Raw genomic sequence first — 144,179 nt, 5'->3', positions numbered from 1 at the left:
TTTTAAACCCATCCGAAACATGTGTTGAAAAGACGTTGAATCTTTAGCTGAATCTCACAAAAAAAGAACACATTTGATTCTGAAGAGATCACGTATCCTGAATTTTTCAAGAGAAAAGACTTGGTTTTTGGGATCCCAAGTTGTATATTTTCCAAAATCTCACTCATTCCCTTCTGGCCATTCATCAAAAAACATTCATCAATCAATCAATCAATCAATAACTGAAAGGGAAGGCTGATGATGGATAGACATCCTTTTTATCTTCTAGCTCAGGTCATAAAATGCTACAGGAGTTCTGCCTCATGGGTATGGCTTGGTAGGGAGTTGGGAGGAGGAGGGCAGGAAGTAGCTATCAGAGTGAAATGAGGTAATCACCAAAGAGGGCAATTTCTGAGAAAGGTGGCAGTTCAGACATGGTTCTTTAGCCAATGTATAACCAACCCCTGAAGTTTATACACAGGCAACTAGTTTATAAATCACACCAGCTCCAAACTTCTGCCTCTAGTAATGGAAGACTAGGTGATTTGGATTAGCCTTATTACTGAGGACACTAGAAAAAACTGGAAATATATATTTTAAAAATTAATAATAAAAGTCAGCTTGACAGCATGAAAGAATAAATAAGATAGTGAAGAATTCCCACATCCAAGGGAATGTGGGAATCTAGAGAGTTGAACCATGGTTTGGTGCTACTTTTTGCTGATAGGGAAGATACATCTGAAAGATTGTTTAAGGGTTTTTTGTCAGTCTCACTGTATCAGGAAGATAAAACCTGGAACCAAACTCACCCATTTCTCATATATAGTTTAGCTTTCAGCCATCTGGGCTGCCCAGATCATCTAAATTTCTAAATTCTATTAAGGTGGCCTCAAATTGCTAGTGTCCCAGGCATTTGACAGAAAGAAATGAAATTTTTCTAGAGGAAGATAACATCATTATAGGCTGAAAAAACTCCACAAATATTTTTCCAAATGTAATGTCTTACATAAAATAAAATCAGGTAAAAATAAAAGAAGATCATTAAAAAGAAACATCAAAAACAAAGAAAACCACAGGATCTTCTTACGTGTGAATATAAGAAACAGAGTTTACAACAACTTTTTGCTATTTTGAAACAGATAAAAATTAAGGTTGAAAAATTTGACAAAGAATTTTAAAGATTATTTAAAAACCAAAAAACAAAATGAAATTCCAGAACCTAAAGTTAAAATAGCCAAAGGAAAAAACTAATGGATGATTGTAACAGCAGAACAGACAGAGCTGAAGGAAGAATTTGTGAACTGGAAGACAGCTTAAAAAAAAAAAAACCCAAATGAAGCATGGAGAGGTAAAATAGAAAATCACACCAGTTCAGCAAGAGAAAGTCTGCTTTGTAACAAAGTTCTCCACATTGTCCCATTCTATCCAGCACCTCCTTTTCCACCATCATTATGACCAGAACCCAGAACTGATATGCTATCACTCTGTAACTTTTTCCCTCACCAACACTACACTTTATGGAAATTTTAATTTGATTTGACTACTGTGAAAAGATTCAAAGATAACAAACTTGGAAGGAAGTGGTTATAGGCTTCCTGCCTCCTACAGATGATTTTTTTTTCTGTCTTCACAGGGTATTTTTTAGATGTTTGAATGTAAATATCTTTAGGCTAATAAAGAAAAAAAAGTTTCTTCTACTTTTTTTTTTTTTTTTGGAGGTTCAACTTTTTAATAGATTAAGTTCATCCAAGAGAGTTGCATTTAATCTGAGACCACATGACACTGGAAGTAACCAAGTGTCCCTCTGAACTCCATAGAAATGGACTTCCAAAGACACATGAGCTCAGATATGAAATGCTACATGCTTTTTTTTTAACATATGGAAATTCTTTTTTTTAATTAATTAATTTATTTATTCATTGGCTGCGTTGGATCTTCGTTGCTGCGCGGGCTTTCTGTAGTTACTCAAGAGAGGTTACTCTTCATTGTGGTGCATGCACTTCTCATAGCAGTGGCTTCTCTTGTTGCGGAACACAGGCTCTAGGCTCATGGGCTTCAGTAGTTGTGGCACACAGTCTCAGTAGTTGTGGCTCATGGGCTCTAGAGGGCAGGCTCAGTAGTTGTGGCACACGGGCTTAGTTGCTCCTCGGCATGTGGGATTTTCCTGGACCAGGGCTCGAACCCGTGTCCCCTGCATTGGCAGGCAGATTCTTAACCACTGCACCACCAGGGAAGTCCCTGAAATGCTATATTCTTCACACATCTGAACTATGCATACATTGCAATCATCAACATACAAACATCTTTACATGTACACATAGAAGTAAATAGACAGTGATCTACAAGGATTCATAGTACACTGATGAAAGCACTCACCTCGGAGAGGGAAGTGAATGAAGAGTGCTTCTGATTTTATTGAAATGCATACATGTATTTCTGCATGCTTCAGAAAAAATTAAATGAAAAAAACCTTAAAAGTTTACAACTGATATTAAGCATCTATTATGTGCTGACACAGTGCTAGGTACGGAGCAAGTCTTATCAGGGAGAATCTTTCAGCTCAACTCATTTCCTCATAGGCCGATGGGTTTGTCATCACAGGAGAAATTTATCTGTAGACTCTCTGATGCTGCTCTAAGTGATCGGATCGAGCAAAGTTCCTGTTGCATTTAGTACACAGGTAGGGCCGCTCTCCAGTGTGCCTTCTCATGTGCCTGTTGAGCTCATCTGAACGGGAGAATGCCCATGTGCATCCCTTCACGTTGCATTTGTAGGGCTTCTCTCCAGTGTGTAGGTGCTCATGGATTCTCAGGTGGGAAGATTTTGAATACGATTTCCTACAGTCCTGGTACGTGCAGATGTATGGCTTCAAAATGTCAGAATTCTTCTGCAATGGGCATCTCTGAATCTTGAGATTCCAATCCTGCTTTTCTGTGGGTTGTCCTTGGATCAGCTGGGAACTAGAAATGTACAGAAATCTAGGATATGGCAATGATGACGAGGAATGTGGCATCATGTGGCCTCCAATGGGAGTGTCCTCATCATTGAGTGACTTCATCTGACCCTGGTAGAGGGTCTGGTCCCCACTGAAAGTCACCTGGTCATCATTGAGGGTCTTCACCTGGCTACCTTCATTGAGAATTGTCATCTTGTTTGCATTGGCTGCTGTCACTTGGCAATCAGTGATCATTGTCTTGGGGATGTCACTGCCATCTGTCATCTGTAATGCTACTGCAGGGTTTTTCTCATCAAAGGAGGTCACCTGGTTCTGCATTGATTGCTTTTGGCCATCCTCATCATGGTCAGTCAGAGGTACATAGAGCTCTAGCTCTGCTGCAGCTTGGGTTCTTGCTTCATATGTCTCATTGATGTCCTGGAGAAACTCCTCAATGTCCTCAAGTGCTGGAAAGAAAGAATTTGTGGAAGCCTCTTTCCTGTTGCCTGATAACTGAACTAGAGTTTCAGTAGTAGGATTCTCATTGAGGTCCTGAAGAAATGCCTCAATTTCTTTTTTTTTTTTTTTTTAGAGCAGTGAGCTATCTTTATTTATTTATTTATTTTTTTATTATTTTATTTTATTTTTTTGGGGGTACACCAGGTTCAATCAACTGTTTTTATACACATATCCCCATATTCCCTCCCTTCCTTGACGCCCCCCCCCTCGAGTCCCCCCCACCCTCCCTGCCCCAGTCCTCTAAGGCATCTTCCATCCTCGAGTTGGACTCCCTTTGTTATACAACAACTTCCCACTGACTATTTTACAGTTGGTAGTATATATATGTCTGTGCTACTCTCTCGCTTCGTCTCAGTTTCCCCTTCACCCCCCGCCCCCTCCCATACCTCGAGTTCTCCAGTCCATTCTCTGTATCTGCTTCCTTGTTCTTGTCACTGAGTTCATCAGTACCATTTTTAGATTCCATATATGTGAGTTAGCATACAATATTTGTCCTTCTCTTTCTGACTTACTTCACTCTGTATGACAGATTCTAGTTCTATCCACCTCATTACATATAGCTCCATCTCATCCCTTTTTATAGCTGAGTAATATTCCATTGTATATATATGCCACATCTTCTGTATCCATTCATTTGTTGATGGGCATTTAGGTTGCTTCCATGTCCTGGCTATTGTAAAGAGTGCTGCAATAAACATTATGGTACAAGTTTCTTTTGGGATTATGGTTTTCTTTGGGTATATGCCCAGGAGTGGGATTACTGGATCATAGGGTAGTTCTATTTGTAGTTTTTTAAGGAACCTCCAAATTGTTTTCCATAGTGGCTGTACCAACTTACAGTCCCACCAACAGTGCAGGAGAGTTCCCTTTTCTCCACACCCTCTCCAACATTTGTTGTTTCCAGACTTTGTGATGATGGCCATTCTGATTGGTGTGAGGTGATACCTCATGGTGGCTTTGACTTGCATTTCTCTGATGATGAGTGATGTTGAGCATCTTTTCATGTGTTTGTTGGCCATCTGTATGTCTTCTTTGGAGAAATGTCTATTTAGGTCTTCTGCCCATTTGTGGATTGGGTTATTTGCTTTTTTGGTATGAAGCTGCATGAGCTGCTTGTATATTTTGGAGGTTAATCCTTTGTCCGTTGTTTCATAGGCAATTATTTTTTCCCATTCTGAGGGTTGCCTTTTACTCTTGTTTATGGTTTCTTTTGCTGTGCAAAAGCTTTTAAGTTTCATGAGGTCCCATTCGTTTATTCTTGATTTTATTTCCATGATTCTAGGAGGTGGGTCAAAAAGGATGTTGCTTTGATGTATGTCAAAGAGTGTTCTGCCTATGTTTTCCTCTAGGAGTTTGATAGTGTCTGGCCTTACATGTAGGCCTTTAATCCATTTGGAGTTGATTTTTGTGTATGGTGTTAGGAAGTGTTCTAATTTCATTCTTTGACATGTTGCTGTCCAATTTTCCCAGCACCACTTATTGAAGAGGCTGTCTTTTTTCCATTGTATACTCGTGCCTCCTTTGTCAAAGATAAGGTGCCCATATGTGTTTGGGCTTACTTCTGAGTTCTCTATTCTATTCCATTGATCGTCCTTTCTATTTTTGTGCCAGTACCGTACTGTCTTGATCACTATGGCCTTGTAGTATAGTTTGAAGTCAGGAAGCCTGATTCCACCAACTCCATTTTTCCTTCTCAAGATTGCTTTGGCTATTCGGGGTCTTTTGCGTTTCCATACAAATTGTAAGATTTCTTGCTCTAGTTCTGTGAAAAATGCCATTGGTAATTTGATCGGGATTGCATTGAATCTGTAAATTGCTTTGGGTAGTACAGTCATTTTCACGATGTTGATTCTTCCAATCCAGGAACATGGTATGTCCCTCCATCTGTGTCATCTTTGATTTCTTTCATCAATGTCTTAAAGTTTTCTGCATACAGATCTTTTGCCTCCTTAGGCAGGTTTATTCCTAGGTATTTTATTCTTTTTGTTGCAATGGTGAATGGGAGAGTTTCCTTAATTTCTCTTTCTGCTCTTCCGTTGTTAGTGTATAGGAATGCAAGAGATTTCTGTGCATTCATTTTGTATCCTGCTACTTTACTAAACTCATCAATGAGTGCTAGCAGTTTTCTGGTAGAGTCTTTAGGGTTTTCTATATATAATATCATGTCATCTGCAAAGAGTGACAATTTTACTTCTTCTTTTCCAATTTGGATTCCTTTAATTTCTTTTTCTTCTCTGATTGCTGTGGCTAACACTTCCAAAACTATGTTGAATAACAGTGGTGATAGTGGACACCCTTGTCTTGTTCCTGTTCTTAGAGGGAATTCTTCCAGTTTTTCTCCATTGAGAAAATTTCTTCAATTTCTTCAATTGTCTGAAGGTAATAGTTTCTGGAAGACTTTTTCCTGTTGCCATCAGTGGATCCATTGTGTGGCCGGGGACCTCAGCGTCTTGTGGGCCAATAGTTGCCACGGATCTCTTCTACTTTTTACTTCTGTCACCAAATGTGCGTATGTGTTTTTTTTTTTTTTCCACACCAAGGAATTCCTCAATTCTTAGTGGACATCAACTAAGTGTCCTACAATTTAAGTCAATTTTGACACTATCTGGAATTAGTCCAGATCTCATAGGTTGAGGGCTCAGTCCCACAAGACTGCTCTCCACTTCAGAGGCCAACTAAAAGTCTCAGGTTGTCAGTGCACTTCTGACTAACCAGCTATAAGTCAGAGGTTCCCATGACCCCTCCTCAGATTTGACAATTTGTGAGAATGGCTCACAGAATTCAGGAAAGTGCTTTACTTACTATTATCCATTTATTATAAAGAATACAGCAAAGAAACAGCAAAATGGAGAAGATGCATAGAGCAAAGTATGGGGAGGGGTGGGCTTGGAGCCCTTTCTAGGCATGCTACTCCCACCCCCAGCACCTCAACATGTTCAGCAAACAGGAAGCTCTTCAAACTCCTTCAGTGAAAATTTTTATGGAAATACCATTATGTAGGCACAATTGATTAAATCACTGGCCATTAGTGATTAACCTAAATGCCAGCCCCTCTCTTTTCCCTGGAGTTTGGTGGGTGGGGCTGAAAATTCCAACCCTCTAATCACAGGGTATCTTCTGGCACCAGCCCCATTCTCCAAGTCTCACTTCATTAGCATAAACTCGGGTATGACTAAGGGGGCTTATCACGAATAACACAGTGCTCCTCTTACCCTATAACTCAGAAATGTCAAGGGTTTTAGGAGCTCTATGCCAGGAAGCTGAGATGGAGACAAAATATACATTTCCTATGATATCACAATATCACAAATGGGCAAGTGGTCTCCAATTAATCATGGCCCCCTCCACTTTTCGCACATTACAGTCATGTTTTCTACCTGGAATAAAGTCTTTTTTTACCTTTTTTTACCTTTGAATTAATGCTTAGGAATCCAAAAATATTACCCCTCCCTTCTTGCCCATGAAGGACAAGAAAGTCTCTGGTGGGAACAAAAAGTTACATGGAGGAATGCAGACGAACTGTCCCCAACTTTTGGTGTTTCCAAGGTACTAGTGTTAATTGGTTATTTGACATGAATGAGAGAGAGAGTGCAACAATCTAACTACACAGAAAGACCCAGCCCCAGGTCTCAACCCCACTAGGGAAACGATCAGATAGGATCACGACACCTCACTCCTCCAACCAAAACTGTCTTTGCAATAAAAAGCCACTGAGGTAAAATTCCAAAGCACTTTTGATTCCACGACTCACTAAAAATCCTATGATAGTTAGAAAATATTGACTGTACACACGAACCAAATTAGTGATGAAAAAGGAAAAAAAGGAAATAAAGAACTCCATGCTAAAAATCCAACCACATATGAAATTAGCAAACACCTTGAGAATGGACCATAAGTGTTGCCTTCGTAGAAAGCTTCTGGGAAGGGAAATAATTGTCCCTCCATGAGACAGTCACCTCTTCCCCCTTAAACTCTAACTGAAATGTTCATCGTGAGCCCAGACAACCTGGTCTGGGAAACTGAGCCCCTGATCTCGGTGGCGCCTGCTAGCTTAGAATTGGTGGCTCCCCATTAGCACCATCAGTAACTGCTGCATGGCCTGCATAAAACCACTTACCAGTTCTAAGCCTTAGACTTTTCATCTGTAAAATGGGTGCAAATCAGGTGATTTCAATTCTAAAGTTTGCTTTCGGTGCTAAAACCTCACTTTCTAAAATGTAACATTCCATTTCTTAACCTAGGTGGTAGTTACACAAATATTTGCTTTATAATCATTCTTTAAACTGAACATATATGTTTTATACAACCTTCTAAATAAGTAATGTTTGAGAGTGTGTTGAAAGGGAACAAATCCTATCAGAGGAAGCCAGTCTAGTAGCGTTCTTGAATTCATAAAAGTAGGTGTGAAAATTGAACGCTAGAGGCAAAAAGCCAAGAGCAGATTGAAGCTTGTAAAATTCCTAAGGCTTCAAACCATTTCAGTGATAAGACAGAATCTAAGAAAGTAGAATGAATGGGAACTTGCAGGGCAAGCTGGACTGTTATGAGCTCATAAAAGTTCCCACAATGGTCCTTGGAGAAAATTGAAATCCAAGGGTTGTTACTTAACAGCTAAATTTTCTCTTAGCCAAATGCGACCGTGGCTATACGTAGCAGAGCCCAGGAAACAACTTTCTCCTAGTAGTTTACAAGAAGGAGCATCTTAACATTCTCAAAACGACTTTATTATAAAACTTATTTATTTACAGCACATATTTCTTTTGCTAAGCACTGTGCTGGGCCACACATACATACTTTCAAGGAGCTTGCAGACTTAGAAGGCTCCATGTTACTTAGAATAAATTCCAAACCCTTTATTTCCCTCTGACCTCAACTAAGGACACCCCCCGACTCCTGCCCCAGCCTTTTGAGCAAACTCTCACCTCAGGGCCTTTGCACTTGCTGTACCCTCTACCAGATATTCTCTTCCTCCATCTTTACCTGGCCAGCTCCTTCTTACCATTCAGGTTTCAACTCAAATGTCAGAGATGCTTCTCTAGACCTCCAGATTAAACAAATTAATGTTCTAGTCATTCTCTACCTAATTTCCAAAGTGATAAACTTCCAAATACTCAATATTTGTATTTGTTTTTTTAAACTAATTTCTAGTCTTCCTTCTCTCAATATAGAGAAAGATCCATGCTATGCCCCCAATGGCTAGATCAGTGCCCAACACATAAAAGCTGCACATTAAATATTTTAAATTTTACCATTATTGATAAATTATATGAGGCAAACTAACAAAAAGCTTTACAAAGTGGTTTTTAAGGTTCTGTTTAATCTTAAGATTTATATGCTCTTAAAAGCTATCAAAGAGATTAAAGCTTCATGGAGTTATAAGGTAAAGAAAGGCAAGATGAATCCTGTTTGTGTCTGCGTCATCTATCTCAGTTTGTGTGATAGAGGGATTTACAGAAGATGCCATTAGTGGGATTGGGAAAGATGCATATGATTCTTCAAGGTAGTGAATGAGAGAAAAGTATGCCAGGTCAAGTGAACAGCCTGAAAAGTGTGAAGAGATAGATAAAAATGCACAAAATGTTGCTAGAACAGAGGATAAATGGGAAGGAAGAGTAATTTGGGCACAGTCATGGAAGACTTTGGGGTTCATCCTGTTATCTGGAGGTGACAGGGATGAGGAAAGCAAAATGACCTCACTCATCTTATGGAACTCTTGGTCTGACAGCAGTGGCAGCAATGGATTTTTGTGGGTGTGAGCAGTGATGAATACTTTGAGATTCTGGCCAACATGTGTGTGTGTGTGTGTGTGTGTGTGTGTGTGTGTGTGTGTGTGAGAGACAGAGAGAGAGAGAGAGAGAGAGATCTGGACACTTTACTGGAGAGAGAAAACTCATAGCTTCCATCAAAGCTCAACATAAAAGAAATAATAATAATAAATTAAAATACAGACACTGATGTAAAGGGAAAGTAAGAAATACTCACATTGAAGATTAAGATCCAGCAGAAGAAATATTTGCTTTTTTTTAAAAGGTGATCTCCATGAGTAATATAAGCCCCCCATTAATTGAGTCTTCATACTTTTGGAAAATGCTCAATTATACATATTATAAACATTCAGGTAGATTACACATTTCTAGAAGACAGGAGGAAGGTGATTTTTTTTACTGACAATGTAGGAAAATCTTAGACTACATCATAGACAGTAATTGCTTGAAGTTAGAAATAGGGGCAAATTCAGGTCTAACAAGCTAAGACAGAAAAAAGACAGAAAAAGAGAAAAGTACAAACCTTATTCAGGTATATGCTAGGTGATTCTTGCCTCTGCCTCAATTCTCCATTCTTTTGTGGTGGGTGGGTTTCTCCTCCGTGCTGAGCAGTTCCTCTCATACGCCTGTGCATCAACAGTCAATTCTTTGGTCATCCTCGAACCAGCTCTCTGGTGATGTAATTGGCAAACTGCTTGAAGTTTAAAACATCAGAGTTAATTCACCTTCCCTAAGTTATAATAACGTTGTTGTAGTGGGGGTAGCAACAGCCCCAAAATAGAGAAGAGTGGAATCTGAATGGTGAAGTTGAGGAAAGAAGAATTAAAATGAGATGGTGACCAACAGGAAAACTTGATGCAAGTCAAACCAATGGTCATCTCTCCATGGGGATCAGCTGGGTAAAAACCGAGGTCAGATAAGGACATTGGCAAGAGAAGCCAACAGGCAGTGGAGTCAGATGGCCTCATCCTTGTAGAAGCTATGCACACCCCTTCGAAGAGGAGGAAGCTAGATTACAGGAATTGGCTCCAATTTAGTAGGAAGAAGTTGCAGGAGCCAGGAGGCTGAAAGATGTCTGCCATCTGGAGAAAGTGGAGGAAGGAGAATTGGAAGTCATGCAGATCAGGGGTGGGGACTCGAGAAGAAAGAAAGGCTATTTGGTAGGGATGTTTTGGGTGGGGTCTGATGCCCCCACGGTGCTCCAAGTCTGGGACGCAACCTGCAGCCTTGAGAGCTAGGAGAGTGAGCAATAACAGAAAATTATTTCCTTTCCAAATCCTGATACATCTATATTTTGAACTGACATTTAGGAAAACTGTCTTGAAATAAGTAAATGTAGTGTTTCACATGTGATCATCTTTCTCAAAAATGCATCAGATCTCCAAAATTATTAACAGCAATTCTACAAAGTGCAAATAAATTTACACTTTTACGTTAGGGGTAAAAGGAAAAGATACCAGATCTCTCTGGATCTCTATTTATTTCTTCTATTTCTTCTTGAAGAAGCAAACAACAACAACAAAAACAAAACAAAAAAACCAATAAACGAAGCAAAACAAAAAAAACACACAGAAAAACAGTGAAAGTCGCTGAAATACTGGCCACAGGAAAAGTTAAGGTTAGTAGTGGTTATAGACATAGGCTCTTAAATGAGCCCAAGCAGATCACAGCCTGGCTCCACCATTTACCAATTATGGGTTCTTGCACAAGTTCATAAACTCTGTAAAGCTCGATTTCCTTCACCATACAGTGGGAATAGCACCCACATCAGAGAGTTATTATGAGAACTCAAATTCAAAATAATAATGCATGTAAATCATTTAGCACAGTGCCTGATATATTTTGAGAACTAAATAATTGTTATCTATCATTCCCACCATCACTATTATTAGTTAATTAGAGCTTCCAGAATTATTCACGGACAGTGCCGATTAGTACTGGTGTTGTCCACACAGACATAGAGAACAGACTTGTGGTTGCCAAGGGGGAGGTGGTGGGGGAGGGATGGATAGGGAGTTTGGGATTAGCAGATGCAAACTAGTATATATTAGATAGATAAACAACAAGGTTCTGCTCTATAGCACAGGGAACTAAATTCAATATCCTATGACAAACCATAATGGAGAAGAATATGAAAAAGAATATATACATACACATATACACACATATATGTATAACTGAGTCACTTTGCTGTTAGTAGAAATTAACACAGCATTGTAAATCAACTATACTTCAATAAAATAAATTTTTTTACAAAAGTATTGAAGTCGTCCATCTTCTACTGACTTGCTGTGTGAATTTCACTGATTCAACTGTAAAGGGGGAACAAGATCTATGTTCGGGTTGAATCTCAAGAATTTAGATCACAGACATTGTTATTATTAATACTGCAGTGGCCGACAGGGGTGTTGAGTCCTTGTGTCAACTCTACAGTGAACTCACAAGCCGCACATCTGTACTAAGTTTCCATTTCCTCATTAGTAAATACAGTTGAACTGCAGTCTCCAAGGCTCATTTGAATTCTAACATTCTTTGATTCTGCTAGCTACTGTTTCAACTGCAGCACTTGTGAGCTAAAAACAATATAACTCCCCAGCCTGCCTTTTCACAACAGCCATTTTGTTCTGCCCTTGGCCAGCTGCCTCTTCTGTGATTTTCTGCAGCAAGCTCCATCCTTATCCCAGCCAGCAAGAAGAAAATGAATTTGCCCAGCAGTCCCAGGCATCCCTTCGGATGTGGCAGGAGAGAGCATGCCAGGCATTTCACTGTTAATTATCAGCAGCCTGGCTGCTGTGGCCCCTTGCTGTGCCAGTTTGAGAGATGAGACTCTTTACACTGCTTATTAGGCTCAGCTAAATAAATATTACCCCGCACTAGTGTTGTCAGAGATACAGTCTGAATTCAGCTCCCTGGAGTGGCTGTTGGTACCCAAGCTTTACACCGTCACTTATCCTTCCTGGCCTCCTTCACTTACCACACCACTGTTGATCTCTTTCTCTCCTCCCTGGACATTCAGCTGGATTCTGATATCAGGGGGCTGAAATATAATATCATTGATTTAACTCTTTTGCTTAAGGTTATCAAACACCTGTACTATTAGATTTAAGGGCCTCAGTATTAATTACCTCCTATTCCTGTCCCAACAGACTACATTTCTCAGCCATATGTTCTGAGTTAGAGTCACCATTCCCCCAATCTCCAAAAACTCAGGGGTGAGTTTTGATAGACTTAAGCCCCTTGGTTGCAATGATTGCTTTAAAGTGGGAGTATGACCCTAATCAGGGCAATCATAGCCCAAAAGACTTAATTACAGAACTTATTTAAGCTATTTGGAAAACAGACTTGGCTGGATATTAAAGCTAGAAAATATAGCTACCGTTAGCTATTTTGCATCCATAGGGGTAGAAACTACTGAGAATGGAGCCAACACATAGTAAGCGGCACAAAGAAATAGAGAGGGAAAAAAAGCCCCATGCTTGGTTAAAACATTGAAGAGCCTGGATCAAGCTTTACCTGAAGCCATTCCAATTTTTGAACATTTCAGTTTTGAAATCATTATGCCTCCTTTACACTTAAGCATGATTGGGGGATTCTAATACTTTCATCCACATATATCTACTTGTTGTATGTGGTCTCCTTGATGTCTCTATTTGTAGCAAGTACAGGTGGAGCCCTGTCCATAACCCTTCAGCTCTTACTGTAATAATGCTCTCCTACCTGAATTCCTACTCCTAAAGGCATACTCTAGTGATTCTGCCTTAAAACAAGACAGACCAAAGCACTGGGTAATTAACACCCCTTTGAGGTTGCCCTCAGCCAATAAGTGGCAGAGGTTCATGGATAAATACCCCAGTCTCTTTGCTCCCTTGGGATAACTCTGAGATATGTCCTCTGTATGGGCTCTCGGAGTTTCCCAGTGAGATTGAGCCTAATTTAATAATGCACCCTTCATTGGCTGCCTTCCTTTCCCTGTCTCACCTCCTCACTTCTTTATGGGCTCGTTGGCATCACCCTCTAACTAAACTACTTGCACTTGGGTCCCTGTGAGCTGAGGCATCACTTAACAGAGCAGCAAACTAAAGCTGCATTGGCCCACAGGAATTTATAATAAGTAACATCTACTTAGAACTTTAAAAATGCACCCCACAAATTGTTTAGCTTACCGCAATTTTCATCTTTCCACCCCCCAATAGACTGATGTATACACAGACCATTTGACATTGACTCAGCCTAGAAAGCAGCTATGAATTCAAAGCCCAGTAAGCCAGTGTGTTCTTTCTTGTCATTGCTGGACAAACAGAGGGTGATGTTCCAGATGGAAGATTTTAGGAGAGAGAGAGAAGTAAAAGCTAAAACAAGCCACCGTGTGGAGGAGGCTCATTAATCCCCAGGCACCTGTAGTGGCAGGGAGCTGTCTAGATGTGTCCACGGGAAGAATCAAGTCACTGAGGGTATTATTTTGGTGGTCCTGAAAGATGAGCAACACGGACATATTTAATCTCTGGACACACTCCCTCCCCTGCACAGTCTCTCTCCCAGTTTCTAAACCCTTCATTCTGAGGAAAACATCACCAGGCATGGGGGCTTTGCCAGAAACATGCATTTGCACTCCAAATGGTACCTGTCAGATGAAAAATGCACTTCGAAATAATGCACTCTGACTAGTCTCACTAATGGGATGTTGCCTATTATTTACATGAAAAATGTTGAAATGCAGACTCCTATGTTTTACTTTTATTTTGGGCACTTGAAACAAAACATTCACTCTCATGACAATGGGAAAAGGTCCGCTTCTCTGTGTTCCTTTCCATCTTCTAGCCAAAAAACACATATGGCCAACAGGGCTTGTAATGAGCCCCATGCAATTCCATTTCCCTCCTATTAGAATGTACAATCATGAGATAGAAGACTTAGCACCTTCGAGGTAAAATAGTTCAACTTTCTCATTTTGCCAGTGAGGACAGGGAAGGCATGAAAGTCTCAGATGACAAAGTTGGATGGGACTTGAAGGGCATCTGATCCAATTCAGCCCTGCCACAGATGAGGAAACTGAGGCACAGATCAGTGAAAGGCTTCATTCAAGACTTCATAGCTGGTTAGGGACAAAGTTGGGACTAAGGAATCTTGACTCTATCCACTGCTCCTCCTCCCCATACCACACTCATTAATTCTGGTTTAACTTTGAATTTTTGTTTGCACATTTGTTTTATCTTAAGCTCACATTTCAACCCTATAACTTATCTTGGATGAGCTGTGGGATGTTTCTTCTCAGAAAACCTGAGATTATACCATTACATTTAGAGGTCTTGCCTAAATAATTGCACTGGGGAGAAACCCTCTCAGTAACGAATTTTGTCCCTGAGAAATCGCTAGGAATACCCCATGGCCTTTCCTTCTCTCTTCAGATACAGCCTGAAAAGTCAGATTATACTGAAGATCCAACCATAGTCCATTTGGTTAGATGCTCATTCCTAAGCTCAAACCTGTTCCTGGGCCTGAGCCCAGGTACTGGTGTGGCCAGAAAAATGCCAGAAGCCATATGGGCTCCCCAGGCCACCTCCCGGATGAGGCTGGATGGCACACCTAGGAACCAACTCACTCCAAGAGATAGAACAGATGGCATCCCAGATATGAATATGTAGAATGTAGACTGCTAAGGCTGTTAAATAAGTATATATTTTTAGATGGATTCATGAAAATCAAAAATTTTATAACTGAAGTGAAAGCCAAGCGGAGGAAACCACAGGACGCTGTTCAAAGCTATGCGTTATCCTGTATTTGTTGGGACTGCCTTCCCTTGCATGCTCCAACCTCCATAAAAACCACTGGAAAATAACCAGGAAGAAATTAACTTACAACCACAAAAAAGGACTTTGGCTTCAGAATTCCACTCTGTGAGACCCTACAAAGGATACTGATGGCTACACTGCCGTTCAGCAGAACAAGCAGTGGGCTGACGTTTTCCTTGGCTTCACCACCTTGTTCCTTGTTCCTTTCCTGATAATTCCACCTTGACTATCCCACCCCACCTCAAACTACTTATGCTTCACTTTGGCTGCACCAGGAACAAGGCTGAAGGGGCACAACAACGCAAGTCGCTGAATCAGTGGAATTGGATAAGAAGATGGACTTCTAAATCTCTTCAGTACAAACAAGACCATCAGAAGGCTTTGAGCACCTTGACCAGTAATAACATGACCTTGCTTGTGTAGTTATTTCCAGTTTACAGAACCCTGTCATACTCATGATCTCATTAGATTTTGATCTTTATAACAACCCTGTAAGATAAATAGAGCATGAGTTACTACCTTCATTTTATAGATGAGGAAATGGAGGCTCAGAGAAGTTAAATGACCACTCAGGGATGCACAGATAAGTCGTACCACTGGGACTTGAACCCATGACTCTTTGATTCCATGTCTAGCATTGCATCTGACGTGGCACTTGCCAGTGAATTAACAGCCAAAAGGGCCTTCACTGGGGAAGAATTCCAACTGCTGCTAGAACAGTCTAATCCATGGATTAACTGATTTTAATGAGTTAGAACATCAGGGGGTGGAATAAAGTGATATTCCCATATTCTGGAAACATTCCATATACAGAAACTAGAATCTAATTTATACATTATTGGTACTTAGTGCTTCACCTCTTACTGTATCATGACCTTTTGCACTTCCTCCCACTGGAGAGAGAATACATTCCCCTTCTTCACTAATGATGGGTTTGGCAATATGATTTGCATCACCCAATGAAATGCTAGCAGATGTGATGCAACGAAGACTCAAAATGAACTTGCTTAGTTGAGTTTGCCCTCTTGTGCTCTTATCATGTACCCAAAGTAGTTCACTGAACCAAGCCCATCTGAATCCAACCTAGATCACCCAACCTCCATCAAATCAGTGACACATAGTAAGAAAAAAAGATTATTTAAAATGACTGAGTTTGGGGTTGATTTGTTACATAGCAATAGCTGACTGATATGCTTCCTTCCTTTCATCTACCCACTTCCAATTCAATGCAAATAGGGTTTGCCACTTGTTGTCATTACTCTGTTTGTTTCAGGCAATGAATCACCACCTCCTCTTAAATCCTAGATTACCAGGGTTTTCAATATCAGGATCTGTATCACCATAGGATTATGCAAAGCTATTATTAAGGACCCAGTAAAACAGTAAAAATAAGGTCAGTGAAGCTATACCCGCAAAGGAGAACTCCACAGGTACCAGATAAATATTCAGTGAATGATCAAAAGCTTCGGTCATTTGAAGGCTATTTTATACTTTGCATGTTAGAGAAAACATATTGTCATTAGACAATAGTTTCTATGTATTTTTTTACATGGTGACTTGGTGCTTGGTGTGATAGGAAGATAAACTGCCCGTCCCTTAGTGGCTTATTGACTAAAACAGACAACACAGATGCAAGCAACTGTTAGAAAACATAGGGTAGATGTTGGATAAATTGCTAATAAAAGGGTCAGGTTAGATATTTTATTTGGTTTGATTCTGCCATTTCGGTTTTGTTGGATGCATCATCAAAGCCCCAGAAAACCCAGTTCATCTGGCTCCCTAGAAACCTGCATCAGGTTTCCAGCTACAGAAAACTGCATGCTTTTCTTGGTGCTCAGGTGGTTCACATCCCTTAGTTCTCTAATCAACTGATCCAAGCTGGGATGGGGTGAGGAGTGGGGGAGGGGGAGGGCGTACCAGTACTAGCCCACTTACAAGAAGGATGTAGCTATTCAGTTATCCGGGGACAGTTTCCTGGAGATGATGGAAAGACTATTTCTAACACCTGGTTAGCACTCAAGAATATTTGATAAATGAAAGAAATCCTTCCACTATTTCATGTCAGTTTGATCAAATAAAGTTCATGGTCTGGTCCCTCCAGCTCTCACTAGTTTCAGCCCTATGATTCAGCCATTACACACCTCCAAATTTCTTCACTGATCACATACCCCCCAATCCCTGTCACAGTAACCTTGACACCAACAGATTTTCCATTTCATCCCTCAACCCCTTCCTTAATGTGCCCCAGTGCACTGTATTTTGTACATAGCTCCCACCCTGACTGTAACTCCAGAAAGATGGACTTTGACTGTCAATTTTCTTTTTAATATTCTTTATAACACCATCATGGTGGGCACTGAAGTACCCAGTGCTATACCACCCACAAAGTACTTTATTCTCCAATAACTCACCTGACATTCACCACAGTGCTTTCAGGTGGATAGTACAATCCTACCTGTTCAAAGGAGGACTTGGAATTACCAAGAGGGTCACAGATTTGGAATATAGAGCAACCAAGATACAAGCCCAGTTTTCCTGCCTCCAACTCTGGGAATTATTTTTTTGCATCATGCTATTTTAAAAAGTACTAGCACTGCTGAAATTCTTGGACATCCTTTATAATATTCCATTTTAAAAGAGTAAATAAACAATTGCTAAGAAAAGAACTGGTTGGTATGGCACACACAGGCAAAAAATGGCCACTAGAAGACTGAATGACTTAGAATGCCCATCTTTGCCCAAATGACCATTAGCCATATTCCAAAGCATTGATATAGATCTTATGATTTTGGGTTCATTGGCAGGACTCTCTCTTCCAAAAATAACTTCAGACTTAATGGGCAGAATGAGATTCAGTACAAAGGCCCTACACTCTTTAAATCTCAGCTTTCAGCCAAGCCTTAAAAGGTGACTAAAGAAGAAATGTCAGGAAAGACCAAAGGTTGGCACTGCATCACAAATCACTCAACATCTATTTGAACTTAGTACCTTTATTAATATTTATGTTCCAGAGTAATGGGACACCTGGGCTTTTGGAGGACCTAAAAACTGCATCTTGAGAAGGTGTCCAACGTACTCAGTAGCCATTGTCCAATCTTGAGAAGGTGTCCAACGTACTCAGTAGCCATTGTCCGTTCTGATTTCATTTTGAGATCATTTCCAAAACACCAGCTTGAGTATGAGATACTAAAAAAGTTCTAGGTCAGGAGGAAGTGACCAGGGCTCAGCTCCTAGCTGTTCCACTAACTAACTGTAAGAAGTTGAGCAAATTCCTTGGCGGATCCTGACCTCATTCTTTCCACCAGTATTTATTTGAGCACCTGCAGTGTGCCAGGCACTGGAAATAGAACAGCCCACCAGAAAAAGATCTTGCCCTCAGGGAACTCACGTTTTAAGGGAGATGCATGATAAGTAGATAAGTAAACATATAAAAAGGAGATGAAAATAGCAAGACATGGAGATGGAGAGCGCAGAGAGCATCCTGTGGACAGGATGCTATTTTGGATAAGATGCTATTTTGGAGAGGGTGGTCTTTTGAGCAGAGTGAAATGAAAGAAATGTCTGGAGGAAGATAGCTTCAGGTGGAGGAGACAGCAGGCAGGAAGACCCTGGGAGGAGAAGGCCAGTGTGGCTGAAGCAGAGGGAGCAAGGGGGAAGAGCGGAAGGGGAGGAGGTGAGTTTAACAGGGAGGCCCCCCCGATCTCAGAGGGTCTTTAGGCCTGATAATGACTCAGGATGGGAAGTCACTGGAGAGATCTGAGCAGGTGACTGTATGATCTGACTTAGGTTCCAGGAGCATGACTTTGACTGCTATCTGAAGGAAGGACAGCCTTCTCACCTGGAAGCAAACCGGTGCAGACAAGAGAAGCAACTGGCCCTCTATGAACTGAGAGTCCAAGTCATAGGCTTTGCTGCACAAGTCATTGCCCATCTTGGTGGAAGCACATCTAGGCTGGGGCAGCTCTTTTATGCCAGAGGTCCAGGGCAGTGCCTGCCATTCCTCTGCCTTAGCCCATGGAGGAAGGGCAGATGCCAGCCAACAGGAGCTCCTGGGTTACCTGGTGACCTCCCTGCAGCCCCAGGAGCTCAGGGTGGCTTTTCAGAGATGGCCCCTTTGGATGGTTCCAGATAGAAACGACCCAGTTTGCTGTTCTCCATTTCCATTCAGCCTCCAGCCTTTCTTCCCAAAAGGTCATCTGGAAATGCCAATGGGGTTAAGGCACTTGGCCTTGGCCCGGAAGAGTGATTATCTGTAGATGCTCAAGGCTTCAGGACCTTATTTCTTTTTCTGGGTCACCTGCTTGGTGCGAATTCACCCAAATACAGCAATTTGGTATTTTTAGAGCTATACATTTTAAGTGCATTTCTACTCTCCTGCAAAAACTGAAGCTAGGATTGGGGCAGGGTCCCTCTGTTTGACACGCAGAGACCCACCAGACCTCTTGCCTCCCACCACTCCTTCTGGAATCAGCCCTCTGTACCGCTGCGTCGCAGCCACTCCAAGAATCCTGAGTCATTTCACCGGTTCTGTTTCCCCCCATTTTCCCGGGCAACGTTCCTGAGGCCCAGGAACACAGCAGCTCGGCGATCGCCTCCTTTCAGCAGGGCGGGCACCCGCACCCCTTGGCCTCCCTCCAGCGGCCGCGGCTCAGGTCTGCGGCGGAAAGTCGGGGCGCCGGATCCCCGGGCGAGCGGCAGGCGCGGGCGCGCAGGGTGGGTGGAGGCGCGGCGGTGGAGGCGCGGCGCTGGAGGCGCGGATTCGCGGACGCGCGGGCTGGGAGGCGGGCTCCTGACTCACTGCGGTACCCACGCGGCTGCAGCCCCGCCTCCCCCGCCCCCTGCCCGCTGCAGCGGAGGCGAGGGGCGCCGGGCCGGCCTCCCCTGGGTCGGGGGTCCTCCAGAGGGCTTTCCGAACAGCCCGCGCTCACTTCCGAGGGAGCCCTCGGGGCGCTGTACTCTCACAGTTTATTTCCTCGTCTGCCCCGGGAGACCCCGCCAGGGCACAGCTTTCCTCCACCCCCTGATGAATTCGGGGCCCTCGCACTTGGCACCGTGCCTGGCACGTCGTCACGACTTGGGGGATCAGTAAACAGCAGTGGAAGGAAGGCGGGGGGTGGGGGGGGGAGGAGAGAGACAGGGAGGGAGAGAGGAGAGAAGACGCAAGCGGCCTCGAGCCTCCGTGTCTGCAGCATCGAAGACGTCTCCCTTTGTGACACAACCAATAAAGCTGTTGGTAGGAAGTGTGGGGGCTTGGCCGCCCCTCACACACCTCTGGCATCGTCCTCAATGTTTATGCTCCTAGAGTGACCGTGATGTGATGGGGGGAAGGAAAGGACAAGGAGAAAAGGGGGTGTCTCTGGCTGTTAAAAATGAAGGGATCATAAACACTCCATTGCCTCCCAACCGCCAGTTTTCCCCAAAGCAAAACAGGGGTGGCCCCTCCCTTCCTTCTCATAACCGCAGAATTTGCAGGGCTTGGAAGATTTTCAGACACATCTAGGACCCCATTTTACAGATGAGGAAACTGAGGTTCAGGGAGGCTCTGTCATGTGTCCAAGTCAAGGAAGGCAGGACAGGAATGCGCGTGTTGGGGCTTGGATTTCCGGTCCGTTACCCTGCCTACTGCACCACACTGCCTCTCGCTGAGCTTTCTCCTCTCCCGATTTCCCCAAAATGAAAGTTCTGGAAGAAGCCCCACATTGTGTTTTGCTCAGGGCCTGGACTCTGAAGGTGTGGAATTATGGACGCAGAGACCCAGGCAACCAGCAGTGTCTGAAACCTCCGCCCTCCACCCCTCGTCCCCCCACCCCCAACCCCCGGCGGGGAGCAGCTGCCGAGGCTGCCTGACAACAAGCTTTCTGGGGCAGCTCTGCGCAGGGAGAGGTGTGTCGCTTGCGGCTCCAAAAACAGATTCTGCCATCTCATGCCCACATTTGCAGTCTCCGGTTGGCTTCTTGTGATTGGCCAGAACTTTTCCTCACTAGAAAGATGAGGAGAATTTGCCTCCTCCAACCGGCTGGGAGAAAACATTCCGCAGCAGGAAAGATGGGAATGTTCCCTGATAGGGGCCAGGGAGACAGGCGTGGGCTCCGCAGGCTGAATGATGCCAGGGACTCCCAAGGGTCTGGACACCTGACCCTGGGGGAGGTGGCCTCTGACAGGGTATCTGACCTCGTACGTTTCATTCTGTAATTGAGGGTGTCAGAGTGGATTCTTTGGCTCTCTGGACCAAAATGTTCCTCAAAATTTAATTTTAAAATTTGTCATCAGGGCTGGCAGTTTGTGTACACGGCAGGTGGTTGTTTGTATACTTCAAATTGAGGGCAATTAGAGTTTCCTGTCTGCCAACCCCAGTCCACTTCGGAGCTGACTGAGCCACACTGATTCGTAGCTTTCTCCAGTGTCAGGAACTCTGCCCCAAGAGATGCCTCCTTTTAGCTTGACCTGCAGGTTAAGGCATTCCCCAGGGTCAGGCTTAATTAGCTATGAATAGCCCTAATGCAGCACCTCTGGCCTTGGCTACTCATTAGGATTACCTGGCGAAGTTAATACTGAGGCTCAGGCCACGTCTCAGACCAAATAAAGCAATATTTCTTTATTTTGTTTTCTGAAAGTCCCCCGGGGGTGACTGCAATGTACCGTGAGATTGAAAACCACTGTTTGGATGGTAACTGCTGGTTTTGCCTGCCCACGTCTGTCCCCCTTCTAGTAAGAGCACCTGATGTTCCGGGGACGTCCCACTCTCTCTTGATCCACGTGATTGAGTGATGCTCAGCCCGCCCTCACCTCCCACTCAACCCTTCTCTGGGGGGCTAGCAGGTTACCAGTTTGGCCAGTTAGCACTTGCCATTCCCTGGAGAAAGCAGTCGGTTAGGCACACTATGTGACCTGAGGAGTCCAGTGAGAATCATCCCCGAGACTTTTGCTGAAACTGCTGGAAGGGAGAGGTCTTTTTATGCTACAGTTTTTCAGTAGAAAACCTGGGAGTCCTGGGCTCCCAGCAGCCATTTTTGCCACCACGTGGAGAAAGCCTGCCTGTAAATTAAGGCAACACAGATGAAAGGAGAGATTACTGATGGAGTGAAAAAGATGAAAACCTAATTAAAACCATTCCTGAAGCCACCAGATACCCTTCAGTAACAGAAACAAATTCCCTCTCTTCACTCAAGCCCGTGTGAACTGAAATTTCTGTGAGGTGCCAGCATCAGCATTAATCTGTTACATAACTAGGTGTTACCTTGAAATGCAGAGAACAGAATTCTCATCTGAAGGGTCGCCACACAAGTGAGCTGAGATGTTCCCAGGCATCTAAAGACAAAAGGAGGGTGATACCCACCTTCAAAGATGGTGGCTGTCAAAGGAGAGGGGTACAGAAACTAAAGACAGACATATCCTACTGCATTGTTTTCTTCAGTGAACATCAAGAGCCATGAGTAGCTCAGCCTTAGCTAAGTAAGAAAAAGCTTGAGGCAGAAATAAATAGGTCCCAGGAATAACGGGTGGACTAAATTTTAACCATGTCTGTTAGAGCTATTTAAATAGCCTACAGAACAATGATACAAGAAGTTGTACAGCCAAACAAAAGCACACAACAGACCATCAACACAATGCATTGGGAACTTCCCTGGAAGTCCAGTGGTTAAGACTCCGGACTGGGCACTGAGACACAACAGAAAACAGGGCAGACATAGATTCTCTGCACAAAGCATAGAGTTTACCAACTAAATGGGGTGTCTGGACATGAACCAAGACCATCCAATTCTTCCTCTAGAGATACTTTTCATCCCCACTTGCTGTTTTGTTGCCTGATGCTGGTCTATACTTCAAAGCCAGCTGCTTGCATTTGTGATGGGAATGATCTATGTTACTTTACAGAGTTCTCAGCCTACCCTCATTCCCTTTTCTACTGCTGCTTAAGGAGAATTTTCTCATTAACTACTCAGCTTTGTCTCTTCTCCCTTGGAGAGTTCTGGCTTTGCTGGGTAAGATCCCAGGCTTTTGTGACAGCTGAATCTAGAAAATGGGTAGAGAAAGTTTGGAAGAAGCAGGAAGAAAGGAATGAGAAAATGAGGAGACAGAAGACCAATGTGTAGCGGGGCTTCAGATAGAGCAGAGGCGGGAATAGAAAGGAAGGAATTTGGAGAATGAGGAGGTCCAAAAAAGCTATACGTTATATGAAAACCAGAGAAAAAAGAATTTTAAAAAATACTATGGTGAATTATGAATTGGATCTTTTTTATTCTTCTTCCAGATATGCAAAAGGGGGGGCTGTTTAATATTAGCCCCAAAGGTATGTGTCTTATTTCAAGATATGTAGGGTTTGCTTGATTTTTTTCTATAGTAAATAATGCTCTAATATTTGCCTGCAGAATCCAAAGCACTATGGATTTCGTTTTGTTTTCCTTTTCACTTATTTATCTATTAGATATGACAGTAAAATTGAATTTTGGCACTCAAAGAGGCCTTAGAGAAAATAGCCCACACTCTGTTTTCAGGAACTGTACTTTAAGGTATTTTCTAAAAGTACAGAAAATTAGATGGAATGATGAAACAAACAATAATTAATTACAGTTGACCCTTGAACAATGCCGAGGTGAAGGATGCTGACCCCAGTGTGGTAGAAAATCAGATTATAATTTTACACTTGGCCCTCCATATCCTTGGTTCTGCCTCTGTAGGTTCAACCAATGGCAGACCTTGTACTATTGTGTCGTTTACTGAAAAAAAGTCCATGTATAAGTGGACCAGTGCCGTTCAAATCCGTGTTGTTCAAGGGTCAACTGTATATCTCCTTCAGAAATGTTTAATTAAAATAACTAGAATATTATATATGAGCTAAAGTCTTGTCTATTCTATTTCTCTAGCCCATCTTTTCCCCCTGTCAAACTGACTGACTCATAAATTTAGTGTATATCACCCAGTCTAGATTTTTCTATTTTTGCCACATACATATGGGAGATATATAGAGTTGCTTTTTTATATGGATAAATGTTATCAGGCTGAATGTAATGTTTTTCTATTTCTTTTTCCATTCAACATATTTTGAAATCTGTGTTGATTTATATAGCTCTAGTTCATTCATTGTAACTGTTACATAGCATTCCATCATATGCATTTATCATCTTCCATTTTTACAGCTCTTTATGTTGTTTGCAAATTTTCTCTAGTACAAACAGAGCTGCAGTCTATACAGGACCTTGTTCGTTCATGTCTTTCGTGGCCGTGTGGGATGTCAGCCTTCTCTTAGTATTTGCCTATGTCAAATGCCTTTTCCATCTCTTATTTCCAACCCTTCTGAGTTTTGTTACTTAAGTGCATCTCTGGAAAGTGGCAAATAGATGGATATTTTTTAACCAATTTGATTGTCTACTTTTTATATAATCTATTTCCATTTTTATAATTACTGACATATTTGGACTTATCCCTGCCATCTTATTTTGTGCATTCCATTTGGGAGATTTTTCTTTGCTCTCTTTTTCTTCCTGTTCTTGAATTTTGTTGGATCCGTTTCCTTCTGGATTCCTTTATTGGTCCCTTTTTATTTCTACTATTTTAGTGGTTACCCTTAAGTGTTTAACAAGTATACCTAAGAAATCACAAGTTAATCTTCATCTTTCTTCTTCTTCCAAACAGTCCAAGAGTTTAGAGTGCACTAACTCTGACCTTCTCTCACTCATGCTATTATTTTCTAATATGTTTGTTTTGGCATTTCTATGTATTTAAGATGAAAGGAGAGCTCTCCTGGGTCAGGTCAACCTTCCATTGAAAGTCCCATAATAGAATTTCTAAGAATTGACCATTTGAAAATTCTGGTTATGAACCAAAATGTTGACAGTAATTTTCTTAGAATGATGTGATGAAAAGTGATTTTTTTATTCTTTTCTATATTTTTGTTTTTCATTTTCTCCTTTTTTTCCATAATGAAAAAGTGGGAAGAAAGACAGAAATAAAGAGAAAAGAAAGAAGAAAAGGAAAGTAACTTTTTAAAATTATTTTATTCTCATTTTGCACTGTAGTTTTCATTTTAACTAATGGCAGGATATAATTTCAAATTTGCCGATTAAGAGTAGTTGGGTCTCTATCATGTGTCGGTTATCAATTGGTGCAACAACGCCATATAACAAACACTCTCAAAGCCTCAGTGGCACACAAAAGTGAGCATTTATTTCTCACACAGCTGTACCTGCTGATCTTGGTCTGGACCTGCTGATATGTCTGGTATGGCAGACAGAATAATGGTACCCAAAGATGTTCATGTCCTAATTTCCAGAACCTGTGAGTATATTACTTGCAATGTAAAAGGAACTCTGCAACTGTGATTAGGGATCTTGAGATGGAAAGATTATTTTTATTATCTGGGTGGGCTTGATATAATCACAAGGGTTCATAAAAGATTGGCAGGAGGTCATACAAGAGAGATGCTATGCTGCTGGCTTTGAAGATGGTGAAAGGGTCCATGATTCAAAGAATATGGGCAGCTTCTAAAAGCAGGGGAAGACAAGGAATCAGATTTTCCCCTATAACCTCCAGAAGGAATGCAGTTCTGTGGACCCATTTGAGACTTCTGACCTCCAGATCTATAACAATAAATCTGTGTCTTTTTAAGCCACTAAAATTGTGGTAATTTGTTACAGTGTCAAGAGAAAACTTATACATCTGGAGATGTCTGGATGTCAGCTGATCTAAAATGACTTCAGCTGGTATAAGTAGGGTGACTCAGCCCTGCTCCACATAACTCTTAAGCCTGGGCATGTTTTCATGATAATGGCAGGCATAAGGGTGCAAAAAAATGGAAACACACAGGCCTTTTGAGACTTAGGCTTTGAACTGCAACAAATCCTTTCAGCTTCATTCTATTCCGTAAAGCAAGTGACATAGCCAACTCTAGAACCAAGAGTGTGGAAATAGACTCCACCCTAGACTCTGCCTCATTAGAAAGAGGAGTTCTTGAGGTCCCATGATGAAGGACATGGATACAGGATGGGCCAAGGATTAGAACAAATATGCAATCTACCAGAAAGAAGTTAACATAGTCTGTTTCAGATTAACCCAGCCTCATTTAGGTACCTGATTAATCACTTTTAATTCCAGATGCTCTATCAGGATTATATCTCTTCTTTCTCAGTTGGTTTCACAATCTGATCATTCCTTCTAATATGGTGTTTGAATATAGGTAGATGGTTACATTCTTACCTATTTGTGGTTCTCTGCTGATTCCCAATAAGCTCAAATTCAGATATACCTCACCTTACCTGGTAAAACTCCAATCTTGCTGCATCCAGTGCTGACTGATCTTGTGTAACTCATGGTCTGCCCCTGCTGAATTGTCCTTCTCTTTGCGTCTCAGTGGTGATACTCCTCCTTTGAGGAAATTGCAATGATTCTCATTCAACCTTTAGCCTGAGTGACCCACCTTGCTGTACTCTACTACAAAATCACCACACCATTTCCTGGGAAGAGTCCCCTGATGGAGTCACAGGGCAGCTCCCTCAACTCTCTAACATGTCCCTCTGTCCCCTACCCACTGCGGCATGCAGGAAGTTCTGATTTTTTTATAAAGCATTCTCAGGCTAAAGCAGGTAGCATAAGCTTTTTTTACTGATTAACCACATCATACCATGTGTGCATTTCTATTCTGCCTTCACCTCCTTCTGTTAGCACAGGACTCTTCTAATAATCTTTAAAATTTCCTAGTATCTACTCATAAAAGTGAGAAATTATTCTCTGTACTCTGGCACTTCTCCAGAACAGTCTGGCTATTTCTCCCATTATATTATCTTGCATGATTTTGGTCTAAAGAACAGAAGGCCTGACTCAAGCTGATTAAACAGGATGTAGCCATAATAATTTGTAAAATTATTATATTACAAAATGGAAAGTCTAGTATTAGAATTGGCTGGTTCAAGACCTCAACAATGTCAGCTGGGATGTGAATCCTTTGGTTTCTTCACTCTGAGAGCCACACTGTTGGTCAAAAGTTGGCTGTAAACAGTACTGGCAGCCTGCTTCCTCCATCACCAGAGGGAGAGGGAAGGAGAAAATTTCTCTGTAACCTTGCAGTAAAAGATTTTCCTTCAGCCTGATTGGACCAACTCAAAACAAATAAGAATGGACAAAAGAATGCCATGTGCTGATTGGCTGAGACCTGGGTTTCTGAACCAGTTGCCATCAAAGGTGTTGGGATTACCATTATTTGCTTCAATTAAGCCCCACCCCTGTAACTGGAGGCGAGTTCAGTTTCCTAGTAACAAGGACTGTGTGAGGTAAAGATGGACACCTAACAAAATCTTCCTCATAGCAATAGGGAGATAGACAATGATGGATGCTTGCTGTTCAACAACAATGTCCCCTGAAACCATCTTCTGAAAGTTTTTTACGTCTATTGCTAAGAACCAGTGCACTCATGTTTGACCTCTTGTCCTTCAGTTTCCCTCTTTCTTTTAGTGGTAGGAAACTCTATACTCCTTTTTGTCTCACTGAAACTCTCTTCAAATACAGACTAAATTCTCTCTACCTCTGGTTTATTTTGAAATCTTGTGTTCAGACTCCACTCACTCTTAATATGTAAAGAAAAAATTTTTAATTTAAAACGTCCTTTGTTCTATGTCAACAAAAGCTAGCTTCCTAAACTTTTGTTTCACTAGACTTAGGAAAGCCCCTTTTATAATTCAATGACTCAACCTTTGTCTCGGGGACATGTGCCTTCCCCATGAAGATATGTTGCCAGTGACCCAGTGAGTAGAGAGTAGCAAGGCAGCAGGACAAACAGATCTACAAGCAATTCAGGATGTATTATAGAAAAAAGAGCAAAAAAAAAAATGTTTTGTGTTTTTTTTCCCCATCGCACTTCTGCCTGCCTGGTTTTTCCTCCAGGCATATAGATTAGAACCTTCAAATCTCAGACCATCTCAGCTCTGTCTATGTTTCTTAACATCCAGTCCAAGTGGCTTTCCCAGTTATTCTTTAGTTTACCATTATAATAGCTTCCTTCCTAGAAATTATCATAATTTGTAACTATATTTGCAATTATGCCTATTTTTTGCTAGTTTATTGCCTGTTTTATGCACTTGAGGGTAGAGACCTCAACTATATTGTTCACTACTTTATTTCCAGCATTTAGCAGAGGACACGCATATATAGAGACTTTCAATAGTTATTAGCTGGGTGAATGAATGAATACATTTTCACTTTCTAAACTGAATAACCCTTACATAGTTCAGCATATTCAGATCCATTATCTTAGCTGATTCTCAGAATGAAGTTATTCTGTCCACCAATGATAATAATGATAGTAATATTAGGATACAGAGATGTTAAGTTACTTGCTCAAAGACACACAGTAAGTGTTAAAGAGGAATCTCAAACTCGGGTCTTTGTCTCAAGTCCTGTGCTCTCTCCATTCTGACCCAGATTTAAAGTTCTCAAAACTGGGCATCCAAATTGGAAAGGAAGAAATAACACCATCACTATTTGCAGATGACATGATGCTATATAGGGAAAATCTTAAAGACTTCACCAAAAAAATATTAGAACAAATAAATGAATTCAGAATTCAGTGAAATTGCAGGATACAAAATTAATACACAGAAATCTGTTCCATTTTTATACACTAATAATAACTATCAGAAAGAAATGAAGAAAATAATTTCATTTACAATTACATCAAAAATTTCACCAAGGAATAAATTTAACCAAGGAGGTAAAAGACCTGTACTCTGAAAACTAGAAGACATTGGTGAAAGAAATTGAAGACTACACAAATAAGTGGAAAGATATACCATACTCATAGATTGTTAAAATGTCCATACTACCCAAAGTATCATATAGATTCAGTGCAATCCCTATCAAAATAATAATGGCATTTTTCACAGAACTAGAACAAATTATCCTAAATTTATATGAAACCACAAAAGACCCAGAATAGCCAATGCAGTCTTGAAAAAGAAGAATAAAGCAGGAAATATCCCAGGGCCTGATTACAAACTATACTACAAATGGGTAGCAATCAAAGCAATACGGTACTGGCACAAAAACAGACACATTGATCAATAGAACAGAATAGAACCCAGAAGTAAAGCCATGCTTATGTGATCAATTAATCTGTGACAAAGGAGGCAAGAATATACAATGGCACAAAGACAGCCTCTTCAATAAGTGGTGCTGGGAAAACTGCACAACTACATGTAAAAGAATCAAACAGAGCTACTTATTCATACCACATACAAAAACAAAACAAACAAACAAATAAAAAACAAAACCTCAAAATGGATTAAATATTTAAATGAAAGACCTGAAATGACAGAACTTCTAGAGGTAAACATAGGCGGTACACTCTTTGATATTGATCTTAGCCATATTTCTTTGGGTATGTCCCTTCAAGCAAGGGAAACAAAAGCAAAACAAATGGGACTATATCAAACTAAAAATATATTACATAGTGAAGGAAACCATCAACAAAATGAAAAGGCAACCTACTAAATGGGATACAATATTTGCAAGCAATATACCTGATAAGGGATTAATATCCAAAATATATAAAGAACTCATACAACTCAAAAAAGCAAAAACAAAACCTGATTGAAAAATGGGCAAAGGGCCTGAATAGACCTTTTTCCAAAGAAGACATACAGATTGCCAATGGACACATGAAAAGATGTTCTATATCACTAATTATCAGGGAAATATAAACCAAAACCACAGTGAGATATCACCTCACACTTGTCAGACTGGCTAGTATCAAAAAGACAAGAAATAGCAAGCATTCATGAGGATGTGGAGAAAAGGAAACCTTCGTGTACTCTTGGTGGGAATGTGAATTGGTGCAGCCACCATGGAAAACAGTATGGAGGTTCCCCAAAAATTAAAAATGGAACTACCATACAATCCAGCAATTCCACTTCTCAATATTATTTTCCAGTTTTCATAATTTGAAAAGATATGTGTACACTTATGTTCATTGCAGCATTATTTACCATAGCCAAGTAATGGAAGCAACCTGTGTCCATCAGTAGATAAAAGGTTAAAGAAATTGTGGTGTGTATGTATACATGTAAAATGGAATTTTACTCAGCCATGAAAAAGAATGAAATCTTGCCATTTGCGACAACATGGATGGGCATAGAGGATGTTGTGCTAAGTGAAATAAGTAAGACAGAAAAAGACAAACACTGCATGATTTCACTTACACATGGAATCTAAAAAGCAAAGCAAACAAACAAAACAGAAACCGACTCATAGATACAGAGAACAAACTGGGGGTTGCCAGAGTAGAGGAGAGTGGGGGGATGGGCAAAATAGGTGATGGAGATTAAGAGGTACAAACTTCAGTTATAAAATAAATGTCACGGGGATATAATGTACAGCATAGGAAATATAGTCAATAATATTATAACAATTTTGTATGGTGACAGATGGTAACCAGACATTGCGATCATTTTGTAACATATAAAAATATCAAATCGTTATGCAATACATCTGAAAATAATATAATGTCAATTATAATTCAATAAAAAGACAATATAATGCAAACTGTGGTGGGGGGAAGACTTGGCTGGATTAAAGTTGTAAAAACATAAAGTTCTCAGAGTTTAAGAACCACTTCAACAGATAGATATAGAGATGGTAGCAAGCCCTGTCTAGTCAAGGAGAATAGAATGAGCAGTGTTAGGGGGTGGGAGGCAGCATGGAACATTCTGGGAGGAATTCTGGGAGCACTCTCGCGTGCCTAGTTTCCTAAAATGTCTAAGGAGATGTGAGACTTCCCACAGGAGAAAGGCGTCTTTCCCCACCCGTATGGCTACAAAAACAACCACTATTGCTTCTAGAATGCCCAGAACCAAGTTCCCTGCATAATAAAAGAGTGAATGGAGGACACAGTATAGAAATCACAAGGTTAAGAGAGATTAAATTTAGCCTCTGTCTTCCTGGAATGTTACCGGAGCTAGAGTTATGTGGGAGCCAGGCCAGCAATCAGAGCTCAGGGCTTCTTCTTCAGCAAAGGGAAACATCCCTGGCCCTGCAGGCATGCCTCTCAAGGACTGGTGGGGGCAGGTGTGGGGAGCCGACCACAGACAGGAAGGGAGGCTGGCAGGAAGACAAGTGATGCTGGCCGTTTCCTCCCTTGGAAACAGCAAGGATTCTAAAACCAGAGATCTGAGGCAGCTCTGATGCTGCAGCAGCTGTACAACCTCATCCCTGCTCGAAGAGCTTCTTCCCAATATGAGATAGGATTGGCATTATCTCAGAATAACTATTTGTAGGGCCAGAGTCCATCCATCAGTAGTCACTATTCTCATTGATACTTAGATAAAAGCTCTGCCAGAGGAGTAGGGCTCTCTATGAGTTTCCTAGGGCTGCCATAATAAAGTACTGCAGATTGAGTGGCTTAAAACAAGCAAAATGTATTGTCTCACCATTCTAGAAGCCAGGAGTCCAAGATCAACGTGTTGGCAGGACCAGGTTCCTTCTGAGGTTATGGGTACAACTCTTCTTCACCCCTCCCTAGCTCCTAGGGGTGGCTGTCTATCCCTGGCATTGATGGGCTTGCAGATCTATTATGCTAATATCTGCCTCTATCCCCATGTGTCTCTGTCTTCATGTGGTGTTTTCCTCTTCTTATAAGGACACCAGTCATATAGTAATAGAGCCCACCCTAATGACCTCACCTTAACTTGATTATATTTGCAAAGATCCTATTTCCAAGTAAGATGCATTCACAGGAACTGGGGGTTAGGACTTCCTCATATCTACATACAATTCAACTATAACAGCTTAGTATTACTATCTCCATTTTTTGAAAAAGGAAACTGAGGCTCAGAGAAACCAAGGGATTTGTGTGATGTCACGATAGTGGATCAATTGCACTAGTGGCCCGAATATTTTCACGCCACTCTGCAAATTTTTCCCACACTCATTCTGGGCTTGATCATGTGACTTGCCTCAGCCAATGGAATAGAGTAAACATGATGTAATCAGAGGCTTGAAAAGGGCTTTCACATTAGGATTCTTCACTCTTGTGTACTCCTGGAGCTCCATGACCATTATGTGAATAAGCTCAGATCAACCTGCTGAATGATGAGGGACCATGTGGAGAGAGATCCCAATCATCCCAGGGTTGCCATAATGAATCAGCCTAACCTCCACCTGACCACAGATGCATCAGTGTGTCCCACCAGGATCAGGCAAGCACAATCCACATCAGCAGATCCAATGGCTGACCCATAGATTCATGAATAATCATGGATAAATGGTTGCTGTTTTAAGTCAAAAAAATTGTGTGTGGGGGGGTTAGTTACACTGAGAAGATTAACTGATATAATCGTATAGATGGTAAAGGGCGGAGTACTTGTGGTAAGGTAGTAGGGGGGCAGGTGGGGAAGGAAGTGCGCTATGGCTAATACTTAGTGTCATAAAACAACAACAATCTGCTATTTCTCATCAGCCTCTGGTTCCACTAGGAAGTTCTGCAATACTGGACCAGTCTTGACTGGTCTTGGCAAGGCTTGCTCAGGCATCCTCTATCAGCTGCCAGGCTGGCTGTCAGCTGGCTGATCTAGGGTGGCCTCAGCTGGGATGACTTGGCTCTGTTCCATGTGTCTGTCACATCCCTCTAGGAGGCTAGCTCAGGCATGTTCTCTTAGTGGTGCAAGGATCCAAGAGAGAAAGCAAAAATGTGCATTTACTTTTCAAAAAGATAGCTGCTGCCTCATTAATCAAACCTATCTCATGGCCAGGCCCAAAATCATTGTGGAAGGTCACTAATCAAAGCTGTGGATGAAGGGAGGTATGGAAGTCTGTGTACATTAATGCAATTAATCTCCAATAGCAAGCCAATAACCAGAAAGCTAGACAGAGAAATGAGTCCTTAGAAGGGAGGAGGGTGAAATGCCTGGAGGAAGAGGAATTGGAAACTCAAAAACCAGTGTGATAGCAAAATGAAAGTGAGTTCACCCATAAGTACCTGGAATAAGTATTTGGGTGGAAGTCTGTATAGATACTACCTGAAGGTGGCCCCAGCCTGGCCCAGACTTCCTCCTACTGTTTACCCAGCAACAATCCCCTGTATTGACTAAGCAAAAGAGAAGTTCTCAGAAAGCACAAAGGCCACCTCATGTCACATGGCCTCCACCTCATGATCCAATAGGGATACTGAAATTCCACCCATCAACTTTGCATTCCAGTCTGCACACAATAGAGAAAGGAAGTGAAGAAAGGTAGAGATTCATTCTTTAAGGAAACGTCCCATTAACCTCACACACTTCCTCCTACACTGCTTAGGCCAAAATATATTTACATAACCACAGCTAGCTACAAGAAAGGCTGAGGAGTCTTTGTTCTCAGGGGAGGGACATGTGTCCAGCTAAACATAAGCTGTTCTATCACTAAGGAAGAAAGGAAAAGGAATATTGAGGAGCAACTAGTAATCTCAAACATGTAAATTCATCAAAATTCTTTGTTTCCCCCTGAATCCTTTACAGAAACTGGACACATAAACACAGATGATGGCTGGGCATCTCAAACTTATTTTAAATATACAATTTGTTTTCTTTCCAAAGGAGATAAAGAATAGTCTCCAAGTAAAAGAATGCAGAAGAGTTTAAATGATTGCAGTCCAATTGGTCTCTACATCCCCAGAGGCCATCCCAACCCAAAGAACTTTCCCATAGAACAATGGGGAAAGATCTGTTTCTCTACAGAGAGTCTTTGGCTCTGAGGTAGGCAGTGCTCTCCTTACCTTCAAGGGGGAGTACTACCTTCAAGCATCCTTCAAGGGGGCAGAGGGAAGTTAGTTCAATTCCTTGGGCAAAGGGCCTCACCTGGGACTGATTTCAGAGAACCAGCAGTGACCCGTCTTGAAGAGAGACCTTAGTTCCCTGCACAGGAATTGAACCTGAGTAGCCTGGGTGAAAACCAGGAATCCTAGCCGCCTGCCACCAGGGGCTAGAGGCTAGAAGCAAAGGTCCCCTGGCTCTTGCCCTGTTTGAAAAATGAATTTCTCAAAGATGCAAAAACTGTAAAACAGGTACAAAGTTTCTTACTAGAGACACAGGATAACCTGTGGGAGAGCACACACAGAAGCAGTTTATTTCTGTAAGACAGAAACAAGGCAGAAATACACACCAGAGAGAAAGGGTGTGGGCATCCTCCCTCAAGAGAGGAGCGCAGTAAGAGGCGGTGAAGTCATTTATACAGGGCAGTTCTTCCAGGTCTTTGTTGACCTCTGGCCAACTGTCTCGTTTCTTTTCCCACATCGGACCTGTTCTAGGGCCCTCCCCAACATATGTGTGCATCTTTTTGCCAAGATGGGTTCCAGTGTGGAGGCCTGTGCGAGGTTTGAAAACATTTATGATGGGTGACACTCCCCCCACCACGAAGGAGCCTTCCTGTGCACGTGCAGTTGGGGAGGTCTCATTGACCTCAGGAGTGGGCATCTTATATCTCCACTCCAGCAGAGCTCAGCTACTGCTACTAACTTTGTCCTTGGAGTGTCTAGAGAAAACAAAGCTCCAATTTACTCCGTTTGACAAATTCTGGCCACTCTGCCCAGGGGCCCATCTACCTCCTACCTCAGGACCCATCTTCCCCAGGCTCTGCAAGGAGTGGGCAGCCAAAGGCCTGAACTATGCAGCCCACACCTGAGCAGGAGCTGGGCATGCTCTCAGATGGTCAGGGTAGTGCCCAGAAAGATGGGAGAGGACAAGGTACAAAGCTCAGGGTGAGCATCCGTTTGCTTACTCTTCTCTTTCAAAGCCGCTAGAGAGAGAGAAAGATGCCATGTGCTTGCAGGAAGTTCTTTCTCTCTCAGCTTTCAGTTTCCCAGTGTATAAGATGGGGACAATGAAATCAGCCTCATAGGCTTGTTTGAACTGTTATTTGGAAAATACCTGCCTAAGTTCCTGGCAAACACCTCCACTTAATGTGTACAAGTTCCTTTCTCTTCTCCCTTTTGCAATAACGGAATCTGCTTGTAAGGACAAGTTTCCACAAGACAACATGACAAGAAAAGTCTGACAAGACATCTAGAGCTACAACATGGTAGCCACTAGCTCTTATTAAGTACTTGAAATGTGTCTACTGTAATTAGGAATTGAATTTTTAATTTTCTTTTATTTTAATTTATTTAAACACATTTAAAATCTGATAATTCATTATCAGAAAATATTTAAGCATGTTTGGAACCACTTGAGTATATGAATCTTCTTTTTCAATTATAAATTTTATAAAATTGAAATACAAATCAAGGAGTTCCTATAAAAATCTAACATTTGAATTAATATGTGCTATAAGTACAGATTTCAGACTTACTACAAAAGAGAATATGAACTATTTCATTAATAATTGTTACATTAATAATTTTTATATTGATTACATGTTGAAATGATGTATTGGCTATACTGGGTAAAACAGAGTACATTATAAAAATTAACTTCATCTTTTCTTTTTACTTTAATGCAGTGAGTAGAATATTTAAAATTACATAAATGACTTGCATTATATTTCTATTGGATAGTGCTTGGCAGAGGATAGCAAATAATCAATTGGACTGAGTTCTCTTACCAGACTAGCTGGTGATTTGGGCCTTGTTCAGACATTTCACTCATTAATTGAGCACCTATTCTGAATGAGGGTTAAAGTAGCATTTGAATACTAAATAAGCATATAAACAAACATTGAAACAAGAAAATTACAAATAATTATTATGAGCACAAGGAAGGGAATAAATACAGTAATGAATAAGGGAATAATTGGCCAGAGATGCGGGTGGTTTCCTTAGATGAAAGAGTAGGCAGAGAAGACCTCTGAGAAAAGAGCATTTGCATTAAGGCTTGAAGAATAAAGATGAGCTACAAGTGCAACAATCTAAATGATCGTGACCTTAACTATTTTTTTTCCCTCTAATAATGATATCTTTCTCATCTTTTAAGGAGACAAAATTGTTGCCACTGACTGAGTGCTCGCCCTCTGCCCTATCATATAAAACTTATCTCATTCTGTTATTGATGGGTCATTTCCCAGTCTGATTCCTCAGGTCCGGAATCCAGAGTAATATCCAATACACATGAGTATGTGGCCTAACTTACAGGAAAGCATTCGGTTCTACTCTTGTTACCATTTTGATTTTCTATGACAAGCACCAATTACAAAGATTGCAGAAATGATGGAAATGATTTCTGAGGAAAGTAGTTAAACAGGTGTATCTTTCCAAAACTATGACTTAATGGGGTCAAGCTAACAAGTTTGAGGGAATAGAAATGACCTAATGGGAGAATAATGGTGATTCTGAGAGCTGGACAGTGTGGATTTGGGAGCAGGGGACCAACCAGCACTACAGTCCCACGGGGAGTTATTAGGTCTGGAGAAAGAACCATCCCTTGAGGATTTTATAAACTGAAAAATGGATGTAATCTGTCACATTGGGTTACAGAATTTTACAGGCAAAACTGATGAGGGGCACCATCTTTTTCGGAGACTTTGAGCCTCCTATATTTCTCTTAAACTCCTAGGGGCTGCTGTGAAGTTACAGATGTGCAGTAGAGCCATTTAAGCTACAGACCTTGTCTTCCGTTTGTTCGTTTGTTTGTTTTATAGTTGTGGCTCGCGTGCTCTAGAGCGCAGGCTCAGTAGTTGTGGTTCACGGGCTTAGTTGCTCCACAGCATGTGGGATCTTCCTGGCCCAGGGCTTGAACCCGTGTCCCCTGCATTGGTAGGTGGATTCCCCCCACCAGGGAAGCCCTGTTTGTTTGTTTTCTGATGCTCTGGCTCAGAAATCTGGCTAGCCTTTGCTTTACTTCACAAAAGAAGAGGGCTGAAGAAAATCTTCATAGGTATAAAAACAGAGATGAAGGAATATGACCCCAGTGTTGTATTGCCTGGAACTGAAGTGATTGGGAAGCCCAAGAAGATATTGAAATTCACAGGTTTGGAAAAAAGCCAACATGACTATGTTTAAAGAATAATTCAAATTAAAAAAAGAAACAAATTTTGTATAACAAGAGAATTTCTATACCTGGCTAAGATCTCTCCCTAGCTCCAGGTTTATGGACCCAATTGCCCACTTGATACCCAACCACCAAAAGAAAGTAGGATATCTCATGCTCATCCCAAATGGCTAAAATAGAATGTGGGGGGGCTTCCCTGGTGGCGCAGTGGTTAAGAATCCGCCTGCCAATGCAGGGAACACGGGTTTGAGCCCTGGTCTAGGAAGATCCCACATGCTGCGGAGCAACTAAGCCCGTGTGCCACAACTATTGAGCCTGTGCTATAGAGCCTGAGAGCCACAACTATTGAGCCCACGTGCCACAACTACTGAAGCCTGTGCGCCTATAGCCAGTGCTCCACAACAAGAGAAGCCACAGCAATAAGAAGCCCGCGCACCACAATGAAGAGTAGCCCCCCACTTTCCACAACTAGAGAAAGCCCCCACACACAGCAATAAACACCCAATGCAGCCAATAAATAAACTTAAAAAATAAAATAAAATAAAATAGAACATTGGGCTCGATGCCTAGTTTTTCCCATCTAGAGAAATTAGCACCATTTAACTGCTCAAGCCATACCCTCCCATATCTATTCTATCATCAGGTCCAGTTAATTCCACCTCTTAAATGTATTTAGAGCTGCTTCTTTCCATCCCCAGAATCAGCCCCCTAACCCAAGCCACCATCATTCCGAATGGCAGCAGCAGCCTCTAAACAGGTGTCCTGACCTCTCGACTTGCTTTCCAACCCCAATCTGTTCTGCAGGTGGGGCAGTCACAGGCCCACCCAGATCCAGGGAAGGTGACATGGGCCCTCAAGCTCTCAATGAAAGGAGTATCAAAGAATTTGTGGCCAATTTTTTAAACTAACACAGTCACTTTTACAGAAATATTGGTACCCACTGTAAATCACTTGCTTGGCATTCCCACTTTTTCTGGTCACAGGCTTTGCCCAGTATGAAAAAAAATCCACACCAACTGCATCTTCCGCAAAGTCCATTTTTTGCATGGTTTACCTACAAAACACAGCAAGCCTCTCTGTTAAACTTTGAGGTGATTAACTCATACTAGCCCTATATCTCTTTATTCTTGGCTCTTCAGATGGCCTTCAGCAAATTAATCTCTCTGGGCCTCGGTTTCCTCATCTGATTTGAGGGTCCTTATATCTCATCATTCAGGCAACTCTGTGAGAGTTCAGTCACTGCCCATGCTCACATGCCACGAATATACAGTTAATAATTTTTTGGTTACACTGGTTATGAGAATGGCTTCTCGTTTGATTTTGCATAGAACATGATGCAAATCTCTTGAGACTTGAGCTGTCTTGTCACCCCTCCTCCCCAGCATGCCCAAATCATCCGAACCAACTTTAGATTCTATGATTATTTCTATAGCCAATTTTCTAAAAGCTGTTTTCCTTTTTCTGACGCAGCCTATCCGATTTGGCCTTTTTTTCATTCCTGTAAGTTCTTCTTTTCTTTCTAACTGTTCCAATTTTTTTCTTCAGCTGTCTTATTCAAAAGGGCCTCCTTACCTTTTGTTAGCATAAATTTATAACAAAAAGCAATTTCTCTTCTGTTTGAATTTTCTTTTGCTCTTGTGTTAAAAGTGCAATGCATGTTGAAGCAGAGTACTAGATTCCTTTTACATGTTGGGAGTTCATTTTAAGCTGAGGTAGAAGACAATGATAATATATTTTTTTCAAAACTATTTTAAAAAGCTTTAAAAATTCATCACGATTAAATTGCTTATAAGGAAAAAAGAATTTCCTTTTGTTATTCTCAAGCCTCTTTTTCTAAATTTTGGTCCTGAAATATGTAAGACTATATCACATATATGAAAACTAGTATAATAAAAGTAAGTTCTTATGAAAAGACAGTATTTTTAATCAAAATAAGCACTATCAGGTATCAATAACACAGAGGGCTGCACTGTTCTTTTCTTAAACTTTTTATTGCAATGTAATGCACACATGGAAGATTGCACAAATAATAGTGTATGATTCGATGAATTTTTCATAAAGTAAAAACATCCATGTAACCAGCCAAAGGGTTGACGTTTATCTTGCTGAAGGATTCTCAGTGATAGGCTCTTGAGAAATACCTGTATAGTTGTCTTACATTGTTATTAACTTTATGTAAACATGAGGCTATCCCTCCAACTAAATTATACATTCTACATGGTTTTTAGAGGAAGACCATAGTCTATAGCTCTGCCACGGAGCTAGCTAAGCGACTTGAACTAAGGACACCTCAATAAATGAATATAAACTATATTGAGATTCAGTTTATTAAACATTAGTGCATGCTTTATGTATTTCTATTTCCTGTTTCACCTTCTAGTCTTTTCGCTGGCCCTGATCTCATTGGCCAAATGCTGGAGCTTCTTAAGACTCTTCTCTTCTTCACCTATACTTTCTCTCTAGTTAAGCTCAATTGTTCCTATGGCTTTAAATAATACCTATATGCTGAAGACTCTCAAATTATAACCTGTACTATAGTCAGTTAATTGCATTGATGGCCCCGCTTAATGGCCTCTCTGTGTCCATAACCTTTTGCCATGTGACCTTGCAGCAGCTCACATCATGACATGGAATCTGTTTCTTTACTCACTGAATCTGTGCTGTCCTTATAATTTTCTTTGGTCGATAGAATTCTGGGAAGGTGATGGTTTACCAGTTATGAGCTTAACACTCTACTAATTCTTGGAACCCTCCTTCTATCATATGAGCAAGCCCAAGGCAGCCTACTGAAGAATGATTAGATCATTACACCATCTGATAATCAACCAACCCTCAGAAACAAAGCCACCTAGCCAACTCACAGCTGTCTACTGATGCACTAGAGAACCCAGAAGAGATGAAATAAGACCCTCAGTTAACCCAGGGTAACTCACCAACCTGAAAAAACACAAGGTAACAAAATAGTTATTATTTAAGCTGCTGACTTTTGGTGTGGTTTGTTACGCAGCAATAGCTAACTGATATACCAGCTTAGACTTATATATAGATGTAACTACCAATTTGACATATCCAAATAAATAGTTCACAGCCATCTTTTAAAAAATCTACGTGACTGCTGATTTTCACCCCAAGCCCAAAACCTCCCCTCTCTAGTCTTTTCATCTCAGAAAATAGCCCCATCATTTATCCAGTTCTTCAAATAAAAAAATCTGGATGATACTGCTAAATTTTTCCTCTCCCTTACCTCCCAAACCTGATCCATCAGCAAATTCTGTTGATTCAACTTGATGTATTTGTCTTGAATCTATTCACTTCTTTCCAGTCCCTCTTCCATCTCTTCACCTAGGCTAAGCCTCCACCACTGCTTACCTATAGCACTACAATAGCCTCCTACCTGGTCTCCTTCCTCTGAACATCTCTACATCTTTTTTACACAAAAGCTAGAGTTTTAATTTTTAAATCCCACAAAATCATGTCTCCCCCCACTTAAAATCTTTCGAAGACTTCTCATTGCAATTAGAATCAAATCAAAATTCCTTATTATGACCTATAAAACCCTACATGACCGAGTCCCTACCATTTAGGGACTATAATTCACTATATTCCAACCAAATTTACCTTCTCACTTCTTTTAGAATAACCAAGCTCCTCTCATCTCAAGACTTTTATTCTTATTCATCTGTTACAAAATCTTTTCCCTTGCTCCCTATCCTTTACTTGGTGGGCTCCATTCCATCTTTCTCAGATTAAATCTTACCACCTCTTAGAGCTCCTCTCTGGACACTCTATCAAAAGTGGTATTCCTGCCCCACTCATTTTCCTCCATCATCCTATCCTGTTTCGCTCATTGAAATTCTGACAGTTCTTACAATTCTGATTCTTGGTATGTTTACTTAACAATGTACTTTTTTGCCTGTCTTTTCTACCAGATCAGAAGTTCCTTGAGGACTGAAAATCATGTGTACTTTTTCATTCAGTATCATCAGTGCTAACCATAATTTCTAGCTCACTGTAGGCACTTAGTAAACATGATTGAATAAATGAACTTAATACAATCCTTCCAATAACAACAGCAAGTAGATTTTTATCATTACAATTTTACCAAAAAAAAGAGAGACTTGAGGGCAAATATTATCTGCATCACTCTTTTCCATACCAGATAATAGGGATGGAAACATAGCGACTAGGCTAACTTGTCAGAGAATGATGGGGGACTAGAACCCAACAAATCTTTTGAGAAATTATAAAGGGCCTATTCCTTAATCCCTCGATCCCAGTGAATTGATAAACAAGCAACTGTGCACTTGTCGGGAGGAGTGCGGGGAGTGTTGTAAAGGGTTATGAGAAAAGAGATGCCCCAGCTCACATTAGTGTTTCCCACCTTGGACTATTGCTGCAGCTCCCAGAGTCACATCCTCACACAACTAAATCCAAGTGGAGGAAGGCAAGGGCAGACAAGAATGGCCTTCCCCGGCACCTCCTCTTAGCAGAGAGGCAAATATTTCTCAGAAACCTCCAGCAGATTTTTAGTTACATTTCATTGGCCAGAATTTGTCCCCATTCCCATTTCCAGACAAATCATTTACAAAAGAGACCAAGCTTGGCACATCTGGTTTACATTCATCACCATTCGTCACCTGGGCTAGGCTGGTTGCCGTACAAATGCATCAAGGTTTTGTATCTATAACAGAAGGGGAGAAGGACTATTGACCATGCAAGCTACAGTATCTGCCTCAGCAATTAAATTACCCTGTGGTTTTTTTTGGTCCCACTTTATCCTAGGAAGTTTAAGTACCATAGACTTAGTCCATGGACTAAGAAATCTGATGAAATTGAAGATCAGCAAGGTTACAGCCTACTTTTCTCAGAAATTGATGAACTCATATATTGTACCCAAAGAATTTCAAACTCTCACCTCTTGGAGATGAATAAACTTAAGTACCAGGCACAGTGTAACAAAAACAAACTATATAGGGTCTTCCTTGGTGGCGTGGAGGTTAAGAATCCTCCTGCCAATTCAGGGGATGCAGGTTCGAGCCCTGGTCTGGGAAGATCCCACATGCCACAGAGCAACTAAGCTTGTGAGCTACAACTAACGAGCCTGTGCTCTAGAGCCCATGAGCCACAACTACTGAGCTTGAGAGCTATAACTATTGAAGCCCGCATGCTTAGAGCCTGTGCTCCACAACAACAGAAGCCCACACACCTGCAACGAAGAGTAGCCCCCGCTCGCCACAGCTAGAGAAAGCCCACACGCAGCAATGAAGACCCAACACAGCCAAAAGTAAAAGTAAATAAATAAAAAGTTTTTTAAAAAGAAATTAAAAAACCAAACAATGTAATAAGGCATTGTCCTGTTGATAAACCTCAACTTATCCTGATAAATAAATCAAAGTATGTTTTAAATTCAGTACTTTATAAACAACCTAAATATGCTAATATCAAAAAAGATTAGTCTAAATCTTTGGGCTAAATCTTAATACACTCTTCCTTATAAAGACAATTTTTATTTTCCACAAAATCCAACTTGTGTGTTTCTGTTTCACTGGCAGTCATACAAGAGTGCTGTAAAGTATGTATGGTCTAACAGAGGCAAGTTTGGCTTGGTGAAGCCAGCCTTTGACTGAGACTTGGGAGACTGGATTCTAGTCCTGCGAGTTCCAAAAACTGGCTCTGTGAACTTAGGCGAGCCACTTCATTTCTTCTTCTGTGAGATAAAGAGATGAAATAGACTGAGAGCTTTCTCAGTTTTTAAAAATCTGTGATTATATCTGATACCCAAGTTGAAACCAACTGGACCATGCAAAGGTTATTGATGTTAATAGTTATAAAAAACAGCCCTCAATTTATAGTGGCTTTACACAATAAAGGTTTATTTCTCACATAACAGTCCAGTTGGCTGGTGTCTCCTCCAAGCAATGTTCTCAAGGATCCAGCTCCGTTCATCTTATGGTGCCTCCATCCTCTGCATTTGGTTTCCATGGTTCCTGTAAAAGAAGACCATAAAGAATAGAACAGGAGGTTGTATAGGAGGCATGTGAATGTGGCCAGAATACATTGGCCAGAACCTTGTTATATGGGCTTGGACTAAATAAGAGTGAGGCTGGGTAGTGTAGCCTGGGAGACCAGAAAGTAGCAACAAGCTTGGTGAATGCTGAGCCAGTCTCTGCCACAAACATTTTTGGAAAGATGTTTTTTCTCTAAATTCCAAGTAACTAGAGGGAATATTAATCTCACTTTGAATATTCCCACTGTGTCACTCCTTATTCTATGTCCCCAAGCACCTCACATGTCTATTGCTCACTGTTGGCTGGGGACTCCCTGAAGGAAGGACCCTGTGTAGTATGCCTCTGTGCCCTTAGGTCATAGCATAGTGGATGTCACATATTAAGGATTGGAGATCCTGGACAAATCAGAAAAGAAGAGATATTCTCAAGAGGGTCTTGCCAGGAACAGTATTAGGGCCACCACACTGACTGACATAATAGTTCTGCTCTAGGACAATTGCTGGCTTTCCCTCTACCCTACCCTGGGTTCAGCACCAGCTTAACCCAGAGTCCGCTCCCAATGGCAGTGATTCTGCAGGTTGCTAGAATTCTAAGATGCCCATACCCCAGAATGAGAAAACATTCCCATGGGAGTCTTGGGTTTCCAGTAGACAGACTGAGGATGTAGTCATGAGCTTCCTTTATTTCAAGTTAAGGATACATTTTAGTTTTTTTTAATTCAATAGTAATAAACATTTGTTGAAAGCCCAACTTCTAGAACTCTGTTATTCAATACAGCAGTCATTAGCCCAATGTGGCTATGTAGATTTAAATTTAAACTAATTAAAATTAAACAAAAATTTTAAATGCAGTTCCTCAGTGATATTGACTGTATATCAGGTGCTAAATGTGGCTAGTAGCTCTTTATCGGACAATGCAGCCACAGAACATTTTCTGGCATCACAGAAAACTCTATGGACAGAACTGCTCTAAAAACAGCTTTCACATTAGTGTGTCTAGCTTTCTAGATCAAGTTAGCCTTATTTGATAGAAAATATGATAAACTTTTTAGGAAATTAAGAGGACCTGTATTTTGCTAAATTTAGATATATGCATGTAGTCTCAAATTGTTTTACGTATTTGAAGGGTGAGTCTGCCCTCGGCAGCCAAATTTCATATCTCTAACTTGAACAAAGTTTTAACTGCCTGGAGCTCAGTAATCACTATACATTAATGGCTAAAAAATAAATAAACTTAATATCTCCTGACGTCTGAGCGAGAATACAAGGCAATGTAAACCCACGTCTAGTAACAGTGAGAGCAAGAAAGAACTGAAAAAGAACCTTGCCTATTTTTAAGGGTGTTATCTCCAGGTACATATCATTTAAAATTCTATATTACCTTCTTTGAATCACTGAAATGTGTATATTCCTTATACATGTTAACCTCTTTGCTGTATAATAAGATATGGCATTCTTGTTTTTTAAGGTTAAAAGTTGTCCACCCAAGAAGAAAGTGAATTGGCCAGAATTCCATTTCATCACTGGTCCAGGAACGGCAAGAACCCTACCTGACCACCTGGGCTAGTTATTGGAGCTGTTCATAAAACCTCTGGCTTTATTTCTCCAGGCATATGGTGGGACTGCCCTTCCCCACCCCCTTGAGTAAGAGAGACTACATGACTTGGTGTGTACAGTTAAATATGAACAGGAGTGACGTATGCGTAGAAGCATATAAGTTCCTGTGCTTTGCCGATTCCCCCTTTCTCCCTCTGTTGACAATCACGAAAGCCCGTGTTGGAGGGGACATCCACCAGTGGACATTCATTAGCGAGGATGATTAGGAAAGGCCCTGCTAATCTGCCTTGGACAAGTAGAGGATGGAAGAATAAACTGTTGTTATGTTGAAGCCATTATGAACACGAGGGTGTTTATTACTGCAATATAATCTAGCCTGTTCTAACCAATACATCATCCAAATCCAGGTCATATGGCCTTAAAAGTTCCGAGTCTTTTGTTTCTATGAATAAAAATAGAAAAGCTATATGTGTGCAGATCAAGAATTAGATAAAGGCAAGGGATCAAATTTGACAGTCAATCCTAGACCTGATTTCCTATAGGCATTAAATATAGAAAGAAAAAATAGCTTGTGCATGTGAGCATAAGTGGCATGTAGATGTCTATTTAAACTGCTGTGAGCTTGGACCTCTTTTCCTGCCATGGTAAAGAAAAAAATACCATATAGGCTGTATATACTAAGATGCTTTTCCTACAAGAGCCTTAAAATTTTCATTCCCCTTTTTCTAGACATGCTGCTAAGAGAATTTTTTTCCTTTAAGAATAAATAAACCACTGAGATTAACATCCAGCTTGCTGAGTCACTTGCCTTCTGCTAGAATTTTAACTACAGGGATCTGAAGGCAGCAGGGAAAGAGAAACACACACACACACACACACACACACACACACAGATTTAGAGAGAGAGAGGGAGAAAGAGACTAATTCTATTATAGAAGAAAGCAGAAAATTTTATTAAGTCAAATGGAAAAAGCAAAAACATTTGAAAGATTTGGCTAAGACATCTATTTCTTACTCTGTAGTGGGAGCCCAGAATATAATATTTTAATAAAAGTTGCAATGTAAATAAAGTTTGAATTGGATTTTAATAGTGGAAAAACCAAGGTCATTGGAGCGAAAAGACCGAGTTTAAAAAAAATTTTTTTTTTATTCCAGGGCCTGCAGTACAAGCTGTTTGACTTTGACAAAGTCAGCTTACTTTTCTGAGTCATAGTTTCCTCATCTATAAAAAGGGGATAATAAAGCTTACCACATTGTTGCTAGGGAAGATAGAAGGTCATAAATTATGTTAACAATCTAGGAAATTATCTGACACCAAGCAGAGATCACTAAATGTTTATTCCTTTTGTCTGTTTCATACCATCTCTTCTTTTTTTTTTTAAATAAAGTTATTTATTTATTTATTTTATTGGCTGTGTTGGGTCTTTATTGTTGCACACGGGCTTTCCCTAGTTGCGGCCAGTGGGTGCCGCTCTTCATTGTGGTGCGCAGGCTTCTCACTGCGGTGGCCTCTCTTGTTGCAGAGCACGGGCTCTAGGCGTGTGGGCTTCAGTAGTTGCGGCACATGGGCTCAATAGTTGTGACGCACAGGCTTAGTTGCTCCGCGGCATGTGGTATCTTCCTGGGGCAGGGATGGAACCCATGTCCCCTGCATTGGCAGGCGGATTCTTACCCACTGCGCCACCTAGGAAGCCCTCATACCATCTCTTCTTAATTCTAACAGGAAATTTCTCCATAAGGCTTCTTGAAGATAGCTGTAGGAGGGCAACTGTAGTTGTAATTCTGCCATTTAAAAAGGAGTATGTGTTGGTTTTTACCTCCCTTATTATTTACTATTCAAAATAATTCTAAATAAGTTTATCCCCATTTTACAGAGGCTTAGAGAGAATAAAAATTTGCCCCAGTTCACAAGATAGCCTTTTAGTAATCAACTGCCACAATAACTCAGTATGACACACATCCCCAAAACTCAGTGGCTCATAACAATGGCACGTGACTTGGCTTTTCAACCTGTGGATCAACCCAGCAGGGACCAGCCATGCAGCCGCCATCATCTGGGGTTTGGCAAATCTCTCTAGTCTATAGCCAAAGAACAATAAATAAGCAGCAGGAAGTAGAGTGATCTTTGGCTCCTTTATTAAATAAAATGGTAACCATGGACCCATGAACTAGCCTTCCGTGAACCCTAAGCTAGGGATCTCCTTTGGTCCAATGCCTGAAACCTAAGCAGGCCTGGAATAGGGAAATAAAAAGCCCATGATTCTATTAGGAAGGCTGACTCCATCCTCATGCTATCCTGAGAGAGGTGACTGACAGCAGGACAGAGCCTACTAAAGACATACAGACAGGATGCACGGGTGCTTCCAACCCCCACTATTTCAAGGTAAAGACAATCAAGCCAGGGAATTCACCACAGTTGGAATGATTGACGTTGAGGTTTCAGCCTAGCGCCACACCAAAGTGTGGTCCACGAACCAGCAGCATCAGCATCACTTGGGAGTTTGTTAGAAATTTGGACTCTTGGACTCCACCCCAGAGCTCCTGAATCTGAACCTGAGAAGCCCTGCTTCAGCAACAGTCACAGTAGGGTCACACCATTGGAGCAGCACCTGTAGCCAGATTTGCTGTAGTATGTAAATTTACCCTTCAAGCTCCAGCTCCTTGTTGAGACTCTTACCTCCCACCCAAGTTCTTAATACCTTCAGTTGCCCAGCTGGCCCCATTCTCTGGAGTGCTCAAACAATGTCGTCAAAAATTTATCTCTTGTCATCTAAGTGTTTTTTTAATTAATTGATTAATTAATTAATTTATTGGCTGCATTGGGTCTTTGTTGCTGCACATGGCTTTTCTCTAGTTGAGGCGAACAGGGCCTACTCTTCATTGTGGTGCATGGCCTCCTCATTGTGGTGGCTTCTCTTGTTGCAGAGCACGGGCTCTAGGTGGGCTTCAGTAGTTGTGGCACATGGGCTTAATAGTTGTGGCACCCAGGCTTAGTTGCTCCACAGCATATGGTATCTTCCTGGGGCAGGGATCGAACCCGTGTCCCCTGCATTGGCAGGTGGATTCTTAACCACTGCGCCACTTAGGAGTCCAAGACCCTTGTGTTTTAGGGACCCTCCACTCAAACAGATTGTGACAGCCTCACACACTGATTAACAGGAAAGGAGGGGGCAGGAAAACAAAAGGGTGCCTCTATCAGTCAGAAAACAATTGGTTGAACCCTGTGTGTGGCATGACATCCACTTCATTTAGAAACAATTTTTTTTATTTTAAAGAGGAGAAAACAAGCCCAGAAAGGTTAAGAGGTTTTCAAACCATCACACAGTACAGACATAGAGCAAGGATGAGAAGAGAGCAGAGCTGAGAAGAAACAAAAGAGCAGAGGATAGTGTCTGAGCACTTGTGTTCTGGAACTGGGCTGCCTAGGTCCTTGTGTTTACTACTGGGTGTCCTTGGGCAAAATACTTAACTGCTCTGTGTCTCAGTTTACTCATCTGTTTAATGGGCATCGTCTTAGTACAAACTTCATGAAGTTGTAGGAAGTTAAATCTGTAGTTTTTAGAATGATGCCAGAAACATATAACATTTTATATGTTTGTTAAGTAAATAAAAATAAATCTTGACTCCCAGTCTTGAGTGATTTCTGTGGTACATTCCAGCCCTCCTGAGTCAGAAATGTCCCTCTTTTTCTTCAAGATTCATTTGACCACCATACAATGTGGTGGTCTGAAGTAGACCTTACTCAATTCTTTTTAAAATTATTTAGATTTTTTAACATGGTAAATATGAATTAATTTAATGTGAATTTCATATGAATGAGTTACCTGATAATTTATTCTTGGTAGAAGTTACCTGAGGCAGCAGATTGGCTCCATTAGGGCACCTTGAAAGGAGAAGAGAATTGAATAAAAAAAGATTGAGTGGATGGAAAGGACCAGAAGGAAATAAACAGAGTAATTCTTGTTCATCAGTTTATCTGTCGTTTACCCGCAGCAGTAGTTTGAAACTCTGGATACACTTGGGAAGCTTTAAAAACATTTTCAATGTCCAGGGCCTACTTCAACACAGTTAAATCAGGATTTTTGGAAATGGTACCAGAGTGCCAATATTTTTTAAAGCTCCCTGTAGTACGTTGAATAATGTCCCTCAAAGATATCAGGTTCTAATCCCTGGAACCTGCTAACATTACTTTAACTGGAAAAAGAGTCTTGCAGATGTGATTTAGTTAAAGACCTTGAGATGAGATGATTATCCTAGATTATCTGGGGTGAAACCTAAATGAAATCAGGCTACATGTATCCTTATAGAAAGGGACAGGGAGAGATTGGACATAGGTGCACAGAAAAGGTAATGTGAACACAAGAGGAATATGTATTCTGTGGCTGTTGGGTGGAGTGTTCTACAGAAGTCTGTTAGGTCTAGAGTATTTTAGTGTTGTTCAAGTCTTTGATCCTTCTTGATTTCCTATGTAGGTCTTCTACCTATATTGAAAATGGGGTGTTGAAGTCTCCAACCGTTATTGTTGAACCGTCCATTTCTCCCTTCAATCTGTCAAATTTGGGCTTTGCTGTTATAATTTTATGATTATAAAATGTCCTTCTTTGTCTCTAGTAGCAATTTCAATCTGAACAATCACCTATCATGTCTGTTATTAGTATGGTCACTGCAGATCTCTTGGTTGCTTGCATACTTTATCTTTTTCCATCTTTTTAAATTTCAACCCATTTATGTCTTTGACTCTAAACTGGGTCTCCTGTAGGCAGCATATAGTTCAATCACTTTTTTCAAATCCATTTGACCAACTTCTTCCTTTTAATTAGAATGTTTCTTCCACTTACATTTAATATAACTGATGAGGTAGGATTCAAGTCTGGCTTTTTGTTATTTGTTTTCTGTATATCTTATGTCTTTTCCCTCTATTTCTCCATCACTGTCTTTTGTGTTAAATTGATATTTTCTAGTACACCATTTAAATTTCCTTGTCACTTTTTTCTTTATACTTTTCTGTTTAGTAGTTGCACTGAGTAAAAGTTGCACTGAGATTTACCATTACCATATTAACTTTAAAAATCTAGCTGAGATTAATATTAATGATACCAGTTAGCAATAATATTAATTAATATTGAAACAATTTCAATATTACAAAACTTTTCTGATATACCACCAATTCCCTCTCTCCACCTTTATGCTATTATGGTCATACAAATTTCATCTTTATACATTATAAATCCATCAATACAGTTTCATAATTATTGATTTATGCAGATATCTTCTCATAGTAGGAGAAGAAAAGAGTTACAGACAAACCAAAAAGTACTGACTTTTATATTTAACCATGTATCTGCCTTTACTGATAATCTTTACTTCTTTCTTCATATTGATTTAATTCACAGTCTAATGTCTCTCCATTTCAGCCAAAGCACTCCCTAGTAGTATTTCTTGTAAGGCCATTCTGCCGGCACTAAATTCTCTGAGTTGTTGTTTTTGTTTTAATCAAAGAATGTTTTAATCTCTCCTTTTTTTGAAGGATAGTTTTGCTGAATATAGAATTCTTGGATAAAAGCCTTTTTTTTTTTTTCATCACTCTGAATATGTCATCCCACTGCCTCCCTGGTTTCTCATGAGAATTGGCTGTTAATCTTATTGAAGATCTCTTATCACTGCTTTCTTCTTGCTTTCAAGATTCTCTCTTTGTGGCTTTTGATAGTTTAATTATGATGCATGTAGGAGTGGATCTCCTCAGAGTTTTCATACTTGGAGTTCATTAAATTTCTTGGATGTTTAATGTTATTCCTCAAACTGGGAAGTTTGGGCCCTTATTTCTTTAAATATTCTTTCTCTCTCTTTTTCCCCCCTTCTTAGACTCCCTTTGTGGGTGTTTGATATGCTTGATAGTGCCCCACAGGTCTCTGAGGCTCTTTTAATTTTTCTTCATTCTTTTTTCTGTTTCTCAGACTGAGTAATCTTAACTGACCTATCCTTAAATTTGCTGGTTATTTCTTCTACCAGCTCAAATCTACTATTGTGATCTTCTAGTGAATTTTTTATTTCCATTATTATGCTTTTAAATTCCAATATTTCTATTTGGCTCCTTTAAAAATAATAACTATCTCTTTATTGATATTCTCTATTTTGTGAGTCATCTAATAATTTCCTTTAGTTTTTTTTATAATTTGCTTAGTTCTTCAGCATATTTCTAATCATTGATTTAAAATGTTATCCAGTTAGTCGAATGCCTGAGTGTCCTCAGGAATAGTTTCTACTGATGATTTTTCTACTGTTTATGGGTCATATTTCCTTGCATGTTTCAATATTTAGTTAAAAACTGAACATTTAAAATAGTATAATGTGACACATCTGGAAATCAGATTCTGCCACACACATCCCCAGCATTTATTGCTGCCATTGCTTGTTTGTTTGTTTGTTTGTTGAGTGGCTTTTCCAAACTACTTCTATAAAGTCTATATTCTTCACTGTGTGTGTCCTAAAGTCTCTGAAGTCTCTGCTCAGTTAACTTATTGATTAGCTAATGAATGGATAAATTTCCTTAAATGCCTTATACCACTAAGTCTCACAGTCTTTGCAGAGAAGTTCTGTTTATGTGTTAGGGTAGTGCTTCAACATTCTGGAAGGTACTTTACATGACTGTCTTAGGCTTTGCTTCCTGCTTTTGCAGAGTCTCAACATTCAGAGAATAGGGCCTTCTCAGATCTTCCGTGGGCATGCGCACAGCCCCATGTCATGATCTTCTAGATTCCCAGGAACATACTGGAACTTTTCAAAGGCCCTATGGACATCTCACTTGTCAGCATTTCCTTTTAACTTTTTTGGTTGGTGCCTTGTTTGCCCCAACAGCTATCACTGCCTCAAGCAGCTGCTATGTTAAACATTTGCTGCTGACTGTTTTTGACAAATGCTCTGGGGAAAACACTGTTCACAATGATTGTGTTCTAATGCATGTCAAATATAGACAAGCCCTGAGAGTAGCAGTTTCTGGGGAAATTTCAAACAGGTCAAGTAGTGACAGTTCTATCTGGATGGGGTTTCGGGGAGTTCCAAACCAATTATGCCTCCCTCCATTGGCTTCTAGGCTCATGGTTTTCAAGGGTACTACAGAGCTGTGGAAAGGGGGATGGGAGTAGGAAATGTTATATGCCACAAAGTTTGCTGTTCTTACCTAGATTCAGCCATTTTTCTTGAATAAATTGTTTAAATCAGATTATTGCAAACTTTTGGTTAATTTCCAGAGGTAAAAAAAAAAAAAAGAGAGAGAGAGTGTGAAAAATTTTGCCAATGCTCTCATTGTTTTTTTGAGGAGCAGATTTTGGAGGTCCCTACTCCATCAATCCAAAAGTGACTCTCTTATGATCACTATTTATTATTAAATTGTTGACTCCAACAGGACTCCTGCCCAGATGTCAGCTCCGACATCTCACATTTAATCCAGGCTCTCTCTTCAGCATTACCCAGAAAAACAAAGAGATTAAAAATGCACTTCAGGGAATTTTTTTTCTTCTCCACTCTAAAAGTGGATGCCATTTTGACAGACTGAATAAGCAAGTTTTTAGAATTGCTAAGGCATTATGAGATAGACATTTCAGGTAGAACTTTGCAGCCCATCCAAATCAGGACTTCCTGCTTAAAAGCATTTTGAAATAATTTTGATATCTCCATTCTTTTTAAGAAGGGTAATACAGTCATATGTTAAAAATTTTAAAATTAAATTAAAAAAAAAAGTCTCCAGGAGTGGAATTGCTGAGTCACATGGTAGTTCTATTTTTAAGTTTTTGATATTTTTGGTATTTTAAGTTTTGATACTGTTTTCCACAGTGGCTGCACCAATTTACATTCCCATCAACAGTGCAATAGAGTTCCCTTTTCTCCACATCCTTGCCAACACTTGTTATTTCTTGGCTTTTCGATAATATCCACACTGACAGGTGTGAGGTGATATCTCATTGCAGTTTTCCTTTGCATTGCCCTGATGATTAGTGATGTTGAGTATCTTTTCAAATGCCTGTTGGCAATCTGTATATCTTCTTTGGAAAATTGTCTATTTAGGTCCTTTGCCCAGTTTTTAATCAGATTTTTTTTATATTGAGTTGTATGTGTTCTTTGTGTATCTTGGATATTAACCCATTATCGGACATACCATTGACAAAAATTTTCTCCCATTCAGTAGGTTGCCTTTTCATTTTGTTGATGGTTCCTTTGCTGTGCAGATGCTTTTTAGTTTGATGTAGTCTCATTTGTTTACATGTGCTTTTGTTATCCTTTCCTAAGGAGCCAGATCCAGCAATTCCAGTTCTGTGAATTTATCCAAAGAAAACAAAACACTAATTCAAAATATATACGTGCACTCCAATGTTCATTACAGCATTTATAATAGACAAGATATGGAAGCAATCTAAGTGTCCACTGAGAGATGAACAGATAAACTCAGCCATAAAAAAGAATAAAATCTTGTCATTTGTGGCAACATGTGTGGACCTAGAGGGTATTATGCTAAGTGAAATAAGTCAGACAGAAAAAGACAAATGCTGTGTGTGGAATCTAATAAACAAAGCAAGCACACAACCATAACATATCAAAAGGTGACTCAAACACACTGAGAACAAACTGGTGGTTGCCAGAGGGGAGAGGAGTGCGAAGATGGAAAAAATAGTGGAAGGGGGATTAAGATAAATAGTGGAAGGAAGATTAAGAGGTGCAAGCTTCCAGTTATAAAATAAATGTCATGGGGATGTAATGTACCACATAGGGAATATAGACAATAATATTGTAATAACTTTCTGTGGTGACAGATGGTAACTAGATTTATTGTGGTGATCATTTAGTAATGTATAAAAATATTGAATCACTATGCTGTAACTAATATTATATTGTAAGTCAATTATGCTTCAATAAAATTTTTTAAATAAAATTATGCATTTTAATGTTTAACCTTCTCCAAAGTAAGCTTCTTTAAATATTTCAGTTCTTCTTAATGTTTATAAACTTACTTTTAATTGATATAATCCTATTCCTCGATTTTCCAACTTTAAATAATATTTATTAACTCTCTCTTATTAAAGATTAGAACATGATCTAATTGGCCCTTTTTCCCTTATTCCCACACCTCAACTTTGTTACTTCTATTAATTTTTGGTTTTCTTTTGGTTAATTTTATGTATAACTGTATATGTAATCATATAATATGATTAAACTTTATTTTTTCTTCTATAAATGTTATATCTATTCACTTAACCCTTTACCATATAAAAAAGGGTAAATTGGAGGCTGTATATTAAATAAAACCTCTCCACATTGTCCCTTCCTAAGTCCCTCCTTTAACAATCACACTCTGAAAGTTCTACCATCAATTTTTTATAACATTTAGATTTTGTTAAATAAACTTAATTAAATCTCCTGTGCTTGATCTACAACTTGATCAAGCACAGAAAATTTGTGCTTGATCAAGTTGTAGATCAAGCTATTTATTAATTTTTAATAAACTTTGAAAATTAATAAATAGCATTTACAGCATTATGATTATATAAATAGTATTCACTGCAGAACCAGGTAGAGTATTATGTTTTCAAATATTCCTATGGCACTAAACCTTCTCCATAATAACAAGAAAATAATCGAAGAGAAAGAACTAATGGAAAAATCTCTCCTTAAGCTCCATCAAAAATTTCTCAAAATTGTGTCATAATTGAATTGAAACAGCTTTACATTTCCTGGCATTTTTAAATTGGGGCTTTTTATTTTTATTGCTATTAGAAGAGATCTATGCCACTGTCAGACCAATACTAGGATCATCCACCTTTTAAATTACACTATTTGTTAGACGATCTAATTTGCATTGATTTATTTCTATACTTGCTTCCTAGCTTTGATACTAGGAAAGAAATTCTATATTAGTTCTTTTTTTAAATTAATTAATTTATTTATTTATATTTTTATTGGTTGCATTGGGGCTTCGTTCCTGCATGCAGGCTTTCTCTAGTTGTGGTGAGTGGGGACTACTCTTCCTTGTGGTGTGCGGGCTTCTCATTGTGATGGCTTCTCTTGTTGCAGAGCACGGGTTCTAGGCATGCAGGCTTCAGAAGTTGTGGCACGTGGGCTCAGTAGTTGTGGCACATGGGCTTAGTTGCTCCATAGCATGTGGGATCTTCTCAGACCAGGGATCAATCCCATGTCCCCTGCATTGGGAGGCGGATTCTTAACCACTCTGCCACCAGGGAAGCCGTGGGAAATTCTATATTAGTTCTAATATTTTCTAAATCCTTAGTCTTCCTGCATTTGGTGGATTCCTTTGTAACTTTTTGTTTTGCTAGTGTACAATGCTCAGAAATTGTTTTTATTTGCAGACAGAGCACAAGTAAACTTCCTGATTCTGTGTATTTTGGAAACGTCTTTATTTTGCCCTTCATTCTTTATTAACATTTTGGCTTAGTATAGACTTATAGACTAAAATTTATTTTTCTTCCAACATTTGAAGACTTATTTCGTTGACTCTACCATCTGAATTCACCGATGAGAAGTCTGATGTTGATATGATTCATGTTTCTTTGTAAGCAACTATCCTTTTCTCCTCTACAGAGGCTCTTAAAGTCTTCCCCAAGGAAAGTGGAAATTATTCAAAAGAAGCAGCATGTTCATCATGTGGTGCTAACTTAGTGAACAATACTTACCTACTCATATTAATGGCTGAGTGACTATGTAAAGAAAACTCATGATATTGAAAAGATAGGGAGAGGAAAAAGGGGTGATCTAAGAGAGCTTGTTTACCATTGACCATAAGAGGAAGTAAAATGAGAGTTTATTTTATAAATCAAGAATTAACGTCTGCATATTATTTAGAAACAAAAAAGAATTTACCCAAAGGAAAAGATAATGTCATTGACAACTGTTGCCTCTTCAAAATAGGATATAGATAAATATATGAACAAATAGATAATGTCAAGAGGAGAAAAGTGCTATAAAGAAAAATAATTTAGAGTAAAAGAATAAAGAGTGGTAGTGAATTGGAGACTAGCCAAGTTTAGCTAGTTTGGATTGTCAGGGAAGGCTCCTTTGAAAAAGTAGCATTTGAGGAAATGAGACATGAGACGATCTGGGGAAGAGCGTTTTGGGTAAAGTTATAGCAAATGTAAAGGTACTCAGGTGGGAATGAGTTTGTACAGTGAACAACAAGAAGGCCAATGTGATTGTAATGAAGATAAATAGAGAGAGAGAGAGAGTGCTGGGAAATACATTTGAAGACGTAGCCAGGAGCCTGATCTTACTGGTTAAGGGAAGAACTTCTAAGTGTAATAGGAGCCATTAAACATTTCTGACAAAGATCTGTCTTTTAAAAGTATCGTTGTGGCCATGTGTGGAGAAATAAGGACCAGGAGACAAATTAGGAGGTTACTGTTAAGAGTCCAGTGAGAATTGCACACTTTAAATACATGCAGTTTATTGTATGTCAATTATATCTCAATAAAAGTTCTTAAAAAACAGAGTCCAGTGAGAAATGATGGTGACTTAAACTAAGATAGGATCTATGGAAGGTTGAGAAGCATTTGCATTTTAAAAATGTATTGAAGGTAGAACATTTGCTCGTGGGTTAGACATACATGTGAAAGAGATCAGTGAAATAAGATTTTTTCACCCTGAGAAAAGGTAAATGTAGTTGCCATATATAACATAGAAAACACTGAGAGGGAAGTCATTTTGGAGTTAAAAATCACAAAGTCTACTTCATCCATGCTAGGTTATATATCCATATTTGCTTTATATTTAAGTGCAGGTATTGAGTAGGAAGTTAAATATACAAGCTGAGGTTCAAGAGTTAAACAGGACTAAACATGTAAATATGAGAGCTTTAATAGATAAATTCTCCTCGAGGTTCTAGAATTGGATAAAATCACCAAGAAATGAGTGTATATAGAGGAGAAAGCCCCTTGACCTGAGCCCATAGAGTTGGGAAGATGAAGAAAAGCCAGAAAAAGAGAATGCTAAGATTCTTCTGAGTGTTAGGTTAGTAAACAGGACATCTTGTGATATTGTTAATTAAGAATGTAAGAATGCTCTTTGACATTGGTTTCAGCAATATTTTCGGAGGTATGTCTCCTCGTGGAAGGGCAACAAAAGCAAAAATAAGCAAATGGGACTACATAAAGCTAAAAAGCTTTTGCACAGCAAAGGAAACTGTCACCAACGTGAAAAGGCAGTCTACTGAATGGTAGAAGATATTTGTAAATGATATATCTGATAACGGGTTAATACTCAAAATATATAAAAAATGCTCATACAACTCAACTTAAAAAAACAAACAATGCAACTAAAATAGGCAGAGGACTTGAATAAACATTTTTTCCATAGAAGACATACAGATGGCTAACAGGCACATGAAAAAATGCTCAACATCACTAATCATCAGGGAAAAGCAAATCAAAATCACAATGAGATATCATCTCACACCTGTTAGAATGGCTATTATCAAAAAGACAATAGATAACAAGTGTTGGCAAGGATGTGGAGAAAAGGGAACCCTACTGCACTGTTGATGGGAATTGGTGCAGCCACTATGGAAAACAGTATGAAGTTTCCTCAAAAAATTAAAAACAGAACAACCATATGATTCAGAAATTCCACTCCTGGGTATTTTCCTAAAGAAAACAAAAACACTAGTTCAAAAAGATATGCACCTGCATGTTCAGAGCAGCATTATTTACAATCAAGATATGGAAGCAACCAAAGTATGTCCATTGATGGATGAATGAATAAAGAAGATATGGGGTGTGTGTGTGTGTGTTGCATATTTTATACATATGTAATGGAATATTATTCAGCCATGAAAAAAAATAAGATCTTGTCATTTGCGCCAACATGGCTGGACCTAGAGGGCATTATGCCAAGTGAAATAAGTCAGAGAAAGACAAATACTGTATGATTTCACTTACATGTGGAACCTAAAAAACAAAACAAATGAACAAACATAAAACAGAAACAGATTCATAGATACAGACAACAAACAGGTGGTTGTCAGAAGGGAGGGGGTGAAGGAGATTAAGAGGTACAAAGTTCCAGTTTCAAAATAAATGAGTCACAGGGATGAAATGTACAGCATAGGAAATATAGTCAGTAATATTGTAATAACTTTGTATGGTGGCAGATGGCAACTGGATTTGTCATGATGGTCATTTTATAATGCATAGAAGTATAGAATTACTATGTTATATGCCCGGACCTAGCATAGTGTGTAGGTCAATTTTATACTCCAATTTAAAGATGAGGGGAATTCCCTGGTGGTGCAGGGGTTAAGAATCTGCCTGCCAATGCAGGGGACACGGGTTCGATCCCTTGTCTGGGAAGATCCTGCATGCTGTGGAGCAACTAAGCCCATGCACCACAACTACTGAAGCCCGTGTGCCTAGAGCCTGTGCTCAACAAGAGAAGCCACTGCACTAAGCCCATGCACTGCAACAAAGAGTAGCCCCTGCTGCCACAACTAGAGAAAGCCCGTGCGCAGCAAAGAAGATCCTACACAGCCAAATTAAATAAATAAGTAAATAAATAAATAAATTTTAAAAATAAATAAATAAAAATGAGGAAACTGAGAAAACAGAGTTGAATAACTTGTCCAAAGTCACATGATTAACAGTAGAGCCAGGATATAAACACAGGCAGTTTGGGTCTCAAGTCTGTGCTGTGCTGCCTCAAGAGAGTCAGGGGTTGGCCGTTCTGAGGAATATAATGCAGAAGGGAAATTTTCGTAATGATCAGAGTGCTCTATGTAGGAAAAGGCTTGCCTTTCTGAGGCGCTAGTTAGTCCTACACAACTGCAGGTGTTCAAGTACAAGTGGGACCACCCCTTGGCCAAATGAATCAGAGTCTTACTATTCAAGTGTTATCGGTGGATCAGCAGCAGGGACACCACCTGGGAGCTTGATAGAATTTCAGACTCCTCCTCAAAACCACTGACTATCAACGTTTAAAGAAGCACAGAAGCACGGAAGCACAGCATCTTTATGAACCAGCGTCCTAGTGCAAGGGGAGCATGGCTGTATTGCCAGACAGGCCTCAAGGTGAATCTCAGCTAGGCCAGTTTCTAGCCACGTCACTTATTTGTCTAAGCTTCAGTTTCTACATCTGAAAGGAGCCAATAATTGTATTCCCATGGGGTTGCTGTGAGGATTTAGTGAGTTTATACATGTAAAGCACTTATCACAATGCCTAATATCTTATAAGTACTCAATAATTGTAAACCAATAATAGGAGTACGCATCAGATGTAAGGCTGGACCAGATAAATACCTCTTAAGATCCCCTTCAAAGAAAAGAGTTTAAAAAAAAAGAATATAAGAGGAGGAGAATGGAAGAAATCAAGTGATGCATAAATATGATTAGTTTCAGATGCCCTTGATTCTTCAGATGAGAGTATTTAGTAAGAAGCTAGGAATATGATTCTGAAGCTCATAAGAGAAAGTGGGACTGGAAATAGAAAATGAACAGTCATATATAAATAACGGTTAAACTCAGGGCATGGATCAGATATTTTTAAGACAACAAGTGAAGGAAGGAATAGGACATTGGGTTCTCTTGATGTACTTGATGTCTCTTGATGGTCAGCTCAGGAGTCTGGAAAATCAGTCAGAATTCTCATGTATTAACTGGGTTTAAAATAATAATTACTTTTACACACACCTCAGCAAATGGTGAGAATATAATTATATCATGTATGTGACAGTGCTTTACAATTTCTACAAATGTGAGCTGTTCGATATTCTTCTCTTTGGTTTAGAGTACCAAAGTTCTCATGGTGGAGAGTCAGGACACTGTCCATGGACATATGGAGCTCCCAGAGGGTTTGCATAGGGCTCAGAGAAATGTCCAGCTTAACCTGCTGGGCACCACAATTTTACTGCTTCAATCCATCTGCTATAGAAAACTAGGAGCCAACAAAGAAGAGAGAAGGTGAGAGCACCTGATAGAGCACTTTAAGAAATGGAATGAGTGGTACAGATTGTCAAGTGAAGTCAGAGGTTAAAAAGATGGGAAATCCATTGGATATGACCAAGAGATCATTGATGCCTTCTGCTGAGATACTAGAGTGCCTTGCCCAGCCTGGTAACTGTTAGCTGGCAGAACTGCACTGCTCTTCACAGCCAACACTAATAGAATGGTCCCAGATAGCCTTGCTCCATCCCAGCTATATCCTGAATTATTCACATCAACCCACCTCAACCTGATTTTCACTGCCAGAGTTCCTGGCTCTTGGAATTAATTCTTATTTAAGACCTCATATCATCCCCTCAAAACCAGTAGCCGACATTGATGTTCTGTTCTGACTTCTGGCTAACTCTCTCAAGTATATTTTGAGTGCATCTTCTGACCCAATTCTTATTTATGCTCCTTATTAAGTATTGATCTTGGACTTCCCTCCTTGATTGTACCTGGCACACTTTTATTTGGATTATGTTTCTTCTGCGCACTCGAGGTAATCATCTTGCTAGCCTAGATCCTCTCCTGAAATTCACCCCGACCAAACCTTGTGGTCCGTGATCCGTAGACTCATCCCATCAGCAAATGGACCCCTAAAGCTGCTAATGGAAATAGTCATACACAAACCATAATATGTTGAGGTTAGCTGTAAAGGGAGGGTGTGATGGTTAATTTGACCTGTCAACTTGACTGAGCCTCAGGGTGCCCAGAATTTGGTCCAACGCTTCTGTGAGAGTGTCTTTGGATGAGAATTGGAGCTCATCCAATCAGCTAAAGCCCTGAGTAGAACAAAGAGGCTTATTCTTCCTGGGTGAGAGAGAATTCCTCTTGCCTGGCTTCCTTTAAACTTGGACGCTGGCTTTTCACTGCCTTCAGATTCAAACTGAAGCTTGGGCCCTGGAGTTCAAATTCCAGATGTACCATTTATTAGCTCTGCCCTTGGTCAGGTTATTTAACCTCTCTAATCCTCAGTTCCCTCCTCTGTTTTACTTAAATCTCAGTATATTCCAGTGCCAAGCACATGGCAGGTAAATGCTGAGTAAATGAATGAACTAATACATATGAAGAAACCAAGGCCCAGAGCCATTAATTGAAACATACTTCATTAGTAGCTAATGAAAAAAATCAACCCTTCATATTAAAGCAGAGTTACATGTCATTACTTAGAGGAAAAGTGAAAAGTCTCATCAAATTGAGAGTTTCTTTTTTTTTAGAACTTTTGTTGAGATACAGTTAACATACAATAAACTGCATATATTTAGAGCGTACAATTTGGTATCCCAATCTCCCCAAATTGAGAGATTTTTTTAACCAATACTTCACAATTTCCTTGTGGGTTGGTTATAATTATTGTCCCCATTTTACCTATGAGATGACTGAGGTACAGAGAGGTTATAGAGCTAATAAGATTCTTGAAAGACTTACTAAAGGAAGACTGTGATCCCTTTCAAATAGCCTTTTAGAAGTTTGCTAATTTCAATTACTATTTTCTCCTTCCCTCTGTCCTTGATTGTCATAGGGTTCTTCCTCCCTACTTGACCACCTGCATATCTCGGTTTTGGAGAGGGTCCTAGGATGCATTCATGTAAAAAAGAGACCCTATAATTCTGAAGCATTAAGGAACAGGAGTTTGGAAGCACCCAGCATCTGGCTGCCGGGTACTCTTCTCCTTCCATCCTACAACGCTGTTCTTCGTAAGGAATAAGGTGTTATTTAAAATTCTGGTGTGCAGTCTTATTTTTTCTCAACATGGCAAGCCAGGAACAGAGACCAATAGCCCAAGTTCTCCTTCTATCTCTTCTAAGATATGTCTCTGCCTCAGCGGCTTCAGAGAACAAGGAGTTTAGATCTAGAGCATTTAAGTTTTCCCCAGGTGCTATTAGGTCCATAAATGGGGTAGGGGCTGGAGTAAGGGCTGGAAGAATGTATAAAGAGAAAGTGGCAAGCAAGCCATGTGGGAAAAAAAAGGAATTAAAACAGTCGATCTGTCAAATTGTGTATTCTTGTGCCCTCACAATGTTTTGAAATATTGTCACAGGGTGGCAGGCATGATCCAAAGGAGGACCTTGGAGAAAGGGGTTCTGAGCTGGGCTAGTTCTAAACTACTTGCAAACTGACTTTGGAAAGATCTGAGAACATTTTATAAAAACGTTGATAATTATTCTTCATGAAGTTGTAATTATTGAGTCAACCATGCATCTTACTCCTGACCTGGGAGATACAAGCTAAATATTTTAGATCTGGAGTTGTTGCAAACCAGAATACTTTGGGGCATGGTGTACCAGAAAAAGCTTTCAGAGGTTAAATTAGCATAGTGTAAATATCCATCCAGCAGTGCTGGTAATTTTCTCATTACTCATCAAATGAGCTCTAAGCATTCGTTACTCTACACGTTGGATCTTTGTGGAAATAACTCACAGGCAGCTGAATCATTTCAGAGCAAATTTTCCATCACCTTTCTTCTCTGTATGGCTTAGGCCTTTATAGACCCCAAATGACACAAATCTGCTGGTTCCCTACTGGCAAGGATGACTATGGATTTTGTTTTTTTTAATCAAGCAATGAGAAAACCCTAGTGGGGAAATGCTCATTATCATATTAAAATATATTTAGGGATGTCTGTTTTCCTTGAGGAGACTTATATTTATCCAATGTTTATGTTTTCCAAATTAGACTCTGCTACCTTTCCCAGAGCAAGATGAAGAACTTCTCAAACAGCATCATTTTTAATATAAGCATGGGAGAATGAGAAATGCTGCCACCACCACAGCATAATCCTGTAGAGCCTGCGGTATTTTCTGTGAATTTTCTGCTTTGAATCAGTCTGACTCTCTCCTCTACTGTGTAATTTTTAAAGATGTCAGTGTGGGGCATCAGCAGTTGAAAACTCAGAATACCAAGCCAGTCCTCCCCTGTGACTGCCACAGAGCTGCTGCCTGCAGGATGAGCCTACATCACTGACGTAGTTACATTTTAGTTTTATTATTTTTTTAATCTGGAAAATCCCCCACCTCCTCCACTCCTGCATAAAACTTTCTGCCTGAATGGCTTTCAGACTCAGGGCCATACACATATTTCATTTCTCCCCACTGCAGGCTTCCGCCCAGAAAACTTCCACATACAAAAAAGTGTTCACATTTTGGGGGGAAAAAATCCTGACTATAAAGGATTTTGCAGTGACATCATCGCATACGCTGTCACTTTTCCCAGCCCATTCCAGCTCACTCTATAATGAAAGTGAGAACCATAACTAGGAGTTTTATTGCCAAGTATCTGAGGACCAGGCAGATTTTCTTCTTCTTTACTGTATAAGAATCTTAAATGGTTAATGAAGTAAACAAATTTCAGCAACATACCTTGTTTTAAGAATCCAGCTTTAATAAAAATCCAAATACTATTGGTTAATTATTATTGAAAACATTAATATTTCAAAATACCCTTTGGGTCAAGGAATCTTTAAAGAAACAATGACTTCTACTTATTTCAATTAAAGGCATTGTTTATTAACTTCTTACAGCTCTGCTCACTATAAACCCCCCCTTTACAACTCTGCTTTCCTCCTTTCTTTCCTGGGATTCATTCTCTCTCTCTCTCTCTCTCTCTCTCTCTCTCTCTCTCTCACACACACACACACACACACACACACACACACACACACAGAGCGCAGTTAAAAATCTAACGTTGCTCTCAGCCCACAGAGCGGAGGTGTGTGTTGGGGGGGGAGGGGAATGTTGTTCGTTGTTCCGCCCCCACCCTAGGCAAGGATTTTCCATCGCCTAAAAGAGGCCATCAAGTTTTAACATGGCGAGGCACGACTTCTAATCGCATCCTTCCCGGAAAAGTACAAACAGTTCCTCAGCCGAGGTCCCCCACCTCCCACGCGCTCCCCAGCTCTCCCTCCCCGCGGAGCGCCCCGCGACAGCCTCCCCAACACCTGTGAATCATCCGAGAGGCTGCCACCATTTGCATATGCTCCCCCCACGCTTCCTTGGCCCCTAATGCACACAACAAAGGAGACAGGATTATTGCTTTATGATTATTCTTTTAATCTCTCCTATGACCAGCACTAGTAGCTTCTCTCGCCCACGTCCCATTCTGAGCATCAGAGAGCCCGCAAGCCAGCCTCCCAGGGTTTGCGCACTGAAGAGCCGCCAGAATTTTGCAGCGTGCCAGCAATCCTTGAACCCGCAGTCCACCAACATTCCCCTCCCCGCCCCCGGAAGTCTGGTCAGTTCTATAAGGCGTGTGTGCGCCTCTGTGAACTACTCCTAAGAAACCCAACAGAAAACCCCATGCTCCGACTGCAAATTCAACCCCAAACAGCCCTCTCCAAACAACTCTCAACCCCAAGCTTTGAACTCCAGCACACCCACGCTGGTTGGGTTAACTAGCCTTCCCTCCTCTTTTCCCCAACTCTTTTGAAATCTCTCAGCAATAATTGCTCTGACGTACTTTAAAATAACGTGTACTAGTCTCTCTCCCCAGCTGACCACATTAATGCGAACTCCAAGCCCTCGATGCCACTTTGATAAAATGAAGAAATCACTCATAAAAATAGCAACCCACGTAGCTTGGCCATATATGGAGTTGGTGAGGGTTGACAGGGAAGCCCCTTCGGACCATCTTTTTTAGAAAAAGCAAATTGCAACTGAAATCTTCCCCCACCCCCTTACCTTCTACTCCTCCTCTGCCTTCCCCTCCCCTTCTATGACTCAACCAAAGACTCAGCGGGGAAAATTTTTCTATATATAATCGCATACATATTGCATACATATCACACATATACATACACACACACATACATATACATACACACATATACAAACAAAACAACATCAGAAGACCAGTCGCGAGATAAGTGAGTTTGCCCGTGACCGGGTGTTAAAATGGAGTCATAAGAATCGTCCCGTTCGGGTGTTTATAAAAGACCAAAATACAAAGCTTTGCAGTAAAGCGAGCTGGGAGCTGAGTCAAGCGCTCAGCGCCTCGCGGCTCCTCCCTTCCCACCCCCCCGGCCCCCGCGCCCGTCCTCCCTCCACCCTCCCCTCAGCACACTTCCTCCCCGCCCCTCCAGGAGACGGCTATTAAAAGCTGCTGACGTCAAAAGGGACGGCCATCTTTGATGAGGGCAGAGCTCACGTTGCATTGAAGACGAAACCTCGGGGAGGTCAGGCGCTGTCTTTCCTTCCTTCCCTGCTCGGCGGCTCCTCCACACTTGGAACCTGCAGGTGACGGGCGAACAGCATCCTCTGGAGAAGCCAAGGTAAGGGGCCCCCCTCCCCAGGTCGTGGTTCTGGCTCTAGATGGCTGCATATCCAGAGGGGACCACAGCTGGGCAGACCAAGTGAGCTTGGGCAAATACAAGAATTTGTGCACCTAGGGTGCGGTATTCCGTGTGTGCGCGTCTGGCTGGACTCCCGCCCGGGGCTTTCTAAAGTATTTTCGAGGTGAGCTGCTTGGGGAAGGGATAAATGGTAATAGTGTAGATGGAGCGATGGGGAGGAAGCGCAAGGATACGTACGGAATAATAACTTACTCTTTTGAAACAGTAGTGGGACCCTCTCTCCCATTTTGCGATGCAGTTTTCAGAGATGTTTAGGCTGCTGGTTTAGGTTGTTTGTTTGTTTTTTCCTTCTGTAGATCAAAACAAACCAACCCAACCCTCTGGTTCTGACCCTATTATTTTGACTGTTATCGTTAGGGCGCTATTATTCAGGGAAGAATTAGGGAGAAGGCAGGCTGTGTACGCTGGGGAGGCGAAAGAAGGGGGAGTTCCCGCCCCGGGCAAGCTGAGCTGCAGCAGCCACAGCAGCCTCCATGCCCCACGGACTTGATTTATGCCGCCTGCTCCACGTCAGCTGCAGGCTGGCAGGAGGCGGGCGGGTAGTGCTGGGTGGGAGGGCTCTGCGGAAGGCTGGCGGGGGCGGGGGCTCGCCTCCGGGACTGCGGCGGCCCGCGCTCAGCACCCTGGACAGCAACACAAGGGACTGCGCTGGCGACCGCGACCTTTCAGCACCGCGCATAGCGGTCCGGCCGCAGCGCCGCATCTACCTGCGGCAGAGATGCCTGGCCAGGGCTAGAGGTTCCAGGGCTGCAGGCCAAATTGCTTCTCTGAGACTTCGGTCTCACGGAGACCCCTAATAGAGCAGGCATAGTAGGTTAAACGAAAAAAAAAGAAAGGAAAAAATAAATCCTGCCTACAGGACTCCTTTGCAAGCAATTACCAGCTCCCATCCTTAGCTCCTGCATAGTCTTAAAAAAAAAAAAAGTCTACTTGTGGAAATTTTCTGTGTTGCCCTCCCCCCTCCCTTTTTTTTAGGTAGAAAACAAACACATTTTTAAAAAATCTGCACTTATCCTCCAGTTGGAAATCCAGGGGGTTGTTTATTTCTGATTTTTAACACAGAATAGATCTGTCTGCAGATCGTGGGTGGTCATGAATGAGGTATATATGAAGATGCCAACACAGTCTGTTTATAGGAGTGATATATCTTTCTACATGTTTCTATTTGATAAAAATACAGTAGTTGAAATAAGCAGAATCAGCTTTAACAATGAATCCGTCTTCCTCTCCCCCATCCTCGTAATTAGGCATGAACACAAGCACACACTCATAAAAATACATCTCTAAGAAATAGTACAGGTCTTATAGGGTGTAGATTTAACCTCTTTGGCAATGTTTTCAGAGTGAGGGGAAGTGTTTCCTATGGACATGAGTTATCTCAGGATAGTTTCTGATTTTGACAACATTAAGACTGGCTTTCCTCAGGGGAATCCAACTATGTCCTTCAGGGTGAGGCAGATGAAAGGACCATGGTGTTAGACTGACACTGGACTCTGACTTAAAGATCTACTGCAATTTCCATTATGGCACTGCGGGATTTTGCTGAGGCAGGGATAAGTACTTTAACCATTTTCTACTCTGACATTTGGAGCCTGTAAGTGAACAAAAATTATCACAGGGATATTTACAGCTGTTTGATATAACTAAAATCAACATAAAAATGACCAGGAACAAAATCGTGCTATTTGAGTAATTGTTAAATAAGAGTAATAGCGTCATATGTAAGAGTGTACACACAATGCATTAAAGAGACTCTACTGTGATCCCCTGAAAAGCCTTAAAATAAGATCTTGGATTGGGTTTAGTTAGTCATTAACTCCAATCATTTATATTCTAGAGGTGTTCAAATGCCCTGTCCACATAGAGAAGGTACTTTCATTCCCAGCTATTTATTTCCTGGTGTATTTTTTTACAGATAACCATGTGGTTTCCATATAAGTATATACTGATCTGTTGCAGGGTATGGATGTAAAATTATTATTCAAGAGTATGTAACTGCATGGAAGAATTTTATAACTCTGCAATCTGCAGATGAAATAAACAACTGTGTTTTAGTGATGAGAGGAGGGGAGACAAGATGGGTAGGAGTCTTAAAAAATGCTTTGACTTCATGCTGCGTGTCCGGACAGCTCTCTGCGTAGTTGCGGCAAATGAAAGAGCCTAATGCTGCCGGAATTATGTGCTTGGACATTAGTAATTACTGCTTGGTTTGTTTGCTAGTGGAAGACTGGGATGGGGGGAGTGAGCAGAGGTAGAGGACTGCCGTGAAACTGGCAAAGGGTACATACAAATCTGGGAGGAAGTGCACAATTGTGGAGCTAATAGCTTACTGAGATGTTAGAGAAAAACATAATTGAAACACGAATTTAACATTTACATTATTGATAAGCTTCAGGGAAAAAATCAAGACATTTCCTGTTTTAAGTTTTAAATTTTAAAAATCCAGGGCAACATGGTGAGAACAGGCAGGAGCAGATGGACATAAGATGTGCCAGGAAACCTTCACACAGACCCTCTGATAGTACCTGCTTGTTTGCTCATTGGTATTTTCTCCTTTACCACCTTGGCATTCAGAATATGAAACAACTTGTAATCTTATTAACCTCTCCGTGGTAAAATCTTTCAAGGATTCACAATTGTATTTTTACTTTGTTAAACATGCACGACCACACATGCATAAACACAATACGAACTGCCTCTGAATTAGCTTATATAAAGGCGTTCCTAAACTCTAAGAGTTGACCCCAGAATGATAGTTATCAACCAGAATATTGATGTGTCTGCCAGTAGCACCTCTTCTCATAGCAGCCGGCCTTCAGCAGAACGTGTAGGTTTTGACAATTAGGAGAAATGAGAGATAATTTGAGAAAGAGGTTGAGAAAGGAGACATGAAGGATAGAAATAGATAAACCTGCTTTGTATATGATGCACTATGAATAAACTTTTTCTCACTTCATGGAACTGCTTTACAATTCTATAAAGGTAAGAAAATTGGTGTTTTTCAGCCTCAGTGCTAAATAGATTTCTGCAATGTCATCCCTTGTCAGTGGGGACCAACCTGATTGGAAGACATTGATCAATCAGTGAGCACCAGATACATAAATGAACCCCATTGAGAATATAAAATCTCATGCCTATATGGTCTTTGACCTCAATAAGTTTAGCATCTAGTACTCCAAATGAAAACAACAATAAAAATTAATGATACCAGAAGGAAAATGCAATAAAACAGTAGAAAAAAAATCATGGAGTGTATAATTATTTGCCAAGTCAATGTGACCAAAAATAAGGAATGCAGATTCTAAGAAGGACAATATTTCTGTGGACTAGAATGATTTGAGAGAGGAAGCAGGACCTGAGCTGGCTTTTGGAGGTTGGAGGAGGGTGAGGGAAGCCTGCTAAGTAAAAGTTACAGCATAGGCAGAACTGCAAGTTAGGAAAGCCCAAGTTATGGTCAGTTAACCCTAAAAATGTCCATCTATTTGGGTGGAGTGGGATGCTTGTAAAGGGGAATATGCTGGAACAGTGAGTTGGAGGCATCTATGAAAGGCCTTGAAGGCTACATTGAGGACTTAGTGCTTTATCCTCTAAAGTTGATTTCTGAGCAGAAGCTAATATAACAAAGTAACTATGTTTTTTTTAGCATCTTGGAATTGCTATTGACTGAATGGAATTAAATTTTCATTCTTCCAGAAATAGAGGGGAACAAACTGTTTTCATAAAGGATGATTAATTTAAAAAATAACAACCGGTCCTCATTTAGCCATCTATTAAGATCACCCTTCAGTATACACATGGGCTGCTAAGTCATACCCACAAGTTAATTGTAGGTGTCAAATTTTCATTATTGACTAGAACGAATTATTCAAGATGAGTGCCTACCAAGAAGATTGAAAATCAGGTCAGGAATCTGGGGATGAAAGGTATCCAGAAGGTACACTTGAATAATAAATGTGCAGAGCACTCTCTTGGACACTCTGAGTATTCTGCATTGTCAAATACACTGCCTGGATAGATTAAAAAAAGATGCCATGTTTTCTGTTCATGTTTCAGGCAGCAGACATGTAGAACAAGATCCAAATGGCTAAAACTGGAAAAAAAAATAAAAGAAAGAAAGGAAGGAAAAGAAAGAAAGAAAGAAAGAAAGAAAGAAAGAAAGAAAGAAAGAAAGAAAGAAAGAAAGAAAAAGAAAAGAAAGAAAGGGAAAGAGAAAGAGAGAAAGAGAGAGAGAGAAAAAAAGATACTATGGTAAAATTTTAAAAAACTGAGATTATGTGGGCAATATATCATATTTCTCTCCTTACCATCTTAGCATCCTAGCTGACTTTTGCTGATTACCCCTACTCCAGGGCTTGCTTGAGGTCTGAACTATGCCCATTTCACTTTTAATCTTGTGGTTACTAGTCTTACAGCAGAGCTTCACAGTTCCAAATTCTGACGGAAGTAACGGAAAGAGTCAATGGCTTCATGTGGAGGAATAAATAGCAGTTGCAGACATAGATCTTGTTGCTATTTCAGTTCTCACTCTGAAGTGTCAAGGGACTGTCCTCACCTGTTCTTCACCAAAACACTGGCAGGGAAGACATTCTTAGGATAACACGTTGATTTCGAAGCTGACTCCCTGGGGCAAGATTGGAGGTAGTGAGGTTTGATTCTTTAGTAGGGCAGACTGGTGGTTATTAAACCAAGTGCAGAAGGCCTTCCAAGGTATTAAGTAGGAGGGAGGAGATATGACAGAGCATTGAGGAAGCAGGACATGATGAGTGGAAAAAGAGTTTGAAAAAATTAGTCTTACAAGAGGAAAGAGGCTTCAGAGAAATTTCCAGGGAACCCTGTCTGCACTATGAATTCTTCAGGATTACTGTCACTGCTGTAATGATAATAGCTACTTGTTTCTACATAATTTTCTTCACAAGGATCTCAAAGCACTTCACCAAATATAAAAATCCAGTTTCTGATTTCTAAGTGAATGATGCAAACCATAGTCATATATGATATTAGATATTTCATATATGATATTAGATAACATTTAGCAAGCCATAAATCTGATTTAGAGTAGAGGTACCCAAAGCAGTGGTTAATCAGAATAGGTCTGTGGGAGGGAAGAGTGAACCACTAATTCTAAAAGCTTTTACCTGTACTAGCTCACTGAATCCTCATAACAATGCTGTAATCATTGTACTATTATTATTTCCATTTTACAGATGAGAAAACTGAGGCAAAGAAAGGCTAAATAACTTGCCTAACATCACAGAGCAGAGCCAGGATTTAAATGCAATCCGTCTGACTCCAGAGTCTAAGCTCTTAACTGTATACTCTGCTACCTCTTGCATCATCCACATTTTTCCTACTTGCTAAATAAGGCACAGAGAATGTGTATGATGGTTTTTTGTTGTTGTTGTTTTGTCTTGCAGTGTCTTTTCCCTTTCAGTCGGGCAGCAGAGCATGATGGCAGGGGTGCTGATCAGGAGCCAGGAGCCCTGGATCTAGCCCTGAAGCAGCTGCTTGCCATTTTCTTTAAATGTCATTCAACCACTATTGAACTCAGTTTTTTCATCTGTAGAATGACAGCAGAATTGAACTAATGTTTTCCAATATCTTTACCATTCAGAAGTCAATGAAATCAGTGGCAAAAACTCTAGGTGATGATAAGTCTGAGGCCAGCGACCTGGTGGTCTCAGATGGCACTGCCTTAATACTGTTTCAGTGACTGGCCTGACTCCCTCCCACACTGTAAGAGTAATTATATCCACAGCTCCCACCCCCACTCAATCTCTCTCTTTTTTTCCTCAGTAATTTCTTTGATGTCAAAGAAATTGACATCATCATCTTTCTGAAGCCTTTCTGGTCAGACTTAAGAAATCCTGACTTTTTCCTTAAAGCCCTGATCTGAGTCATCACTGCTTTGGGGATCTCCCCTCCTTCTCAATCAGATTTATTGCTGCCTGGCCCAGACTATTTTCTACAACCTGCCTAAACTTTCTGTAATTCTTTTTTCAACCTAATTAACTGTTTTAAAAAAATTCTTTCTAAAACCCCTTTTGATCATGTCTTTATGTCTGACTTAAAGCAATTTGTTAGCTGCTATTTCCTCATTCCTCTTTTTCCCTCTGCCTCTTAGAAAAGGGGAAACAGAAGCTTTTGTAGAGTCTGTGAGCTCTTAAGTACTTAAAAAGTAACATTTCCATATGACTTGAGTTACATGATTTAAGTAGCCAGCTCAAAACCTAATAAAATTTGGAGGATGGAGAGGTAGTGGTAAAATAACATTACATAAAAGCTTCAAGGACAAGGGACTAGGAGAGGAGGAAGCTTTAAAGCCTATGAGATTTAAAGTTCAGAGGCTAGCAGCTGGCGGTACAATATTTATGAATTAAATTCACAAGTTCCAGAAAAGCCATGTTCTTCTTGTTGCTATAAACTCATTCTTACTGCAGATTTCAGCATCTTTCCATCAAAGTAAAGCATGATATGACAAGAGGAGGTGCTAACTGATTTTCTCACTGCTGACTCACAGAGGTTAGCTGCAGTAGCAATTAGCAAATGAGAACAAAACTGTATGCCCCAAAAGAGATGGGGTAAATCTTGTTTAAGGGTTAGTGCTTCCTTTTATTTTTCCTTTTAAATATTTAACAACCATTCTGGAGAAACTCAAAGTGAATTACCAATGCACACACTGGATTGGTGCTGAATGACAGCTGCGCTAAGTTTATGAATTGCTTTCTGTGGTCATGGAAAAATAAATTTGATCCTCTTAGCTGGTTAAAAGAAGCTGAATTATGATCCCTGTGAAGGGAAAATTAAAACAACTTACTTATCTTTTATTCTATTTGGGGTTTTTTGTTATTGATTTGATTTGGTTCCTATTATCCAAAGATGGCTAATTCTCACGTCTTGAGTTGAGACTGTTTGCACTTTCTGCTGACTCATTTATACTTGAAGATGGTCCATTTTATACTTGAAAAGCAATGTTATTTTCCTGCTAAAATGATAGGTTTGACAAAATGACCATCTGGTCCCGGCTTCCCCATTACTCCTATATCCAAATGACCCTAGTTGTAGATTTTGAACTTGGGAGATGACTTTTCATGCCTGCAGGCTTGAGTGCATGGTTTCTGTCCTTTACTGATGACAACATGTAAGAAAATGAAAGCCTCTTACGTGCCCCCCGAGGCCAGAGTCACCCTGCACACCTGCCTCATTCCTATTCTAGAGAAATCTCTCAGTTCATCTCAGAAAGTCCTACAAGTTGAACAGAATTCCCTTTCCATGAAGAATCTCAGACCAAATTGCTGATCACCTTTATTCATGTTTTGTACAATTTCAGAGAATAGTGACTGACAAAACAGAGTATTTCTTGTTTCCCTGAAGTTAGTCTGAGGTTGATCTAGGTTAGAGGTAAATCACACTGCAGCTTCTCCATTAATAAATAGAAAGTAGAGGGAAGTAAATGCCAGTAATCTGCTGGGAAGAACACTGCAAACAATTTCAGTATGCAATAGTCCTGTTGAGTGAATTTTTTTATTTCAATGGGAAAGTCCATTATAACTTCTTTATAACACTAGAAATCAAGAGAGTATTCCTGATTTATGCGTGAGAATTGCTGAATACATCTACTTTTTCCAATTTCAAGATGACTGTCCCTATATTCCTCAAATATAAATCAACTGTCATTATGGCACTCTTTACTAATTAATTAATTCAGCAAATGTTTATTGAGCATCTGTCATATACCAGAAGAACACAGTACTAGTTACTGAAGGTAGAGCAGTGAAAAAAACATGCATGATTCTGCCTTCAATGTATTTTGCTGGGCATCCCTTCTTGAGGTGTTATTATTTTAGAAATGCTTCGTATAGTATCCTTTTTAGACTCTAAGACATTAACCTGACTTAAAAAAGAATTTGGTTCTATCCAAAATATGCAATTGATTGAAGCTTTCTACTGAGTGATCAGTGCCCATGGAAAAGTTGCTGTCATAAATAGAATGTAAATTAAGAACCAGGCTCAGACATCAAGGAACTTAGTAAATATCTAAGATGTGCCCTTGTATAAATTTGTCTCTACTTACATGGCAATAAATTAGGATATCACTAAAATTTCCTTTCAGTAAATGTTATCCCAGTATCCCATTCTCTCCCTATATATACCATTTCCCACCACTCATGGGGAGAACAGGTCAAGCTTCAAGAAACATGGTATCTCCTAGGCTAGAAAACCGGGTTCCAACTATAAAATTCATGCAGCAATGCAAGAACAGAATGACTGAGAGAAACAGCAGTATCTTTTGGATGACAGTAGCTCCCAAGCCAATCCACCTCCCTCTGAAAACTCCCTATCATTAAACAAGTTTCAAAGATTCAGGATCAAATAGAAGAATGTATTAATCTCCCAACTCTTGCTTTTCAAAATTTACCTCTTCTTACCAATGAACAATGCTCCCATTTATCACATTACTTTGCAATTACGTACTTATGCATTTCTCTTCCTTAACAGACTATAAAAGTCTTTGAGAGCAAGGGCAATATCTTAACCATCTTTGAATCCTCAGTACCTATAACAGTTTCTGTCACACACCAGGTGTACAGGAAAAGAATGAGTGAATGGGATACCAACTACCCCTTTGCAGAGAAAAGAATTCTGCCACTGTAAGTAATTCCTTCTTTTATTGATCAGATGTTATGATCAGAACAACTCGGGAATACAGATTCACCCTAAATGTTGGAATAAAATTATGTCCCAGGGAAGCACTTTTGTTCATCCCACCTAGCTGCCAAACTTTGGCAAATAATTTGTTTTTCTGACCTGCTGTTTTATCACCTATGAATCAGGGGCTAAAATGCTAATGAAGAATCAGAAGAGTCTCAAGAAAAGCATTGCTAAAAGCAGGTTTATATTCAGAGATGAAGAACCATTGCCTGTGAGTGACTTAGGTCAATTTCACATACAAAGCCAAGCTGTTTAATGAAATAATGCAGTTAAAATTATTTGCTTTTCATTAAGATGGAAAGGATGTTTTTGATGCCTCTCTTCACATGTTCACTGAGACATATATTTAGTCACCAGGGAAGTAGATTGGTGGCTTCAGCCACCTCTTGTCTTTGGCACCGCATATTTACGGCTTCTCTGTTAGAATTGGTGGCATGGTGTATACAAGCTCTCCATGTTGATTTGGCCTCCTAGAAAATATCCTCCAAATACATCAGTTTCTAACTGGTCCTTTCAAACATCCAGTGTCCTCTAGCTTAGGAGAGAAACATAAACTGAGGCATGATGTGGTAAATCAGTCCCATTTATCACTGAAAAAAAGCCATTATCAAAGGACCATTGAATATTGCATTTCTCCCCCAAGTCCTTTTCATGAAACAAGCCTAAAATCACTGGTCAGTTACTCTGTGCCCTACTTTCTCCATCTGAGAATGAAGGTACCACTTGTTGACCATAAGGAAAAAGTAACTAAAAAAAATAAAGTATTTATTGAATGCCCACAGTATACTGTGCTAGACCCTTGGCATACATGATCTCATTTAATTTCCATGGCAAGCTTAAAAGCATTTGGAATTCTTGTCTCTCTGACTGCAAAGCCAGTGTTTTTCCCCACCACCTTGTGAATTTTCCAATAAGTCACACACAATCTGTTGAGGTCTTCTAATAGAAAGGACACTGCTGAGATGTAGAACATGAGTCAGCAAAATCCAAAGAACTCAGTCCTGTGGACTAAAAAGTCAGGTGAGATGTGATGGTATGAGCTACCCAGAGAAACTAAATATCCAGACAAACTCACTGAGCACTGGATTGAGAGTCAGAGGGCTGCATGCTTAGCCCATCTCTGCCATTTCAGTTGTATCACCCTGACCAACTTACCTAACTTGAAGTGAGCCTGTTTTCACATCTGTACAAAGAAAGCAAGAGCTGCCATGCATACGTCCTGTGGTTGTCATATGACCCTGAGCTGATGCTTGTGAAGTATCATTACCTGCACCTGGGAGAGAAGAAGGAACAGTTGTCATCAACGTTCCGCTGTCCACCGTTCACCATGCCAGATTTCCAGTGGTCTTTATCGCAGGTTATGTGAAGGCCATATGCTTCTTTTCCTCTTTATAATGTGGATTTTACTTAAAGAAACAACAGGTCCTGCCATCGCATTATTTTTTAGCTTGAGCAGCATGCGTGATAAAATGGGAAAATGTGTCAACAGTCTTTGATTTTTCTATTTGCGGGAGGATTTTTTAAATGCCTTTGAATAGCACCTCTGCTTCGGGAATGGCTTTGTGAGTTTCAGGATAACTTTTGGAGGCAAAGAAGCTCGGGTTATGAAACTCTGGTCCCCTCTTGCTTAATTCCTTGGGTCTTAAGGCCCTTGAGGAGTTAAGAAGAGATGATATGCAAAATTTACTGCTCTTCTTTAGCTTAAGAAAAAGAATTTTGCTGTAAGCTATTTAGTGAACTGTTATTGAAGCTACATCTGTTGGCTTCATTTTGTATTGAGTGTTAATGTTTTTTGTCAGGGAGTGTTGGGTTCCTTATTAAATATTGTATTTGTGCATGTGTGTTTTTGTATGTGCACACAATATATAGGCAGAGAGGTACAAACACAGACTCTTTTTTAAATTAATTAATTAATTAATTGGCTGTGTTGGGTCTTCGTTGCTGCATACGGGCTTTCTCTAGTTGCGGCAAGTGGGGGCTACTCTTCATTGTGGTGCTCGGACTCTCTTGTTGTGGAGCATGGGCTCTAGGCTCAAGGGCTTCAGTAGTTGCAGCACACGGGCTCAATAGTTGTGGTTCACGGGCTCTAGAGCACAGGCTCAGTAGTTGTGGCCCACGGGCTTTGTTGCTCTGCAGCATGTGGGATCTTCCCAGACCAGGGCTCAAACCCATGTCCCCTGCATTGGCAGGCAGATTCTTAACCACTGCACCACCTAGGAAGTCCCCACAGACTCTTTCTTGCAGCCAGGTTTAGGTACAAGATTCCTACACGTGTCACCTCATTGTCAAAACCTTTAGCTTTATTCATATAAACCAATAAATATAAAACCATATATATAACAGAGCAAGTTATGTGAACTACAAAATGTATGCTCCTAGGATGCATTCACAGAATGATTCCCCTCCAAAGTTGGAAAATGCTTCCAAAGCAATTCTCTATGCAGCAATTACCTCAAATTTTGGGAGAATTCCTGCATATCTAGGCTTATAGGACAAGAGAGCTTTCTAGGATAGATTTTTGAAACCCACACTGTCTTTTGAGCACCTATTGTGTACTAGTTGTTATATTACTGTCCACTGTAGCTAGTATTATATTTAATTTCTACAGCAACCTCCTAAATGGTGAGTGTAATTTTCCACACTTGACTCAAAGAGGACGCTGTTTGGTCAAGGTCCTATCAAGGTGCTAATTGCTGCCCCTTTCCCCTCCATGAACTGACTGATATAGAGATAGAGATGGAGATAGAGATAGATAGAGACAGAGAGAGAGAGAGAGAGAGATGATAGATGATAGATAGATGATAGATAGATGACAGATGATATAGATAAATACGTTAGTGATGAAAATATCAGGATTTTTGTTAAAGCTGGATTGCAAGAAAATGATTAGAATCAGCAGCCAGAATCAGACTAATCCTACTCCTAGTCCTTCACGAATCTGGACACTGAGACCCACCAGAGGAGGAAGGGCTACAGAGCTACACAGGTAAGTGTAGTCAGGCACAGCTGGAATACCTTAGGTCCTGCCCAGCTCCCACAGTCACCCCTCCCAAGGCGCAGAACACACCTCAAAAGATCTGCAGCTTGGAGGAGCAGAAAATGCAACCTTGCTATGAGTAAGAAAAAGAAAAAGCCAAATGGAGGACTGAGCTATGCTTGCTTACTGCCTATTTCCCATCTCACAGAGTGCTTAAGATGGGGGTTGGAAGGGCGAATAAAAGAAGGGGTGGAGGGGATAGTGGAAACTGTCTTCCCAATACCAATCTTCCCAAAGAGTGAAGGTTCCCATTTTAAGGGACAAGGGAGGAATTACTGAGTCTGAGAGGCAGAGAACAGATCCTCCCAGAGCTTATCAAAATTTAAAATCTCAACAAATGACAGGATAGCCCATTCTTTCTGCAGTCTGAGCCTGCAGCCTCTGAAGGATACCAGAGAGGAAACAGTACCCACTGTGTAAAGGATAAAGCAGTTCCCATCGCTTTTGCTTTGGGCTCCTCAGTGAACTGCCAGAGGTGCAAGAAGGGGGCCTGATCCTTTCCCACTCATCCTGCAATTTTTTGTTGTCTGCTCTGGATCAGAGCACTGATTGCCCTTGGGAAAAGGATCCTGATAGCTCACATCACCCTTCTCTTCTGCCCTCATCTCACATAGAATCACAGATTTAGGTTGCTAGGGCAGAACTTACAAATGGCATTTTTTTAAAAAATGACAAATGACCAGGACCGGAGATAAATTACTTCCCAAAGCCACAGGGTGAGCCTTATAGCCAGGGCTCCTGACTCACAGTTCAGTGCTCTTTTACTGCCCTGTGCTTCCTTGCCACTTTTGTCTCATCTCTTCCAAATTTCCTCTCCAGCACAGACCCACACTCCACTCAGGAAGTCTCTCAGTCTGCTGTTCCCCTCAGAGGTCTCTGGCCTCAAATGATAACCCATTTCTTAAAGCACTTTAGGGATATTCCCATGATTTTGAGCCGCCAGGTGGAGCATCCTGAAATGACTGGCTATATTACTTATGTCTATTTGGGTTTGCACATGACAGGAAAATCCAAATGTAAGTGATTTAGGCATTTTAGTGGTTGATTGCTCAAAGATCTGAATTAATGTCGAACAGTCAAACCATGGGAAAGGCAGAGAGTTTGCTAGAATTCAGGAACAACTTAAACCTACCACCAAGCCTCTCTCACTGCCTCCTGCCTGTTTCTTTCTATACACTGACTTCACGTTCCCTTGCTGAAAAGTCAGTTCCTCCCTCCATATACCAGAAACATGGACACCTAGTTTGTACTCTCTGCACATCCACTATAGAAAAGGAACTGCCATTTATCGTCTGTACTACCCCATGTTAACATCTCTAAGGGAAGGGCTCTGATTGGCCCAGCTTGGGCCAGGTGCCCAGCTTACACCAATCAATTGTGGGTGCAGAGCATCATGGAAGAGTATGTCTTACATGCTGGAAACCACACAATTCAGTTGAGGGAAAAGCCAGGTTCAAGGTTGACGTAATAAGCCACATTGTGAGTCCCATATACACAGACAAATTTTATTAAGTCACTTACCAAACACTTGTATTTATTTAAAGACATGTTCTTGGTTTTTTTGTGTTGTTTTTTTTTTTTTACAAATTGTTTCTCCCACTATGACCTAATTTTTTAATTTCATGGCAGCTCTAGAAAGATTATTTTTTTAAAAAGTAACCATTTTGCAGATATACAAACTGAGGCATAAAAATTTGACTGCCCTGGGAAACATCACCTACCTACTTAAGTTGATAGCAGAGCCAGCTCAAGGATGACGATTGACCAGATGGCCAGTTTTGCTCCTAATGCATGGGTGACAAGCTAATGACCCCTAGGCTTAATACTATCCACAAACTTGTTTTATTTGGCCAATGCTGGGTTTGCAAACATCTTAAATTTGAATGCCTTAAGGCAGAGTATTTCTCCTCCAATTTGCCACAGCACCTAATGCTACGTCTTCATATACCTGCTTTAATCCATACATCTGTATTCTCTTCCCAGCCCCTATAGGTATTTGAATTTGTTTTTACTGCGTACCAAAGTTATGGCATTCTTGGAGGTTTTGTGATCCTGTCAGAATCAGATACAGCCAGAAGTTTCCTGGGGTATTTTGCCACAACTTTTCCTCGTCTTCATAAGTTTTGTCAGTATTTCAAGAGTCAAGATTGGCTGCATTAAATAGACCAGTCAAGTTTGTTTTGTTTTGTTTTGTTTACCTGAATAGAGTTAGCTTTTTATTTTCCCCACTGACTTTCCTGGCAGTCTGAGGAAGCCTTTGGATACCTTTGCAGAGTGATATTTTTAATATAAAAGAAAATACATGGGATTTCATAGGAAACCAATTATATTAAGGTATAGTTATCAAAATATTTACATTGTGGATAACAATATATAATCTTTTAAAAATGAAGCATTAAATAATAATATTTGGTCCAATAACTTCATAATTTCAAAGTGGTGCTGAAAACATGCTATTTTGAAATATTTGCAACAGCTATAAAGTGCTATGAAAACATCCTGAGATTTCTACTGATGGCTTGTCAGGGTTTGAGCCCTTCTCCCACCCTCCTGGTGGTGGAGTGGGAGGAAGTCCATGGAGTGGAGGGAGGGGTAGGTCTTCATGTCATTCAGGCAACAGCTGAGACACCCTGAAGCAGTTACTCCTTGTTATGTAACAATCTACCCTAAAACCTAGTGGCTTCAAACAACAACCATTTCTTATCACGTATGGGTCTGTGGGTGACCTGGGTAGTTCTTTAGTTAGCTGGTCAGCTGGCTGGAGTCTTGTTGGCCCACGACATCCTCACTTCCACGAATGGTTGTTGGTGCTGGCTCTTGGCTGGGGCAATAGGAGTGACTAGATCATATATCATCTGAAAACAGCAGGAGAGGGCAAGCCACCATGTGCAAGCTCTTCTCAATATGCTGTTGTCCTTTTGGCCAAAATAAGTCACTTGGCCAAGCACAGAGTCAGTGGAGGAGAGGCCACCCAAGATTATGCATGCTGAGAGGGGAATTATTACTGCCATTTATGTAAAAATATATACCATAGCCCCCTCCAATCTTGGGAGTGTTAAGTCACAGAAAGCCCCTCCATCTGCCACAGTCTGGACTCTCGGCTCTGCCTGTCCCTCCTGGGGCTACGTAACTTCCACTAAATTCCATAAAGCATGAAACTTGGGCATTTGTTATTATAACCCTGCCACCATAGGCCTTTCAGTTCCTTCCTCAGCCAGAGTTGGAGCCCTTGGGTTTAAGTTTTGGAATCCTTGGGTCAAGAGGGCACCTGGAACATCTTGCTGCGTCTCTCCAAGGCAGCTAAGCAATCACAGAGCCAGATGTCTGGTAAATTCAGCAGGGAGTCAAAAGGAAAATTTTCTACTCTGAACTTTGAGGATGAGTAAGACTTTCTGGGCTCAAACTGGAAAAAAAATCAGCTTCTTACTCTTCTTACTTCTTACTCTTTGTGATGATGTTTCTTTATCTGAAATTTCATTTGGGCTTGTCTCAGTGAGGGCAGTTGTATTTGAAGTTTTTTCTCTGTCCTTCCAGAAGTCCCTCCTGTTTCAGAAAATCCTGCTTTCTCCTGTAATTGCAAGAGCTCCCCATAATGGCAGAAACAATCCTCAGCCAGTCCTGCATCCAATGAGTGCTTTGGAAATGGGAACCCGAGGGAGGAGGCAGTGGAAAAAACCCTGAAGGCTTTTCAGCTGTGCTGCTGCGTCACGGAAAACAAGCCAGGCACCTGCATCGGGGCCTCGCAGCAGCCCCAGCAGAGCCTTCGTCTTAGCTCTTCCGTAGATTAGCAGGGGAAGTCTGGCTCATCCGGCTGTCTAGTCACACACTTCCAAAGAGCATTCTGAGACCTGGCTGTTCATTTTCTCAAATCACTTCCGCTATCAGATGGCAGACTCCTAGAGTTAGACCCTGGGTAGAAGAGTTGTCCACTTGTTCAATCCTGCGCCAGTTTCAGATTACTGAACCCCCAAAGCAAAAAAATAAACTAAAAATGTAAAGGCTTCTAAATTCTTTAATCGGAATGCTCTCTTAGGTTAGGTCCTCCCAGAAGCAGACCCTGAGAGGATGGAGTGCACGTACTTTGAGAGGTGATCCTAGGATGCAGTGGGTGGTGAGCAGGGAAGCTAGATGCGGTAGGAAGGAAGCCAATACAGGAGGCATCAGAGAGCAGGGTACCACCTGCTGGAGTTCGGTCCTGCTAGGACCTCTCTCAGAGGGAGTGCACAACATGCCTGAACTGCCCCACCTGCACGACAAGGAATTTGGGGTATTGATGTATGTATCAACTCTCATCCTTCAGTGGCTGAGGGCTCTTCCCAGGAGTGTAGACTTGCACCCAGCCCTGTGAGAGGCCAGACCTACTCCCAAGACTGGAGAAATCCCTAAGGCACTGAGTCATAGGTGCTTGTCGTAGAGGCTCTCAGAATGTACAGGAAAGGTGAGTACCAAGGTGATGTAGGCAGAGGATCAAAACTGGCTACTATGAGATTTCCCTGGCAGTTCAGTGGTTGACTCCACGCTCCCAGTTCAGGGGGCGTGAGTCCGATCCCTGGTCAGGGAAGAAATAAAGAATGGCTGCTACAGTTTTGCAAACTGTCATCTCCAGATGCCCCAAGCGTCACAATAGTGTCTCCAGCTTTGGCGCATTGATATTTCAGCCCTTCTTTTATTCACTGTGTGTTCACTGGGCTCCAACTGGGTACCATTTATTCAGCACCCATGTGCTAGGCACTAAGCAAAGGTTTTTGCATACGTCATCTCATTTGATTCCATGACAACCTACAAGCTCCATTCACTGTAACCCCCAGCCCAGTTCTCAAGTTGGCTCTAGTGTGGTAGTGCCTGTCCCTTCAGTGTTCCAAACCCTCTCTTAGGACAGTGGACTGTCCCTCACATCCTCCAGACCCCCCTTACCCTGGGCACTGTGACCACTTTCTCCAGGCTCACTACATCTTTAAATCTCCGGATCCTTCAACACCCTCCAACTCACATCCACCCATGATCTGTGTTCCTGCAGCTAGCATCTGTCAGGAGCTTTGGCAATTCCTGCTGCTGCTGGTTTCCTACTGAAGGAATCAGAGAGCCATCTCTTTGTGGCATCTTGTGATTTTTAAGGCTGATTTCACCCTTGGGCCCCAGGCAAACAGAATCAAATGGTTTGTTTTTAAGCATCAGACCAAAATGTAAGTGCCACTTTACCGTTGTTAATATTTTAAAAATAAAATGGCATGGGGTGAGGACCAAGAAAGGGAATGATGAATTCCAGCCTGCCAGCAGGGACGTGGGAGGAAGGTGGCAGCTCTCACAGTCCCAGGGAGGATACTGCGGCCGTCAGCACAGAACTTCAGCCTCCAGGTGGCAGAAAAAAGGGGGGGAGGGGGGACATGTGGGGTGCAAAGTGATGCTGCATAGCTGCACTTTAGAGCCAGTATATCTGGCTTCATGGGGACCCTGCTGTCATTTTGAACAACGTTATCCATAGATCATCAGCTCTAATGCAACTTCTCCTACTCTGAAGCCAGTATTGGAGAGTGGCAGAAACTCTCCACCTCTCGGTGGACAAAAACAAAGTAAAGTTGGACCTGAAAGAACCAAAACGAGGGGGTCTTTGATGGAAAATGCCCTAGTATAGATCAATGAGTGTACATTTCATGCCATGGGTCCAAAGAGACCACTTACATGACACAATCCAATGTGCCTTAATGGAGAAGGAAGGTTACGGTGCCTCGGGTCATTCAAACCTAGTTTTGAATCCCATCTTAGATCCCAGCTCTGAGTGCTTTTGAACCACTCAACGTGTCGTGCCACCTCTATGCACCCAGGTGTGGGATTTCATTGTAGAATCGTGGGATGTTGAGCTGGAAGAAATGTTGCGAAGCCTTCAACGCAACCCCCTCACTCACAAGTAAGGACACTGTTGTGACTTTGTTATTACACTTGCTAAGTGGAGCCTCCACACTGCACCACCACACCTGTGAGCCTTCCCTAAGTAGAAGAGCAGAGGGAGATGAGAGGGTAGAAGCCCTCTGCTTTGGGGCTGGTGGCACCAGGAACCCACAGGGCACTCTCTGGAACCCAGGTGTATTCCTTATGTATTGCTGTGTAACAATATTATTGCAAACTTAGTGGCTTAAAACATCTCACAGGTTCCATGAGTCAAGGGTCTGGGCACCACGTGGCTGGGCTCTCTCCTCAGGGTCTCACAGCTGCTGTCCAGGGGGCAGCTGGGCTGCATCTGCAGCTGGGGCCTGAGGTCCTTTTCCAAGCTCCAATGGGTTGTTGGCAGATTCAGTTCCTTGGGTTGTAGGACTGAGGGCCCAGTTTCCTGGCTGGCTACGCGCTAGGAGCCAGTCTCAGTTCCTTGCCACATGGCGCCCTCGCAGACCCTCTCACAACACTGCAGTTTACTTTTTCGAGGCCAGCAGGAGAATTTCTCTAGGAAGGGCCAGCTCTCTGGTTTAAGGGCTTTTGCCTGATTAGATCAGGTCCACCCCAGGTAGTCTCCCTTTTGATGATCTTAAAATCAACTGATTGGGGACCTTAATTACCTGCAGAATCCCTTTACCTTTTCCACTTAGCATAAGCTAATCACAGGGTGACATCTTTCCTCTTCACAAATGCCCACACTCAGTGGGAGCAGATTACACACGGAGCGTATGTGGGAATCTTGAGCGCAGTCTCAGAATTCTGTGCCCACGCTGGGGAAAGGGCAGTTCTGCTTCCTGCCGCCGTCCACAGGCTCCTACCCTACAGGACACAGGATCCACCTCACAGGCAGCGGCCTCCCAAACGACCCTTTCTCAGCAGCCAGGCCTCGCTTGGAACTGGGTAATTGGGTTGTTTGCTGGCCTGCCTGCCAGCCGGAGTTGGGGCCCGCATGTCTAACCTTGATTGCCTCAATCCACAATCATTGTTCCAGAAGAGGCGAGGCCCTCAGAGTCCTGGAAGCGCAGGCAGGGGGCTCTAAGGCTTTCCGTGTTTGCCATTAGCAGCCCTGGGGACTGATGCAAACGGCTCCAGTCGCTTTGTGGAGCCAGCAATCACCGCGGGCACGGGGGTCCCTGACATGAGCTGCGGAAACGCCTGTGGGAAGCTGCTGCTGGTGGTAGTGGGGATGCCCTGCAGCCTTGCTGAGCTTCCGTGGAGCTGAGCGAGAGATCTGGGCCAGCCTGCCCTGCTCAGGAGAGGCCAGTGTGGGCGGTGGGGCCCTCAGCATGCTGAGTCCTGCCAAAGCTGGGCTGCCCTGAGCCAAAAAGAGCAGCGAGAACGTGGCCAGAAAGACAGGGATTGGGACAAACCTTGAGGGGGCAGGCTGGCAGAGGGGTGCCATCGTGGGGAGAGGGGTGCCATCGTGGCGCAAGGGTGGCCTCTCTGTTCTGTGATTGATAGGCAGCCTGGCAGTGCCTCCTGGGCCTCAGAGGTCATCGGTGGGTTCAGACCCCCATGATACGGTGTTGGAGCACGAAGCGCCGTCAACTCTCCCTCCCTCCCTCCTGTCGCCACCGTGCCTTTATTGAGCATCTATTACCTGCCTAATGCTGCTCTAAGCACTGACGAAGCGGGGTGAACACATCAGGCAAGATCTCACGCGGAGATAACATTTTAGCGGGAGGAGACGGACATCCGACAGACAGGCAGACAGACGAGAACAGTATCACATGGTTCGGGAGCTAAGCAGGAGATTCAATAGAGTGCGGGGGAAATGAGAGATGGGGTCAGGGCGGGCCTCTCTGAGGGGTCGGCAGTCAAGCTCCAGAGAAGAAGGCACCAGGCATGGTGGGGGCAAGTGGTTCAGGAAGGTGGTGCAAAGCCCTGAGGCAGGAGCGAGGGTGGTGTGTTTTCAACAGCAAGTGGCCAAAGCTGTTGGAGAAGAAAGGGGTGTGGGATGAGGCTGGGAGTTAGGAAGTGCCAGATGAGCCAGGGCCACAGAGCCTGGTGAGGGGTCTGGCCTTTGGTGGAGGAGCACTGGAAGCCTCTGGAGTGTTCTACGAAGGGGGTCAACGTGACGTGCTTTATCTTTTTCCAACATCACTCTGGATTGGGGTGAAATAAGAGTGCACACAGGGAGCCCAGTAGGAGGCAACTGCAGTTCCAGAGTGTGGCTGTGAATGGAAACATTGAGACCCAGCGAGAGGGTGTGACGTCATAGGGGCTCCCAGCTAGACGGGGATGGCCAGTGGGTGAGCTTCATCGGGGTGGGAGGCCACCAGAGAATCCTACCTGCTGTCCCCTCAGTCACCGCCTGGAGCAGGGTGCGGGCTGGTGTAAGTCTGGTTCTCTGGTTGTAGTGGGATTTGAGTGCAAATAAGGAAGGGTTCTCAGGTCAGCCTATAATAACACGAGGGGAGCAGGATGGGGCAGAGGAAAGAGCCCAGCAAGGATGCCATCTCAGCTGCAGACTAGCCTCAGCCTGATCCTGAGCTCTGCAGTGTGGGTTGCATCACAGTCTGTCCTGCCTTGAGGCAAGGAGGTAGCTCTGTATCAGTCAGTCATTGGGCAGCCTCGAGTGTGGGGCGTGGAAACTTCCAGGCATCTCAGGGGAAGTGGTCCTTGTTAGTCAAGGGCAGGGATCAGGATAAGTCACAGGTGTAACCTGTGAGCCACAGCAAGCTCAGCATCTGGGGAACTGGTACACCTGCCAGCACAGAGTAACTGGGATCTGGGCAGGGCACCTCCAGCATCCCTTATGATAGCCATGACTCTCCTGAGGGAGGGAGAGGGATGACTAGTCTGTGAAGTGTCCCGCTGCCAGAAAACACTGGACCCAAGTTTAAATAAATTAAATGAGCTAACGTGGGAGGTCTGTTACAGGAGGAACCTCTCATGGCCCACCGGTCCTCTTCAAAAAACCTTTAAATAGTCAGCTCCCACTAGGCACTTAATTGATTTATGGCTGTTTCACTCATCCAGCTCCTCTGGAATAAATTCCCATGTGCTGGAAGGTGTCAAAGACCAAACTCTGCCTCCTGAATGAAACAAATCAGAAGGATGAGTTTATTGCAAGGCTTCTGACCTGCAGACTCCGGGAGCCATGAGTTCTGAGTTGCTCACAGACGAAGGGATTTTTATGGGATCGATAGGGAAGTCACTTGGCTTTTTCAGCTGATTGGTTGCCCAGTGGTCTTCTTTCTTATTTGGATCAGGGTAGCTGAGTCAGGGGAACAAGGAAGTCCAAAGCTGGCATGAACACACCTGGAGTTTGGGGATTGGCTGGTGTCACCTCTGATGATTTGTGAGAAGAGCTGTAAATTCCTGTAAGGCTAGATTATATTTCCTCTGTGTGCCTCTGTTGACCATCTCCATTTTGTCCCTGACAATAGTGGCTCCATTTTAGTTTGGTTTTTCATAGGTAGGTCTGAATACCCACATAGCCAGCATAATAGGAGATTAGGATTAGGTCCACGTAACCAGTACATTGGAGTCTCCCATCAAAGAGATATGATTTGGTTTCTGAGAATAAAAGTGAGTAAATTTGCAAGAAGTGCTGTTCCAGAAAGAACCACTGCACTGCGATCACAGAGAAGGAAGCAGCAGCTCAGGAGTGGAGCCACCTGAATGCAGCTGCCCCTTGTGACTTTACTTAAAAGAACCTGGCTTTACCACTCAACTTGGTAGCTCTTAAGAATGGGATCAATGGTTTCCAAAACTTGTCTGCACATCAGATGCCCCATGGATCTTATAAAAATTCCAAAGCTCAGGCCATATCATAGACCAATCAAATTACATTTTCTGGAGGCATTTTTTATTTAGAAATAAAAAATAAATAAACTTTTTATTTAGGAATAATTTCAGGTTTGCAGAAAAATTGCAAAGGTAGTACACCTCCCATCCAATTTCCCCCATTGTTAATACCTTGCATTTTCACATTTGTACATTTGAACACACGGTACATTTGTCACAACTGAGAAACTGACATTACTATTAATCAAACTGCAGATTTTATTTGGATCCTACCAGCTTTTCCATTAATGTTTTCTTCCTGGTCCAGGATCTAGTCCGGGTAGCACATTGCATTCAGTTGTTATTTCTCCCCTGTCTCCTTTGATCTGTGACAGTTTCTCCGTCTTTCTTTGTTAGTCTTGAAGAACATTGCCCTGTACCCTGTAGAATGTCCCCTAATCTGGGTTTGTCTGCTGTTGTTCTTATCATTTGACTCGAGTTATTACGAGTTTTTGAAAGAATATGGCAGAAGTGAAGTGTCCCACTCATTACCCCAGGTCAGCGGTACAGCAAATCCGTATGACATCACTGGTGATGTTATACTGCTTGCCCAAGGCGGCACTTGCCAAGTCTTCCCGTGTAGAGTTACTATTTTTCTCTTTCCATAGTCTCATCTTTGGAAATGTGTCACTAAGTCTAGCGCACCCTCAAGGTGTGTGTGTGTGTTCCTGTGTGGAGGTGGCACTCACACCCCGCCTACAGGCAGAAATCTGAGAGACACATTTCCATGGCCACCATAGGTCCCCATCTCTTTGCCTTAGCTCCCAGTCGCTCTTGTGCAAACTCCTCAAATGATCCAGGACTCAGCAGCCTCCTCGGATCCCCTGGGACTGAATCAGCACTTCCCGGCTGTGTCACCTTGGCCAGATTGTTCAGTCCCTTCTGAGCCTCATCTGAAAAATGAGTATCAATAGAGTATCTATTTCTAAGACTTATTGTAAAGATGATACTACATAATGTCTATAAAGTCTCAACTGCACTGCCTGACACAGAGCAAATAGCCCCTAAGTGTTAGGTACACAGTAGTAATGGCAGTAGGAAAGTAATGCCTTCTTTACCCCAGCCTGTGCATCTAGTGCCACAGTAATTCACCTCAGTGACCGTAAGCAATAAGTTGGAACTTATATTTGAAAGGAACATATTACATAGCTCATTCCACTGTGTTTATTTATTAAATGAACACTTATTTAGCACTTACTATACGCCAGGCACTGTTCTAATTGTTTGCAGAAATATTAACTCATTTAGTCTTCATAAAAAGCCTATGAGGTAGGAACTGCTCTTAGCCCCATTTTACAGATAAGGAAACTGAGGCACAGTGAGGTTAAGCAGCTTGCCTGAAGGCACACAGCCAGCAAGTGGCAGAGGCAGGATTTGAACTGAGGAAGTCTGATTATGGAGTCCATGCTTGCAACCACTATACTATGCTAAATGGTACAAACAAAAGTATAGAGTGTTGGCAGACTGTTTGAAGTGGGGTGTGGCCTGGTCAGGGAGGGGAGCAGCATCAGGGAAAGCATTTGTGAAATCTTGGGTAAATTTATACCAGGCAAGAGAAGGGGGGTGGGAGGTAGGTTGGGGAAGGAGAGCTGGGATGTATGGAAAGATTTGGTTTCCTCCAAAGCCATCTGACATTAAGTATCCTTTTCACAGGAAGTCTCCTCTCTTGCTTTCTCACTTTCTTGCTTTCTCAGTTCTTGAACAGTACTTGGGAAATTCAGTAGATCTTTGATTTTAGGGAGATAGGAGTGGGGAGGATGATCCTTTCAAAAACTCAAACTGGTGGTCAGTGTAAAAGAATCTGGACCATTCAAAACACATCCTTGTGCTTTGTCTTCCACACTTAAGAGAATCAATCTGTCCTCTTTCATTTTCATGTCAGGAGTTTGGTAACACAAAGGAAGTTTCTGATTGTGAAGGCTTAGATTAGCTATTAAATTATGTTTCGGGAGAATGAGTATAAATTTAAATTTCGAAGTCAAAAATAAATACTATTTTCTGGACAGTGTGGGTTTAAGTATTGCCAGGTCCACACACTAGGATGTCTCTAGATCCATATTCTTGCACCTGAACTCAACTGGAAACTTCTTGGCTACAGGAATGCTATCTTATTCATCTTTCACACACTCATACTGACAATTCTCACACAGTACGTGCTTGATATGTGTTTTTAAATGAATTTATAATTAAACAGACTCATGATAAAGTGCTGTGACTTGCTATTTTACCATTGCAGCCATATTTGAAACGTCAAGAGCACATGTAAATTATAAGCAATGTCCTTTCCCTGGTCCTGTCTTGTCCCCATATAAAATCATCTTTCTGCTTCCAAAATTGGCAAGGAATAAAAGCATGTTAATTCACATCATGACTGAAATTTTAAACATAGCTTTACCGACATCTGAGGCTTCAAAGCTGCATGCCCTTCAGCACAGGTAACGAGTGTCCTCGAGGTTTGGTGTTATTTATTGGAGCTCATTGGAATTCATGTTACACTTGACTGTGTTGACTCCACTTCAGTGTGAAGCCTGCTGGGAAAACTCAGAATTCCAGGGGTTTCACCAGGGCCATATGGACTCTGAGCTGATTCTGAGTGGTTATATTTCAAAAGAGTCTCACATTGAATTTTCCTGGTTGAGAGCAAAAGAAAGGATGGCGTGTGTGTTCTGTGCACATTTGTACGTGTTTGTGGGGTGGGGACAGAAGGTGGAAGAAAAGAGATGAAAGGGGCTAACAGTTTGTTGAGACGGGAAGCAAATTGTACTTGCAAGGTTCTCCTTATCAGTGAAGACCAAATGATCAGCTGAGCCCAAGAAATTTTGACGTTTGGCTAAAACATAGAGAAGAAAGAAAAGAAGCAAGCCACCTTGACGATGGCAGATGTGTGTAGGGGCATGTGCTTTTGCTACCCACCATGCCCAGAATCTCCACCACTACCCCAGCTCTCATCCACAGCACACGCAGAACCTGAGTGAAAACTGTGTGCTTGCTGGGAAATCTCACTTTCCAAGTCTCCCAAACTTCCCACCAAACCACCACCTTTTAAGCCATAAAGAGTTTCATGAGCCCCTCGAAATCCATAAAAAAAATACATGTGCTAAGAGTGGCCCTATAAAGGGAAAGGTGTAGATAGAAGGGCAGACTCAGTCAGTACCCATCACTAATAGTCATGCTCCAGGAGCACTTGCCAGCCCCCAAAGCAACATTCCTGTTAGGGCTCAGGTGGTCAGTCAGACACAGTATTTATTGAACATCTACTATATTCTGGGCACTGTCCTGGCATCTGGCTGAGATCTAATGTAAGCATTAATGGCAGGTGCTCCAGCCTCAGACTTGGGGGAAGCTATTTAACCTTTCTATTCCTCAGTTTCTTTGTATATAAGATAGGGAAATGGTAATGGAGGTTGTGGAGGTTATCACACACGAAGAGGTCAGACTCTACCTGGCATGTGGTGAGTCAACTGTGTGTCAGCTGTGGTGCTTCCAGCCACTGAAGATGGCCAGTTTCATCTAATGAAAGCTCATATGACCAAAAAGTTAAAAAAGAGTAGGCAGTTTCTCAATAGCTAAGCAGGGAGATTCCTTACGCCCTAAAAGATTGGTGACGCTGCAGAGGACACCCTGGTTCTGCCCAGAATGCTGCACCTGAGGTCTCATTAATTGAAGGCCATCACCAGAACAGTAAAGAGGTAGATTGGTGGTGACATCTGGGTTCAGCCCTACATTGATTTTTTTTTCAGGTTCCTGAAAGAAATGAGATGCCAATGCTTTATTTTCCCAATGCCATTCTTCCCGTCCTGGCCCACAACTTCAGTATTGCCTTTCAGACCAAGATAGATATTAAACTGGAAATAAATTTCAGCTTCAATAGAGGAGATGTCTAAGAATAAACTGGCTGGTTATTCCTGAGATTCCATATGAAAGATTTATATTGTCAGGCTTCTTTTTTTTTCCCTCTTGGCCTATTTTCTTTTATTAAAGGGCGTGAAGACAGCACCTTCCGTTACTGACGTGCCTTCTGAGCGTGCCTTTTCTCCATTCTACTTGCTGCCTGCTGCTTCCTCATCTCGATAGTCCCACTGTCTGTAAAACTCCTAACATAAACAAGTAAAAAGAAACTTGACTAATGGATATGGAGGGAAGAATAGGATGATGGCACTGTAGCAAATGCTTGAGGTATTCCCAGTGTATCAGTTAGCTTTTGCTGGGTAACAAATACACCCCACCCCAACTTAAGTGGCTTCAACAGTATTCATTTATTTAGCTCATGATTCTAAGTCAGTAATTTGGACTGAGTTCAGCTGGGCAGTTTTTCTCATCTTGGTTGGGCTCACTCTGTGGTCAGTTGCTAGGTCAGCTGGGGGCTAGTTGGTCTAGAGTGGCCTTAGCCAAGATGACTTATCTCTATTCCACATGGTCTGTCTTATGATCTACTAGGCCAGCCTGGGTTTGTTCACCTAGTGGTTGCACAGATGTAAGGAGGTATAGAAATCACCTCAATCTAATTGATCATCTGGAGCCCATGTCCATGGGTAATGAGGCCTAAGAGGTTTTTCTTCCTGATTGATTGCATAGGAATGATCATACTCACTCATGTATGTACAGAAGCCAGTAAAAGATATGCATGGCTCTAAGGATAAAGCATGGATGCAAGGAGACCCATGAAAACCCTTTTAATATTCCATAGCCAACTCGATACCTCATCCAACTCAGTCGTTAACACTTTCATTTCTTCCACATACATCATTTTTATAGTGTTTCTTCTGGTTATAAAAACAATTCATATGAATTGCAGAAAGAGTGTACAAAGAAAAGTATGAAAAAGAAAGTCAACAATGACCTCATGGTCCAGAAGCAATAATTATCAATAGTTATTATACTATATATATGGTATAACAGTGGCCTTGTTTCTATCTATACTTAGATATGCAGTAATACCATTTCTTGAGCTCTATGTGTCAGTCCTTTTGCTAACTGTTTTACAAGTGTTAATTCATTTAATCTTTACAACAATAATCAGTTTTGAGATGAGGAAAATGAAGCACAGAGAGGCTCAACATCTTGCCTGAGATCACACAGCAAGTAGTGGAGCCAGCATTTGCAGCAGTGCAACCTCACTCTTAAAACCATTCTTGACCATGAGAATCTACTGTCAGTCTTCATATCCAGTGTTACATGAATTTTGGTGTGCAGTGTGCGTCAGAATCCCCTGGAAGACTTGTTAAAACACAGAAAAAAAAATGATACTGATGAACCCAGTGACAGGACAAGAATAAAGATGCAGATGCAGAGAATGGACTGGAGGACCCGGGGTTGAGGGGGCAGGGGACGAAGTGAGAGAGTAGCATAGACATATATATACTACCAACTGTAAAATAGATTGCTAGTGGGAAGTTGCTGTATAACAAAGGGAGATCAACTCGATGATGGGTGATGCCTTGGAGGCCCGGAACGGGAGGGTGGGGAGGAGTCGCGGGAGGGAGGGGATATGGGGATATGTGTATAAATACAGCTGATTCACTTTGGTGTACTTCATAAGCTGGTACAAGAATGTAAATCAATTATATTCCAATAAAGAGCTTAAAAATCAATTATAAAAAAATAAAATAAAATAAAAATCAATTATAATTGCATGGGTAATAAAAAGAATTCTATCTTTTACAAAAAAAAAAAAACAAAAACAGAACACAGATTGCTGAGCCCCCTCTCCAGATAATTATGATTCAGTTGGTCTGGGGTAGGGCTTAAGAATTTGCATTTCCAGCAGACTCCAGGTGATGTTGATGCCACTGGTCCACGAACCACACTGGTTCACAAGCTCTGTTCACAGCAGCATTGAGGTATGTACTGTTAATACTGCTTCACAGGTGAAAGGATGGAAGTTCAGGGAGGTTCAGTGAATGGACATACAGTTGGCCAATGCTATGTTATACCCCCTTTGCAGTTCACTTTCATGGAAAACAATGAACAGGGGCATTTTTCACCTCATTTTATAGCCCATGCTTTTCTTCTGGTGAGGCTACGGTGCTCAAGGAGATGATTCTGAACTCAGATGCAGGTTCTCTGATAACCAGGCATTACTGTGAGATGTGGAGTCTATAGTCATTCAGTCTTCATTCATTTATTCATTTGATCCTTTCCTTGGTGATGGGCTCAGCTGGAAAGCCTTGGGGTGGGCAGTGTTATGAGCCCTGCTCCCAGCAGCCTCTAAGTACTGATATTTAAATGACTGTCCTCATCAAAAAAGATCTGAAAGGAAAAAATTGCGCAAAGATGTTGCCTTTTGAAGCTACAGAAAGGAACCTGCTCCAAAGCCTTCTAATGCTATTTTCAAACGGCAAAGAACCTGGTAATGTTTCGCTGAGTTTCTTACAAGGGAAAAAACAAAAACTTTCGTGTGATTGCCAGGGCTTCATGATGTCCTGACTAGATGGTGTATAGCTTTTGTAGCCATGTCCAATCAGCTCATTGCTCTCTGGATGTCTACCCTTGCTTCTCAAAGTGTGGTCCAGGGACCAGCAGTACCACTGTGCAGCCTGTAGGACTGCAACTTCATAAGCCCCACCCCAAACCTACTGGACTAGAATCTCCAGGTTTGAAGCCCAGGAATCTGTGTTTTAACAAGCTCTCCTGGTGGTTTTGATGCAGCTCCATTTTTAGAAGCCCTGGTCCACTGAGAACCCTGCAGAATGGATGGATTTGCTTCCCAAGGAGGACAGCTGATCTTCTGGAGAGTTTTAAGTCAGCTCCTCTAGTGATCAGGATCTCCTGGAGAGACTGTCAAAACATAATTCCTGGGCTGCCCCCTCAGAGACTCCAGTCAGCTGTGTAGGGTGGGGCTGGTGAATTTGCATTCTCAGCGAGTTCCCTAGGGCTGCCAGCGCTGCTAGTCCTGGACCGCGCCTGAGCGCTCCTTTAGCCAGCATCCTTCTCAAAACAAAACAAAACAAATTGATCTCAACTTTCAAGAACTTTTCAAGATCTCATTCTATGGTTACATTTTAAAATGATATTTTCTTAATTAGGGAACTTATTTTCTTCAGAAAACCACTTATTTTTAAAACTTATTTTCCAACCAAAGTCCACAAAAACTGTTTTGAAATAGAGCTGGTTCTGGTGTCCAGGGCGTTTCTGAAAGAGCTAGTTGAGTCTAAGTAAGCAGAAGGGTATAAGGTACAGTTTCATGATTTCATGTTTGGGGGAATTTGATGGCCTTCCATCTGGTTCCATTAGAACTAGAATCCCTGGTAAACATCGCTGGGGCTACATTTTCTGGATGCATTAGTTAGATCTCACAAAAGTGACGCCCAATAGCCAAGAGCGGTCTCTGTGATCTTTGGAAAGGAAGCCTTAACATATTCCCCTAATACTTCCCTCCACCTTCTATGATACTGAGGTCAGATTGTGTGTGTGTGTGTATGTGTTTGTGATTTCTTCAATTGCTCATTGGACTCTCCAATAAATATTACCATGCTCAGATTAATTGAGGACATATTGCCTTCAATGGTCAAAGGAAGATTAGTGCCAAAAAGCTGCAGGAAAAAAGCACCGTGTATGTGAGAGCATACTCAAGTTTGAGAGCACAGCGTCAAGTCAAACAAAAACTGTTACAAAGAAGTGTGAACTCTGATCCTTGTCCTTAAAAATAGTCACTTGATGTTTTTTGTGTGCTAGCCCACTGGGACTAAAAGGGTGACCTTTGAGGACCTGTGACAGGGGAGTAGGAGATGTAGGTAACATAAAGAGGCCAATGTAGCATGAAGTGAGAAATACCAGGACAGACGCCTGTGAGTACACAGGAGTCCAGAGGGAGCCTTGACCCAGGGAACCAGCCTCCTCCAGGAGATGCCACTTTTGCTAAATTCTGAAGGCTGAGGAGAAGCTGGCCAGATAAAGAAGGCCGGATGGGGTTGAGTGGTGATATTGTGGCAAATGAAACCACAGGGATTTGGAGGATTACAGTATAAGTAAGTAGGAAAGCATTTTCATCAGGTTTGCTCCTGGGGGAGCAATGATTAATAAGCATGAGATCTGATTCCTTGGAAAATGTTAAACAAACCTGCTGCTACCTCCGAAAAGGGACACAGAAATCTATTTGAAAGGAGCCATGTGTGCACTTGTGATTAAAGCAGACCGGCCTTTCCTTGTTGGCTTTCGTGTCATTTTGTTATTCATGAAATCTTTCATTTCCCACACATCCCCTTGAGGTTCTAGCAAACTGCGGGCCCAAAAAAAAGCCCATTTGTCTGTAATGCCTGCCTCCTAGAAAGTGAATTTATGGAAATTTTAGATATTTGTGTAGCTACAGAAAAAGAAATCTCAAACCTCGGGGAATGGAAAGAAGAGGAACCTGGAGAGACTCAAGGTGTACTCGTGTACACTTCTGTACACTTGTGTTGCCGGGTCACTCCGCCGCCAGCACATGCCAAATAATGAGTGAGAATCTCACGGCACAAGCTTGCTTTCTGCCATGGCTGCCATGACCTTCTAGAAAGTCTAGAGTTCTACCATCCTTAGGTGGATAAGAAAATATGTGCCTCAGTTTGCACTCTGGAAGAGCCTGGTGCACAGGGATACATTGACACATTCTGAGACACACACATGCACACTCAGTCGTGGCAAAGTGCAATGTCTAAAGAGTTAAAACATGACTCTCCTATCAGTGTATAGTGAATATATGCCAAAGGTTCATTTATGCCATTAGTGAGAGAACCAAGAGGCTGGGAAAGCTCATTCACAGAGCACTTGAAGAACAAAGATTTATATAAACAATCGGGAAAGGAATGTTAGAATACATTTGTTCAGTTAAGTATGAAACTGATTAATGTCTTATAGGGCAATAAAACTGTAATACTTGAGATTATCTTTTCTACCAAAGAGAAATCCTTTGCATCACTATTGGACAAAAGTCATTGGCTCAATTTTCTATAAAGTGCCCTTTAACTCGACAATCTGGTCTCTAAGAGGAAATATTGAAAACTTTGGGGGGTGATGGATGTATTTATTACCTTGATCATGGTGCTGGCTTCACAGGTGATGTACAGATGACATTAAAGTGTACCAGATAGTACACTTTAAACATGTGCATTTATTGTATATCAATTATGCCTCAATACAGCTGTTAAATGAAAAAGAGAAAAAAAATAGAAAGCCAAAGGCACATTCCCTTAGCAAGTTAGATCATTATTGTGTGAGCCAATTAGACAATTCTCCAGTGTGATATAAAAGGATGTGATCATCCTTTTCCAAGTTTTTATAATTTTTCTTGACACTAATTAAAGCAACTGAGTCTAGAATAAAAGGGATTTAGGTTTTGGTCACTTGCTAGTTGCGTGACTTTGGCCAAAATATTTAAACCTCCCAAAGGCTCAAGCTCTCCATCTGAACAAAATGAAGATAAAAATAGCCTCCTATGTCATAGGCAGATAACGAGGGTTAAAGGAAATTATGCACGTGGAACGCTCAGCAAAACACCTGGCACATGTTATATTGAGGACCTAGTGAATGTTCACTGTTCTTAATGATTGTTTCTAAGGAAGAAAATAGCTGAGGAGCCTGAATGAGACAATGAGGTGGATAGAAAGACTACAGACCAAGAATGAGGCGCTAAGGATACTAAAAACTGTGTGATCTCGACCACACCACTTCCCTTTTCTTTCTCTCTCATCGCTCAGCTATAAGCTAGGAGAAGAGCAGATGAGAGCCAAAGCGGGATCTAACTTTTAAAGTAGAATTCATTTACCAGGCCTTGAGCCAAGTCTTGATGGAATTCTGGCTTCTTCTCATCCAGAAGCTACTCGTAAGCTCTCAGAGCTGTTGGTCCACCATGCTGTCACCCAGTGGTCAAACGCAAAGACTTTGGATTCAGGCTCTCTGGCTTCAAATCTCAACTCTGCCACTTACCAGCTCTGGAACCCTGAGCCATCACTCAACCCCTCTGTGCCTTGGTTCCCTATCTGTAAAGTGGAGATAACAAAGGCACCCACCTCACAGAGTTGCTGGGACTATTACCCTGGATCTAAACAGGGCTTGGCAGGTACTAAGTGCTCAGTGATCATTCCCTTATTATTAGGGCCTTTGAATGAATGGCTGAGCAACCAGGGTCCTGGACATTTAGCAAAGCTGATGAGTGTGGTTGAACTTCTCAGAGTGTGAGGATTGAATACATAATTTTTATGTGCAGAACAACTCCCCTGTGAAGTGTCATTTAATAATGACTCTGAAAGCATGTTTACGTTACTAGCACAAGTTGTCTGACAGTTTCATATTCAGTCTAATGACACAAACATTTCTGTGATCTACACGTCATGCACACCCTGGGACTAGAGAAAAGATGTTGACCCTGCAAAGGGCCCGGCCAGGCAGGTTTCAGGGTGACCTGGCCAGGCTTTCCCCCTGCAGACTGGCAGGGTTCCCTAAGCAGGATGTGCCTCGTGTTCCCACAGAGCCCACAGATGGCCTACCACCTGCTTTTGGCAAGACGACTTCTCTCTGGTTCTGGGGTACCGCTCAGTCCAGAGCCCCAAGAAGAGCTGTCCCCAGAGGCTCCTATAGCAGGCACTGGGGGTCTGCCGTGAGATCGCCTTGGATCCTTGCACCAGCCCTTTGTACAGCATCTGCAGGTTTTGCTGCTACAGAAGCCTATGACTCCACCCATGCAAAGGGGTGCCTGTGTGTAACCCCTTGAGGCCTGCCTCACCCGAATAGAGTTTCAGAAATACCTGGGAGAGTCTTTGTGCCCCTGGCCTCATCAGTGGCCCTCACCCGTAACTGATGAGTGTGGGAGTCCGAAAGCCCAGCTCCATGGCCTTGAGGTAGCACAGACTCTAAGGTGCATCTTACACTCACAGGCTCCCTGCCTTCTTCCCCCTCCTCAGCCTATGTCCTCTGTTCCCTCCCTGGTCTCTGCTGACACCCTTCCCCCAATAAACCAGATTCTTGCACACAGATTCTTGGCTCACGGTTGGCTCCTGGGAGAAGCCAGCCTAGGACCACCTCCTTTCCTCCTCTCACCAGTGTCTCTCTCCCCAGAGCTGGTGCAGCCCCAAAGGAGGAGGGTCCGACTCTGAAGTTCCTACAAAGCCAGGGCTTGCTTTGAGCAAATGACCCCATCCTGAGCTACTTGTTTTGTAAGCACTTTGGGGGCAGAAGGAGAAGCAGGATAAATATGCTTGGGTCTGGCAGTGGGTGAAGAAAGCAGCGTTCAGAACTCTCCAAGAAAAAGAAAAATTGTGTCCCTAAGGCAAGATGTCTTCTAGTCAGGTCTGTGTCACTGGAGGCTTTTTCTCATGCACCAGGCCGTCCCAGAGCCTCAGGAACTTCTCTCCAAACAGGTGCCACCTGCTCGGTGCCTCACTGACCTCAGGAAAGTTCCCTCAGCTTCCTCCTTCAGCCCAGCCACATCGGGGAGTCTGGGCTTCCAAAGCTTCTTCATTTGAAGTAAGAAGATTGCTGTGATTCGGTGGGACTCCTCAACCCAGCCGTCTGCCAGCTAAGGGTCCTTGAAATGATGTCAGGGAGGCCCATGTCCTTTGGCAAGAGAAAGACCTGAAAGTTTGCCAGATCACAAAGCCCAGGGGATCCCTTGGGTAAACGTAATGACAATGGCCTCCAACCTGCCAGGTGTCCAACAGCTGCGTGGTCTCACAGAGACTTTCTGGTGCTGGGAAGCACTTCTAAGTGATACTTGCTCCCCTGGCCACAGACGACACCTTTAATGCTCATCCACCATCTTGTGTGTATCTTTCAGAGAAGCAAATAACTCCTTGATCAAGACAGAGGCTGGGTGGGAGAGGGTGAATGAGTCAGGGTAAGCTATTCTCAGTTTCTGGAACAGTAATATACAGTTAACACACACAACCTCCTCTGCCTTCTCAGGGTTGTGGAAATCCACCAAGGTCAGCTGTTCCTCTCTGTAACACATGGTCACTAGGAGTCTGTACAATGTCTGGAAATAGGAGATGCACCATGGAGGTTTCTCAGACTCAGCAAAGCTAACAAAGAGTAATAAGGCTCACGAAATACAGCTCATTAAAAAACTAAGTAGGCGAGTCTACCTTTACTGCGATTTAATAGAGGAATCTTGAGGGACAGAAGGAAGAGATTTGTGGCCTGCAGTCATCGAAAATGTTTCTGTTTTCTTGAGCATAATTAAAAATTCTGGCCTCCTTTTCTTTTGTGTGATGTGGTTTTGATAACTTCAGCCTTCATTTAATGACTTTTAAATAGGGCTATTAAGCACAGAACAATGAGGCTGTAATTAATTATTATGGAAATAATATTAAAAATAAATATATGTAAACAAAAATATGTGAAAATGATCCCACTAAACTCAGAATTGGTAATAAGTCAGTCTGGGATATTATGTAGAAAAATCTTTCTTCATAGATAATGCAAGGGTATAACCAATATTACAGAGGGAGAATATTTAAAGTAGAACAGATGGATTTAAGCAGGCCTGTTATTGGCAAAGCTACAAGCTTCTTGCAGACAGATTAAAGCCATCTTAGGGAGGATGAGATTTGAGTTGCTTTTCAACACCTAAGAGTTCTCTAAGTGAGTGAGAGTTAAAATCAGAACTAGACATCTCTAAGCAATAGTGATGGTTAAAATTGAGATAAAAATATACTCAAAATAGTTTGTTCATAATTTTAACTGTCATATGTATCTATGAGTCTACCAACCATTACAAAGCACAGTTAACTAAGCTACGTATTTTATTTTGCATAAATTAATGGAGAAAAATGAATTATTCCACAAAGGATGTTGAAAAAAGGGGCTGTTGGGAAAAAAATATGAAATTAGAGTTTTAACTGTTTCTATATACACTGTAACATAAATTTAAGCTGGATTAAAAAGTTAAATTAAAAATCACCATTGAGAAAGACTAAAAGAATTTTTGACTGTTATTAGAATATGTAGATATTTTGTAAATAAAAAATTGAGGAACTCATCAGTTTAAAAGTATACACTCATAAAACTTTATAGGAAGCAATTTGGGTAATATGTCTCAAGTGTCTTTAGAACATTTTTTTTTTGACCTGAGAATCCAGTCCCAGAAATCCACTGTAAGGAAATAATCCAAGAAGTAGATAAAGTTTTTGTATACATATGTCCATGTCAGTCTAACTTATAATGGCAGAAAAAAAAAAGAGAGAGAAAAAAGAAAAAGAAAATAGCATTAAATGTCCAGAAAGAAGCCCAATAAATCATAACACATTTATATGATGAAACACAGTGCAGTCTTTTAAAATGGTATTTGAGAAACGTTTAATGATGAACTAAAATTTTCAAAATGCAATTAAATAAAAGAAAAAGCAGGATAATATATGTCAGTATGACCCTAAAGGTAAATGTGTTTTAGACACACACAATATGTACTCATGCTGAGTAGTTCGCTGGTGCTCAATCTTGCTGCAGTTAGAATCACCCGAACAGCTTTAATATATCCCACTGCCTGGATCCATTCTCAGAGATTCTCATTGCATTGCTCTGGGGTGTTGCCTGGGCACCTGGATTTTTTTTTAAAGCTCCCCAGCAGATTTTAATGTGCTCCCCCACCCCCAGATTTGAGAACCCTTTTTTTTTAAATCCCTTTACTAAGCATACTAGGAGAAAGCACTCAGCCTTCCAAAGCAAAAGAAATTCATCTGGTGGCTGCTACAGACTTCCTGGCATAGTGCCTGTGGCAACACTCACCTATTTCTACTATTAAGAAAAGTTATTCAAAACTTGGAAATAAGGCAAAAGGATGGATATAGGTTTAAGGGATCCCCCCGAGGATTACTTAATTCTCTTTTTGACTTACTATTAACTTTTGATTCGCTCCAGACCCTGTGAAATTACCTGTTCATTAACTTGGAGATTTTTGTATGCTAAAGATTTAAATGATTTCTGCCTAGTAGAAAAGTTACAGTTTTACTGCCCTGTAAGATATAAACCAGCTCTATATCTAATTTAGCAATCTCAATCCACCATCATTATATACGAATTATCTGTGAACCAGCTTTTTCATCTAGTTGGTTCCCTCACTAATGAGTTAAGGAAATCTTTGACACACAGTCACTGTATATTTTCATGAAAGTTGTGTTTTTAACTTTTTGGAATTGTACCTTGAAACTACCCATGATCAAACACAGATTCAATGATAGAAGCAGGAAACTCACATTGAGTGGGGATTTATCCAAAATAAACATCTTAGCACTTGCCCTTGGTCACAGGAAGCTTCCTTCCCTCCGATGTTCTCAGAATATGCAAAAAAATCCCCAGACCCTCTCTGCCCACAAAATTTAGTCCTAACTGCTTTTTATTTATTTTTTTATTTTTAAAAAATTTTTCTTTATTTATTATTTTGGGGGGGTACACCAAGTTCAATCATCTGTTTTTATACACATATCCCCATATTCCCTCCCTCCCTCGACTCCCCCCCCACCCTCCCTCGAGTCCCCCCCATCCTCCCCCTCCCAGTCCTCTAAGGCATCTTCCATCCTCGAGTTGAACTCCCTTTGTTATACAACAACTTCCCACTGGCTATCTATTTTACAGTTGGTAGTATATATATGTCTGTGCTACTCTCTCGCTTCGTCTCATCTTCCCCTTCACCCCCCGCCCCCTCCCAAACCTCGAGTTTTCCAGTCCGTTCTCTGCATCTGCATCCTTGTTCTTGTCACTGAGTTCATCAGTACCATTTCTAGATTCCGTATATGTGAGTTAGCATACAATATTTGTCTTTCTCTTTCCTAACTGCTTTTTAAATCTACTCCATATTAATGTTGTGAATGCCAAATCAAGTAACTGAAGAAACCAAATTAATACACTGGTTACTTGTCATAAGCAGCTGGAGATTTGAGTAAATCTCATTCTACAGGTCAGTCTTCAGCTCCCAGACTTACACAATCCCTTCCCAGACTTACACAATCCCTTCCCAGACTTACACAATCCCTTCCCAGACTTACACAGTCCTTTCAGAAACACTTTACCATATTTGGAGCCTTTAGCTGAGATTTCTGATGCTTTGGCTACACTTTTTTAATTTTTTCTTACCCTCTCATGGTCAAGTACTTAATGATCTGGAAAATGCCAGGATGTGAGCTAGGAGCTTTGCTATTTAAATAAACCCTGCAGTGAATTCATTTCTAGAGCAAGTAATTTTCCATGAGTTTCTTAGCTTATCTGTCCAGTAGGTTGGTCCACGATGGGTGTGTTTGGAGTGGGATTGTGTTTGAAGATGCTGGCTGCTTCCAGGAGAGACAGAACTGTTACCTAAGGCAAAAAAAAAAAAAAATCATTATCTCCATCAGAGGTGAAAATTATAAAGTCCAGGGCAAATGCCTGTGTTGTTTGATAGGAAAATATCAATGAATCTAAGAAACAACCATTAGGTTGGCAGTTTTTGTTCTCTCACCTCCATGCCTTTCCTAATTTTTATCCACAAAAGATTCTTTAATACAAAGAAGAGATGGTATTGCCAATCAGAGAATCCCAATTATCATGGCTACAAAGACCCCACTCTTGTGTGGCCTGGCCTTGCAGCATCAACCTCATAAATCCACCTCGACTTCCCTTATAGAGCCGGAGACCTCAGGTTTGGAAAGGAATTTACATATTGTCTGATCCAGTGTCCCCTCTCTCTTTATATATATATGTATTTTTTTTTTTGATGTGGACCATTTTTTAAAGTCTTTATTGAACTTGTTACAATATTGCTTCTGTTTTCTGTTTTGGTCTTTTGGCCGAGAGGCACTTGGGATCCTAGCTCCTGAAGCAGGGAACCCGCACCCCTGCATTGGAAGGCAAAGTCTCAACCACTAGAAATGCCTCGTGTCCGCTCTCTTAACTGAATCTGTCCACCATATGCCACCAGCCTTTCCCTGAATCTTTCCAAGGGCAGGAACTCACTTCATCCAAGGCGTCCAACCCAGACTTTGGACAGATGGCTCCAAGGTTCTTCATTGAGCCAAACTCTATTTTCCTATAAGTTCCCACCAGTACTGATGGTTTTGTTCCTTGGAGTCTGCTGCAAATTGTCTTCTCACAATTTGGTATCTCAGTAATTATTTCATAGATAGCCACAGCCTCCAGAGATGATGCTTGTGGGTCTCCTCTCCCATGACTTTGAAACTAGATATTATGTTATAAGGAAAACAAGATTTAGGATGAAGTCTTCCCTTCATGCAAATATTTATTAGAAAGAAGAGACAATCCTAGTTGGACAACGTTTTCTACCAGTACCATGTCCCAGTTTTCTGTTCTTTTGGACACTCCAGTAAGCACCTTGCATAAAAGGCTTAATCAGAGAAGTTGCAAAAATATTCTAGCGGGAAGATTCAGGTAACCTTGTAGTCAGACCAGACCAATGGTTCTCCAAGTGTGTTCCCTGAACCATCAGCGTCAGTATCACCTGAGAATGTCTTAGAAATGCAGGCCCCGTTCCACAATCACTTACTACCTCAGCAAGCTGAGTTTTAGCAAGCTCTTTGGGTGAGACTCCATGGGCAAGAGAGTTCCCTAACCATCACAGAATCGAGGACCAGATTTCAGCCTTAGGCCAATGGCATAGGTCTGGACTGAGGGAGTATGCTTACACACATGCACGCACGCGCGCACACACACATACACACACATGTGCACACGTGTGCACACACACGCACTATTTATATTATGTGGGATGTTAGTGCCTGAATTTGTCGCCAATTCCTATATTTTGAACACTCAACTCACCAATGATAAAGCATCCCTAACATTCATTATGTTAATTAGCAAACCTCACAGTAGATCACAGAGAAAGGGCACTGAAGCACCTGTCGTAGCTGTTTCAGGAAGGTGGGTCTTTGGGGTTCACGAGGACCATCATCATATCTCTTCCTTGTGGTAACCATTAAGTCTTGTCCTGCTTTTCTCCCAGATAAACAGCTTCATACCCTCCATCTTTATGTAATTTGATTTCAAAGCTCTTGACCACTGTGTACTCCTCCCAACTTCAAGTTAACCACAAAGTAACGACTGTGAACTTCGGTAGATATGGCTTATTCTGTGGGCTCCCTGATTTCAGGATAAAGGCACTAATACACACATCACACCCACACCCACACTCACACTCACACACACGCTCACACTCACACTCCCCAGATGTTCTACATCTATGTTCTGGTTTTGCTCAGACTCAGAGCCGCTTTCTGCCATGCTTCTGTTGCCTCTCTCCGTCCTCTCTACATCGCTCAGACATGTGGAATTACAGGCAAGAATGTGGGTTGGTGGGTGAGTGAAATCCCAAATATAACACACACACACCCTTGATGGCTCTCCAAGGGAGCTGAAGAGGATGATAGATAACATTTGTTTCTTAAAATTTTAACAGTCACGTGTCTATTTTAATGTCTATCAAAGAAAACATAAAACTTCTGATTTTAGAGACATTGTTAGTTAAAACAAGGTTAAGTTTGGAAGGTGAGTCCATTAAAATCAATTTTAAAAGAGACTAAGTTAATAATTTAGTGTGCATTTATGCTTAAATTGTGAAGGCACAGGACGTGTAGGGTTTAGATAAGCTATTCACAAGGATAATGGGTTTGTGATGCGGAGGACCTGGCCTCGGGTGTCTTCACCATCAATATCTTTTCCAGGAAAATAGAAATCATGGTAACCAGTGTCATTTGCCTATTAAGCTATCCATCATGTCTCCAAAAAGAAGGCAAAATTACAGAAAATGCCAAAACTCCATTAGTTTCGCAATGCAAACACTACTGATTCTTCGATAAACCACATATAGCTCACATGCCTCCTCTTTTAATGCAGCAGAGAAAACATTCTATGCCAAGACCAGTACCCACCAGAAACCTAAGCCAGAAGAAACTAGAGTTTGGGTTGTGTTAGTGGAGGGATAATATCATGGCAGATGAAAAGAGTGGTTGCCTCAAATCAGCAGTAGGAAGAGAGCACAGGACACATCGGCCTTAGTCATGCTAATTTTTATACATTCTGAAAACAGTCAGTGAGCACAGACGAGACAAGTTCCTCCTTCCCGAGTTTTCTGATGTTTGCTGTTTCGCTGATACCTTAAGATGAGCCCTAGATTTAGAACTAAAGGATGTGGGTTCCAGGTGATGGTGCAGCCATCAACAAACTGCTCCACCCTCTGAGCTCCCACTTCCCACGTGAGGATGATGCCCCAGTAACCCTCAAGATCTAGCCACTCTCTGATGTTTTGGATGTGGAGTCTTCAAATCCAACGAAAGTCCAGCCAGGACTTCCCACGTTGTTTGGCATGGCTGGGAGCATAGGGAACATTTGTTGTCCCCCCACCTTTCCTAATGCAGTGTTGGTTCCTTTCAGTACCCAGTTTATAATAGTCTTCCGTACTTGATAAAGTATAGCTCACAAGCCAGTGGAAGTTGTCTTAGGTTGGGTTCCTGAGAAGCAGACCCTTAGACAAAGATTTGTATGCACGTGATTTATTAAGAAGGTGCTGCCAGGAGAAACCAGAAAGGGAGAGGGAGTAGCAGGACCTCAGGGTGGAGAGAAGCCAGGCAGGGGAGTGATTGCAGGTGAGGTCCTAGCTTTGGCATGACCAGGAGAGGACCTTTGGAGTGTCCGTTGCTCCTCACAGTGTGTCTCACCTTAAGGGAAAAAAAAAGCTGGGCTTCTGTACTCCTGGGTCCTGTGTTAGCAGGTCACCAGCTGTGGGTCTACTCTGGAGAGACCCAGAGACTTGCAGCTCTCAACGGATTGGGTGAAGCAGCATTAAGGCAGTTTTATAAAGAGGGTCACATGCCTGAGTCAGGAGTGAAATATGCAGAAATTGGGGGAGGACCACATGGAACCAAGTGAGAGAGGAGCAGAGCACCATCAGCATCTACATTTGAAGGCAAGATATCAGGAGCCAAAACATAGAGCAGCTTCCTTCTAACTGTTGATTGGTCGTGAGGGCACAAAATTATTTGTTTCGATGAGAATGAAGGTCTTTCTGCCTGTCTTGGACTCTTTCTGCTCATGCACTCTTGAGTGGAATCATTTTCTTTGGGGCATGTTGGTCTTCACATGGCCAAGTGTTGGTCTTCACAGGGCCAAGTGTTGGCCTTCCACGGATATCGTCCTCCCCTTGGGAGCCAAGCCAGGTACCTTGGGATACAAACATTTTCATCAGTTCTCTCTTAAGGCAAGATTGAGGAGGAGACCTGAAAGCAAAGGCTTCCAGCTCAAGCTCCTGCAGCCACCCTTTAGAGGCAGCCATTCCCCTCCAGCTGCAGTCAGATGTGGCTGTGCTAGCCCACAGCACTCAGTAAATATTGGTTAAATGGATGAATTGGTTACTGTGGTTTGCTTTGACTATGATCAGGGTAAATGAGATGAGATTTAGTTCTGCCTTTCCCGCTCTCCTGGTCAGTGAGTCCTTTGTGCTTGGCTCCTAAGTAAACAATCAGGAACTGTTGCATAATACAAACTTCAGTGCTAAATACCCATTTGGCCACAATTGCAAAACAGACAAAGGAAACATTGGCATTTTTGAAAAGGGGAAATTTAGGCATAATCAGTGTTGGTTGTGGCTGGCTGCCCTATTGCAATTAAGAGATGCCGAAGCTGGCTGCATTGAAATGCCAGGAGACCCCTGACCCTGGTCCCTAAAACACAAAAACCAAGCCAAAGCTGCCTGTCAGTCATGCTGTCATTAATCCCAGAATAGCCCAGGAGAGGGGCTCATTGGGGAAGTCGGACTTCCCTTATCAAAAGAAACCAGATCAGGACTGTATCTATTTATATATCCAGATGTACAAACATAGAGTCTCGTTTAGGAAGGGGGTGGGGGGTGTGCAATGGTTTGGAAAATAAATAAGCCACAGTTAAAAATAATGGGCTCTTATGGTGATCAGTGCCATTCCTCAGAGACACTAAGGGAGACAATGACACTTCTGCCAGCTGGTTGAAATATTTGTCACTTGAGATGGTTCTTAAGCAAAATTCTCCTATAGGGAATGCATTCATGGTGTTTAACCTGGCACATACTACACCATCAGATATTGAGAAGAACATGCTAGGGAGAAAAGAAGGCTGCCATCTCAGATCAAGATGGCCTCCTAAATGCTGGACAACCATGCACTTGCATTTCTAGATGGTTTTGTCATCGGACTAACCCATTGGGTACTTGCAAAGCACTTCAGCCTTGCGTGATACTGCACATGGATTCTCCCATTCTGGGCACTTAGGAAGGACCTGTGGTTTTGTCAAAAATGCAAAGTCCAGCCCCACCTTCATAGATCTCTTTCCATTGGTGGTATGACTGGGAATTTGTATTTTAATAAGCAACTAAAAAGTTTTAGATGCAAGGAGACCTCAGACCACATTATGGAGAAGCCCTAAGTCACTTGTGACTTATCTGTGAACCACATTATGGATAAGATAGTAAATCAATTCATTCACAAGCCATTTATTCTTCATATTTGAAAGATACTCTTTTCATTCAACTAAGAAATTTATTAAAACCAGTAGTGAAAAGAGAAGGAGGTTGAATTTCATGCACAAGAATGTTCAAAATAGAGTAACAGGGAGCCAAGTCCAGTCCACACTTTGAAGAACTTACACAACCATGGACACATCAGATTTAAGAAGTGGCCATTTTTAACAATGGAAGTGTCAACAGAACCTTGCTACCTGTTACCTGCTAAAATTATTCTTTCCTCCGGTCCTTAGTTTAGCATTAGTACATGCACCTTGTAATTATCATCATTTTCAGAAGAAGAATTTATCAGGACCATCCACAGTCTCCAATACTGAAAATCCTCAACATTTCCTCCCTTTTGAGATCTAATGATCTGAAACAGCAAGTCTTAGCCTTCACAGATTCTATTATTTGGGGAAGATGGAAAATCTCCAGTGTGCTTTTTATGATAAGCATTTTCCCTTTGCTTTCTGAATGAAATACTTAAATCTCATGTAAATCAGCCAGTTTGTCCACCTTTTCTGTACAGGACTCTGTTGTGAGACATTTGTCTGCAGGTCGTGTAGAAGTGGCAGAGTGAAGTAACGGCATGTAGGACAGGCAGAGTCAAGCTTCTGAGGTGCGGCTCTCAGCCTCTTACACTACAGCTCTGTGATCTTGATTGGTTATTGACTTGTACTTCATTCTTTTCATATTTAATATGGAGACAATGTGGTTTAGGGCAACACGTCTCAATCTTCTAATACTCGGTGATCTTGTGCAGTAGACAATCTAATTCAGTAGGTCTGGGGTGGAGCCTAAGATTCTGCATCTCCAACAAGCTTCCAGGTGAAGCTGTTGCTGCTGGTCTGGGGACCACACTTGGAGTAGCAAGGGTTTGGGGGACCCTATATAAACTCTCAAGTTTTATATAAAGTTCCTGGTTTGATTCCTATCACATAGCAATTTCTCTATAAATGACTATTATTACACCTAATATTTTGACAAGAGTTATGTGACATAGAATGTTGGATAAGTCTATCTTAATCAAGAAAGGCTGCTTCAAACCTAGGCCTAATTCGGATAATTCACAATAAATAATGCTCCCAATGTGCTTGAAGAGACTTAGGGACTTGTTTCAGCAACAGTAACTGTGCTTACCCTTCCCTTAGAATGAGCACTTTGGATCTTACAGTTGCATTAACCTCAAGGAGAAATTTCAACAGTGAAAATAATAGCACTAGGCCCATCTTTGATCACATCCTTGTACCATCACAGTTGGGGAAAGAGACCTACCTCCAAACACATCCACATACTGGCTCCTTCTAGAGGTGAGGTCAAAAGCCCAGAGAAAACAGGTAGCTGCCCCACTGTTAGATTCTAAGTCATGAACCAAATGAGAGCTCCCACAATTTGGATGTGTGATACTGGTTTTGCTGTTTGGGTTTGTTTTGTGAAGATGAAAGGGATAGGCATAGAAGTATACTCCAGTCCCTTGAGTTTGACCAAAATTGTGTAACATAAATAAGGTAATGAAATGGGGTATACATGCACAATACTATTCCTTAATATTGATAAAAGCTACAATCCACCATGAAAATGTAGCCATTGGGGTTCGATAAGTATGACAATCTAGCTGCAGAACACAAAAACCAAAAAATGGGATGAAATATAAGAAGAAATGGAAAAAGCTGTAGTTCCTATGGAGAATTTGTACACAGAAATCAATAGATCAAGTTGATTAAGGATTTCAGAGAGCTTGAATAACACACCTTGCTATTCAACTTGATTTGATGTAGGTAGGTAGATAGCTAGAGTCAAATTTGGAATAAACTTTCTTTTTAAACACAAATTAAACATTCTCAGAAATTGATCATATGTTAGAATGCAAAGGAAATCTCACCAGATTTCAAAAAGTAAAAATCATGAGTCACCTTCACTGACCATAATGAAAATAAAATTAGAAATTACAAAAAAACCCACCCCTTCTTATTTAAATTTTAAAATATTTTCAAATAGCTCATGAGTTATAGAAGAAATTAAAGCTGAAATCTAAAACTACTTAGAAATAAATAACAAAGACCATCCTAGATACCAAAACATGTAGGATAGGGCCACGGTAACACAGAGGACAATTCATAGCAGTAAGTAGTATACTGTATCAAAAACAAGAAAAAATGTAAAATGAATCTTTTGTCAGTTCTACAAGTTATAAAAGGAATAATACAATAACACATCTTAGAAAGAAAAGAGAAATAAACTACGAATAAAGGCAAAGGAAGAAAGAACTGGAGATTAAAAACAAGTAGAGGTGATAGATAATATCAAAAGATGGGATATATTTGAGATGTACTTGTCAGATTCCTTAAAAAACTAATAACAGACTTACCATATGATCTAACAGTCCCACTCCTGGGCATACATCCAGAAAAGTCAAAAACTCAAATTCAAAAAGATACCTGCACCCCAACATTCATAGCAGCACTATTTACAATAGCCAAGACATGGAAGCAACCTAAATATCCATCATCAGATGAATGGGTGAAGAAGACATATAATGGAATATTACTCAGCCATAAAAAAGAATGAAAAAATGCCATTTGCAGCAACATGGATGGACCTAGAGATTATTATACTAAGTGAAATAAGTCAGACAGAGAAAGGCAAATATCCTATGATATCACTTATATGTGAGATCTAAAAAAGAAAATCATACAAATGAACTTATTTACAAAACAGAAATAGACACAGACATAGAAAACAAACTAATGGTTACCAAAGGTGGAAGGGGGGTAAGGGATGAATTAGGAATTCGTGATTAACAGATACACACTACTATACATAAAGTAGATAAACAACAAGGACCCACTGTATAGCACAGGGAACTGTATTCAATATCTTGTAATAACCTGTAATGAAAAAGAATCTGAAAAAGACTAAATGTATGTAGATGTTCTGAATCATTTTGCTGTACACCTGAAACACTGTAAATCAACTATACTTCAATTAAAAAAGAGATGTACCTGTCAGACCACTATATTATCTTCTAGTATGTAAATGAAACTAAAAATAAAATAGCTTCCAGTTTTTAACTAAAAGACAAAATATCCGCACAACTTGCTGTGAGAATAAATATGCTTTGAAAATATGTTTTCGAAAATGACCCAAATTTATGATCTGAAGTTTATCCGTGTGGCAATAGAGAGTTACCTCTAAGCTTGTTTCCTGATCTACAAAGTAAGGATGCATACCACGTGTCATTTAAGGTTTACACTTAAATGTTATTATATGAAAACATTGAAAACAGTGCCCTACGAAGAGTAGCCCTCATTAGGTGTTAGTGTGATTTTATTAATAATTAAAGAGAGTTGCCAGACTTGGTTTATAAAATCCCTTCTTTGGGCTTTTTGAACACAGTGAGTCTTTCATAAGTTTCTGCTGCATTTGCAAGCCTATCTCCACCAGAAAGCAGGCAGGGTCTACAGAAGGAAAGGGGTCCGTCCTACAGAAGCTTTGTTCGAGTGATTAGCGGTGTAGGGAAACACAAAGATGTAGGTTTCAGCTCTCTTTGATAATTCAGCCAATGAGTATTGATGTATATAGGTTTGTTGGTTTGTCTTTTTAATTAAAGTGTGAAACGGAGAGAAATAGAAGTTAGCTCAGGGTGTACTCCGCCTACACTTTTTCCATGACATTCCTGCCCTACAGCACTTGCACTAACAGCTGATGTCCCCGGCATAATAGCCATCCATGTCTCTGTCAACTTCGTATATCAAAAGCACACACCTAAATATGCGCACCGACCTGCTCTTCCTGAGTGCTAACCCCATATTTGAGTCCAGATGCTACATCGAGAAAGCAGTCTTAGCTTAGTTCATGTGAATAAGTAAGCCCCTTGATGATGGAGAAAGGGTTTTCTCTGGAGCCCGTCTGCCCCGTGTCCAACGTGGGTCTCAAATAGACTTGGATGTAGAATGAGAACGAGAGCTTTACAAATTGCACTTGACATCAAGGGATAACTGCAACCAGCCCGCTTTGTACCGTGTACGTCAACAGCGACAGATACTCAGATGTCTCTGCCTCTGACGCAAACCGCCTGGTTCTGATGCTGAGGCTGGGAACCTTGGTCTGCAGCTGGTTGTGAAAATTTGGCATCTTTACGAGGGCTGTGCAGGCATCCCAGATTAATCACATGGATTAAACCTGATTTGCAGCCCTAAAACTCTGTCCATCAAAGGTAAATTCACTTCTATATTGTACTCTGGGCATCATTTCTTGTTTTAAAGTATGGTCCAGGAAAGACAAACCCCATCATAGGAAGCTCCAGGCAAAGGGAATTTGACAGATAAATACAGACAGAAGAACACACCCTACCTTGCTTCTGCCTATAGCAAATATACGGTGCCCTGTGGACAGGAAATGCATTAAGGATTTCTGTTTAACTTTATTTAACCAAGGGATCAGAAGCTGTTCAGAACCAGAGAGTATATATTTTCAGCTTTGAGGGCCACATGGTCTCTGGCAACCACTCAGCTCTGCCATTGTGACCTGAAAGGACCATGGACGATAGGGAAGCCAGTGGGTGTGGAAGAGCTCCAAAAAGCTTTATTTATGGGCCCCAACACTTGAATTTTGTGCACTTTTCACATGTACAAAACGTTTTTCCTCTTTGAGTCTTTTTAACCATCTTAAAATGTAAAAACCATCCTTCGCTCACAGCCGGTAGGAAAACAGGCAGTGATCTGGATTTGGTAACTCTGACTTCCCTGCAGCCCCTGGTTGAGCCCACTGTTCCCTCTACCCTCAGTGACCACAGGACCTTGCCCCACTCCACCTGGTGACACATTCACATTCCAGGACAGTGTGCTATACATCAGTTACTCAAAGTACAGTTTGTGGGCCAATAACATCAGCATCTCCCAGAGGCTTGTTAGAAATGGAGACTCTGGGACCCCATCTCAGACCAACTGGCCCAGAATCTCTGAGAGTGGGACCTAGCAATTTGTTTCAATAAGATTTCTGGTGATTCTGAAGCCCACTGAGACTTTAGAAGCACTGTCCTGGACCACACCTGGAAAACTGATGTCTTGGAAGCATCAGATGCCACCTGGGGGTGTCAGAACAGTCCATTCATTCATTCAACAAGTCAATTCACATGAACTGAACACCTACTAGGGGCCAGATCCTTTGCTAAACACTGGTGATTTGACATAATTAATAGGGTCCTGTTGGGCCCTTCATGGACTGGGAGATAGTCTCATATCAGAGCCCCAGGGAATAGATTTGAGTGGTTCTGCTTCTAATTTCCTCACTTACTAAGCAGGCTTTGCTGGATGGGGCCATACTGCCAGCTCAGGGAACAGACAGGATGGAGATTATGTGCGAATGTGAGTGAAGTGTTGCATGTCACCTAGATAATAAATGTCATTTCACTATTAACGTCCTTTCAGCTACTGAAATCACTACTAATCACCGTCGTGATGCTTCTTCAGGTGCTGTCTCTTAGGATGCTAATATGCATGGGTTTAGGGTTTGCGGCGGCAATCTAATATCAGCAATAAACATCCTGACTGAAGATCTGGAGGTGCAGTCCATGCCTTCACTTCCCCCATTCTTATGAGGAAAGTGAACATCGCTTTTTCAGCTCTGAAATGCCGTGCATTTGAGATCTGTTAGCTTCATTGCCCACCCCCCAATCACAGACATACCCTTTAGAGCAGGCTAAGGGGTGGCAGCTCCTGTGGTGGTGGGGACTGTGAAAGTGATGAAAGCAAGGTGTCTATATAGCGCTTTGCTGACACTGTCCAACTGCCCATCAGCCGGATCTTTACAGGTGACCATCAGCTTGAACACAGGGGGCCTGCATCTGTTCTTCAAGAGCTGAGAATAGCAACTTTGAGAGGTGATTGCCAAGGAAACACATGAGACCTGTGTGTGTGTGTGTGTGTGTGTGTGTAATTGAGAGAGGGGGCGGGGGGGCACATTGGCACACAGACGTAGAGGAGGGGGAAACAGCAACAGTACTGCAGGTCTGAAAGCACACAGACCTCTGTCTTCTAACAAATTGGCCTATTAAATGGAAAGGTCAGTTGCTGGCTTAGACTGAAGGAAGAAGTTCCACCAAGGAACCCAGCAGCAAAATACAAAGATGGAGAACAGGGCAAGAAGGCGCTCTTGTTTGTCTCCACGTGGAAATCCTTTGAGAGGTGCTCCTTGGAGACTGGAGACTTGGGTACTCCGCTGGTTTCCCTGGCTTCAGGCTTCCACGGGTGTTCAGTGCCGCAGCAACATGCCTCTGGCCCCAGCCATCAGTGAAGGAAAGCTAATTAACAAACACTGGATTTGCTCCACTCTTAGCAAAGGGTACAGGTTTATCCTGCATGAGCAAGGCTTTCTGAATATTAATTTCCCATATCCTTACAAACAAGGTTTGATCAGAACTTTCTATGATATATGCCCGTCCCCACAAGCCAATGAGACTGGTATTACTTGCCCTGTTGAGAAAGCTGGGGCTCAGAGACAGTGATAAACTTGCCCAGAGTCAACCAGCAACTGGGTGCCAGAGCCAACAGTCCAGCTAGGTGTTTCTGACATCAAAGCTACAAGCCACAATATTCTCAGGGTTTTCTCTGTTACCATTTTATCCTGGAGGGCAGATCCCTGTCTCAAAGGAACACGGGAATTTTGTTTCTGCTCATCTCTAGGTTCAGGAGTGACTTGGTATAAATTCCTTCCAATTTCTCTTTTCTAGATCCCTAATTTCTACAATGGAGACTTGTGCTTAAGTAAAATGCAAAGCATTTAAAACTCTATATCATATCATGAGTACATATTCTGGTGGCTAGAATGGAGGAGGTGGGGGAGGGAAAGAAAGGGGCCGTTGGCTCTGGAGAGAGCTTTGCCTGGTTACCTATAATTTGCACTATACAGGATTCCAGGAGAGTAACCAGAAAAATGCTCATTTCAGGACCAAGGGCCCATCCTTCTTTGGAAAAATTCCTATGCACCCCTACGTAAGCCCTCTTGGCAACCTCTGATAACAGCTGAAAGAGACTAAAGACTTCCTGTCTTTTGCTTCTAAATGTCTCTAAATACAGCAGAATACTACTCAACAGCAAAAAGGAATGAACTATTAGTACATGCTACAACTTGAATGAATCTCGAAACGATTATGTTAAGTGAAAGAAGCCAGATAAAAAATAGTCCATACTGTATCATTCCATTTATAGAGAATTCTAGGAAATGCAAAGTAATTTATAGTGACAGAAAGCAGATAAGCAGATGTGTTGGCACGGAGGGTACAGTGAGATGGGATGGGTGGGTGAGTCGGATTACAAAAGGCAGGAGGAAACTTTGCAGGGTGATGGGTCTGTTTATTTTCTTGTAGTCATGGCTTCCTGGGAGTATGCATCTGTCAAACTTCTCAAATTGGATACTTCAAAGATTTGGGATTTATTGTATGCCAATTACACCTCAATAAAGCTGTTAAAAATAAAATAAAAATAAAAATAAAGGTGAGAAGTTAAAGGTATTCCAACCCGGAGAGTGGTGTGTATCTTAAAAAATACTTCATAAGTAGACAAGTATCTCTCTCCATTGTAAAGTAGGCAGATAGGCATTCACGGTGGCTTTTGGAGAAAGAGCATAACACAGAGGACTCCTGACTGTGTGTGGCTTCCAGTTCAGAAGATAACTGAGTCGCGGAAACAGTATGGACAATTTAGATCTTTCACAGTTGAGCACACCTGCGTGTACACAGACAACCTCTCACATGTTCAAACCTGCTTCTTTCCAGGTTGCGTGGCCAAAAGCATCACTGACGCCCCCGCCCAGGCGCCCCACCACCCCCCACCGCTACCATGGCTGAAGACGCGGACATGCGCAATGAGCTGGAGGAGATGCAGCGGAGGGCTGATCAGCTGGCTGATGAGGTGAGGGATGGAGACTTAGGAAGGGAGCAGAAGATGGGAGCTGCGTAGTTTGTCTTACTCAGGTTGAGGTGGGAAAAGGGCTTCTTCTCTTGACTCAAAAAAAAAAAAAAAAGGAAGAGTAGGACTTTGTTTCTTGTATACCTAAGGTCTCTGCAGACAGGAATGGGTTGGTTATAAAACTTACATGCAGATCAGTGACTGAGCCCAAACTCCCAACTGCTAGAAATGTAGAGTCAAGATCCACTAAGAAAAGCAACGTCTTTGGGTGTCTTACAGCCAGCCTTGTGCTGGAAATGGCTCAGTTCTGAAAGCTGGTTGTTACATTGTCCAGAACTTTGCAAGCTGGTATTAAAACTCAATTATATAAACTGACAATTAAATAGATTACATTAAAATCAAAGGTAATAAATACTCAAATCTCATCACGTCCTAATGATTTTACTACTATCTACGCTTTCAAAGTCGTCGGCATGCGTTGTATCTGTAGCGTGAGGATACCGTCTACTGGCGTCTTACCATGAACCTTCCCAAGTTCACCTTCAGTGACGCCATGGTGTACTTAGAAATCAGAGAGGGAAAAAATATTTATACCATAGAATCTGCAAGCATACAAATCAGGGCTTGACCTATTGTTTTGTTTATCCTCTAGACTTAAGGAAGTGGAAAAATAGAAATAATACAGATTAAACTTAAAAGTATGCATTCTGAATAGCACCTCAAATTGAGAAAATCCTCCAGTATTTGAAAACTATGATTCTCTTCAGCAGAGAAGCCACTTGCATCACTGACAAATGAATTAAATTCCAATACACATCTTCATTCTTTCACTTTTATTCATTAATGTACACGAATATATCAACCAGCGTTCATGCCAGAACTACACTTGCTCTACGCGTGCTTAGCTGTGGATGCAAGTGTTCAACAAAAATCAGCCAAAGCTTCCTATGAGAATCGATTGGCTCTACGGAATTTACAATAAAGTGTACTGTGTATTTTATTATTATTTGTAAATTTTGTGCTAGTCATCCTTCATATCATTAAAATAAGACACACACACACACACACACACACACGTATTTTTTTTCTGGAGAGTCCACTGTTAAACATTTACCAGCACACCACTGCTTACAGACATTTTATTTCAAAATGCAACCTGCTGACAGTCCTTCCAGGAACGTGAACATTCTTCACATTTCTGCAAACTCTTGTCCAAAATAAGTTTGTCACTTAAGAGCTCAGCTTTTGAGAAATCACACTGGTGGCTGGATTGTAGTCCTTTCAAAGTAACTGAGAAAAAAATGACCACACTGTGCCCAAGGGACCAGCACTGCATTCATTTTTTTCTTACCTAAGGATGAAAATAATTATTATAGCTGTCTTCTGCAGACTAGTTATTTCAGACATGCTTGATTTTTTTTCCACCCTAAGGCAACAACATAATTTGTACAGATAAGAACTTCCAATTGTGTTTCTAGGAGCTTCATAAGAAACTCGATGTTAGATTCATCTCAGTTCATGAAAAATGATGTTTATCTTTAAAATTCAATATTCCTGATCTGGGGAGGCCAAATTAGTCCTCTGAGTATTTGAGATAATTTTTCATGCCTCCTGCACATGCAAAATTATCTTTTCCAGATTACTTTGTCTTTGATATCAAGATCAGCTTCATATGGTTTTGATTTTATGACAGTCAGCTTTAATGTAGTTGCTTTAGGGAATCTCATTATGTAGAAAGCCTGATAGGAAAGAGATTGAAGTTGTGTTTCAGTTACGAGCTTCAAAGAACATGTGATAACAACTCTTTGTGTTTCCCAAATGAAGAAAGTTTGTCTGATTTTCCAAGACGTCTGGATCCTGTACTCATAATATTTATGTTTTTTGTCTTAGTCACTGGAAAGCACCCGTCGTATGCTACAACTGGTTGAAGAGGTAAGGAATGACCATATTTTAAGATGAACTAATTCCTTTGGCTAACATATTCTTTGCCTAGACCCTTTGTCTTTCCCTAGGCCACTGTCCCACTGATTCCAGTGTGAATGTAGTTACCAGAAAGCCACATAATGAGAGAGATGCTATATTTAAGATGCCAGGTAGCCATCAAAGTATTCACTCTCCCTCCAGCCCAGCCTGTCTTCTTCATAGTCTGGGAAGCAGAGGAGGATGGTATTTCCAAGTAAATAAATTCTCCCAAGAAATCACAAAAGCAAATCAGAGCTATTTTTTAGTATATACAGGAATTATCTATGCAAAATCCGTATTTGTACCGATTTTGATGCCTCTAAATTGCATTCAGTCTTGGCCTTCTGTTTTAACTTTAGCCACACATATGATTTTGAAAATTTTGAATCTATAGAGGCATGACATTTTCAGAAATTGTTACCTTTAGGATCAGGCACTAAAATTCATGGAATGATAGGAAAATCCTTTAATAAAGGGAAACATCAAGTCTAGTCATGTAAATATAGAAGCTCTTTTATATTCCTGACTCTGGATTGAACATCCATTTGCAAGGCATGGTTAATGAATCCCAGGCTATTTTTAAATGGGTAAAATAGGGCAGAGAGCAATAATGGAATCAAAAGGGCATTTGCAGTAAACCTCGCTCATTCCAATTTGGGAGAACAGCAGTCAGCCAGGAAGAATAAATGGATTCATTGAACTTGCCCATTGGGAGAGATGAAGTGGAAAAAGAATTGGATGAGCTATATTTATCTTAACTGAATAAAACAAGTCTAATCGTTTTTATTCAGTGAGATGCTGTTTTAGCTATGCTTTGAAAATGCTTATCAACGTATAAATTCATGTGTGGTTATCCTCTTTAGAGATCTTGGGGGTTTTCTAGCAGAATGATTAAATGAGCCTACTTGCCTCATGCTACTGTAAATTGCTTATGCAATGACATGAAAGGAGAAAACGATAAATTTTATAAGCTAAAAGGAAGGGCAGCCACCTCTCACACGATAGAAGGCAAACACTTTCCTGTATTTCTGCAGCTTCAGCTTCTCAGCTAGGCATGAAATATAGCTACATGTGAATTGCCACAGGAAGGGGTGGAGAAGGTGGCAACCAGGAGCTGGGAGGACCCCCCGGGGAAGGGTGGGGGGGTCCACTGAAGGAAAACTATTATCATGAAAAATGACGGTTTGAGCCTGCAGCATAGCACAAATTGGCACCCGCGGGAAGGTCAGCCAACAAAGGGCCCTCAGCAGTGCAGGAAAGCAGCCTTTGCTTCTTAAGGAAGAGAAATGTTTTCTCGGCTCTATCCCGGGAACACTACTTACACAGAAATACTTGAGGACCAAGAAGGAGCCAGATATTCTAAACCTAAGAGTGCTGGCGAGGCTTTTAGAGTAGATGTATTGCCCCTCACCTGTCATGAAAGTGAAAGGAACAAATCTCAGTAACATCCCCACAGGAGCTCTCACGGTGACCAGAAGGAAGGGAGCCCAGGAGTCAGCTGACATCATTATCTTAATGCGTCTTTATGACCTTCAACCATAGCCTCCAAGGTCATATTTCATTTTCATTTGTGTATATGCACATGTGAAGTAAATGTCTAAACTACAGAAACTATCACCAGTTTGCCCACCTGTGAAACAATGTCTAGAACATGGAAAGTGATGGAGAAATGCATCCAACACACTTTTCCCAACTGGCCCCTGCCCCATTGGTGTCTTTGGGCCACAGACACTTCTTTCTTTGTGTCTTCTTAAATTTCAGGCAATGTTGGCCAGTCTTGGAAGAGGAGTGTCTGCTCTAATTTATTCTGGAAAAAAAAAACAGAAAAACAAAAAACATCTCAAAAGCTCTATTGATTGAAGTAGCATTCTCAAATCATACATTTTTGTTTTTCCTAAAGTGTTTCTCCATCAAGCATGAAGTTGCATCTTAAAACAGGGGGTGAAACAGATGGATGCTGTCTCCTACTTCTAATAAATGAAGGAGGCTATTAGACTGTCCATCCTTAGGAAATTATGAGCAAGGCTTTATTAGACTAGACTGATTGCTCTTACATCCTCCTGGGTTATTTTATATTGATGGTCAAACATCCCTTGTGTCTAGGGCATTGGCTAGTCAGATGACATTCTGCTTTTCAATCAAGAAGGAAATTCTCTTTAAAGAGAATCAGCATTAAATATTCATCAAGGGCAGGAATCATTTGGAAAATCTGAGCATTGAAATTTCAGGATCTCGCCCATGATCCCAAAGTGCATCAGTGCCATATAATGTGAATTGAGCTGGATGCTTCTTGAAATTCAGTCTCAAAGACAGAAAAGGTTACTCAACTTGTGAAGTTTCCCTAAGGCAAACAGTCCCACTTTCTGTAGAATGTAGGACTGACTTTGTGCCGTCCCTCGTGGACTTTAAGGTGTAACAGAGTGGAAGGCATGGAGGCTTGTTTTTTAAAAGAAACCATCATCAGTGTATCAAGAACGATGTAAAGTTACACAGAGGTCAGTGGAGAAAGTTCAGAAAAGCTGAATACCGTACACATGTAAAAAGATTAGAAATCACATAGCGCTTGGTTCCCAGCCTGGAGTGGGGAACTGGCTCTGAAATGGATGCCTTTCAACAAATGTTTATGGAATGCCCTACTGGGGGTGAAAGATAAAAACTGATATCATGCAGGGAAACAGATATAAAAATAGCTCTCCAAATTCAAGGCCACACCTGTCTCAGGAGCACAGAGAAGGGGACAATGAATTCTAGAGGGAGAATCAAGAATGTGTTCTCAAGGAGGGACTATTTGATTCCAGGCAAAAAAATTAACTCTGCTAATACTAACTGCAGGAAACGGGGTCTATACATGAATGTCTTGGGCTATAAAACAAAGCAAGGAAAAGCTACTCTGCTGTAGAGCAGGCTGATCCGAAAGCCCCACACAGAGCTTTCAGGGAGTGATGGTTACTGAGGGCTCCCCAATATTTAAGGGTGTTTTAGCATCTTTTCTTTTCATTCCAACTTATTTTTCAAAACACTTTGGTCACAAGAAGAAAATAGGTATTCTACAGCTATGTCTTTGTTATGCCAGACTTTCTACTAAAGGTGGAAAATTCAGGCTGAGCAATTGTTTTCAAGTAGTCAGACGAGGGGTCTTTCGGAACTCTAGCAGTTAAGAGAGTACCCAGACTGTCCTGGTTTTAGCTCAGATGTATTGGATTTTGGGGAAAGCATTTTAGGATGACAAAAGACTTTAAAATGTTCTATAAACATACTCTTAGTTCATCAGCAAGAAAAAAATAGGAATAGAGAAATAAAAAGTAAAAAAGAAATGAAAAAAAAAAAAATCACTGACATGTCCAACTCCCCCTGTTCATAGGTAGACAAATTTCTCAGGAATCTCAAACAGGAACCAAGAATTGAGCTAAGACAAGAATAGAACAGCCTCCTCTCCCTCCTAACTATTAAAACATAACACTCCTTAAGGAATCAGAGAAAGTAATGTTCTGCCTCCCCCGAGATATCGTCCCCATCCCTATCCTTTCTCTCTTGCCCTCCTAATTCCTCTAAAGGACCATCCAGTTGTTTTGGTAAAAGTTATCAGCAAAACAGTGGAGCCAAATATAAGTTCTAACATTTACTGAGAACCTACTATGTGCCAGATTCTGTGCTCAGAGCATAGAATCTAATTTAATCCCCATAGTCACCTTTTACTACGGCTTTGCTCTCCACTTTACCAAGGAGGAAATTGAAGTCCACAGTGGGTAAGGAACTTGCTTGAGACACACAGATGCAAACGACAGAGGTGAAATTCAAACCCAGATCAACCTGATTCCAGAGTGTGAATTCTTACAGCACTTCCCTTCCACAATATTTTCAAAAATTTTGAGAATTCCACAAAAAGCAAAAGGATCTAAGGAAACAAACACAGCAACTCATTCTAAACAGATTGAGATTCCACACAAATGAAATCCTTTATCTCAGTGTTTAGATCACAGCTTCGCATGGAGTTGAACTAGTAGAAGCTTTTACTTACTGTAGCTCATTTTGTCTTTATAAGTCCTGAGAAGTGAGGGAACTGTTTCTGACCCCGGTCTGACAGCTAGGAAAGCCAAGACATAGAACAGTTGACTCTAGAACAATAGAACTGGAAAGATAAGTCTAGAATTCAGAGTTACTGACTCCTGGATGCCAGCTCTGTCCACTTGACCAAATTGCGTCTGAATTGTGAAGCACAGTTGAGAAGCCATGCGTTTGTCTGGCCCTTATTTTAGTGCCTGGGGCAGAGTGGAGGCTCAATAACCAGTTAGTGAATGAATGAAGGAACAAACAGAGTGAGTGAGTGAACCAGCCTAGCAATCAACCCCCAATCTTGTTTAGCATCTGTCTGCGTATCTTAAATATGAAGACTCTTCCCCCGTCTCACGTCCAGCTAACACGATCCAGCATTCCTGACTCCCTGGTCTGTGCTTACTGCTTCTGTTCTCCCAAATTGGGGCATGAATGTTCTGTGAGTCATTCCAGTGCTGAAACATTGAGCACAAGTTGAACAAATAGGAAAGTATACTTGCAGGGCACCATGTAAAATAAATGGGTAGAGCAGAAAGAGTCAACAGACGAGAGCTAGTTCGACTAAACTGAAATCACTCACTTGTTTCCCACCCGTTGTCCCCGGTAGAATGGATCTCATGCATGGCCTTGAGTTGGGTCCCCAGAGGAGAAGATGCTCTCTGAGATGACTCTGTTCTCACCAGAACTTGCATTGTCACATCCACATGCCTGAATGAGCCATCTGCTTTTTGCAGTTTTTTCTCACAAGCAATGGCTAAAATTTGCAGAAAAGAGGCACAGAAATTGTTGTAATACAGGTTAGTGTAGATGAATCTCCATTTACAACACGTTTAAGAGAAAAGATTTTGAAATGTTTTATGGGGTATAGAATCTTGCTGCTCGATGTACGTCCCTGCACCAGCCAGCATCAACAAGCTTGTTCAAAATGCAAAATCTCAGGCTCTACCTCAATCCTACTGAGTCAGAATCTACATTTCAACAAGGTGTTTCCTCTGCAGGGAGTTCATATGCACATTAAAGGTTGAGAGGCGGTGGTCTAGAAGCTTCTGAAGCTAGTCAGTAATGATGATATATTTAGTTTGCCCAGATATCCTGCTATAGATGCAGTTTGTGAAGGTATTTATTTTATAAACGCTGGGGTAACACTAACTATAGGCCAGGCACTGCTCTAGAACATGCTGCCTATTAATGCATTGAATTCGCATAACAACTCATTGAGGTATGAACTGTTATGATCTCAATATTACAAATGAGAGAACTGAGGCACAGAGCAATTACGACATTTGCCTGAGGTCCCACAGCCAGGAGAAAAAAATCACCAGGATTCCAGGGCAGAGTCTAGCTCCAGAATCTGTGCTGTCAACGACTCATGAAGTCATCCTGAGCCATCACTCTCCAAACTACATCCTGACTTTGCAGCTAAAGCTTATCAAAATGTGTTCAAACAGAAAAGATGCATGCACCCCAGTGTTTTAGCAACATTATTTACAGTTGCCAATGTATGGAAACAACCCAAGTGTCCACCAACAGGTGAATGGATAAAGAAGCTGGGGGGGGGTTGTATATATATATATACTATTCACCCATAAAAAGGAATGAAATTTTGCCATTTGCAGCAACATGGAGAGACTTGGAGGGTATTATGTTAAGTGAAATAAGTCAGACAGAGAAAGACAAATACTGTATGATGTCACTTATATGTGAAATCTAAAAAACACAACAAACTAGTGACTAAAACAAAAAAAGAAGCAGACTCACAAGTATAGAGAACAAACCAGTTGTTGCCAGTGGGGAGAGGGAAGAGGGAAGGGGCCATAGAGGTGTAGGGGTTAAAAAAGGGGTTCATATGGGATTATATGAAATCATGTATGTGAAACTTTTGAAAATTGTAAAGCACTATAGAATTTAAAGAATCTTTCATTTAATTTTTTTTTTTTTTGAAAAAGTAAAATGGGCTTTTCTGTCCAGGAGAATTAACTGCACACATTCTCTGAAATGGTGAGTTTCTAAAAGCTCACAGAAATAATTTTCAGTGTTTTGTTTTTTTTTAAAGCACTATTAGAATTGAATTGTTGAAATACTGTTCAAAAAAAAAAAAAAACCTTTTTGTTTACCTCCACTAACATCTCTCTCTTAGTTTAACATAAGTCAGTCGAAAATAAATGGGGCCATAAGAGATGTATTTTAGAATTTACTCTAGGGGACACCATGAGCTTTCTTTGAAAAAATAATTACTCCAAACTGTAAGCACTACCATTTAATACCTATTAACAATCACCCTGTTAAATGGAAGGTCTTTGCTAACTAGTTAGAATTCCTGGAAATGACGATTCCTAAGTATGAGCAATGCAAATACCTCTGCTCCTTTTTTCCCACCCACCAACTCCCACTCCCCTCCACCAAATAGTCTAGGGCTGTTTGGTTTCTTTAGATCATAAGGAGTTAACAAGAAAATGGCAGTAAAGCTTGTGGATGAATTATTTTCTCACATGGTATTATTGTGCAGAATTTTAGATTTCATTAGAAAAAGCCCTTATTTCTCATCTGTCAATCCCTTTTCTAAATCATGCAGAACTTCTCTCCGTAGAGAAAAAAAATGGAAGTTTGAATTTCCTTTTGAGCTGTTTCTCAACCTATGTGAAGCAGTCATTTTTTTGGATAAACCTAGAAATCTCACTGCCACCCCCAAGCTTCTTATACATATTTTCAGAGGAGCACCACTTCCCAGTTCACTGATGGAAACTTTCTGACTTATCATGCCAGAGAAGATTTAGCCTCAAAGATTCTGAAAGATTTGTTTTCTGTGGCTGGTGTTACAAAAACTATAGGCATTCTTATTTTCCAGATATAAAGTCACACTATAATATTAAGTGGGTATATTCCAAGTCCATGCCAAGCCCCATCCCTAGCCCTGCCCCTTGGAGACTGAGCTACATCCCCCTCTTCCAGCTGAGAATTACTGACGAAGCAAATCCACAGGCGACCCCCTTCGCTGAGTCCCTCCCCAACCCCTCATATTCTTTGCCATGTTTCCTCCCTCTTTTTCCTTTGGTCCTTCTTCATTTTCCATTTCTAGGGCTAAGTGTCCCCTTACTGATTTCTCTTTCTCTCTTTTCTCTCTCTAACTCTTTTTCCACTTTGCTACCATTATTGGAATGTAGAGTAAAGATGCTGGTATCAGGACTTTGGTTATGTTGGATGAACAAGGAGGTAAGTTCAGATTTCTTCAGTAAGAACAATTCCTCCTCTGAATAAAGTGCATTTAAAAAATGATTTGTGCACCCACAGGTGGTCATTGACATGTATTATGCACGTATGTGAGTGTAAGAATTCCAGAGTTTTCATCTTGTTTTTTTCTCCCTTTTCCGGTGTAAAGATTGGTGAATGAATGGGAACGTTGAGGTCTTCACGATTGAGTAAATGGTATTACGCTCCCTGTTATATGTGTTGGGGTCATAGAATGTTGTAGGCGGAAGTCATGTGTTTGGATTTTTTTTAATGGTAGTATTTTTAGACAGTTTAAGAATTCTCCCCCTTGTCCCCAATCTTTCCCGTAAATTTGATGTTCTTCTAATAATCTATAGATAGAATGAGAGACGAGTGTATCATGTTGTCTGTTTCTTTTCACCATCCTAATTCAGCATCTGGCAGTTTTGATTTCCAAGTCATTATGGGGATTCCTTAAGTAACTGGAAGCTGTTTTTAACAGGATTAAACTGAGGGAGATCATTGGAAAATGGAAAATGGAAAATGGAAAATGGAACTACTTAAAGTATTTGAAATTTTTCTTCTAATTATTATGGAAATGCTAGAAGCAATGAAAATCAGAGGCCAACATTTTAGTACAGTGTCTTTGTAGTCTACAGTGGAATCTAGAAGGGTAATACCAACATTTTTTCCTTTGAATTATACATCTAGCCATACAGCTATACTTTATTTAATTCTAGCCACAGTTAGTTACCTGATTCCATTCTGAATTCTTATAACAAACAGATTTGGCAGAAATGTGTTCTCTTTATTTATATTTTATAAAGGCCTTAGAAAATGCTTAGCAATCATGAGAAAGTTTTTAATGTCAAAGATAAAAATGTAGCATCTATTTACAACAGGGAACACCACCATAAACAAACTCCAAGAATAAACCTCAGTTGGGGTGGCGAGGGTGGGGATTGCCTTATAACAGATATAAGGCATTTCCCTAAAATACAGAGAGACTTGCATTTGATCAAAGAAAAGGAAAACAGCATACAAGAAAAATAGATGTAATATGTAAGTCATCAGTTTACAAATAGACATACGAAACCATGCTTCACCCAACAACAGTAATGAGATGCAGCTCTTTAGCAGATTGGCACAACTTTTTTTAATTGATAATAATCAATGCTGTGAATATGTCGGGAAAACAGAAACCCTCAGTCTACAGATGGGCACTATTGATTGGTACAAATGTTTAAGAGTAATTTGATAATATCTCCAAGTTTTGATGTGCACCCATCTTTGACCAAGATATTCCACTCCTAGAATTATATGCTGCAGTTACTCATCAATAACTCCGGGAAGAAAAGTGTACGTGCCTTCCCTGTTATCCTGTGAAACTGGAAACAACCTAAGTGTCTGTCAGTGGAGAGACAAACCAAATCAATTATTGTTTGGCCAGGAAAGAAATTCTGCATAAAATGTCTGCAACAGTTACAGTACAGGGGATCAATATTTACTGACTTTTGAGGAGTTAGGGTGGGGGGCAGGGAGGGACTAGAAGAAGGTGTGTTATTCGGGGTCCTCTGGGAAGCAACTGCTAAGAATCAACTAGAAGTGTGTGAGATTTATTAGGGAAATGTCTGCGATGGGTGAAGGGGAGAAGGAGCAGCAGTAGGCAGGGAGAGCCTTTGGACTGTGATGCAGGCCTGACACTTGTGAGAAGAGAGGGGTGTGGAAGGAGAATTGGGTAAGAAGACTCTCATACTGCAATGCTGCTCTGAGACAGTCTCAGCCAGATGGATGGACAGCCCAGGAGCAAAGACAACCCAATGGAGAGCCCTGTGACGGGCAGGAATGCCTCCACTCTAGTGAACAGTGCTCAGCTGTTGGCCAGAAGCATCCCAGGGAGGGCATGGATCCCGTGGGTTCAACAGCTGGAGGTGTCAGCTAAACACAGGGTCCCTCTTGAAGGGACATCAGAGGGGCACACCCTCACTGCTACCATATAAAGACTTTTGTTTCTGTGTTATTTATTTGTATTGAACGTTTCCAGCAACTATGCACCAGCCAATTTTTAAAAATCAAGAGAAAATGTTTTTAAAAAAACAGTGGAACATCAATCCCAACACTCACCCCCAACAATTTTTAAAATATAAATTGTCAAAATTAATACAGAAAATGGAGTTTAGTGGAGTTGTATTTTGAAGGGATTACAGTAGCTGTGGCAGTCTTCAGAACTCTCCAAATGAATGTGCTATAAATTGTAAGACTTGCTGGCTTGGTCTGTATAACAATGTCCCAGATTTTGAAACTCAGCATGCAGCAAATCATTGCTTTTTTTAAAAAAAATGTATTCAATTAGGCAGCAGGTGCCCATAGAGGGGGGTGGTACCTCATTTCCAGAGCTAAACTGATATATTACATTCAAGTAATAAAGAGTTCTACCTTATTGACTCTTTGAGTTAATAATTTGCCCATGAAGAGGATAGAAAAGGAACATTGCAATAGGAGGAAAGATTTGAGAAAGGTTCAGAATAATGCTACTTTCTCCCCCTACCTCTAAAGCATTACATAAAGACATGAAAAATAATATAAACAAATCTGAAGTTAAAAAGAAAGTGAATAAGATATTGAGTTGCAAATTACATTGTACTTTGATGAAGAAAATCTAGAGACAAAATTTGCCCAAATCTCCAAACAAATACAAAATGTATATTATTCTTAAGCATAAACGATTCCCAGGGTCCCTTTGAGACAAAGCAAAATTGCAGATTTCCCCCACAAAATAGTTAATGTTCTTAGCGAAGACATTTCAGTTGTGGCCACACCACAGTAAATGCTAACTTCTTGGTTGAACATATTTCCTAAGATAACGTGGGTTTTACCAGATGCGTGGTGAATAATTGATACTGATGAGAAGCATGCAACCGTAAACCCTCAAAAGTGGGCGGCTTCTGCGTGGTCTTAAGTGGTATGAGTTCCATTTATACTCTAAGAAGAGATTAGGACCTTTGAAAACGACTGTCTGTCGTCATTGTCATTGTAAATGCACTTGGATGCTGCATATGCTGTGTTTAGTTGTTTAGATCAGTAACTGCTTTAAAATTTCTCTCCAGTTATGCTCTACTAATTTTGTCTTTGCCTGAACACCAAAAGTGTTGACTGCTTCTACCCTGCAGCTGCACAGAAGTCTCAAGAAACAGCCATCCTCCTAAAGAGCCATTCCAGGTTGTCCTGCTAAATGGTGGCACTCAGAAATTCCTTATGGGATTCTTGTTTTATATCCAGGTATCAGGAGACACCGAGGAGCACTGAGCATGATAGATGGCCCTGGAAATGTACTGTGTCCCGGGACTTTTCTTGTCTCCAAGAGAAATCCTCATGAAACACCCTTAGCACTAATGTGGGATGATTTAACCTTTCACTTCCATATCTCTGTTCCCTTTGTTGGTCTTTGCTGGGTTATATGTTTGTTTCGATGCTGAAAATGCAGCTCTTGGGAAAATCCCATGGGAACAAATACAAACTAAACAGTGAAATCTTTGACCACTGCCTGGCAGAGTAAAGGCGAAGTAAACCCTCATCCAGAGAGCTTGCCAGCTTTCTTAAAAGGTTCATGGCACTGCAAGGTAGCATTTGTGAAAACATCCCTCTTTCTGAAGTCCATTCACCAATATCTCTTATGAATGACTAAAGCTGCATTGTCCGATGTGGTAGCCACTAGTCATGAATCTATTTAAATTTATTTAAATGAGTTTCCATACATTCATCAATGCTAAAGAAAATGAAAACCGTGTAGGCAACATCTTGTAAGTGGATATAGCTGTGAAGGCTTGCACATCGGGTCAATCAATAGCATTGATGTCTTGCTATTCTTCTACTGCTTTTTTTTTCACTAGGTTGAGGATTCTAATGGCCTCATGCTGCTTTACTTGAGTCAGATTAGTAGAAAAGGTGTCTACATTTAGATAACTGAGCATCCTGGCATTGGTGGAGCCATCACAAATAACCAGTCATCCAAATATCATGGCAAAAGAAAGAACAGTGTGTTGCCCCAACATATAGTGTGATGTACCGGAATATTTCCCCAGTCCAAAATGTTATTCCCCTCCCAGTCTCCAAGAATAAACAGAAAACAGTTAGAAAGTACGTTTAGGGAGGTAAGGAGCGGTCAACCCTGGACACTGCATTGCACCAGCCTCTGAGATGCTGCTGTCCACGCCAGAATGGAATGAGGATATTGATGGCTTTCGAGCATTTGCTGAGAAATATCTTTACAGAAATCACTGAAGTGCTGCAAAGTCCCAGTATACCCAGCATATGCATGAACGTAACTCAGTAACACTCTAAAAATTAATAGTACTGTGAGCATGTACTATGTGACACAGCGCTGAACAAACAGGAACCAAAAAAAAGAAGAAAAATTAATGTCATTGTCAGAATATCTGTGACAAAATGGTTCTGCAATTTTGTAAATTTCTTTTAATATTTTTGGTTTTTTAATTTTTATTATTTATTTATTTATTTTTATATTTATGGCCATGCCGTGTGGCATGCAGGATCTTAGTTCCCTGACCAGGGATCGAACCCGCACTCCCGGCAGTGGAAGCACTGGAGTCTTAACCACTGGACCCCCAGGGAAGTCCCACGATATTTTTTTAATTAAGGATTTGAGTTATACTTGTGTAGAATAACACATTCAACCAATATCGGAAGCTCTGAAATAGTTTTCTAAATCAACTTTTCTGAAAGAACGCCACAATTCCTCTTTGCCATGATCTTTGCTGAACAAACTGGCAACCCATGGCAGAATCCTGCTCTCAGAAACAGGGATTCGGACCTGCCTGGTTGTTTTTATCTTTTAACTTGAATTCTCTGGTTCAGAAATTGAACACTGTGGGTCAGTTCACTTTTATTTATGTTGTTTTCTAATCCTTGGAGACACAGTGGGTGGGGATCCTGAAATGTCAGAGCGTTAATATTTTGGCTGAAAATATTAACTCGAGAGATTCCTTAGGAAGGGCAAACACTTGAATGTGTGTCCCCATGCCATGACCTGTGCATATGTCAGCTGTCATTAGCTGAGTCCAGCTAATGTTTCCCTCGGAACCCAGACACCCGCTTCAGTCCCGTCTGAACTTTGCTCTCCAGGGAGCCATTCGCAATACCTTGATTGGGGTTTGACGTCCCTATTCTCTCTGTACTTAACATGGTTCTTGTTTTGAGGATGTTGGGCTTTGATAGTCAATTTTATCTACAGACTAATTTATCACATTCCTTAAAGGAAACTGGAATGAAGTCGTCATTCCCAGTTCCCTGGATTGTGAAGAACTGTCACCCATTTGTTTTCTAGCCCCTTCAGAGGTTTTTCTTAAAGCTATTACTGTATCTATATTTATTCAGCAAAAGTTTGCCAACACTACACTGTTATTTCCTCCAGCTAGCCCATGCTGGATAAACATTTTGTTTTCCCCTGTCATTTGAAAAGCAGAGCAGAGATAGCACATTCCTAATAAGCTGAATTCTATTCCTTAGCCCCACAATAGGCTCTTATGTTCTAAATGGACAGTCTCTCGAGTTTGGGCCACTAGTAAACCTAGCTTAGTTTTTTGGAATGACAATTTCTACTGGAATGACAAATTTAATGTGAAATTAAATGCTTTTAAGTGATTATGTATGCCCTTAGACTGGAAATGTATTTACCAGTTTTATTCTAATCATGCCTTTCTTCCCAGAGGCATAGGCATGCATGCATGAAAATATAGATGAAAAGAGGGATAGAAATGTAATTAGGTTTTATAAATAGACACTCACGACATCCCATTGCTGCCTTAATGGTCTTAAAAGCTGTTTTAAAAATCCCTTCGTGGAACTTATAGTTTACTCAATTTGATGATACAACTTTTGAAATATTAATCAAGTTGGTGTATGTAACCCTGGCAACCTAGAAGAATGATTCATTTTTATGGCTATTGATCTATGTCTTAGATACACTAAGGTCAGCTTTCCTGGCAGCAATGCCTCGGTGCTGTTTTATGTTGCAACCATTGCCTTCCTCCAGAGACCCAGGCATTCATTTTCCCTGCTCTCTGCCTGGGGCTGGGGGTCTAGCATGCCCCCCATTGTGGAGAATGGGAAATCAGGGGCAGAGAAGTGAAATGCCTTCCAAAGCTTTCGTAACAAGGAAGTCAGAGGATGAAAGGAATTTAACTGTTCCAGTACCTATAACGTTGCTGTGCTGATGTTGCTTTTCTTACAGCTTCTATGAATTGAGTATTCAAAACCAAGAACTGCCCGTGGCCTGCCTTTGACTAGACAGCCACTGCTAGGGGGAGGAAAACATGGTACCCATTGCTAATTATTACTGTCATTGTTATTTTTCCCAAAGAAGAAGGTGGATTATTTTCTATCCTTAGCTAGTTGAGGATGCTTAAAAACCGAAAGACCTAGACATTTTTAGTTGAAGCAGACACTTTCTCCAGTGGCATTACATCTGAATGCCTAAAACATAAATTAATACGCTGTTTTCTTTCTCTTGGGTTTCATTGGTGTTGAGTAAGTGAATATGCTGTGCTCTTTTCCTGGACACTCAGAATCAAACAGGCCTACCTACCCCATCCCATCATGTCTGAACTATAAACTATTTGAGCATCATTTTTGTTCATTTCCTTCCACCCCCGCTGCATAGGGCAGCGACAGCCGACTCCCAACAATGCATCCTCTCGGACAATGCATTGTAATAGCTCTCCTTCTTTTTCAAATTCCGTTTCACATAGACATTTCTCATGTTCTGTTGGAAACCCCCAAAAAATTCATTCCACACTGTCATCCCTTTGTCCTAACCAGAACAACTCGATCGTGTTGAAGAAGGCATGAACCATATCAACCAAGACATGAAGGAGGCTGAGAAAAATTTAAAAGATTTAGGGAAATGCTGTGGCCTTTTCATATGTCCTTGTAACAAGTAGGTACTGGGTACCAGCTCTAATCTGTGGCGTCCAGTTTTCTTTCTTTCTTTCTTTTTTTTTTTCTTTTTTTAATGTCAAAGTGAATGTCTGAAGTTTTGTCTTTTTTTTCTTTGTCCTTTTTCATCTGCTTCATTCTGTGGGGATAAAATACTTGTGTTTAATCAGAACAACTGGAACGCATTGAGGAAGGGATGGACCAAATCAATAAGGACATGAAAGAAGCAGAAAAGAATTTGACGGATCTAGGAAAATTCTGCGGGCTTTGTGTGTGTCCCTGTAACAAGTAGGTGCTGCCTGCCTGCCTGAAGCTTTGGTTTCCCAAGGCCCATCCTCCAAGCCTTGACAAGCTCATTCCTGCCGGGCGCAAAGGCAGGATGAGTATGTGGCATGCAGAACAGATCAATACCGTCTCCAATGCATTCATCTCATAGCATAGATGATATTAGTGGGAGTTACTGTCGATGCATTAAAAATCAGGCATACTACAGTGAAAGCTTCACTGTCAGCAACTTTTATTGATGAACGTTTCAACATTTTCCAGAAAGTGTACCTCGAGACAGAGACCAACCTCAAGAAAGAGGCATGCAGGGAATGTTATGTTCTTTAAATCCCAAAAGCCAAAACTGCAGATTTAGAAAAGACTGGGGGTAAGTTTGGAAGATGAGAAACATGTATGCCAAGGTTTGCTTTTTCAGAAGCAAAAGTAACAGGTAATTTGGCCCAAACAAGCATTCCGTAAATTAGAGAGTATGACAGAGATTCACCCTTTCAACTGCCCACCACTTGCCAAATCTGGTCAGCGGTTAGACCATAGATGCCGCAGCTGCACCCAATGCAGAGGCAATGAGCCCTTAGACAAGAAGAGCTCAAGCCTTAGCCGAATTGGACCCACCCCTCTCCAATTCTTCCTCTTGGAAGATCTCCCCGTACACTGGCCGAAATGTTGAAATGTGTAGATTTTGCATGCACGACGTCACAAAATATTCAACTGTTAAGGTTCTGCAACGCTTTTTTGGAATGTAGCAGAAATGTGACATGTGGTTATAAAGGTTTGCAACAGAAGGAACCTGAAAATAAGGGTTCTGGAAGGTAGTCTCATTTGACTAGCAGTGAAAGAAAAATGCATGAGGGGATTGTCCAACATGCATTTGGAAAATTAAACCTGCTACCCGATCCCCCTCACCCCTTCCACTTCCCTTTGAACAGAAGCCTTTTTCCTAAAAGCTCTCCTGATCCTAGCTTTTAGAATAGAAATTGATGTCATTTCTAGCTGATTATATGACCATTCACATCCTTTAAACTTTGAGGCTGATTTAAAATATCCCGCTTCCTGTTTAGGAGGGGGAGGGGCTCAATTTACAAATAAATTTAAAGCCTTTTTTTTTTTTTTTTAAGAATGATCTACAGTAAAGCCTGATTAACTGGAATCTAGCTAAATGGAACCCTCTTGTATATTTATACTTTTGCTCCTTTCCACTTTTAGCAAAAAGAGACAAATGAACAAGGGGAAAACAAATCCCATCAGGGATTTAAAAGGGTTTCTCTTAAAGGTCAGTCTCGGCAGTTTGCATTCTCTCACTCAGTCTCCATTCTATAACTTCCACATCCAAGAGGACCAAACAGTAAGAGCTAAGCTGCAGAAGAAAGGCCGTATCAGACACATCGGACGCATCAAGAGGAACCATAACCAAGGAACAATTTGATCATGTTCTCTGCCCTAAGACTCTAAGGCAAGAGAGGGGCTCAAGAATCTAACAGATATTCAACCATCACCCTTGAAATAAAATTTACCTCCATGGCCCACTGTTAATTAAGAAAGTCCTATAATTCACCAACATGACATTGCTAAGCATTCCAGTTAGTCAAGATTTAACTGTATATCCTTTTCAGTGGCCACTTGCCCCCAGGTGAGATGTCTACCTGCTTTGGGATGAATTTCACAGATACATTTTCCCCATCCATCAACTGTATGTGGAGAAAAGGGTGGAGGCAGGCCCCTCTCCCTCCCCGGGATGGATTCTAATGTTCAGATGAAATGACGACCCCTCTGAATTCCACATACCAGGTGGCACTAATTCCTCATTGCACAAGAGACCCTAACTGAGCTTCAAAGCTTGACCGAAGTGTTCCCTATTGTGTGTAAATAATGCTTTAAAAACCATGTGTCACAACGCAGTGGCTGGTGGTGCCCTGGACTCTCTGAGGGCTTCGCCCTGTCTCGGCATGTTTCGAAGGACTATGGTAGATGTCCGGCAGTTATGTGAGTCTATGTGCAGCATTGTGGGTGCAGTGATTCGCCTTCGTTCAGAAACGCAAACTTTCCCACCCCCTTGACTCTGCCAAAGATGGTATACCACACATTTTACATAGCAGAAAGCATCACAAGGTCCATATAACTTCTGTTAATGTGAGGAGCAAGGGGATGGGGACTTGGAAAAAAAGAACCAAAGCCAGACTCTAAACTCCATTAAATTTGTTTTTGGATCTTGTCCCACTAAGTGGGCCCCTGGCTGTGTAAAGCAGTGAATTCTGACTGCTCTAAGGCTGTGGCATTATACACTAGATTGTGGGAGTTGCTGAAATTCCATTTGTACAATTTTCCAATTTGTCTCCAAGGTTTCTTGGTCCCTAATCTGCAAACATTAGTATTAGACCCAGTTTTAATAGATGGCTATGGTCCTCCAGTAAAAGAAAAAAAACAAAACAAAAAAAAGGTTAAATTCTGGTGCCTTATAATAGAAAATGGGACCAAAGGAAGTTCTGCTCTTGGACTAAAAAGCGTGTGGTTTCTACTATGCAAAGAACCTAAAAACATCTTTGATTGCTCAGTTACAACACACCCACCAAAATATGCTGCACATGTGTCTATTGGGCACAACAGGTATGCCTGGATTTTAAGTCTCTCTCCAAGGCAGCTCAGTGAAATACGGCCCACGGAGACCACACCAGTTCCAGACCACTCTCCTCCCACCCCGACATCCCAGGATAGTTTGAAGTAGGAGTCACTCCCATCCTGCCCCTCAGCCCAACAGAGAAGCTATTGAACCTGCGTTTCAAATCCTCATGAAGGCTATTACTGTCCTGCTAGTGCCTTTCTCGAGAATGGTCAACTTCTGGAGTAGTTTGGCTTAAATGAGAATGCTTCACTTTCTACTCATGCCTGTAGCTGGTGCATGAAGAAGATGTAGAGGGATTTCCCTTTTTGGTGCTAGATGGCTTGTTCTCTCTTCTATTTTCCTGCATTCATTTCACTACGCCTCTTTTACTTTTTGTCTCTGTGGACAAAGGTTTGTACATCGACTCTGGATGTATGGTGACGTTTGGAAGTACCGATATATTATCTAATTCAAATCACTAGAGGCAACTCGAAGACCATCACCCTTGGCCAACCACCAGTCCTTTATGTTCTCCATGCAGAGTGGGAATGCTTGGTTCCACACGTGCGTTGGGGGAAAACAATTAAACAGGGAATCTTTGCATGATGGTGTGTAAAAACGTGGTCCAGTATGTTTTTCTTGATGACTGTGTCTTGCTGTGGTGTCATGTACACACTCTACTTGGCAGTCTTGTTTTGTGTCTGTCTGCCAGTATGTTTCTTCTGTGTGTTTGGTGTCTCAAAATATAACCTGTCATTGAAATAGAACTGAATGTGCTCCAGCTACCTTAATCCTTCTTAAATCCAACTAAACTAACAAAAACAAACCAAAACAAGAACAACCCATGGGCAACGGTTATCATCTTGACAATTGCAATTGACTTGATTGGAAATGAAATCCTGAGTAGCTGAGGCATGGTGGTGGCCAACTGTTTGGGTCCGGATTATGATATATCGGTATTCGCTAATGCCTCGAATTAAAACTCATTTGCTTGGTTCGGTTCTTAGCTTGAAGAGGTAACCATTGTTATGAGCTTGATGCCCCGCCCCCTTTGCTTGTCACTCACCCTCTTTTTTGCATAGGCTTAAATCAAGCGATGCTTACAAAAAAGCCTGGGGCAATAATCAGGATGGAGTTGTGGCCAGCCAGCCCGCTCGAGTGGTGGACGAACGGGAGCAGATGGCCATCAGTGGTGGCTTCATCCGCAGGTAAGCCTTCTGCAGCCAGTGCTATCGCAGTTATCTACTTTTGAGTGACAAACCACCCCAACCTGAGTGGTTCTTAAAACAACAATTAGGGAGTTCCCTGGTGGTCCAGTGGTTGGGACTCTGTGCTTTCACTGCTGTGGCCCAGGTTCCATCCCTGGTTGGGGAACTACAATCCCGCAAGCTGCGTGTAGAGGCCAAAAAAAGCCCAAAAGACAAAAACCATTTTTTCGCTTCTGAATCTCTGTGTTTGCTAAGTAGGTCTTCCGAGAGCCTTTCTTGAACTCACTCATCACATGTACCTGGGTGCGGGATGACCCAAGATGGCCCTACTTGCTGATCTGGTGGTTGGCTGGGGCTGTGGGTAGGGGGTGTCCATTCTTTTCTATGTGACCTCTCCAGCAGGAAAGCCGAGGTTTCTTGCATGGTGGTGGCAGCAACCCAAGGGACAGGCTCTGATGCGCAAGCACGTATCAAGCCTTTGCCCACATTTCAGTGGACAAAGCAAGTCACACGACCACATCCAGCATCAGTGTGGCAGTAAATGGGTGTCTCATTCCAGGAGTTTAATTGGACAGAACTTCTGAAAGAGGTTATTACACAGGTGTGGGCAGGGTCAGTAACAAGGAACGGTGAAGCACTTGTGAACCAGCAACAGCAGGAAGACTCCCGAAGGGACAGGAGAGAGCTGTCACCAGAACCCAGCAGTAGTTAGGGCTACGGGCAGGTGCTGTGGGTTGAGATGCAGCCACTGTCAAACCCAACAGGACACTAGAAAGGGCAATAAATGTCCCAACCCCTCAGCCTCTTGTTCTCCAGTCTCTCACTGGCCATTGGACAAAGCCTACTGGAAGGCAGAGTGAGGAAGGCCTCTCTGGGCAGAGAGCAAGGAAGGCCACAGAACAGATCTGGGGGTGCAAACAGAGAATAATGAGCAGGCCTGAATTCTGATTCGTTGTTTCTTTTGAGATCTGGAGGCAAAGGCTAACTTAAACATCTATTAAAAAACCTCAGATCACACAAAAGAAAAGGAAAAAACTATCCCTTTTTAACAGGTTACTACACTAGGACTCAGCAAGGACTAGGGTAGTTGTTTGTACAGCCATCTATACCCAGGCTATTGTAGCTGAGGCTGCCAACCAATAACCCGGATTCAAAAGAGTCATTTGAATGACATTTGCCTCTAATGTGCAAAAGAGTCACTGTGTTTGTGTATAAAGATCTAGGTATCTACCTAGAACCTCACAGATGACCATTCTTTTCATGTTTGTATTTGCTCCAAGGGAAACCAGACCAGGGGTCCTCAATCCTGGCTGCACATTAGAATAACCTGAGCAGTTTTTCAAAAGCATCAGTGCCTGGGCTTAATCCACACCAGCTGAATGAGAATTTCCAGATGTGAGACCCAGGCAGCACTAGTTTTTAAAGCTCCTCGGGTGATTCTAATGTGCAAACAGGGCTGAGAACCATGGAACCAGAAGTATCATTTAAATAAGCTTCTTTTCTACATAAGAAATCTAGCAAGTTCCTCTTTAATTTTATCTGGCCTGGACTGCTTTAAAAACCTTATGGGGCAGTCTGCATTGGGATTTACCATAGGGGATTAATTTTAACCCGTCTGAACATATTTTAGCCCATCACCATCTGTAGTAGGGAGATGTTAGCTAGCCAGACATTCTGGAATAAGTACCTATCATTTACAATAAAGAGTTAGTGCCTTCTTAACTCTAGCTTCCCAGAAAAAATTGGGAAGGCACTTTGGATAAGACACTCTGAGAGCCAACTCCTTCCTCCCCACTCAAACTGAAACAATCATCTTTTATCACAGTTTTCTTCCTTGAAATCACCCGCTCACAATGCCACCAAAACCTCCACAGCACTGAAATCTGAGCAGGTAAAAATCATCTTGAACAAGTAACTCCCTTTGGAATTCTTGGGAGCAAACAGGATTAAGAGGCAGACTGTAATTCTCATTACTCTTCCCATTGATGTTGGTCCCAAATGGGGAAGGAGATGAGTGGAGAAATTCTCTGACTTACTACAGTAGCTTTTATTTCATTCTAAATTTGAGTCTTGGAGATTTTGACTGACATCTCAGAAAGAAAAATACAGTTTCTAACTCGTTCCATCTTCATTTTCTGACCTGGAATCCTCCCAACTGGTTTTATCCTTAAAAAAAAATGAAAATTGGGATAAACATATGAAGGGAGGAGATGTACTGGTGGAAGTGAGAGAAGAAGTTAAATTAATCTATTTAACATGACTTCTTTAAAAATAGAAATTTAAAGGTTTAAAAATGCACTTTAAAAAAATTATTTTCTAATGTACAAAAGCTAAAATGTGTTCTTGTATAGAATAGAAATTTAAAAAGTATAGGATTGATACCTAGAGGTCTACAGATTTTCCCTAAACTTTGGGTCCTTGGTATTTGAGTGTTTTCCTATCTTCTAAAAACTGCTCTTTGATGCCCAGGGTAACAAATGATGCCCGAGAAAATGAAATGGATGAAAACCTGGAGCAGGTGAGCGGCATCATCGGAAACCTCCGTCACATGGCCCTGGACATGGGCAATGAGATCGACACACAGAACCGGCAGATCGACAGGATCATGGAGAAGGTGAGCATGGGCAGTCAGCAAGTGTTTATTGCTTAGTCATTTCCTCTGAAATAACCACGGAGGAAGAGTGAAGCGGACAGCGAGACCCTGAAACCGTGACGTTGGGTTCAGGAATTAGTAGATAGACATTTTCTCTTTAATTTTCCAAGACAAAAATCTAGCAACAGATAAGTAAATAACAGGTTAGAATTTAATCTAGCAGATATTCCTCAGAGGCATCTTTACTCCAGGCATTGTGTTAGGCATCAGAGGACGTATTAAGATGAGAAAGACACCATCCCCACTGCCAAGAAACTCAGCGCCTACAGAAGGCAGCAAGCCTACAGATGAAAATATAATTTGCCGGGAAAGCCACACATCAAATGCTAAGTCAGGTTAGATGAGGAAAGATTTCAAAGGTCAGGGGATGGGAAAATCTCCAGAAAAAGGTTGAATTTGATATGTCTTGAAGGATGGTTAGGAGCTTGTCAAGTGAGATGATGAAGAAATAGAATCAGGAAATGGGCAAAAAAGTAGTTATTTTAGGTTAGCTAGAAGATGAATATGAGCTTTGATTTTATAAGTGCCAAAGCTTTAATGACCGTTCAGAAAGGCCCGGATTCCCTTTCCAGTTCAACAGTGCACATGTCCAGATCTCAAAGCAGGGAACATAATCTGATGACGTTGAGTTCACATAAGGACACCAGATGTCACGCTGATACTGAGCCCCCTAGTGTCAGCGAGAGGCATAAAGAAGAGTGGCAACAGGAGAATGGAAAAGGGTGGGTTTGGGGGCTTCAGATTAGGAGGGAAGAGAAAGAAACACTGGAAAGCTTTTATAAAAAGATTTGGGGCATCCAAACCTGATATTCTACACTATGCAAATCTGATGCAGTCTCTGTGTCTTTGTATTCCACCCCCTCCCCAGTCAGTAGACTCCTAAATATTGCTTATAATCTCTTAAGAGGTACATTATTGGCCTAATGGTAATTGTACATCTCTAATCGAGTCTAGTTGGCTCATCTTATACTGTGTGAGTTTATTCTTTGGAAGATATTGAAGTTTTGAGCCTGAAACTCTGAGTTTCTTTTCAACAACTTATTCCACTTTGGTAGGGGGAAGAAGAATGATTTTTGAGAGCTCCTGAAGCATAAGGCTAAATACTCAGTTTCCTGGTACCTAAGTATTCTCCGCTGACTTGAGAAAGGAATAAGTAGACATAAAGGGAACGCTTTGCCCTATTGTGTTCTATGCACTTTATATTAAAAATATTTGATTGCATAATATTTTGCCTAATCAATATTGAGCTACACAATTGTCAATGTTAGTTGCCAAAATACTTGTGCTCTGCCTACTTTACAAGTCATGACATGCTTATTATTGTTAAGAGCCTTTGATATTCTAAAGCTTTTAAAGCTGTGCAAATCAATAGATTTTCAGACCATATTGAGAGTTTCAAAACGCACTGGAGCCAACAGAAACGGACCTAACCCATTATGGCCCAGAAAAATGAACTAAGAAATAATTGCTGAACTACCTTCCAACAGGAAAATGATTTGAAAAAAATGAAAAGTAGTCATTTTCTATCAAAGGGCCCCACTGACTCACAGATGTAGGGAGATAATGTATCTCTAACTCAGTTAGAGTCCTAGAAGGAGAAGTTCTACTAAGAAAGAGGGGTCAAATCTTTATTGATAGAGCTAGGCTTTAAGCAAGCAGTTTTATGGAAAAGCAAGTGACATCTTAATTCTGCCACTTTGCGTTTCTACTTCTCTTCTCTAGGGGAAAACCTCTCATTCTGGGCCTAGTTTACTACACAAGCAAAGACGTGCAGCTATAAAGTTTAATCAAAAGTCAGGCAAGTGGATAGGAAATAGCCATTATGGTTTATATCATCCTCGAGTGCTGAATTGCTTAAGAAGTGGGGTAGGAGTCTAGATGCCTTTGAATAACTAGCCTTTTTTCCCCTCAAAATAACAATGTGGATATGACTGAGATAAAGCCCATATCAACTCAGCATTGCCCCAAATAATACATCTTACATGAGCTACACAATTGTTAGTAGACTTCTACCTTCTTTTGTAAATTCTTACTTCTGATAATAGGATATGGTGTGCAAAGCTCACCTGCATATCTAAGATTAAAATCACACTGTATAACTAAAGGGGATTTTCTGATATTTCTTCCATATTCTCTCATGAATCCCAACAACAACCTTCACCCAACTTCATCAGTCATGATCCTTTCTCATCACTTCAATTAGCAGTGAAGTTTTGGGAGTCCAAAACAACCCACTTTTCAATATAACCGTATGGAATGTCAAGAAATTACTCGGTCGATTTAAAAACGTTATTTTCTGATTTAGGGTATTTATATATAGACAATCTTCTAAGGTTAAAAAGGTATGATTCTTTTAGAAAACTGTTAAAATGGGGCAAGTTTATATCAGATCTTTATGGGAACTGTTGCTAAGGAAACAACTTCGTGATGTTCAAACCTGGATTTAAAGTTGTCAATGGAAGATGCTATGCACACGTTGAAATACAGTGAAGTTGAAGCTTTGGTGTTGCTCACATTCTCCCATCAACAAGGAAACATGGCATTTGAAAACTAAGATCTTGTGTTCCAGCAAGGTTTTCCTGCTCACCAGCTTCATGACCTAGTTCCTCATCTGGAAGATAATAACAGTTCAAATCTGGGATCAGAACAGGCTACCATGTGGGGTAGTAAGTATCCACTTCTGATAGTCTGAGCTGTGGCCTAAAGGCTACCTGTCATGTTCTGAAGTTGAGATTTCCAGAGTATTCCGGAGGATGGGCTAAACAGTTTTTCTACCTCTCTTGCTGGCTTTATGGTAGATATCTGGTTTTCTCACACGGGCAAATCATGTAGCAGATCTTGAGTGTATTAGCAAGTTTAGGATCCTCTAAATAGAAATATGGAAACAGGAATGGGGTATATTGCATAAATAAAGTCCCACAGGGTATAAATAGAATAAACACAGATGCATTCTCCAAATACCAGGAAGACAACTAAAAGAAGATTATTTCAGGATTTTTTTTCTAAAAGCACTTCTGTTATATAATAAAGATATGGCACCTTTTGTGTCTGGTATCATATGGGCTGGAATTTTGATATGCTTCAGAAAGAATTTAGGTGGACATCACAGATGCTCGTTGAAGACAGGTCTGTCCCAGCTCCTCCCAGATCCTTTGAGGATATCCAAAGAGTAACCTCATGCTCTACTTCAAAATATCCTCTTGTATCCTCTTTTACCCTCATGTGAAGACTCACTAGTGCATTCTTAATGCAAGAAATCCTAGAATGTTTGCCTCCAGACATGCTGTCCATTTTAAAATGGGTGATTTTTCTCCTTTGAGCAGTTCTGAAAGTTTAGTCTGGAAAAATAGTCAGCATAATCAGGAACATTTCACATTGCTCTGAGCCTCTAACTTCCCTTTGCACCAAAGTGTCATTATTTCTGATAGGATTTGTAGCTGAAGAGGGAATACTTAAGAGCCGAGTAAAATTGGAGAGAATACCCATTTTCCAAATTAGGAACCAAAGGTCAAAATTATGAATCTGTAGATCAAAACAGTCAAGGAAAATTAGTGTTCTGTCTTACCTGTTTTGAAGTCAACTCTTGGTTATCCAGACAGATGGTAGGGGGTCATTGCCAGATAATTCAAAGTTATGAATAATCTAGGAATATTTTTCTTTAACTTGGCAAATTTCTACTTGAATATTGATAACTCTAGTGTCCTGGGGATTCACCATTAAGTTGAATAAAGAAGACACAACTTGGGACTTCCCTGGCAACCCAGTGGTTAAGACTTCACGCTTCCATTGCAGGGGGCATGGGTTTGATCCCTGGTTAGGGAACTAAGATCCCACATGGTGCACGGTGTGGCAAAAAAAAAAAAGACACAACTTGGTCTAGATTAGAAAGCAGCAAGGACACTCATAGACACAAAATCAGTAATCATTGAAGAAATGCTGGTTGAAATTAAAAGTCCAGTTTCCCTACACTGCCTCTCAGTTTCCTTCCCCTCTTCCCAGGCTGGAGAGGGACAGACAACATTACCAATCACAAGAGAGCAAAACAACAGCCTCAAAGGAATTTTTGTCTTCCATTCCACTTGCTGACTCATATATTTCCCAGTGGTGTCAGGAATAGTTGATTTTCTGGAGTTTAAAGATACATCCAGGTAGCAGCCCTGGGTTCCATGATGCATGCAGAGCAAAAGGCAACTCAAGCAGTGAGACGATTGGTCGAGGCACAAAATTATAGTAAATGTGCCTCCGCTAAAACAAGCCAGTTATCAAACTCATAGGAGTAAGTCTTCAGAAATGAGGCTAAAAAGGCTATGAAACATCCCAAAAGCAAGCCACGTTTTCACCCAATAACAATAACTGCAAGATAAAATATATTGAACATTTCATTTTGGCAAAGCATTATTCTAAGCCTATTATGTGTATAAACTCATTTCATCCTCACAGTAAACCTAAGTAGTAAAATGACTCACATAGTGATTACCAGTGTGGACTCTGACTGCAGGCCGCTGGCCTTCTGACTCTGGTTTCCCCATTTGTTAGTACTGTGACATTAGACAAACTGCCTGCATCCTCTCTGCTTAGTTTCGTCCCTTGGAAAAAGAGCTAATAACAGTATACCTCATAGTTGATGTCAATCTTGCATAGTAGACACCTGTGCTTGTTAGCAGTGTTCTCTATTGTCCCCAGCTCACAGATGAGAAGGCCCCAAAATGTTAGTTATTTGCTCAAAGTAACACTGCTAATAACTGTACAAATGGCGGGAATTCAACTCAATCCCACCGATGGGAATGCTGGCCATAGAAGTCACTGGGTGTCCTTCCAGAAGAGAAAGACAAATGATATAATTCTGCCCTCAAAAGGACACTCTGTAGTAGAGAAAACAGTCATGAGGACTAAGATCAAGCCTCTGATCATGTCCAAGTCCAGCCATAAGCAACGGTTCTGGGAACACAAAAGAAGAGATGGTTCATTCTGACCAGGGAGGTTTAAAGATGCCTTCACCCAACAGGAGGCATTTGAACTAGACCCAGAGGATAAATGGAATGTGAATGGGTAAACTGAGTTCTGTTTTCTTTCCCCTTTTTCCAGGCTGATTCCAACAAAACCAGAATTGATGAGGCCAACCAACGTGCAACGAAGATGCTGGGGAGTGGTTAAACGTGCCCACCTGTGTCCTCTTCCAAATGCTGTCGGGCAAGATAGCACCTTTGTGCTTTTCTCATGGTATTACCTAGTAGGTCTGTACACATTCACACATCAGTTCGCCTCCATTGTGAATGACGTCTTGTGTCGTCCATCAGCCCAACAATATTATGTGTCTTTTGTTCTTTCTGGGTCTCTTTCTTTCCAAAGGCTGTATGTAGTGGTCATTTGGTGGCTCTAACTCCCTAGGTAAGATGTCTTGGGTTTCATTTTTCCTTTTCTCTCCTCAGTGGCGTTTGCTGAATGACAACAATTGAGGAATGCTCAATGTGCTGTTGATTCTTTCAATACACAATATTGTTCTTGTAAAACTGTGACATTCCACAGAGCTACTGCCACGGTCCTTTCTTTGGGTGTCAGGCTCTGAAACTCTCAAAATGTGCTGTCTTTGGTTCCTCATGGCTGTCATCTGTCTTTATGATTTCATGATTAGACAATGTGGAATTACATAGCAGGCATTGCACTCAAAGTGATGTGATTTATGCATTTATGCATGAGAACTAAATAGATTTTTAGATTCCTACTTAAACAAAATCTTTCCATGACAGTAGCATACTGATGAGAAAACACACACGTCCAACAACAGCAACAACAGCAAAACAACAGCAAGCATGCTCAGTATTGAGACACTGTCAAGACTAAGTTATACCAGCAAAACTGCAGTAGTGTCACTTTCTGTCTGTTAATATTTAGACTTATTCATCATAATCATCCTTTTTTTAAAAAAATAATTTTAAAAAAAGATGGGTTTGACGCACTCACCATTGAATCATTTCCAGCAAAATATACGTTTGGCTGAAACTATGTCAAATGGATGTAATATAGGGTTTGTTTGCTGCTTCTGAAGGCTGTGTTTTGGAGAAAGCAACCTTGCTGTGAAACAGTGTGGAGATGTAAATTTTATAAGGCTGACTCTTATTAATCACCATTTCCCCTGTGGTTTATCAGTACAGTTCTCTGTTGCTTAATCTAGAGCTATGCACACCAAATTGCTGAGAATGTTTAGTAGCTGATAAAGAAACCTTTAAAAAATAATATAAATGAATGAAATATAGATAAACTGTGAGATAAATATCATTACAGCATGTAATATTAAATTCCTCCTGTCTCCTCTGTCAGTTTGTGATGTGATTGACATTTTGTAGCTAGTTTAAAATTATTAAAAATTATAGACCCCAGATGTCTGCCTTAATTTCTTCATGGACTCTGTCTGAGTTTGCACTCACGCGAGAAAAAGAAACTTGGCTACCATCCCATTGCTCCTGAGGAGCCAGTTCTTTTTTGCTGAAGACACTGTATGGAAAAAGCAAAGGTGTCCCTTCTAGACAAGATCCAATGACAGCCGAAACTTGGTTTGATTTTTATAATCTGTTTCAGAAATGCTTATGTGTAGATTCAGTGTTGGCTGTTGAGGGAATGTAGTTCAACCAGAAGGCACAGAAAATAAATC

The 144,179-nt window shown here is 41.2% G+C and overlaps 1 protein-coding gene across 3 annotated transcripts; it reads left to right on the top strand.

The window, feature by feature from the left end:
- The first annotated feature begins 64,591 nt into the window (after window positions 1-64,591).
- SNAP25 (synaptosome associated protein 25) lies at window positions 64,592-143,907 on the top strand. Of its 3 annotated transcripts, XM_057702006.1 has the most exons (9): window positions 64,613-64,727; window positions 73,389-73,456; window positions 114,480-114,615; window positions 116,503-116,544; window positions 123,789-123,837; window positions 130,959-131,076; window positions 134,752-134,877; window positions 137,347-137,491; window positions 142,616-143,907. In XM_057702006.1, the coding sequence occupies exons 3-9, from the start codon at window positions 114,544-114,546 to the stop codon at window positions 142,682-142,684; spliced, it is 621 nt and encodes a 206-aa protein (XP_057557989.1). In that variant the 5' UTR covers window positions 64,613-64,727; window positions 73,389-73,456; window positions 114,480-114,543; the 3' UTR covers window positions 142,685-143,907. The 3 variants fall into 3 exon arrangements, with proteins under 3 accessions (XP_057557987.1, XP_057557988.1, XP_057557989.1); XM_057702004.1 differs by lacking the exon at window positions 73,389-73,456 and having other exon boundaries at window positions 64,592-64,727; XM_057702005.1 differs by lacking the exons at window positions 73,389-73,456; window positions 130,959-131,076 and adding an exon at window positions 130,672-130,789 and having other exon boundaries at window positions 64,592-64,727.
- Window positions 143,908-144,179: the final 272 nt, after the last annotated feature.

The sequence above is a fragment of the Hippopotamus amphibius genome, chromosome 12, assembly GCF_030028045.1.
Source record: "Hippopotamus amphibius kiboko isolate mHipAmp2 chromosome 12, mHipAmp2.hap2, whole genome shotgun sequence".
Classification (NCBI taxonomy): domain Eukaryota; kingdom Metazoa; phylum Chordata; class Mammalia; order Artiodactyla; family Hippopotamidae; genus Hippopotamus; species Hippopotamus amphibius.
Note: the sequence above shows the minus strand (reverse complement) of the source record. Positions and strands in the feature narration are given on the sequence as shown.

What these genes read in the sequence shown, in the direction of transcription:
- SNAP25 (XM_057702004.1), top strand. Translation starts at nt 114,544, where the DNA reads ATGGCTGAAGACGCGGACATGCGCAATGAGCTGGAGGAGATGCAGCGG. An exon ending in CTGATCAGCTGGCTGATGAG is followed by an intron (nt 114,616 to 116,502) that starts GTGAGGGATGGA and finishes TTTTTGTCTTAG; the next exon opens with TCACTGGAAAGCACCCGTCG. An exon ending in TATGTTGGATGAACAAGGAG is followed by an intron (nt 123,838 to 130,958) that starts GTAAGTTCAGAT and finishes GTGTTTAATCAG; the next exon opens with AACAACTGGAACGCATTGAG.